The 144,179-nt window shown below is 36.4% G+C and overlaps 1 protein-coding gene across 1 annotated transcript; it reads left to right on the top strand.

Annotated features, from left to right (window-relative positions):
* Positions 1-74,320: 74,320 nt before the first annotated feature.
* MAP1B (microtubule associated protein 1B) lies at positions 74,321-140,513 on the top strand. Its single transcript, XM_039320704.1, has 7 exons — positions 74,321-74,715; positions 82,201-82,302; positions 113,425-113,507; positions 117,103-117,243; positions 121,097-127,274; positions 131,104-131,342; positions 134,232-140,513. Exons 1-7 carry the CDS (start codon positions 74,538-74,540, stop codon positions 134,385-134,387), a joined length of 7,077 nt encoding a protein of 2,358 aa, XP_039176638.1. The 5' UTR covers positions 74,321-74,537; the 3' UTR covers positions 134,388-140,513.
* Positions 140,514-144,179: the final 3,666 nt, after the last annotated feature.

The following is a 144,179-nucleotide window of genomic DNA, read 5'->3' as shown; positions in this document are numbered from 1 at the left end:
CAGTAAATACCTTGCAATGCATTGATACTGAATTTTCTATACTGCAATACCAAAAGTCTTGTAAAAGTTACAAGCTACTCTGCCATAGTTTCTGTATTCATGTCTTATTTAATTTTCAACTCTAATATTTTGTCCTAGTGACCTAGTCCCTTTTCTGCAGTCTTTAAATGTGTATTTTCTACATGTTCTTTAAAATTGCAGTTCTTAGTGAATGGTGCTTGGATATGGCGAGAAAAAGGATGAGTAGATCACTGCAAATCCCCAGTATTTATATAAGACTCCACATCAGTCGAAGCATTTTTAAGCTTCTCTGCCTGAATATTAATATTAATATTAATATTTAAATGAGTGACATTTAAAGATGAATGAAAACCACTCTTCTCATTTTGCTAAGAATCATTTACCACGGCTACAAGTAGCACGCTAAACTCCAATTAAAGCCTTCTGCTATCTGTATCAAAGCAGCAGAATTTTAGCAAAAGGGAGAACAATTTCTTGTAATTTTGAGGAGGGAACAAATGTAAATTGCATACAAAGCCTAACGTAGGGCATATTTTGTTAAAAAGCATTCAAACATGCTGAAAAATCTTCCTGGCTTCCATTTTGGTATGGCCTCAGTCATTTTGCAACATCAAACCTTCACATTTGTGAAGTTTGTCTCCTAAAGGCTCCCTTCTCCTCCAGTGAGGTCCAATGAGGAGGAGATTATGTTATCATCTCGACACACTCAAACAAGTCCACTCAGTGGAAACGTCTTCTGAGTATATATGCATCTGATTGCCATGTTAAGGTATAAGAGTGAGTCTCTAGAACAGGAGTAGTCAACCTTGGCTCTTTTATGACTCATGGACTTCAACTCCCAGTCAGCTAAGCTGGCTCAGGAATTCTGGGAATAGAAGTCCACGAGTCATAAAAGAGCCAAGGTTGACTACTCCTGCTCTAGAACAACGTTTCAGTCTAAGGTGCTTTTATTCAGAGTGACAGCTAGATTGTAGCTGTCCAGGATTGTATTTCTCCTCTCCTCTTCATCCCTGTGTGTTTAGGTTCATCCTTTAAATATCAGTCAGAATTCAGTGGTGATTAAGCATAATTAATTCTTACTGAACTGTCATTCTTTTGTTTCCCATTTTGATTAATTTTCCTTAAAAGCTCTTCGTGTGAATGTTCTTCTTTTAGCCTTTCATGGAGCGGAGAAGACAAGGCTCTTCTCCTGGATGTTGGACCAAAGTATATATCCAGTGGGAACTAAGTATTTCTATGTGTTATATGTTATATTGTTCCATTTTATATTTACTTTTTTATTTTGTTACTTTTTAATTTTTTATTTAGTTCCAATCTGTATGTGGCATGGCCCGGAAAATTTGTAAAATAAAATGACAAATAGCAGTCTCATGAATTTGTTCCTACTTCCCTTTTATATATGGATGACATTGTTTGTGCTATGCAAGGATGAACATTTTGAAAATTTGAATTGACTTTTAGAATTAATTAATTAATAATTATTGATCAAATTAATGAACTGCCCATTTCATTATCTAAGAGACTCTGAGCAGTTTACAACTAAAAAGACAATAAAACCTTTATAGCAAAAATGAAACAAAATTAAAAGGATGGAGAAAGCATCCTCAAGCCACCGACCATCCCCAAGGTTTCATATGACTATTGGTTCCCTGTGATTGTTGATTCAATAAATCTTAATGCTTTTCTAGAAGCCAAAAGAAGAAGGCCCAGTTTCATGTATCACCACCGCTGTCTTCTGATCCTTATCTACTACCACAATGTCTGGTAAATTGGCGAGTACCTGCCTGTCTGTCTGGATCTGGAAATGCTACAGGATTTTAGCCCTGTTATTCTCCATGACTTTCTGAGCAATATCCCTTCTGAAATTGGAGAATCCAACCCATACATTGTGCAAATATTTCTGTACACAGTGCCAGCTACTTGTGCAGTGTATTCTGTTGCTGCTTGCATCTTCCACCATGCCACTATGTGTTGGACTGTCTCTGAGGCGTCTCTATATAGTCTGGAACTTGGGTTCTGTCTAGTGTTATTGTCCCCTGCTTCTATGGATCTGGTATTAGCTTACTGCCAGCTGCTATGATCAGTGCCTCAGTGCTGCCATTTAATACAGCCTTTCCAGCCATTGGTAGATTTTCCAATGTCTGCCACCTCAGTTATCTGTCAGTGGTACATCCCATGCAAGGTCTTGTCTTGTCACAGCACTTATTCTGCTTGATTTTTCTCCTATGTCTGCTGCTGCCTCAGGCATTCTCTCAAGCTCATCTTTGGATGCCATTTTACTGATATACTCCTGGGTACTCTGGGTTTCATTTAGGACAGTGGCTTCAACACTCACCACCTACCTTCTGTCTCTGAGTGTGAGACTTAGGATGAAAACTTATATATATTTTGAAGAGCTTCTGGTCTTAGGGTAGAAAAGCCAGCAGGCCACATAGCGGACATTTTGTCTCTCCATTGATGTGTAAATATTGTTGATTACTTATAACTGGAACATATAATGTCTGAGGCTTTTTTTTTTTTTTTTTTTGGGAAATGCAGCAAAGTGCTCTTATCCAAAAATACCTCCACTTTCCTGGGCTGTGTGCCTGAGAAGCAAAGAGAAAATTGTTGAATCATGGCTCTTAAGCTCATAGCACTGACAACTGAGCCACAAAATACTGGGTTACTAGAGAAAGTGAGCAGTTTCATATGCAGGCAGGGATGACCAGAAATGTCACTATTTTTGTCATTATTGTGCCTTGTTACCATTATACCCTATTTTTAAATGTATGGAAACAATTCGGGAAAACATTGGAGATGCATAATCAGCAGTAATGAAGAAAGCATGTTTAACAAGTTACTATTTTAATATGATATATCATCAGTGTTGTTGGGTTACTTCAATATTATGGACTGCAGTTCTAAATCAAGAATAAAACCTTATCAGAATCAGTGTAACAAAGACATATCTAAGCTAAGTTCATAAGACAACCACACAACTATATGCTCATTTATTTAGAAGAACTCAACTATTTAGTGACCATGCATCTAAATAAAATAGAAAATGTACAGCTTATGATTCCTTGAACAAGTTCACATAGGAAATACTATCCTTCTCCAGATAATGTTTATGCTTCCTAACTTCCATATGATTTTAGCATTTAGGAGCAAAAGAATACTTTGTTCTTTTGTTTTCTTTTGTTTTCTACAGAGACATTTTTATCAGTGAGCAGTACCATTGTATATCATGTCACCTCCCATATTAAAGTGATAATTCTCTTTTCTGATCATAGCTATAATTCAGATTATCTATCACAATTATAATTCAGATAATAATTCATCATAATGTGGAATATATATTCCACATTACAGTGCAATATTTATGTACTGACTCAGAAATAAGTTTCTGGAGTATAATCCCGTAGGAGCTAGTTTAGGATTCCAGCCAAAGAAAAGTAAAAAAAGAAGCTTTTCTGGTAAATGACAGCTCTTGATTTTATTCTTGTGCCAATATAAGTCTGAAATAAATAAGTAGTGATGACTCTATTTTCTTTTACCTCTTTGAAAATTGTCCCGACTGTCATATTGTAAATTCAAGTGCTAATATAATTCTAATATAATTTTTAATGAAAGTACTTCTAATATAATTTTTAATGAAAGTACTCCTGGATCTATTAAAGCCTATAGGCAATCTTGGCTATTTTGGTGTAGTGGTTAAGGCATCAGGCTAGAAACTGGCAGATTGTGAGTTCTAGTCCTGCTTTTGGCATGAAACCCATTAACTCTCCCAACCTACCTCACAGGGTTGTTGTTATGGAAAAAATAGGAGGTAGGAAGAGTATTAGGTATGTTCTTCACCTTGAGTTATTTATAAAAAAAATAAAGGTGAAAAATAAATGAATGAATAAAAATAATGGTGACTATCCCAAAGTATTGAAAGTACATGAATCAGCCCAGGGGGGAAAAAAAAAACACAAGCAAAAGGGGATAATAAAAGGACTTGGCAAAGTGTAATTTTAGTAGCTTATTTTCTGATAAACTGTGCCTTTGTAGCTGGCCACATCTTTTAGAGCAGCCATTTTGTCAGGACATTTAATATCATCCAACAGAAGGTACCTCGATGCCCAACAAAGCTGGCTACTCCTGCTAGGAATAGTGTAGCTACCAATGAAATTGTTAGCAATCACATGCTCTAGACAGAAAAACAACAACCCTGAAGGATAATAGAGCTGATTATTCACAAATGGATATTAAAACTGAACTGATAAATGGCCAGCATTTTCATATAACAGACAACAAAATGCAAAGACAGACTGACCCACCATTTTAATACATTTACAAAGGTCTAGATTCTTTTGTTTAGTTCTAATATAAATTTTTCATAACAAAAATACTCTGAACTTCTTAAAGTTATATTTTTAAAGTTGATATTTTCAGCAGGCTATGTACAGCTTTGAAGGATGCTTCAGTTTTGATGTTTCCTATTATATCCTATGGACAAATCTTTGTCATATAAATCCTGAAAGTTTTGAATTGAATTAGTTTGCATTTTCCACTGCAAAAGTGAGTCAAATCATAACCTCTCCTGATATCAAGTCTCTAATGTGAATCAAGTTAGAGCTGATTTACACAGGGTATTAAATTGTAACTCTTTCACTGTATTTTCCAGGAGTAATGTCCCAGAGAGCTATGCTTTATCATCTAGAGATACTGTAGTCTTGTTCTATTCAAGAAAAAAAACCTTATATTCTGAATTCCATAAATATTTATTTCATGAAATAGTACTGCATAAAGAATAATGGTAAAGTTTTATAGATATGTGAATGTGCTGAATGTAGTGAACATTTATTTACTGAAAATATTTTCTGTAATAGTATTATTGGTGAATTCCTTTTTAAAGTAATGGGCTCTTATAGATAAATTAGGAGAGAAAGAAATATTTCACTGTCCTTTCGGTGACAGTGAAATATTACTCTACAAAATACATCTGGATCTGGTTTGGAAAGACATACCAAAAGTAGGTCATAGGAAGTGCACATGATTATAAAATTGATGGAATGACATGCCATAATAATAGATCTCATACCAGCAGGGAGATACAACACCTTCGAGCTGTGAAAATAACAGGCAAGACTTTTAAATAAGTTAACCCTTTACTTTACCACATTCTGCCTACATTTGCTCAACACATTTAAAACAGTCACAGTTGAAGACTGGTGTCATCCATAGATAACATGCTAAGCTTAGTTAGTTTTAATCTTAGTTTTATTGTGGCTTGTATTATTGGAAAGGAGCCTATTTGGGCAGTTAGTAATAGTAATTCTTAAATATTTTAAAGATTGATATACTGTTGGAATCCCTAAAACTGTGGAAATTTCCTTTTGAGTTTTGGGATTTAGGGAAATCATTAAGTGTGATTTATGCAAATTAACTAATAGCCACGAACCCTCTGCAAATTTCTCTAACTCCTTCTTAATATAGCTAGCGTGAATAACAATCATTTGAGAGTGTCAAAACCATATCATAGATTAAAAGATCCATTTTGCTCCCATTTTTATCCTGCTGATTGATTATTGGCTCTAAGTGCTATTGGCAGCATTTCTATAGCTAGGTTGAACAGTAAAGATGATAAAGAATAACCTTTACTCCCTAAACTATGTTCTGGATTTGCACAGTACATTGCATTATAAACTACCCTGAAAGGTGGGTGAGAAAGTGACTAGTGAATTTATATATATATATATATATATATATATATATATATATATATATATATATATATATATGAATTTTTATATATATATATGTGTGTGTGTGTGTGTGTGTGTGTGTATTCATGTTTACAGTTCATAAGTGCTTAATAAACAATGTGTTGTCTGGGTCTTAGCTTAATAATATATATTAAAATCCTAATCTCTACCTCGTTTTTCGAGCCACTGGTAAAATACATCCCATATTTGAATATTCTTTATCTTCTTTTTCTTTAATCTTCAATGTAAGTCTATCCATTTCTGTACACTCCAGTATTTTCTTAATTATGTCATCTTCAGATGGTGTTTCTTCATTTTTCCAATGCTGTGCAAAAAAAATTCTTGCTGCTGTTAATACATGTACCATGTGACTAGTGAAATTTTGATCTAGAATTAACCTTTTGTTTGCAACCATTAAAAATAAATATAAGTTATCCTCTGATTTGCACCAGACAAAGCAAACTATAGACTTAACAAAATGTATATTTTAGAGTCTCTCTGATGGTCTGGAACAGGAAAATAGAAGTCTTATTCTTGGTCATCAAAATTCTTGATGTGAATTTTAGTTAAGTAATTAGTCAGAGCCCCATTCATATTTCAGTTAAACCATAGATGTCTGATTTTAATCCAATACATTATGGTGTGGATGACTGATCACCCAAATCACTTGCCATTGTTTCTGCTTCCCTTAAGAATGACCGCTTTTAAAATCTAAGAAACTCTGAAAAAAGGGAGGAACATATAGGATGCTTTTCAATATGAACATTAATCAAAAGCCATTTCAGCTTGAATTTATGACAATTCAGCAATCCATAATAGTTACAATAAATTCTCTATGTAGTAGCGTGAATAAAATTAATGTGGCAAATGTTCAGATAATCTGAAACAGATCTTCTTATTTTTCCCTACAAATGGATTTATTGTTAGAAGTTATTTTTATAAAGATAAGGTGATATTCTCCTCCCCATTTCCCACAAAACTGGAGCAAAATACCTCAAGCCACTAAAGATCTTCTGGGAAATTAAAGTAAAGCCTTAACCAGAGAATAGCTAGTTTAATGTTACTGTTGTAGGCAATTCCCTTCTGAAATATCAAATTCTATTTTTCTCTTTCCTATCACATAGTCCATGAATGTGTGATAGAAGGAAGGGATTATATTCATAGGTCATGTTTCAAAATCACCCATATTTATGTTGTTGTTTCAGTAAGACCTGGCTTGTGTTTACAGGTGCACATATTCACAGTATATTTGCCTTATATGCAGGATGAATAGTTACAGGCTACTTAAAATATTTTCACCACCCTCCCATTTCCCACTCTTGTTATATCTGACAAGTATTGCTGCCTATTACAAGGTCTTGTAATCCAACAATTCATCTACTCATCACCCAATAGCAATATCAAACCTGCCAGCATCAGTGATTTATTGCCACAGCAATGGATAGTTGATGCTATAAATCACTGGTCTGAACAACGTCTACATCCCAGACATGGAATGAAACTATACCAAATTTCTTGAAAAAAAGTTGCCAACATACCTCATTTTGGATTCTAACCAAGACATGTTAATTACAAGATTCTAAAATCAAAATATATATCTTGGTAGTTGGGAAAGCTTTTTCATTGGTAGATTAATATACTATATGAAACCATAGCATAATTTGCTTGGTTTTGGCATAGTTTGTTTCTCTGAACATACCCATTGTGGTCTGTAAACAGGATTTATAGCTTAATAGTAATTTTTCAGTTGACATATTATGTAACGACCTAGTCCTCTTGAGAGAGTGCTTGGAAAGATAGAAGATGGTAGGAAAGATAAGTAGAGAAAAACCAGTAGCCAGGTAAATGGACTCAATTACAATGGTGATGAGAGTACAATTGAAAGAACTGAAGGTTGGGAACAGATCCTCCTGGATCTATCTATCTATCTATCTATCTATCTATCTATCTATCTATCTATCTATCTATCTGCTAAAAACTGACTTGATATTATATAATCAATAAACAATCATTAATTTGAAATGTTTCTCATTAACTGTGCTGTTTGATAAACCTTTGTTAGCTCTATGTTAGCAATATAGAAAAATAATAGCTGATTAATGTGGTATAAAACTTATCTAAGAATGGAAAAAAATTAACTCAAGTTTTAAAACCTATATCAATTGAACTACAGTGGCAATATGAAAAAAAGTTGGCTTTCTATATGGGAAAAGTGAGATCATTTGTCCCTTTCACACATTGTGATTGCATTAGGGCCACCGTATCAGGGCTGCAAAAAATCATATTTGTTTATTTATTATAGTGATTTATACAGTTGTCATTGTGACTCTAAGCAGTGAATATAAGAACCAGAAACTTCTTTGCTGTCATCTACTAATTTTCTGGAATTTTATAGTCTTAGATAATAGCTAATACCTTTTATTACCTGTGACTGCTCACTAAATTCCACAAGACCTAGATTGCGGCATCTATTTTGTACTGTAGGCAAATAGCCTGCTAGTTACTTTAATTTAAAAAGGTATTTTTTTTTTAACTTTAACTTGATGACTTATCTTAATTTAAGCCCTTAGAAGATTCAGTAAAAAAATGATTGTCCTTTGGTCTTATTGTTAGAAACACAAAGCTGCAAAATTCAGTACCCTATAGCTTAGCACCCTGAGTAATTGCTTCTATTTTTCCTCAGTGACTACTTGACAAATGACTAGCATTGTACAATAGGTGAGACTGACAGAAACCATTGTTGTCCAAGATGTATTGCCAATCAATGTCATTCTTTGTGACTATCCCAATCAACAATTCTTATATGCAGATTAAAAAGAAAAAAGTCAGTTATACTTTCCTACAGTATTTCTTAAACATGGCCTGCTTCATTTGATTTTGTATCTTTAATAGAGTTATAGGATCTTGTAAATGTTTTCTGTATAAAAAACCTTTAAAAATATTTCTGTTTATCATAGATCATAACAGCATAAAAATCTGAAACCATGTGTAATTTTTCTTTAGAATTTTTCTATATGAGTAATTCCATATTGTATATGTAGGGGTATGGGACTATACATATGTTGTACATAGTATGTTTAGGTGTTATGTCATGTATGTGTTTCACTTTGAGAGCAGGCAACTAAATTTCATTTTTGATGTGTGCCGTTGTGCCCACAGTAAAAAAAATGACAATAAAGGTTATCTTATCTAAAGGTTATCTTGTAATTTGGCCAATATTCATAATGTCTTCTAATATACATGTCCTTGTTTGAATCAGATTTTTCTATTACATTCTGCAAGTAGGCAAAAGAATAAATGTGCTGGATGGAAAGAATATAGGAGTACAGGAAGTCTAAAAATTAATGAAGATAGGAATAAAATGACCTACTCCTTGCAGAGGATTTTATTAAACATATTAAGAAAATTTTTTATTTATTTTAGATTGTAAATACCACAGGTCACAAACCTGTTTTGTTTGTTTATTGCTGTTCAGTTATGATGCTGTCTCATTCATCATCATCTCAGATATGCAGTACCTAGTGCAAAGCTTAATTATGACTCCAGAAAATCACAGTTTTTAAGTATGTTTAAGAAGCCTTCTTCTTTCTTTTTTACAAGGAATTACAGAACACCCTTCTTGGAAATGATGTCCTTTAAAAGTCCATAATTTTCAGCCAATGTGCTCTTTGGTAAGGCGTTCTGTAAGTTTTATGCCCACCAAATATAGAAAGCATTAACTTCAGGAAGATTACCACATGATATGAACAATAAGGTTAATGGAATGATGTCCATATCAGTGATGCATCCTGTATCAGATTTCACTGAATCTCAAGATTCAAACATAGCAGAAGATATTGTATTGAGGCAACACAGCACGATGGAAGTTGGAAGGAGCTATAACAGTGATGGCGAACGTTTTAGAGACCGAGTGCCCAAACTGCAAGCAAAACCCATTTATGCATGGTCGGGTGCCAGGTGGGTGTGGCCCATTGGCTGGGGGTGGCCAATTTGGGGTGTGTGTGGCCCATTGGGTGGGCGTGGCTGCAGTGGTAACCACAGACTGGGTGGGACTAAAAAGTTCAATCAATCAATTCCAACTTTGCAAGATCTTTTTTTCCCACGAGAAGTTGAAATTGACTGATTGATTGAACCTTTTTTTTTTTTTCACATGGCAGCGGAGGCCTAAAGTGAAAAGGTTTTATAAAAAACCCAGCTGAAGGGCTAGGACTGGGACGACGGCGCACGTGCCCACAGAGAGGGCTCCGAGTGCCGCCTCTGGCACCCGTGCCATAGGTTCACCACCACTGAGCTATAACCTGGCTTCTGTATTACAGTATATGATATTGAAAAAGTCAGGCTCAAATTTTGGTGATGGATTTGAAAGTAAGTTTGAGAAAGATAAAAGGAAGTAAGGTATAAACTTGGGAAGAAAGAAAGAGCTACTTGAATATTCAGCATAGATATTTGATTTGAAGGCAATTTGATCAAAGGATGAAATTGATTCTACTGTCTAAATCTGAAATCTCCAATCTGATTCAAATTGTTGATTTTATGGGTGCATCTGCCCCAATAAAAATGGAATGGGTTTGATTTAGACTAATTGAAGTGGATGCACTTAGTTAAACCAGATCAATGTTGCTTTCCAAATAAATGCAACAATTTTTCAATTTAATCAGAGTAGAACTGGAAGTGACCTTGGAGGTTTTCTAGTTCAACCACTGCTCAAGCAGGAGATCCTATACCATTTCAGATAGGTGGCTGTTCAGTCTTTTCTTAAAAACCTCCAGTGATGAAGCATCTACAGCTTCTGAAGGCAAGCTGTTCCACTGGTTAATTGTCCTTAATTTATATCTAATCAAACAGGCAATCCTTGAATAAGTTCATATACTACTAAAAATACATTCTCTTTTTTATTGTACTACTAGTTTAATAATTTGTTTATTGTTTCTTTTGCCTCTGTGTCTTCTTTTAGTACATATTAACATATTTCCTAATTTGTTAGCTATTTTTATTTTTTAATTATGAGATTTAGTTGCCAGCTTTCATTCAGGAGCTCAAGGTATTCTACAAATATTCCTTCCTGATGTTTTTCCCCACAACAATCAAAAGCCTGTAAGATAGGCTGACAGGGAGAGAATGACTAGCCCAAAATCAGCCAATGAGATGTGATTCAAGGTTAATTAGAACCTCAATCTCTCTCTCCTTTCCCAACACTTCATATTTATCCTATTTCAAGAACTTATGCTGTAATTTCTATAAATAATTTCGTATCTGGATCAAATTGTTTAGCAGAAGCAATTTCTTTTAGAGCCCTACCTAAACCACTTTTTTTTTCTATGTCACTCAACAATGAGCCACAAAAAAAAAAAAATCAAAGCAAACTACCCAAATCCAGAAATAACAGTAGATGATCATCAATTCCAACTCAAAATTAGATCCACAAAGTTTACTTGGCTTACAGCGTCAATAAGAGAACCTATCAATGACATGGATGAATGGTGTTTTACTACTGTTTTACTACTGTTGTAGTCCTTATTCTCTAAAAGACTAAAAGGCATTTGCCTATTGAGGGTGCAAATGAATTTTTCTGAATATAGACATGTAGCGTTACCTCCTCAGAGGCCGCCAAAGCCCAGGCCCTCCCAGCCCCACCCCCCTTCATCAAGCTCTGCCGCTGTATTCTCTAGGGGTTGGTAAGGTATCTCTTCTAACTGGAGCTCAGGCAGAGTTAGGAACTAGCAGACTCTAGTCATCAAGAAGGGGCTTCCAAGAACAAAGATGATCAGCCCCCTCAGCCCCAATAGTCAATGCTGTGATGGTATCCAACCGGCCAAGGCTGTTGTAGCAGCAATAGTTAATGATTCCTCAATGACCGTTCAAGATCAAGGGGTGGGGTGGAGCAAACAAAAGAAACAAAAGCAGTCAGCGTGCTATAGTAATAGCTTCCCCTCCCCCCAAAGTCTAAAACTTGTACAAGCAACAGTAGTCACTGGTAGCCTCCAGGCTTCCCAGCAACAGTAGCTACGACCAGTCTCCTCTTCTTCTGTTGATTCTTCTCAGTCAGGTCTCGGCATCAAAAGCCTCCCCCCTTATCTTTATTTAGAAATAATTCTAAATAAATAATTCTACTCAACTTCCACATTAAGCCACTTTCTTTCCACACACTCTCTCTTGCCTCCATTTGAGATATCCTCTTTATGAAGGAGAGCAATAAAATTCCACTCCCCCCTCTCTCTCTTGCCTCCTTTTGAAATATCCTTCTTAGGAAGGAAAGCAATAAAATTCTACTCCCCCCTCTCTCCCCCCCCTCCACACAAAGGGGTTAGCTTAAAACCTCCAATCCCTCTTTACCTTTACCTGACGAACTCCAACAGCTACCCCTTCCCTTTCCTTCCTTCCCTTTTTCTATCCTTTCCCTTCATCCACCCCTGCCGGGCCCAAAACCACCAGCAGCTGTCCCAATCTCTCCCTTCCCAGCCAAACTCCTGCAAACACTCTAAGACAGCCCCGCTACAGACATATTTAAATTCTCATGAATAAACTTTGCTTGAGCCTGAAAAGAATAGAATAGCCATATGCCCTATAATAAAATGCCTCTCTATCCATTTAAAAATAAAGAACTACTAAGAATAGAATTTTCATTGACAGTGTGCTTTTGTACCCCAGACTGAGCAGACATGTAGATCCTTCATTACAGTATCCACCCCTACATTAAAATAGGCTTAATGTGGAAGTTGAGTAGAATTATTTCTAAATTAGTTTTCCTTGTATAGCTTTTTTTCTGAATTATGGATTGCTCTTTTCTGATCACACATTTTCTAAGGGACCCATTCTAAAAAGGAAGATGAAACCATCTTTACTGTGACAAATATATATAGTTTAAGCCACCCTATGTGATCAAAGAAGCTCACCTGCAGTGCAGATGTGGCCTAAGATCAAAACTTCATTCTTTATGTTGGATTATTCCCAATACTCTTTTCACAGCATATACCTAACTTTAATAGAAGAGATGGCTTTATGCCACATTATAGAAAGCCTTAAGGCACACTTGGCTTATGTTTTTATAAATATAGAACAAAACCCAGCAAGCTTCTGGCTTCACCCAATTCACATGTTTTAATTACAGGAACTCATGTATTACTGTATATTTGTACAGGGCAGATGAGTTTAAGTACAAAAAAATGATTTGGTGAGGCAGCTTTCAGATTTTTGTTCAGTTATTTTCACCAGACTGATGTTTAAATAATGATCTTTTATTAACAATTAAACAACAATTGTTATTTGTTAATAACAATTAAAATATATTTTGCAAATGTTCTGACTTTCCCTCATTAATAGATTATTTTCTGGCAAAGATATAAGAAGTAATGGAAAAACTCAGGAGAAATAAATGAAAGACCTTATTGAATGCTTCACTTCCCTCAATTCTACAAATGATGTTTTACAACGATTACACTTTTTTATATTAAGACAGTATAGAGAAAAAATACAAAAACAGAGACATTTTAACTGAATTAGAAGATCAAAAACCTAAATAATCATGATAAAGAATTGTTAGAAAGAATTCATCATCTGTGGCTTCTCACACATATCTCTTAGATGTAAATTAAGTATGACAGTTCCATACAAAGTGGATGTATGGAATATTGTGGGTCATTGTATTGATTAACTCAGCGGTTCTCAACCTGTGGGTTGCGACCCCATTTGGGGTTGAACGACCATTTCACGGGGGTCACCAAACAACGCAGTCCGCCATTTCCCCCCCTTTTCCTTAGCTGTGCTACTCCCTCTTATTCTATTGGCTTTTGAAAGCCAATAGAATAGACTCTATTCAAGAGACTCTATTCTATTGGCATTCAAAAGCCAATAGAATCTATTGGCTTTTGAAAGCCAATAGAATAGATTCTCTTGAATAGAGTCTAATTCTATTGGCTTTCAAAAGCCAATAGGAATTGTCCAGGCTGTCTCTGCCCTGCTGAGCCCGCCAAAAGTCCCAGTCTACAAACGGTGCTGCAAGTTGTCTGCAGCTAAGGCGAGCTTTCTGGACGTTTCTACTCCTCCCTGATGTGCAACTACTAAATGTAAGTAAAAGAGGGCCAGGGGTGGGAGGTGGGAGGCCAGCGGGCGCAGGGAGAGTTGCTGGCACGCTTGGGGCCCGGCGGGTGCCTTACCTCCCTTGGGCTGGGCCAGCTGGTGGCCCAGCTGGTGGTCGCCCTGCGCCCTCACTGCCGTGTGCCATGGCCACCCAGGAGCGCCTGGACCTGCCTGCCACCACACTGAACATGCGGTGGCCAAGGTAAGGCTAGCGGGGCAATGGCGGGCACAGGGAGGTTTGCTGGCACATGTGGGGCCCGGCGGGTGCCTTACCTCCCTTGAGCTGGACCAGCTGGTGGTCCAGCCGGTGGTTAGCCTGCGCCCTCGCTGCCGCTTGCCAGCTACTTCTCTGCCGGTGCAGGGGGCGGCACTCCCGGGCTGAGGCGGTTGCTGGGCAACGGCCTGCGTGCACCCTCTGCTTGCCAGCGTGCGCTCCAGCTGCAGGAGAGGAGGCGGAGCATGCACGCCTCCTCCTGCCCCGCCCGCAGGAAATACAAGTAGTCCTCAACTTATGACCACATGGTTGGGGGTCGTGGCATTAGAAAGGTTGAGAACCACTGCTCTAGGAGCAATGCTAGTTTTGTGCTCCTAGAAGCATGAAGCCGCACAAGCAAGAAGCTGAAGACCCCAGCCTGAAGATGACAAGTGGGACCTCATCAAAACGCCGCCAAGATACTCTCAATCTTACACGGGAAAAGACCCGAATACGCCAAGACCTGCATACCTATACCCGTGAAAATCTACGAATATATATATATATATATATATATATATATATATATATATATATATATATATATATATATGTCTTTGGTTATTCAGGTTTTCTCCTGCGTCAAATTGGAAGTGTCTTGGTGACGTTTCGACGAAGTCCCATTCGTCATCTTCAGGCTGGTGTTTTCAGCTTCTTGTTTCTAGGATTTGCTAGAAGCAAGAAGCCGAAAACACCAGCCTGAAGATGACGAATGGGACTTCGTCAAAACGTCGCCAAGACACTTCCAATTTGACGTGGGAGAAAACCCGAATAACCAAAGACCTACATACAAACACCCACGAAAACTTCAGAAAACAAATATATATATATAATACACACACACACAAACACAGATATAAAATAACTTTTCTCTCATAGATGCTGCTTTTGAGAAATGAAAACTACACGAGTCATGTATATAAAAACGGATCAAATTGTTATATTATGGACTTAATTGTTTTTTTAAATAATTGGACAACATATAAAATAGGAGTTTTTAAAAAATAGGAGCTGTATAGTTGATCTTTGGAATCTCTTAACGGAAGAGAAATAGAAAAAACTATAGAGTTTTTTTCATAGAATAGGTGATAACAAAGGCAAATAGAGGCTTTACAATGTTTTGCATTTTATTACCTGATCAGTGACTTCTAATTTAAACAATATTGGGTTAGCAATGGGATGAAGTGGTTGTAATCTAGTGGCTACAGAGATAGAGTACATGAACAAGATTGCTTTATCTTCAGTTGTATATTGAACATATGTAAAGTGAAGTATATCACAAGCTTACTTATTTATAATTTCCTGCCTAAAGTAGACTTCTTCACAGAAAAACAAAGATTAGGGCTTCCCAAAGTACATTCATACATTATTTAATATGCTTGAATATGACCATCAAGCGAATAGAGCAGATCTTTGGTGATGATTCAAAGAATTCATATTTTGTAAACTAGAAACCCACTAACAAAAGTTACAATTCTATTGTTATTTAGAGTACATTCCAGGGCCATTGATTTGATAAGTTCCTTCTTTTGGAGGAAAAAGAGTGGCAGCCTTAAGTAACTGAGGTGTGATGCCTTTCTTAACTCTAACATAAATATCCTTGAAACTTGACTTATTAAATACAGTGGAAACAGAAATAAGACAGACAAGATGGTGTCCATAGATCAATTAAAGCATCCCAAACATTGCTAACATACATTTGTAAAGGAACCCTTTGGTTCCGGTGAATATGAGAGAAGTAGTCATAGGAACTAATAAGACAAGAAAAGTAAGAATTTCAGTTCCCTAATATTGTGAATTGAAACTCAATATTAAGAAAACCAAAATCATGGCATCCGACCCTCTCAATTCCTGGCAAATAGATGGGGAACAAATGGAGGTAGTTTCAGATTTTATTTTCCTGGGCTCCAAGATCACTGCAGATGGGGACTGCAGCCAAGAAATTAAAAGATGCTTGCTCCTGGGGAGGAAAGCTATGGCAAATCTAGACAGCATACTAAAAAGCAGAGACATCACCCTGCCAACAAAAGTGCGTATAGTCAACGCCATGGTTTTCCCAGTTACAATGTATGGATGTGAAAGTTGGACCATAAGAAAGGCTGAGCGACAAAGAATTGAGGCCTTTGAACTATGATGCTGGAGAAGACTCCTGCGAGTCCCTTGGACTGCAAGGCATTCAAACCAGTCAGTTCTAGAAGAGATCAACCCCAACTGCTCTTTAGAAGGCCAGATCCTGAAGTTAAAACTCAAGTACTTTGGTGACCTAATGAGAAGGAAGGACTCACTGGAGAAGGGCCTAATGCTGAGAAAGATTGAGGGCAATAGAAGAAGGGGACGACAGAGAATGAGGTGGCTGGATGGAGTCACTGAAGCAGTAGGCGTGAGCTTAAATGGACTCCAGAAGATGGTAGAGGACAGGAAGACCTGGAGGAACATTGTCCATGGGGTCGCAATGGGTCAGACACGACTTCGCAATTAACAACAACAACAATAATATTGTGAAGGGGAACTAGATAAGGCTTTTAGATTTTTCTGCTCTATTGATAGTATTGTTCTGTAAAAAATGATTCTCTAATTATTTTCATTTACCTATCAGAGCTCCATACAATTAATATAATAGAAATATATTTAGAATTACATACTATTTTTATTAAGGGATTGCTGTAGATACTGGAAATCTTATGATATAATTTTTATAAATTAATCTTTGCTATGTCTTCAAAGACTTTATAGATTTTCACGGGGAGGCAATAGAGAGGCACTTGTTAGAATTATCATTCAATAGAAGAAATCTGTTTTAGATGGATGGCTGTTCTCTTCATCCCTTCATGTTTATCCCATAATCCTGTTTCCTGCAATCTTTTTTTATTAATGTTTATGTCACCCCATTTAGTGTTCTAAATCATCTTTTAATAAGAAGAAAACAGTTTGCCCAGGTTTGCCTGGTTTTAAAAAATTCTTTGAGCATATCAGTTTCTAACCGTATTAGGTCCTTTTACATCAATGGGTTACAATTTCATAGTTTGATCTAAAACATTGTAGTTGCAATGTTTTCTCCATTGACTGCTGTGATTGTTATGGATAGAAAATGACATTGTCTGAATCTTAGTTTTTAAGATTTTAAAATTTATCTGGGCTGCCTATTCTTGCAACAAAAGAAATTGCCTTGATCAAGAGTCTGAGAGTATTTCCCTCACACCATAATTTCTCTGAAAACCAGTCTTTGAAAAACAACATGACTTGCAATCTTCTTCTGCTGAGTCAGTAATGCTGAGAACAGAGAGTGAAAACCATTGCTTGAACTGCCAAAAAAATCTCTTGGCCCTATTCCATGCAAAAATCAAATAAATTAACAAATAAACCAAGCCACTTTGCATATGGCTTCTACCCCACAGAAGACAAGGGGAACACTAATAGAATTTTACCATTCTCCTTTGTCTGGGTTACTAAGAGGGGACTCTGCAGCCTTCAAGGCAGCGTTCCCTTTAAAAGCTCTGAAAGGACATCTGGAGTTCAGGAGGGAGACTGAGGCCAGAGCCAATCAGAAAATGTCAGCCCTCAAAGTCTGCAGAATGCCAAGATTTTCAACTTACAACTGACTTCAGAGTACTTCCATTTGCACCAGCTGACTATGAAATAAAGTACTTCAGATGACAGTGTCGAACACAGGGTTGCAAAGATGGCCCAGAAGCTACATAAACATATTGTGTGAAAGTGCTTTGGTCACCTCCTATAAAACAGATTTTATTTGTGCATGTTCTCAAGTTTGTTTCTGTTCAGATTTCCCGGGCATTTTTTTTTCATTTATCGTAACAGACTCTTGCTGTCAAGTCTCTGCTTCAAAACCTTGAATTTGAAATATCATGGCCCTGGATTTTCCTTCAAAAAAAAAGAGAATATACCAGCTTCTCAGAATTTGTGATAAGTAGAGCATAGAGAGTAGAGACACGACCATCCTGCTTTCAGTTGACTTACTCCAATCCCCTGTTTTGTGCAGAAGCTGCTAAAATCCTTTGAACTGATGGCTATCCAGCCTCTAAAGCAGTGGTTCTCAACCTTTTTAATGCCGCGACCCCCAACCGATTGTAAGTCGAGGACTCTCAACTGGCCGTAAGTCGAGGACTACTCAACTGGTGCAGCACCGTTTGCAGAATGAGACTTTTGGCGGGCTCAGCAGGGCAGAGACAGCCTGGACAATTCCTATTGGCTTTTGAAAGCCAATAGAATTAGACTCTATTCAAGAGAGTCTATTCTATTGGCTTTCAAAAGCCAATAGAATAAAAGGGAGTAGCACAGCTAAGGAAAAGGGGGAAAAAATGGCGGACTGCGTTGTTTGGCGACCCCCGTGAAATGATCGTTCGACCCCAAATGGGGTCCTGACCCACAGGTTGAGAACCACTGTTCTAAAGTCTTCATTCAGTGCAGAAGAATATATCACTTAATGAAACAAACTATTCCACTAACAGTTTTTATTGTTAGGAAATTCCTTCTAATATCTTATCTGTATCTACCTCCCTGTTCAAGGGAAGTTCAATTCTAATTCTAATCCTGTCCTCCAGGGTAGCGGAAAATAAATGTATTCCCTCCTCTAATGTTAGCATTTTAAAAATACAATCTTCCTTCCTTTTTATCTGCATACTTTCATAGGACTTGGTTTCTAGTATCTTCACATCTTGATAGGTGACACTGTACAAGATTCCATTGTCCAGTTTGCCATTTAACAGGGCTTAGAACAGTGGTTCTCAACCTTTTTAATGCCGTGACCCCCAACCGGTCATAAGTCGAGGACTACTCAACCGGTCGTAAGTCGAGGACTACTCAACTGGTGCAGCACCGTTTGCAGAATGGGACTTTTGGCGGGCTCAGCAGGGCAGAGACAGCCTGGATAATTCCTATTGGTTGAGACCCACTGGCTTAGAACATTACCTCTAGGTCTTTCTTTGGCTCAATTTCCACAACATTCCTAACCTACTTCTTGGAATATCCCATTTCCTGGATTTGCACAGCACATACACACACACAAAAAGAAACAAATTAAGGTTAAAATTAGCCAAACCCATCATGTAGAATCAATGTACCTGGTTAAATCTTTAACTGATCCAGTTATACATGATATTGTGTGAACATAATTATTGAATCATAATACTCAACTACAGTGCAACAAATATTCAAATTATGGAAGTAACAATGTAAAGAGACTTTTACTGACTCTTCCCCTTTAGTTACAATCATTGTGCTTCCCTTCAAAGTTCCCTGGAATAGATATAATGACGTCAGAGGACAGGCAGTGCACCAGAATATAGACAGTGGGCAAATTCAGTGGAATTATATTGCACAAATGGAAATGCTTTCTTCCTGTTCAAAACATCACTGGATCCAAGCCACAGTTATTAGTTGGTGAGTTTTAATAATGTTATGTTATTTTGACAGCTGAATCCATTATATACTGCCATTGAGATGCTCTTTCTATATCCTTTGTACTTTACTCTGCATAAAGTGATACACTGTTGTGCCAGAACTACCATTAGACCAATTAAAGATAGTTACAAAGAGACTGAATTTCATGAAAGGTGGGAGCATTCATTTGTTTACTTGGTTTATTGCATCTTACTATTGAGATTAGAGAAAATGTATTTCCCTACGGATAAGAAAACTGGAAGTCAGCTGGAGAAAAGACCGACTTCAGTAGAAGAAGTTCTGAAGATTTCACTTCTCAGCCCTCATTTTCATTAAATACATTTGATGCAAAGCATACAAACTACATGTCTATTGTAGAAGTATCTTTAACTGAGTATCAATCAGGAATGAGTATTTCTGTCAATTTCATTTTGCCAGGTCTCTTGTCTTAACAACCTCAAGTTCTGTTCTGTTCTTTTATTTGTACATTTCCTTGTCTGGATTTAGCCACATTTCTCCTAAGTCACAAGAAACCATGACTAACATTGTTTCAACACTGCCTCCAGTCATCCAAGGATGTAATCAAATGTTTATATTAATGTACATTTTTCTAATACTAAGTATGTTCTCCTAAGCCATTTACTTTGCATCAATCAGGAGACCAGGCGGTGTTGCTTTCCTTATAGATTTAAGATGGGACAGATTTAGGTAGCAATTGATACATCCTTTCCTACATCAAATCTTTTACTGGCAGGAAAAGCCACCAAAATTCTCTTTCTGTAACGTGCAGTAGCTCTCAAGCTTCTTAGCTTACCCTTCTTTTGTCCCACTGGGTTCTTGTCTAGAATTTTTTTGTTTCGCTATAGGATTACCACCCTCCCAGAAGATCACATTGGGGTGTCAAAAAACCAACAAATTTAAGAAACAAAAAAATGGATACCTTAGTGATGATGGAACTTCTGCACAAGTCAGCAGCTCACTCCTATTTCATATTGTTTCCTTCACATGCTTCACAAAAATGCCAAATCCAGTCTAAACATTTGGCTCACGGTGTGACCATCCTTTCTATTCTATTCTATTCTATTCTATTCTATTCTATTCTATTCTATTCTATTCTATTCTATTCTATTCCATTCCATTCCATTCTATTCTATTCTATTCTATCTCATCGTATCATATTTTGTATTATAATGTACAATATTATAATGAATTATATTATCATTATTAATATCATATTAGTATATCATTATATATATAAAATATAAAATATAAAATATGTTTTCTGAGGTTTTCGCGGGTGTTTGTATGTAGGTCTTTGGTTGTTCGGGTTTTCACCCATTGTGTTTTCTCCAAACACAGCGGGTGTTTGTATATAGGTCTTTGGTTGTTCGTGCTTCGAGGAGCACGAAGCTGAAAACACCAGCCTGAAGATGACGAATGGGACTTCATCGAAACGTCGCCAAGACACTTCCAATTTTACGCGGGAGAAAACCCGAACAACCATAAATACTGATTCTTAAGTACCTAACCCCCCCCCAAAAAAGCCACCCAATGGGGGAAATTAAACACTATGTGATTGATGCTGCTTCTAGCAGGCCAAGCTGTGGATTCTGTGCCATCAACACACACAGGTGGGATCAGAGAAAGAAGGAAGAGGCACAGGGACAAAACACTTCAATCACAGCTGGGCCACTGAGAATGTTGTGTCCTGGGAGCAACCCTTCTCTATTTTCATTTATTTCATTCATTTATTTCCATGTAGAAAACTTTTACCACTGTCAGCTGTCTATGCATTTAACCTTTTTTATAATCTGCTAGCTGTTTGAAAAGTTAACCTTTTTAGGGAATGATGTTTCTTGTGCTACTTGTGCAACATTTTTTTCTTTAAAGAAAAATATGTCTCAAAAATGTGTATTGCACTCTTGTTTATATACACCGTACAATATATGTATTGTATGCAGTAGTCAAAGAGCAAAAATGCTATCTAAGATTGCTCCAAATAATGAAGAAGACTCGTTCACACATATTAGACAAAAGAAAAACTGACAAATAATAGAAAGACAACTGGATTATTTTTGAATAGCAAAATGACAGAGAGAGATGAAAGAATGAAAGATATAGAGACTCATAGGACTTTCGTACAGGTCAGGCAAGTAAGAGCTAAAGAAAGATAAAATCTGTCCACTCAAAGGATTAGAAAACAGAGTGTGGCTTACTTTGATAAGATAGCAAGGCCTGCTGCTGGTAAAAAAATAAATAAATAAAAATCAGGCTCCGAGGCCACAACCACTAGCTGCTTCAGGTTCAGAAGAGGACTTACAAGTGCCAGCAAGGGTGATGCAAGGTACACAGTGGGGGTTTCATCAAGCAGCAACTGAGCTTGAATGGCACTGAAGGTCTTAAATGAAACCAACCAAAAGGTCCCTGCAAGCAGGAATTCATTTTATGGGCCAGAGAAAAGTAGCCAGAGATTGGGGGGGGGGGAGGTGAAGGAAGTGGGGAATATCCAAAAATTGCCAGCTCAGTAGTGAATAGAACAAACCAGGAATTATCATTGGGCATCTGATGTGCTGACCAAGGTGTTGCCCTGAAATTGTTTCTAGTTTCTTTGAAAGAAGGTGGGAGATATGAATTTGTGCCCAAAATGATGAGAAGTGTGTTGGATGTTGCATGAGCCCTTTGTATCTATGTTGATCTCTGGGGCAAATGGCGGGAGATAGATAAGGGGAGAGATCTTACATGCTATTCCTGAGTTTATTTCTCATTTTGTCTACTACTAGATTATGAATCTCTTTATTTAAGACATAACTCTTTCTTGTGCATCCTTCTCTTCAAAATGTAGCTTAGACAGCAATCTGAAAGGGTGCTTTTTCAAAAGGCACTAGACTGACAGTACCTATCTATCCATCGCCTGCCACAACTGATGAAGTTTTTTGAATGAGAAGTGAAACATTTTCTTTTCCTTCCTCAATGAAAAAACCCATCCAGTTGCCTTTTGAAAAAGCACCTTTGAGACAACTATGACCTGCATGACTGAGAATCTCCATAAACACTTAAATAGCAATGAAGCCTTTTAAAAACTTCATACATTTTAAAAATACATATAGCTTTGCTTCAGATACAAAGAACGTTTGTTATATAGATGGACAAAGCCCATATTCTGTATCCAAGACAACTACATTGTGAACATGTTTTTTTAATGAGATGATCTGCAAATTCATTATTTCATTTTTTTTCAACACTTTACTTATATTTAGAAGCATGTCACTTTAATAAGGTCTTCTGCTGAATTCAAATAATCAACACCGGTAGTGCAACTTTAATACACCGATATGACAACTCTTATTTGAACTTTGTATTTTTCAGTCTTTGTGTCAGCATCATGCCAAATGCAGACTTAAACTGAAAAATAATTTTTTTAGCATTGCTAAAAATGTTGATTTTATTGATATATGAAATCTCAGGGTATTTTTATAGGGCCTCTGTTGGAGTTTTCATAAGTAATGATGAAACCATTTCTTAGCTTTTTAAATGATCCCTAGCTGGAATAGAAATTCAATTTAAATATCACTTCAGGTATTCCAGTTAGCATTCTGGATTAATATTTATATTAAATTACATAAAATTTTAAAAGCATGTTTACTTAGTCCATGACTTAAGCATCTCTGCTAGCTAACAATTAGGTTCTATGAACAATTTTGTGGAGCTAATTTGGCTAGAATATTTACTGGAATATAAATGTATTTTATATGGTAAATATATCTTTAAACTGCATTTGCCTTTTAAGAAGGAAGATATGCATCAGTAGAGAACGAGAGAAACATAGCATGTAAGACATTATCTAGAACTGCTATATTAGTCAAAATTTCTTTCCATGTTTTCTTTTATCAAAGAAGGTGCTGGTTAGTTGTTGTGGATCTGTAACCTAAAACTTCAGGAGAGCACCAGATTGAAAGCTCATGAGTAGACTGGGTTAACACAATACACTAAACCATAGCTTATTTTTATTTATTACTTTATTGATTGGCTTATGCATGTTCCACTGCTATTATTTTTACAAATAACTCAAGGTGGCATACATATACAATATTCCTTCCCCCTCCTACTCTCCCTATAACTGTAACCCTGCGAGGTGTGTTGAGCTGACAGAGATTGACTGGCCCAAGGACACCCATTTGGCTTTCACGCCTTAAGTTTAGAACTCATGCCTAAAGATTAGAACACACAGTCTCTTACTTGATTCAACCACAGTAGTAAGCCTTAAACAGTGCTTTAAAAATCCCAACATATTAAGTCAACAGCAATCAAAGTGTGATGTTTATGGGATTTTTTTAAAAATCTAGTTGACAGCTCTTCTACTTGTTGAAGATCTACTAAACTTATGTTGCTTTAGCTTTTCTGATGCCTTTTTTTCCTGTGTAATTAATGCTAGACATTTAATTCAGTTTTACAAAAGGAACTGAAATACTGCTCCTTTGAAATTACTTTAAGTTTTCCTGTCTCAGAACAAACCTAAATGTCATCTTTCCAAATCACTTTCACATTACAGAAATATGTGCTAAGTAAATAAACTGTTCTGACAGATCAATATACTGGAGGTGACTTATTGCTTTACATAAATTAGCTACACTAATAAACTTTCCGCCAGGAAATTAGATGGTTGGTCTTCGGTGAAATGGTTATTTAAAACTATCTGCTAGCTATTTTCTACCCATTAATATCATGTTGCTGAAATCTATGAAGCATAAAACAAAAAGTTGGCAGAACTTGGATTATCCAAATTGCAGCCCATAGCTGTGACCTCAGAACATAGCTGTGTGTTTCACATTTCAGTAAAGAATAAAACAGTCCAGGGAAAGATTGAATTGATTTTCACCATTATCCTTGTAGCATTCAGCATTTTCTTTCGCTTTGGGAAAATTCCATTCATTAGTATGTCCTGACATTCCTTTCTTGCTTACAAAGGCAGCATAAAATCATGGGGAATGCTGCTGAGGGAGGCCAGAACGTGAATGTGAACAACATACACACTGAGACAAAAGAGATGATCAGGAAAATCAAACAGCCCAGGGCAGATCTGTTTTAAAATCATTTTAGAGTTTAAAAAGAAAAGAGATATGTAGTGCAGACTTTATCGACTTTTTCTTCATATTGAATTATTCAATTCTATTGTCACCAATATGGTAAAATAAAATAAATGAATGAAAGCTATGTTATCTATTTAAATAATAATGATCTCCATCATTTGGATTGCATTCCCAAGATTTTTCTCTTTATGTATTATAAATATAATAAATAAAGCCACTTCCTTGGCATGACCATCATCTTTAGCAGAAATAAAAGCCTGTTTGTAGGCTGCTCCTCTAACTTTCAATATTTTCTCTTTTATATATGATGCATACTGTATACAGTAGGATGAAAGAAAGAATCAGGCCTCTGAAATATCCTACCTATTAAGACTGTATGATTAAAGCTCAAGAGGCTTAGGCCAGATCATATATAAATGTTGGATATTTACTTGCAGCTATTAACAGCATGATTATTTGGGTTTCTTTGTCTGCTTGTTTTAAATACATGGGTATATTTTCTTACTCTTTTTGCTATATGAAACTTCTAAGTCTAGATTTCACTATCAAACATTTTGGATATCAGTCAAAAACCCTACATACAATGGCCTGTTTTCAAAATCTTACACAGAAACCATAGTATTATTGTATGGGTCATAGCCCTATAATTCCGAAATTTTGTTGTTTTAACTGTATGTAAATAATGAGATCCATTCGAGCAAGTGATTCCAATAATATGACTTTCAGAGCAGTTAGGAAGACCCCATTCTTTCCTTGTGGGCTGGGTGTTAAGGGCTTGCACAATTTTATTCATCCTTCCCTATTTATGCGGAGTAAAAGGACTCCATAACATTGCTTCTCTTCAGCTCAAATAAATTAACGCGATTAGATACGTATCATTTCACAACTCCAAAGGGAAATTTTAAAAGGCAGCAATGGTATTTTTCTGTCTGGATAGATAAGCTTGGGTTCTGTTTGAACAAGCTTGATAAATAACATATAAAGATGGCTAAAGATGGATTTTTAGCAGGAAAGGCTTGGAGATAGAAAGGGGAAAACTAGCAGGAAGAAAGTCTTATTAGAAAGGTAATTCACATCTAGGAGGCTGACCGAATGCCATGTGATGTGTCAGTTTCTATAGTGACTGCTCTCTTTCATTTGAAAGCTCAGCAAGCACTTACAAAAAAGCTAAAGCAGGGTGGTGGGATTCCCTTGCCCCTTCCCCACCACATTACATAGGCAGATTTGCTGCTCTTGAATTGAAAGCATAAAAGAGCTTTTGTTACATATCAAAAAGGAAGGCTATTTTCAGCAGCAGCACAATGGAGAATAAACATTAGAGACTAGAAAATGTCTGCACTAGGCTCCTTTTCCTTCTTTTCACCTCTGTACCAGAGTCCTCAGTAATGGCACTCAGACATAGTGTGTAAGGAGAATAGGCACCATATTAGTAATGCGTTCTCATTCAAATATTATCTTCCGTTAAAGCTCCATATTGCAGGTAACATGTAAGACTGCTAAAGCAATGTTTTAATGGCTCACATGAAGACTGCATTGACTCTACCAGTATCCCTGGCACCCAAGGATAAACAATAATCCCACTCATAAAATAATAATAATAATAACAATGTGCATTTTTACTGATTTTTATCATTCTGTTGATTCAGGACCAGCTCTGTATCTACTGTAACTTCAAGATCCTTTTCATAGAATACTTGGTATACTATTACCAAGCCAAAAGCCAGTTTGGTGTAGTGATTAAGGCACCAGGCTAGGAAGCAGGAAACTGTAAGTTCTAGGCCTCCTTGAGGCATGAAAGCTGACTGGGTGACCTTAGGCCAGTCATTCTCTCTCAGCCCTAGGAAGGAGGCAATGGCAAACCACTTCTGAAATCTTGCCAAGAAAGCTGCAGAGACTTATCCAGGCAGTTGCCAAGAGTCAATATTGTCTCAAAGGTGTGCACACACCCTCCCTCACCAAGCTATATCTCTCCCATCCTATACTGTTCTCTTTTATTTTCATATAGGATTTTATATTTCTCCCTGTTATATATCATCCCATTTGATCTGGCCCACTGTTCAAGTCTATCTGGAACTTTTTAAAACTTATGCTTCTCCACTGGTTAGTTATTCCTCATAGTTTTGTGTCATCTGCAGATCTGATACTCAAGCCCTTCCATCAGGTCATTAATAAAATCATTAATAAAAATATTGAACAGCATGAAGCCAAGAAGAAAGCACTGAGGCACTTTACTTAATACTGCAGTCCATTCCTATGTAGAGTCATTTATGGATTAATGCATCCAATTATGAATCCACCTGTTCTATCTAGTCCATATTTTACCATTTTATTAATTATGCTAACATGAAATACTTTGTCAAATGCTTTATCAAGATACATTATATCCATAGCATTTCCCCAATCTATAAAATTAGTAATATTATCCAAAAAAAGGAGATATGTTTAGTCTGACATAACTCTTTTGTGACAAGCATGTTCTGGTTCTTGTTAATTACTGTATTCTAAGTGCTCACAAATATTACGTTTAATAATTTTCTCAAGGATTTTGCTCAGTATAGATATCAAGTTGGTAAGTCTGGCATTTCCCAACTTTACATTTTTTCTTTTCTTTTTGAAAACAGGAAGATTTCTTCTCCTCTAGAATTCTGGGATTTTGTCATCCTTTGAGAGTTCTCCATGACTGCAGTTACCAGTTCTGTGATCATCTCCGCTAATCTGTCAGTAATCTAGGATGTAATGTATCTGTGAATTCATTTAAATTAGGAAGGATTTTTTTAGCCCCTCCTTGTCTATCCTGAGCTGCAGTTCCCTTCTTTATATTAGAAGCACAATGATAGCCGGCTAGGGCAGAGAGAAGAGAGACATAAACTCTGAGTCAAAACATTCTGTCTTCTTGCCAGAGTTCATTATGAATTCACTCCTCCTCATTATGTACAACTGTCTTATCTCTGCTTTTGCCTTCCCTTTTAAAGATATCCAAGGTGTCCATCTTTCCAGCTCTATTTACAAATCTTGGTAGATTCTCTTCTGGCCTTTTTGTTGTGTTTTTCTAATCAAACTATAAATTAAATTATTTTGCAGAGTAACATAGGGTTTTTTTTAAATAAGGCTGTCACATTGTAAATTTTTGTATTATAAGAATCTAAACTGGTTTAAAATGAGAAAGTCTGGAAATATCACTCTAAGACACGTCACTTTTTCACCTAATAATTGCATTTTCATTTGCTATAACCTTGTAGAGTCATAAAAAAAACCAGCCGGTTATGTTATATTATTTATTGATTAAATTTATATGCTGCCCATCTTGCTTAGAGGAGACTCTAGGTGGCTGACAATCAATAAAAACAACATGATAAAACATTAAAGCGATACATTTTTACACTAAAATTGATTTAAAAATTGACAAAGATAAGATAAGGTAACTTTTATTGCCATTTTTTCTGTGAGCACACTGGTACACTTAAAAATGAAATTCTGTTGCCGGCTCTCAAAAGAAAGTATATATCTACCCATACCCAGTGCTTTTTTTGTAAAAAAAAAAAAAAAAAAAGTGTCGGAACTCACACACATCATACAACCCACCTTGCCTACCCTATAAGGCAGTGGTTCTCAACCTGTGGGTCGGGACCCCATTTGGGGTCAAATGACCATTTCACGGGGGTCACCAAACAACGCAGTCCGCCATTTTTTTCCCCTTTTCCTTAGCTGTGCTACTCCCTTTTATTCTATTGGCTTTTGAAAGCCAATAGAATAGACTCTCTTGAATAGAGAGCCAATAGGAATTGTCCAGGCTGTCTCTGCCCTGCTGAGCCATTTTTCCCCCCTTTTCCTTAGCTGTGCTACTCCTTTTTATTCTATTGGCTTTTGAAAGCCAATAGAATAGACTCTCTTGAATAGAGTCTAATTCTATTGGCTTTCCAGGCTGTCTCTGCCCTGCTGAGCCCGCCAAAAGTCCCATTCTGCAAACGGTGCTGCACCAGTTGAGTAGTCCTTGACTTACGACCGGTTGAGTAGTCCTCAACTTACGACCGGTTGGGGGTCGTGGCATTAAAAAGGTTGAGAACCACTGCTATAAGGTTTGTCTTTGTAATTGAAAAAAAAATCCTTCAATTTTTAGTATATCTAGAAGACTAGGATTTTTTTTAAGGTAAGTTAATACTATTAATGTTACCATGCACTGTGTGGCTTTAAATTACAAGAAGGCATTTTATTAATCTTTTGGGACATTTACCACTGATATACTCGTTTATTTAATGAGTGGAAATGTCAGCTTTCTGTGTGGAATGAAATTGGCCCAATAAAACAAAATTTGATTGCTTGTAAAAGAAGTTGTCAAACAGGGTGGAAAAATTTACACTCGGAGTTTAATATAGATATTAACTTGAAACAAATTAAAGTTGAAACTTTGTCAGTGAACAGATTACTTTTAATTTACCTTTAAGTTAAACCTAATTTAATAAATAGATCTGATTAAACCTCATAATGTAGGTCTACCTTTGCATCTGACCAATACATAATTAATATATATTATTATTATTAATAATAATACCTCCAAATCACATGACGTTGGCTTTATTCTTATTCTTCCCCTCTGCAGTTTGAATATAAAGTATAAAAGACTAAAAAGAGATTTTCATTCACATCCAGCCTTTGAACTACCCAAGGAACCGAAACAGCAAAGTTTCGCTGTTGGGAAGGCTTCCATGCCAGCCGCCTTTCTTTCCTCTCGCTTTACTCTCTTTTTAACCTCACACCCCACCTTCTGTAAGGAAGGCAAAAGGCTCACTCATCCCCTCATGAAAGATGGCCTTCATGTTTGTGTCTCCCACCACCACCATCGGCTTCCACACCACATGGTCCGACCCAGCCAATCAAGCCACGCTCTGGCTGTGGTGCTCCAGCACCTCATGGCTCCTTTTAGAGGAGGTAGACAGCACTGGAGGGGACCCCCCACTCACACCGTACCACCAGAGGGGCATTTTCAAAAACAAATGAGGATAGGAAAGGAAACAATAGGAAAATAATGAAACTCTGGAAAATCCATCAAAAAAAGGTGCCAGAACTCTGTTCCTGTGCGTTCTATGACAAAAAAAGCCATGCCCATATCTATACATATAAACATGCTATATACACACATATATATACCTACATATACATATACGTGTGTGTGTGTGTGTGTGTGTGTGTGTGTGTGTGTTTCTGAGGTTTTTGCTGATGTTTGTATGTAAGTCTTTGGTTATTCGGGTTTTCTCCCGCGTAAAATTGGAAGTGTCTTGGCGACGTTTCGACGAAGTCCCATTTGTCATCTTCAGGCTGGTGTTTTCAGCACGAAGCTGAAAACACCAGCCTGAAGATGACGAATGGGACTTCGTCGAAACGTCGCCAAGACACTTCCAATTTTACGCGGGAGAAAAACCGAATAACCAAAGACCTACATATATATATATATATATATATATTATATATATATAATATATATATATATATTTGTTTTCTGAGGTTTTCGCGGGTATTTGTATGTAGGTCTTTGGTTGTTCGGGTTTTCTCCCGCGTAAAATTGGAAGTGTCTTGGCGACGTTTCGACGAAGTCCCATTCGTCATCTTCAGGCTGGTGTTTTCAGCTTCGTGCTTCGAGCAGCAATGTGTGGTCTTAGCTGTTTCTTCCTTTTAACTGCCAGTGGGGGTATGAACTGATTGGGTGGGAGCTTGGCTGTGTTCTGATTGGGTGGAGGTGTGTTCTGAATGGTTAGGGGCTTGGCTGTGCTCTGATTGGCTGGGGGAGTGTTCTGTTTGGTTGTGCTCAGGTTAGTCTGAGTTGCAGAGGGGTTTAAGATTTTGGGCTGCCTTGCTATTTTTTTTTTTTTTTGGCTTCGCGTTCATGGTCGTGCCTCCTCTCCATGGAGGGTGTCAGTTTGCTTCATGTATGGATTGGAGGGGTTTAAAACAGCTAAGACCACAAATTGCTGCTCAAAGCACGAAGCTGAAAACACCAGCCTGAAGATGACGAATGGGACTTCGTCGAAACGTCGCCAAGACACTTCCAATTTTACGCAGGAGAAAACCCGAACAACCAAAGACCTACATACAAATACCCGCGAAAACCTCAGAAAACAAATATCGAACCTCTACGGGGAGGAAATCCACCATCTGACCAGGACCTATGAAAAACCTGAAGTCCAAAGAGCTTCCATTTTATGCGACCTCGCATTCCTACGCAACTGCCGAGATCAAAATCTAATCCCCACATTTTTCCAACTGAAATTCCACTCCAACTCTGCAGCCACCAAACGGATCCTGAAAAGAACAGAATTGGCCCTAATCAGAAATGAACTTCACACAAAAAGATTCCTCCTAGACCGAATTAACAAAGATCTCCTCACACTCCACCTCAAACTCAGCAACAAGATCCACCCCGCACTTTGGGACAAATCCAAACAACTCGCCGTCTGGAGAGCCGAAACACAGACCACCCTCAAGACAGATACACACACCAACAAACTCCGAAGACTACAAGAACGCCAGAAACAAACCCCTCCTCCCTCACAGCCACACATGAAACAAACAGTGCATAACATCTCAGATAGGATCCTCACCAAAGCCGAAACCAATGTCCTTTCCAAAGGATTCAACTTTGCAGTCGCTCCCAAACACATCCCCACTGAAACCATTATATGTGGAGTTGAAACCAGCCTGACCAAAATCAACCCCGACGACGCCAACAGAATCAGACTCGAAATCACCAACATCCTCTGCACCAGCAAGCCACCCAAAAGCAACTTACCCAAAGAGGAACAGACAGCACTACGTAACCTTAAAGAAGACACCAGCATAATAATCCTACCAGCAGACAAGGGCAACGCCACGGTGGTTATGAACACATCTGACTACCAAACCAAATTAACCAACCTACTCCAAGACTCCACATACAAACCCCTAAATACAGATCCCACCACCTACCTGGAAAAAACCACCAGATCCAAAATAAAAGCCTCCCCCATTAGCAAAGAGATCCAGCAAAGAATCATTCCCAGAGAGAAATCATCCAGATGCCCCAAACTCTATGGTCTCCCCAAGATACACAAAGAAGGAACCCCACTCAGACCTATAGTCAGCTCCATAGGCTCACCTCTACAAAACCTAGCCAAATTTCTCGCCAAACAACTACAGCCCTATGCAGAATCCATCACCTCACACGTAAAAAACTCATTCCAGTTTATAGAGATCATAAAGAAACAAAACTTACAGCCCAGCGACCTACTAGTGAGCTTCGATGTCATATCCCTCTTCACCCAAGTGCCTATCAAAGAAGCCTTGATAGATCTGACCAACCACTGCCTATCCAACACATACTTCATCTATAATGGACAAAAATACAAACAAACAGAAGGAGCACCCATGGGATCACCCCTCTCACCTGTCATTGCCAACCTCTACATGGAACACTTTGAAACCCAAGCTCTAGAAAAATCGGATCACAAACCCAAACTCTGGCTCAGATACGTAGACGACACCTTCATAATCTGGCCACATGGGAAAGAAAAACTGGACAACTTTCTCACACACCTCAACAGCCTACACCCCAAAATACAGTTCACCATGGAAACAGAAGCTAACAACCAACTTCCCTTCCTGGATGTCTTAGTCTACAAGAAATCCAATGGCTCCCTAGGACACACCATCTACCAGAAGATAACACACACAAACCGCTATCTGCACGCTCTCTCACACCACCACCCAGCACAGATCAACTCTGTAGCCAAGACACTCATCTCCAGAACAAAACGCTTAGCTGACGAACAACACCTAAAACCCGAACTACACACTCTCACCAATGTACTAACATCCAATGGATTCCATAGAAATAAGATTACAAACCTAATCCAAAAAGAAACCCCCACTAAAATCCAAGACAAAGAACAAGAAAACGGCAAAGCCCTCCTCCCATACATAAAAGGCACCACAGACAGAATCAGTAAGATCCTCCATAAACACAACATCAAAACAGCATTCTGCACAAACAGAAAAATATCCACCATCCTTAGAAACCCCAAAGATAAAATTGAATTAGAAAATCAAGGAGTATACGAAATCCCATGCACCACTTGTCCCACCACATACATCGGACAAACCAACAGAAGAATAAGTGCACGCATTGAAGAACATAAGAACTCAGTCAAAAAAGAGGAACCAACATCTTCCCTGGTCCAACACCTTAAAGCCACAGGACATGAAATTGACTTTAAAAATACCAGAACCATTGCCAAAAGTGAACATTTTAATAACAGAATAATCAGAGAAGCCATCGAGATAGAAAAACGCCCACACAGCATGAACAAGCGAGATGATACCTCCCGCCTACCAGCCATTTGGAAACCCGCCCTTATTGACAAACGACTCCCTAACACAAAAAATGATACCAGACCCACACTCACAAAAACCACACAGGATGTCACCACCACACATCCACGCAAAAAACAAACCCAAAGCCACACCGATGACGAGGCACGACCACAAACCAGAAGTCAGACCACAGCTGCATCATTAGCCACTTTAAACCCCTCCAATCCATACATGAAGCAAACTGACACCCTCCATGGAGAGGAGGCACGACCACAAACGCGAAGCCAAAAAAAAAAAAAAATAGCAAGGCAGCCCAAAATCTTAAACCCCTCTGCAACTCAGACTAACCTGAGCACAACCAAACAGAACACTCCCCCAGCCAATCAGAGCACAGCCAAGCCCCTAACCATTCAGAACACACCTCCACCCAATCAGAACACAGCCAAGCTCCCACCCATCAGTTCATACCCCCACTGGCAGTTAAAAGGAAGAAACAGCTAAGACCACACATTGCTGCTCGAAGCACGAAGCTGAAAACACCAGCCTGAAGATGACGAATGGGACTTCGTCGAAACGTCGCCAAGACACTTCCAATTTTACGCGGGAGAAAACCCGAACAACCAAAGACCTACATATATATATATATATATATATATATATATATATATATATATATATATATAATGCTATATGTTAATACAGCTGCCTAACATGCAGACAGCTCAGGTTCGAATCTCAGAATTCGAAATAGCTATTCCAGTTCTCCCTTAATTCTTTGCTAGCAATCCAAATTTTAGAAATATATATATATTCAGTGACAGTTTTGTTCCATATGGTATCAACCTTGTGAATTCTCAGGTTTTCTCTTTCCACTATGTGTGTGTGCGCGCGCGTGTGTGTATATACATACATACATATATATATTAATCATTGTCTATTTTGAATACATAGTGGAAAGAGGAAACTTGAGAATTCACAAGGTTGATACCATATGGAACATATGTGACTGAATCTGGATGTTCTGCTTTGGATACCACAAAGCCTCCTCCCAGAAGGAAACAAGGAAAACAGGTCATGAAGAGGATGTGTAGCATCCCAGACAATCCTGCAGATGGAAAGGAAGTGAGCAAGATGACTTAAAGATGACACTTATTCATAAAGCAATGTTAATAAACTGAATACTGAATTTACAACATTTTTCTCAAACAGCACTCTTGATATGTTTGTAAAATTTGCATTAGAGGCAAAAAAGGGAAAGCCTTGCAATAAATGTTCTTTTAAAGCAGGGTTAGAGAGAATAATTTGTTTTGTAAATGTATTAGGTATGAAAGAAAATAATTGATTATCTTGTTAATATACTGTAGACCAGAGATGTCAAACTTGCAATGTCACGTGACGTGTCAAGATGTATCACAACTTTTTTTTCATTGCCGGCAATGGGGTGGGTGCAGTTTCGGCATGATGCATCCGGCCCGTGGGTCAGCAGTTTGACACCCCTGCTGTAGACCATATGATGACTTTGTAGTGCAGTATGTTTGTAGTCCTTAAGAATAATGATGCTGCCTGAGCATTTTTCCGGCAGCTGTCATGAGTCAAATTTCCTGGCTTGCTCACTGCAATAATTCAGCCAGTGACCTCTTTCTAATAGTTTATAATGGACAACATCCCCATTAAATGTATAGCAGAATATTGCCAGGGATTCATTTTTTATCTCCAAAGACAGAACTCAAAGAATGTTTCTAGCACACAAGCTGTTAAATGTATCTTTTACAAGGCAGAATTTACAAGTTACAATAAATGTGAATAAATGCAGATCACTTATTGAGAGACATAAAAATGAATCTCCTTCATTCGTAACAGCATGCATCTTAAAAACCATAAATTTTTCATCTGCAAACATGGTGCTTTGAATCACTACAGGCTCAGAGGAAATGTGAATGCCATCATAGTGTGTGGGCATGCCTCAGGAATATATAGTATGCACTGTCTGTTCAAGGTGCAAGCTATCATTAAACACAGACCTAATAACTAATATTAGTAAACACATCCCTAATTTTTCATATACATATTAAAAGAGGGGACAATGTGAGAGAAGGGATATTAAAACTCACTGTTTACCATGCTGTCAGCATAAACAGCTCTAGCTAATTAGTGCATCTTTCAGGGACATCCATAGTATGAGTTCAAAAAGGTCAAGATGGCGGTCACAACTGCAGAAAGCTCCTCCCTTTTTGTAATTCTATTTCTTTTGGTTGATAGGATTCTCCATGCTTTGATAGTAACACTTGCTATTTAGAATAAATGATTTTTTACAGAATTCATATTTAATGTTAAACTGGAGAAAGCGAAGATGAAAAATCCTAAATAAGCAAAACAAGCCAGATGCTTTCTCCATACAAATATTCCACGTTACAGTAAAATATTGTAGTATAAAATTGGCTGAGATTGTGGACCAAAGCTGATCAGTTTGGTCAGGAAAAAAGCAGCTATAAACATAAACTTGTATGGACTGTTTGTTGAAAGAAGAAAAGACTGAATTTATGGTTTAGGGGATTGGGGACTAAAAAGTGTTAAAAGGGAAGGTATGGGAATTCCAAAGTAAGAAGAAAAAATGATGGGGCAACTACTTATTAGAAAGAAGGGTGGAAGTCATAATTGTATATTTTTTTTTTCCATTTTTTTCTTTCTTTTCTTTTTCTTGCTTTTATTCTGTTTAAAATGTAACAAATAAATGAATACAGTATTATTTTACAGCAAGCTAAGAATCTAAGATTAGTAAAGTTTATTTTTTTAAAAAAGTTTTTAAATAAGAATTCAGTTAGGCTGTGGCTGCTACATCCCGAGGGAGTGACCATTTTTCAAGCTAATGCACATGCATTATTAGCAGAACTTCCAAGTACACAATGCAAGACCTTAGCAACGCAGTTTAAAAGTGAAAGTAAAAGATTTAACAGGCTCTAAGTTATAAAAATGAAAGTCAAATGAAACAATCTATCAAAATGAATTCAATTATAATCTGAATAGAAAACAGTAAAGGAAATCTGACTTAACTGTTGTTTTTATTCAAAAATTAACTAATTTGCAAAAAAACGTATATTTGAAAATATTGCATAGAAAAATGGTATCTTTAAAAATATTATAATATACTATTTAACACAATTATAATAAAATATTATAAATAAATAAATAAAATATTATAATGTGCATCTCATTCAACAAGGTGCTTCAATATAAAGATTTGCTCTTCTGAGACTTGGCATATTTATAGTCACACATTCTGTCTTCCAATTCTTCTCAATCCATTTTAAAACGCACCTAAATTTATTTTGATTCCTTTCTGATCAAGAATAAGAAATTGCCACACTTTCATGAATAAAGAATGCTGTGATAGAAAGAAAAAAATTAATTGGAGAGGAGTGATGGAGAAAAGCAGATGAAATAATTCTGAATCTCCTGTCAACATAGAGTCTCCAGCAACTTCTCTGAATGCATTCTTGAACTCATTTCCAGCTTCAGCTAGGTGGAAGTTTGGGTTTTAGTCTGTGTGAGGGAGCTATGATTTGTCTTGACAGGCACTTCATGCTGATTCACCTTCTCAAGTTGAAAAGGTTATCCATTAATATTTCCTTCAGTTATTGCAAACTGGTGAGACGGCCATGTCACTTCAATCTTAGAAGAGGTTGCTTTACTTCATGAAGGAATTACAAAGAAGTGCTTCCCCCAGCCTTTGTTTCTTGAATTACTCTTTCACAAATCTGCATTTCCCTGTGGCCCATCTTCCAAAATTCACACAAAATTCCATGAAAATGAAAAAATGTTATCATAAAAATTGCATGACATTCATTTTGTAATGAAAGATTCTGCAATGTTAAGGTATGTAGTAGGAGGAAATACATGGAACCAGCTGTTCTTATCAAAACATTTTGCAACAAGTTTTACAGCATTAAAATGAGATTTTCCAGGAACAGATGTCTACAATTAAAGCCCTATTGCAGATGAGCCCTCAGCAACAACTGTGTTTCCCTGAAAATAGACCCCACCCCTCAAAAAAGACCTACCCTGATTTTTTCGGGGTGGGCCTAATATAAGCCCTACTCCCAAAATAAGCCCTAATTAGGACCCCACCCACTCTGTCCCACCTGGCTGCCGCAATGGGGCAGGAGGCCATGCGGCACATCACGCTGGTGCCATCCCAACGAGGTAAGGCAGGTGGGGGAGAGGAGTGGAGCTGCCCTATGTGCCCCACATCCACTTCCTTCAAGGCCCCCCCAGTCAGGCTATTCCTTTCACTCCCCTCCCACGCCAGACTGCCATGCTACAATACGGAGAATGGACAGTGTAGGCCTGGTCCCCCTCCGCCATTTTGGAGCTGGGGGCAAGTGATGGTGAAAGGCCCTGCTGCTGCTGTGCGCCGCTGGAGGGGTTTTCTTCACACTTCGCCCCACAGATCACCTGCCTGATGGCAGCCTCCTCCTCCTTCTCCTTTGCATTTCTCTCCTGCTGCAGGGAAATGGAGTTTGTGGGACTAAAAAAAAGTTCAGTCAGACCTTCCAACTTCTCGCGAAAAAAAAAAGATCTCACGAGAAGTTGGAAGGTCTGACTGAATTTTTTTTAGTCCCACAAACTCCATTTCCCTGCAGCAGGAAAGAAACTTGCCAGAGCTGGAAAGCAGGTTAGTGTTGAAATTTTTTGTTTTTGATAGGAGAAGCATCAGGAAATGGGGCTGCCATTTCGAGAATGGGGAAGGGAGATACGGGGCGATGCAGAGCGGCAAGCAAGTGCGCTTCTCTGCACAGAGCCGCTCCACTTTCTGTTCTCTGTTCTCTCCATTGGTGGTGACAGAGGGCTGGCAGAGGGAGGCGGCAGGTGAGGCTTATGCCATCTGGTCATGGCACAAGCCACGGGAGAGTTGGCAATGGAGAAGGAGGAGGCAGCTGCCGCTGGACAGGTGATCTGTGGGACAAAGTGTGAAGAAAGCCCCTCCAGTGATGCACAGTGGCAGCAGAGCCTTTCACCATCATTCCCCCCGGCTCCATAATGGCAGAGAGGGACCAGGCCCATTCTCCGTATGGTAGCATGGCAGTCCAGCTTGGGAGGGGAGTGAAAGGGAGCAAGGAATGGCCTGGCTGGGGGGGGGGCTGAAGGAAGCAGGTGCGTGGTGCGTGGGGCAGCTCCACCCCCTCCCCCACCTGCGTCACCTCATTGTGATGGCAGCAGCATGATGTACCACACAGCCTCCTGCCGCGAGCGGCTTCAGCAAAAGTGGGCCAGCAGCTATGCGGGGTCCTGCTGGATGGGGCCACCACCGCAAGGCAAGGCAGATGTCACAAAAAATATAAGACATTACCTGAAAATAAGACCTAATGCCTCTTTTGGAGGCAAAAATAATATAAGACTGGGTCTTACTTTCGGGAAACAGGATATATGGGTCCAAATGGTTGGAGGCTGTTCTTGATGAACTGGAAAGAGAATTCCTTTTATTCCCAAACCGGAAAACTCTGAAATATATCATTAATTTTTAATGTTGGGTTCCAACAGAAGAAAATGGAACAAGTGATGGATGTAGATGTGAATCTCTTCAGTTCTATTAACCTAGTGAAACATTATCTAGGTTTGCACACCCATCATAGTTTGGTCACTTGATTGCAGCACCAAGTGGTAACTGTGCATGTGTTGCTTCCTAATTACAAGTTTTGCTCTAAGCAGTGGTTAAAGGTGGAGTAAATAGAAGCCTAACGGAAGTTGTTTAAGTATAATCCTTAGTATGTCATTAACACCGATTGACTGAACTATTCTGGGTTAGAAGTAAAGTGATTAACCTGAGGTAAATCCTGCAAAAAAAAAAAAAGTAACAGAAACAAAATATAACTCATTGGCAACATAATTCAATCTCTTTGGTTAACTCAGTAACAGGAGGACTGATCCTACTAACAGAGACCTGATAGTGTTGTCAGCATCAAAAGTAATCTGGATAAGCTGATCTGAACACGTAGACAGTGACTTTTCCTCTCCATTGCAAGAACTCTTTTTCTCCTCTGTATTCCCTTTGGTTTTGAATCCAAAAATACTGATTTCCGATGTTCTTGTTGACAGCATCACATGTGCTGCAGAGATGTGACTTTTTATAGTGAATGAATTCCAGTCTGAACCTGAAAACTATATGATGTTTCTTCTGAACTGCTGTAAACTTTCAGATAAATATGTGAGGCAGAGTCCAAAATTAAGAGACAGAATATAGTCTTTCATTTTTGATAAACATAAATCTGTTTTAGCCTCAGATGTCGGCTCAGATTGTAATACGTTCAGCTTTTCACTTAGCTTTGAAAATGAGTTAGCTAAAGTAATTTTATTTATACTGAACACTTAGAAAAGATCTGCACTTTTGAAAAACACTTTCTTTGGTGGTTGCAAAGACAAAACAATGATGTGACGATATCTGTAACAACACAGAATTGAATTTTCAGTTGTTTAGTGGGAGATAGTATGATGGCTTATTTTCAACATTAATGGGATTGTTAATTATGTCCAAAGCTTAGTATATCCAGTTCTTACAGTTTTGCAGTCAAAATTGGTGGGCAATTTTATCTCCAGGAGCTGTAGAAGTTTAAAGAAAAAAAAAGGAAGGATTGTCTGAGGGACATAAGTAATATAAAGTCTTCAATAAATTAAGGACTTCATTGTAATATAATAGAATACAGTGCCTAAAGAACTGTTATTTTGTGCCCATGATACAAAACCTCTAATATATTACAATAATAATAAATAGACTGAATGTTTTTACTTATGTGATTTGGCTTAACATACCTACTTTCCTTCCCTGTCAAAAAGTTGTGTTAGATTTTAATTGCTATAATTTTTTTTGCAATGCATCAGACACTGGGTTAAAAACATCTGGTATGGATTATGCATTCTCAAGCAATTTTGCAAAACTTACAGAAAAGGACAATTAAATCCTGTAAGATTGATTATAAGGGTAACTGATATATTTAAAGGAAACCCACATGACAAGTTTTCTACCCAATTTAAGTGTAGCCCAGTAATAGGATCTCTTCCAGACTTTGGGATTATGACTAGAAGAGAGGAGAGTGAATCAGCAGCATCTTCATGTGTTTCAGACATTCTGTGTCACCTTTCACTAGGTAGCAGAAAACTCCCTCAGAACGGTTGTCTTACTTTCTTTTCCTTTTTCACTCTTGTTTTTATTCTACTTTGCTTTAGTCTGATGTAATTTATGGCTAGTATAGACTCCCTTAATATTTACCACTCTGCAAAAAGGTATAGAAATAATTTCAATCAATTAACAGCTTTAAATTTGGTTTTGACATTGACTCCTACTATAGACCACGTATTGCTTCACTCACTTTAATTTCCAGATAGCAATTAGCTAGCTGACAGTTTTTCCTTCTCATTTTTTGAGCTCATATATTTCCTTAGAGTTTGCTGCCAAGTGTGTGTTAAGCATTGCAGTGCTTGATCTTTGTATTAGAGTTAGCAGTATTTGGAAAAGGATGAAAGCCAAGATGGATGCAGTTACTGCTAGTTAATGAAATGCTACATGCAAAATTCCCTATAGGAAGTTAGAAAAGGACTGAAAGAAGAAATGAAACAAAATAACCTAGCTAGCTATTTTCTCTCTAGCTTGCCTTTGGGTGTTTTGGAGGCAATTCATTGGTTCTTGTAGGTTTCAGGATGTTGGATGAGATCCAAAACGCATTTCTATCACTCAAGGATTGCATCAGGCTTGCATGACATGTAGAATGATTCCATTTTGGGAGATTCCATTTCAGGAATTTTAAGAACTAAATAAGTACATCAAATGTATACGTGTGTGTGTGTGTGTGTGTGTACACACACACACACACACACACAGGTAGGCCTCATTTAGCAACTACAATTGGGATTTGCAATGTGGTTATTAAGCGAAGCTAACTGAAAAATATATATGATCATGAATGTGTTTACCATCTTACTTTAACTTTTCTTGCTTTAAAGACCTGCAAAGATCATAAATGCTGGCACTGGGTGCAAAGTTAGTTTTTCATCACCATTATAACTGCCAATAGTTGTTGCCTGAGGTGGTTGCTGAGAACTACCCGTAAAAGGTACTGCACTTGTTTTTCCACTTTAAATGCTGTAATGCAAGAAGGAGCCAGTTTGGTGCCACTCATCAGGGACCATAAAAAACCTGGACTACATTGTCTGAATATTTTAGTCTATAATACTTTGCTCTACCTACACCTCCTATGAATGAGATTGTAGATGGTATTGTATTACTGAGGCTTAGGTGGGTGAGGAAGAAAAAGCAACAGAGTCCTTCACTGTTGATACTGAGGCTACTGTTCTTGTACTGTTTCCCATTATGCATAGTGCCATCCCTTCCTGAACTGCTTGTTCTCATTTTTGGGTCAGCAATACAGTTTCCCAGACTGATGATTCTGGAGGATTTCAATTTACCAGGAGAATATCAGAGGCAACTTGGGAGTTCAGGGACACTATGGACTTATCTCAGGCACCTTAGGTTTGATTCATGTGGATGGCCATATATTTGTTCTGTTTTTTGTCACTGACACAACATAACCTGAGGCTATATATGTTGTTTATCACAATCAGAACATTATCTGATTGCTATGGAGTTGACTAATTCCACTAACTTTACAGACTTTTGGTCCATGATAGGCATCTAATAGACCCATTTGGTTTCCAGAGGGTACTTAAGGTTTTTCCTGAGACTATGATGGGCAGTTCTGACAAGAATTTGTTCACTTTTTGGAATGTGAAGGTAATAACATCTTTAGTCAGGATTATAATGAGCAACCTCCCTCCTCCAAGGAAGATCCATGATTTATTGAGTAATTCAACAAATTAAGCAATACATGATTATAGGAGTGGTGGAGGGAGACAAGGAGTGATTTTGACCAATCATCAGACAGACTGGTTGAAGCCTGTTCCATGGTAATAAGAGCAGCAATATTTCTCTGAGATTATTTATTTATTTATTTATGAGACTTATATACCGCTTTTAAGTGCAAGCACTCTCTAAGTGGTGTACACCAGTAAGCAATGTATATATATATTTACATTGCCCCCAACAATCTGGGTCCTCATTTTACCTACCCCGGAAGGATGGAAGGCTGAGTCAACTTTGAGCCGGTGAGATTTGAACTGCTGACCTGCTGAACACAGTCAGCTAAAGTGGCCTGCAGTACTGCACTCTAACTGCTGTGCCACCTCGGCTCATTTTTCATATTTCATACATATTTCATATGTAGCATATACTCTTCTCAGGAAACAATTGCTCAACTCAGAAATTCTGGAAAACTGTTACCCAAACTTCCATTCTTGAGGTTGATTATTGATAAAGGTGTGTGTGTGTGTGTGTGTGTGTGTGTGTGTGTGCAGTTATAGAGATTGATGAAAGAAACAAATTATCTGGACCCATTTCGGGCAGGGATCAGATACAAGTACAGAATTTAGACCACATTGATCACTATGTGGGTGATCCTTCTGGTCCTGCTTGATCTCTCAGCAGGTTTCAGTAATATTGATTGTATTGGCAGGACTGGGAGGCACTACTTTATGGTAAGAGGCTGCCTTAGGAGGCTGTTCCAGTCAGTGGCAGTATGGGGAGTAGTTGAACCTCGGGGTCATCATGCCACAAGCACAATGCTATTTTTCTTTTATTTAATAGTTACATGAACCCAGAAGCAGGGCATCAGGTATCAAATTCAGTCCAGACACAACAGATATGGTCAATATTTTTTCCTGGTACATGGAAGCTAGTAGAGACTAGATAGGGACAAACAGGACTAGATTTTATTCCAGCAAGTTGGCATTCAGAAGATTTCTGATATTCTATTTCTATTCCTAAATAGGGGCTGCATTTACCCAGGGAAAGTTGTGTTCAGTGTATCTGGAATTTTCTCTAATTGTTGATGCTGGTAAAGAAATGGAAAACTAGGCCCTGGTGGGGTACAATACAATGTTATGGTTGACTAGTGATAGAACATTGCACAGGTCACTCTATGTTGCAAACTTTTCTTGTAGAAATGTTGCAATAAATGAAAAATCAGAATGGTTCATGCAAAATATTTTCAAGCAGTATGTTTTGGAACAGCAAAAAGGGGGATAAACTAAAATTTAATATCTCTCTCTCTCTCTCTCTCTCTCTCTCTCTCTCTCTCTCTCTCTCTCTCTCTCTCTCTCTCTCATTCTCTCTCTCTCTCTCTCTCTCTTTCTCCCTCACCCCCCCCCTTCGCTGAATATGTATATTCAGACAACTTGATGAGAGTTGCAAATCTCTTAGCAGGAAAAAATGATCCCAATTCCCATTTTACAGTCTAATAAACATAACATAAAAGGGGAAATTAATGAGTAGGGAATAAGAAAGTTACATTGGAGGAACAGTTTGGCCAACAATTGATCTCTCTTTTGTTATGATTTTTCTCTTGGAAGAGGCCAATGACTAAAAGGCCCTAGATTGCTTGCCTGATGTGTGAGGCCAACTCATGTTCTCCTTCAGATCTGAAGACTCAAAACAAGGGCAATACTCTAGGCTGAGGCAATAACTGTGACTTTCTTAGCTTCTGTCATTTGCCTTTTTAAAGAGTTGTGAAATAACAAAAAGCAGGATAGCTAATTTGCACCTTTCCCCAACGTGCAGAATCTAAAGAGAAATTTCTACTATACAATATCAAGGCCACAATGGAACAAGTTCAGTAGGCAACGCTGGAGCTATACACTTTCAGCACATTCTAAACAATCATAAAAGAAGATGACTGCTGTCATAAACAGAATAGGAAACTATTCATGGGCTTTTCAGAGAAAATGTTGAGGTTTTTTCTCGCTTTCCACTGGATGGTAAATAATAAAACAAAAGCTAATAAAACAAAAGCAGAACATAGTAGCATACTGTATAAGAAAGAAGAAACGATGATGTTAACTCTATCTTTAACAGCATGGAGTGCCTGAAAGTCATCTGGTATGCATTTATAACAAAATGTTATTTCTTTCTATTTTTATTCACTGTAAAAGAAAATATACTGAACAACATTTCAACTGGATTCAATAGGATTATTCAGACTATTTTTGAAAATATGTCCAGAGTATGTTTTGAATTATATACACAGAACCACATATATTTTTATGTTCCATACATTCACTTTTAGTTGGGCAATACAGGAATGTTTATTGAAATTTACTTATTATTTATTTTGGCCTGGTGTTTAAAAGATAAATATTTAAGTATTTTCTAAAATATATAATTATTATTTTAAAAATGAATTTAATTCAGAATGAATGTCCAATATGAAAGAAATGCTGAAGAAGTAAGGTCATATAAAGATAATGAATGAGGATCAAATTGCAAAACAAATATGTGAAGTAAAAGTGAACGAGTCAAGAGAAAAAGGAAGAGGAAAATTGAGAAAATTGTGGTTGGATGGAACTGATGGAATCCCCCAAAAGAAAAAGATGTAATTTATGCAAGCAAAAGACAATGGATGGATATGATAAAAACAAAATTGGTTTGTAAGGATCGAAATGTACAAAGTATAGGGAATGGTGATACTCAGGACTAATATTTACTATATTTTTTTCTTATCACAATCTTTAATTTTCTTTGCTTACCTTTCCCCTCCTTTTCTATGCTTTGTATAACATTTCTTTTCCCAAAAGAAAATAGTGTGGTATGTCTTTGTATGAACAGTCACAGATCTCGTGATTATATTTACATGGCACATGGAACTGAAAATTTGTCAATAACAACTTTTGCAATTTCTTTATGGTTCAGTGTATGATATAAATTAAGAATTTACTCGAGTATACATGGTTAATGTAATCATGGATTAACATGCTGTGAGATCACACTTTGATTATTGTTGCAAGAACTCTGGGTACAAAATTTTGGAGGCCATCTATGTCTCTACAGAATAATCTATTTTTCTGTCTAATTTTTTAAGGCTACTGAATAAAATTGAAAAGCCAAAGCACAATTTTAATTCTGAAAATGTTGAATGAAGAAAATGCAGAAAAAGGAATTTGTATTGTAAGACTTATATGAACTGTACTGAAATTACCACATGGACAAAAGAGCTCTTTTAAGAAAGAAATGGTTGGCAAACTTGTTAAAAGCCATGTACAGGACTCAGCTATGAACGTTATACTCGTGTATCTTTCTCCCTGGAAGAAAAAAATTATTGTGAGCAATTTTTAGTGGAATATAATAATTGGGAAAGGGTTAAAAGTCTCCCCTCTTATTTCATCTCTTTCTGTGGAAATATCCCAAGAAAATTTGCAGTCAGTATTATGCTCACATTCTTATTAGTTGTGCTGGAACTGTGACTTAAAAAATCAAGAATACAATGTTGACAGAATCTAGCTTCATCAGCACCTGTCAGGACACAAATCCCTGCAGGAATCCATTACTAATTCTTGGAATCTGTTCTCCTTACAACTTTTCTTTATCTGCCTGCTGTGACCAAAGTTAGCAGATGGAGCATGTTCTGCTCCTCCCTTCAGGGCTGCCATGCAGATTAATTTCAGCGGGGGGGGGGGGCGGGGGGGAATGCAAATAGATGAAAACTGATGATAATGGCAGGATGATTGCATAGGTTTTTATCTGGGATTTAGTTGCAGATTTAAGCACTGAAACTAAGTTTTAAATCACACTTGATGAATTAAAATAGATTTCTTCATATCTTTGGAAAACTGGCCAGACTTATCAGAAATAATGCAGAACAATTGCATTGTGTCCACCTAAGAGATGGTTAATTGCAATCCAGCTTCCAATTATTTTCATTCCAGCACAGCTATATAAGCATGGTAAATGTTTCTGGACAGACCAAGTGAATGAGAGCAGTCCATTTTAATAAAAGCAGTAAAAATATCCACTTCATCCTTTGCTGGAAAAGGAATTAAAAAAGTGGAGAGAAGGAATGATGTACACACAATTTTAGAAGTAAATAAAATCTGATATCAGAGAGCTGGTTGAGCTGTACCTGTGAACCATACATTATTCTACTTCCAATAGATTAAAATTATTAAATTATACAAATTCAAGAACATATCTATTTACTCTGGCAAATTAGCTAAGGAATCCTGGAAATAATCAAGAACAGCACAAAGAGCAATTGGCTAAGTTTAAATATAATGACTTCATTTTTAACAGATGGTTTTTCTAGAAAATTGTTAACAATACATATAGGCAGAAAAACCACCTTCAGCGGGAATAATTATTGTCAGGTGTACTTAGGAAGGTGAGAATGATCACAAAAGAGGCAACCTCTCTGTCAGACAGCTTTACACATTTGCAAATGGATGTTGGATACAATATAGAAGGAGAAAATAGAGCAGTCAGAGAAGATTTTAAACATGGCAAGCTAGACAGAGGTTAGCTGGGGTCTGTCACAGACAGATTTGCATTTTCCTGTATAACATTGTGCCTTTTTTTGTGACTACCTGTCTCAGAGGCCTTTATAAATAGACAGAAGACGGGGAAGTTCAAAAGTGTTAAGAATGTACTGTTGTAATAACTAGGAACATTTGCTGCACAAGCGGTTGAAAACACTGGTGTTCCTGGTAGAATTTGCAGGTTTGAAATACCTAGTAATTGTCTAATATACGTACTGTACACACTATGGCTTTTAGGAAAGATAATTTTACAAATAAAAAAAAGGATTTAAATCAATGGATCACATTTTTATAAACTGCTAGCAAATATTTATTTTATGCAATATTTATTGTCTTATCTGATTATACAATACTGACATAATTTTGAGTGCAATAAAGCAAGCAACATAAAGATCAATTTCTGGCCAAAAAAATCCTTAGTAGCCAATGTACCTGACATAAGCATTTGGCACGCAACTGTTTGTGAAGTTTGAAACTTCTGTTTTTTATTATATCCAACTGACTTTACAAAAGATTTAATTTTTTTTAAAAGACTTTATCACACATTTCTACTGTAGAATTCTCTGATACTATACAAGATTGTATCCTGCTGATAATTTTTCATATATGACATTACTGTATTGTTTTTTAATACGGTTATGGTTGAGACTTCATAGCAAGTATAGTTTTATTAGAAAAATGCATTGAAGCTATTAATGTCATATACAAAATATGTAATCATTAATCCTTCAACTACTTTAGGAGCTTTGCCGATCGTATGTACGTGCAACGTACCTAGAGGCACCAGGTTGGAGAAATCAGGCACATACACTTAGATTAGAATAAGCCTCTTTAAGCTGAGATGGATTTATTTCTAACTGGATTACAAGTCTTGAGGTGCTGTAAATCATTAGTTAACAAATTGCCGTCATACATAGTAATGTATGATAGTGTTTGTGAGTGGATATATCTGTTCAGCTGAATAGTTCCTGACTGTCCTCAGAGGCAGGTTTGCAGTTTGGGGGTGCTTGTAGATCCATTACTGCCATCACAGCCTAGGTGACCTTGGTGGCATGGAGTGCTTTTCATCAGCTTTGGCAGATTTACCAGCTGCAAACTTATCTGGACAGAAACAGCCTTGCAACAGTTATTCATGCTCTGGTAATTTCCTGGTTGGGACATTATAATGTAATGTATGTGGGGCTGCCTTTGAAAGCAGTCCAGAAACTTCAGTTAGCTCAAAATAGAACAGCTAGACTGCTCACTAGGACTGGCTGATATGAACATATCTGCCATCTATATGGTTGTTGGTCTGTTTCCAGACCCATTCAATGTGCTAGTTTTGACCTTTAAAGACCTACATGGCTGCAGGCCAGCTTATCTGGAAGAGCACCTTCTCCCTTATGTACCTACCCAGACTTTAAAATATTCTAATGAGGCCTTCCTTCAGACTCCTCACCAAAGAAGATAAGGGGGGCTGTGCAAGGGGAAGAGTGTTGTCTGTGATGGCACCCAGTTTATGTACTTTTTTTCCCAGAGAGACTCGATTACTTCATATTAGTATAATTTTGGTGCCAGGTGAAGACCTTATTATTTTCCCAGGCTTTTAAGTGGCTTTTAATTTGTACTGTTTTGGAGTTTAACTGACTTCTTGCTGCTACCTATTCTTTGTGTGCTAGCAGACTAATTTTATTTTGCATATTCTTTGATTTGATTGCATGTTTTTATTCAAAGTCTATCTTTAATGTGTTTTATTGTAAACCAGTCAACTCACTTTGGTTATTGAGTTTTTAATAAATGAACAAACTAACAATTATTTTATCTTTCAAAGTAGTGGTACTTTACAACTTTTCATTCCATAGTCACACTGGACCAATTCTAGTAAGATTTAAAATGTTAGTGTGCTCATAAAATAATCTTACGATATGAAACTATAACTGCATTTAAAACAATGTTTATAAAACCAGGCTCTTAAGATATTTTTTGTCAGCTCCCATTGGGAGGAAGAAACTGTGCAAACAACATCTGCTCCAGCATTTTGTGCAACTAAATTCCTAAATAGATCCAGGTAGAAGCCACCATTTAGAGTTATGGTATCATCCAACTGTCTGGGATTTTACCAGATATTTTATTCACAGAGATGGTTTACTAGCTGGTGGGTGCTGCTGACATTTTTTAGATATTTTAGATTGAGCCATTTATGGCTTGTCCTTATGAAGAATATGGAGAGAAATGTGGACATTATTGATGAATCTGCTTCTTTACTGTTTTTCTTCATTTATTGCATGGCAGTATGGGATATGTACAGTATGAGAGATGCAATTGGAGTCCAGCAGCTTTCAGGACCACTGGCCATGATATCCCTTGAATGAGACTGACCTTGGGGGTACTCTTTTGTAGTGATTATGGTTCTTCCTGTAGACTCAAGCTCAAAGCATGGTGTTAGGGGAGCTACAATATGGCACAATTTGGTTGCTGAGGTGATGCTTGCTCTGCATTGAACTGTGCTCCCTGCAGAAGAAGCAGGTTCACAATCTGGGTGTGTTTCTTGTTCCCTGTCACTGAATTTGTAAGTGGTGGCTATGACAAGCAACATACATGCACAATGACAGGAACACCAACTCAGTGTATGGAACCTTCCCAGCCAATTTGTTATAAAGTCTATAGGGGAAACCAGTTACACTTAACGACTTCATGATTCAGCATCTAACTTATTTTTCTTCAGAAACTGAGAGACAAAACCCAAATTTCTTGTGTTTCCTTTAAAAGAATTAGATTAATTTTCCGTAATCTTCAGACTGGCTAGTATCATAGAAATTATTAAACCAATGGCTGAAGGAATATTGTTTGCAGGCAGACAACATTTTTAAGGTGTTTACATAAATAAACATATTTCAGATTAATATGAATAAAATGATTACATTTAATATGAATCAAGTCTCTTTCTGAAGTCATTCACCAATGAATATGCAGCACTTAAAACAACAAAGGAAGAAGGAAAGGAAGAAAGCTTAATGCCAAAATGTCAATATCCACCCACAGCACCAACTTTGCTTTAGAATATTTTTTTAACTTCCTAACCAGCATTAACCAGTAGACAGAGGCCTTCCTGGTGTGTCCGTTAGTACTTATTGTTGTTTTTATCTTTTATGTGTGCTGATGGATTCTTTCACAGCAAAGAAGGTATACATTTCTAATGTAAAGAAAATCAATCAGTGAGAGGAGATTACCAGGAAGTAAAAATATTTGGGGCAAATCCATGACAAATAATTCATTCCAAAGAGAAAAATATTTTTTCCAGGACAATGTTTAATGTTTTAGCATGTATATACTTTTTAAAACTCATACGAGCAATTCTTGTTAAAAGTAAGGAATAAGATTTTTTTTAAAGGTGAAAAAAAAAGGTCTTGAAGAATGTATTTCTTGTATTTGACAGCTGTTCAGAAAGACCATAAGCAAGCATTTTCCCCTCCAGGGCTGAATCCAACAGAGACTTTAGCTATCTCCATTAGGTTTCCTTCTGTGCTGGTACTGTACATGTTGGCAAGCTCTCCTAGAATGGAACTACATATGTAGTAGGTAATGGCATCAGCATTACATTAAATGCCAGGCATCTGAGTCTGAGTCACCTTTTAATTTTTCACGATGCCCAAATGTAGCACCAATTAATGATGCTATGAGAAATTTAAATTAGAACGTCCTTTGGTATTCCTATTCTTAGTATCCTATATATTCCTCCCCAATCTTAAGGCACTAAGATTATATTCCTGCCTCATTTTTTCTTCTTACAACAAATAAATCAAAGCTTTCATAACTGAAATTGGATTTGAATCAGGGTTTTCCCAGTCTTTGTCCATCACTTTAACCACTACACCACATTGGATATCAATACAGTAGTGGACTCTACTAGTATAATAAGTTCTCAACAACAAATTCAGTATCTTTTTTATGCCAAAAATAAAAATAGAGATCTGGTTCTCTTTCCTTTACACGATCTGGAAAATTCTGTCAGGCCTTGAGGAATTCTTTCTGTTCCTTGTCTCTAGGTGTACTGACTTAATCATTTGCAGCTGTGTATCTTCTGTTGATGCAGATATTGAGCAAAAAAGCATCTATAAAAAAGAAGCACAAGACTCGTCTGTATATTGCAGTATACCATATGCAAGAAAGCATAAGTTCAGCCAATACTTAAAGTCACATTGGACATAAATATCTGGTGCATGTATTAGAATTTTTCATCTTTATCTTAAGCTTTTATACTTAATGAGGAAAGTGGGATGGAAAGCTTATTAATCTGAAGGAGACATGTGCAGCTTTCTGAAACTGAAATGAATAAAATGATGTAGATGTCATAGACTTAGACTTAGTCCCTGGAGACAGATATAATGAGAAAGATTAGGGAAAGAATTATACCTGGAGAAAAGTCCAGAAATATTTGCTTTATCAAACATTTCCATATGAGGGATTTGTACAAACTCCATTTCTGGCTTCCTAGACAACTTTTTTAATCTGTTTGTGGTACAAGATGACCACTTCCCTTCAAATATGTAGTCTCAACCATGGTCAGGAGTAGAGAAGTCTGTGCCTGCTAGATACATGTCTCAAGAACAAGGCATGAGTTTTTAATTTGCAATAATTGCCCCTACAAGAAATCTATAGATGATTATGGACGCTTAATATCTGCAAGAGAATTAAAGGTCTAAAATTAAAGATTCAGGCAGCTGCTTAATATGCTGATTGGATTTATCTTTACATGCAGCCAGCCTCTCTTGGCTTCTCTGTGCTGAGCTGACCGGGGTCCTGAATTTAGCTGCTTTCTCTGCTCATCCAGAATGGGATTTCTGTTAATTTTTTAAAAACCTGTTAATCTTTTCCATTAAATCATTCACATGTAATTTAAATAAATGTGTGGTATTTCTAATTCGTGTCCATACAGTTACTGTTGTCTTCTTAATGGCATATTTTTAAAGAGTACAAATAATGACAGCCTCCATCTAAGTGCATTAGAATCAAACTATTAAAATCTTTTAATGCAAATTCAGTTTCATTCTGAACAATTTTTAATTAACTGTTTTTTAAAAAGCTTTTGAAAAAAATTCCATGGATTCACTGAGATGATCATAATACATTTTTCTGCTTGGGCATGAATATTATATGCCCCAAATTATAAACTTAATTGAGGCACAAACAACCAAGTTCTATTAAGCAGAGATTATTATTTTTGTCACTTAAACTTATTTAATATATCTATCTTTTCTGCACAGTCCCTTTCTTGTAAATATATATATTTAAATGTGTGTGTTTGTGTGTGTATTATGTATAATATATACAATATGTATAAATATATAATATGTATAATATATATAATATATGTAATATTTATACTATATATATATATATATATATATATATATATATATATATATATATATATATATATATAATAAAAATAGAAGACCAACTTGCATTCACTGCAGATTGCTTTTCATGTAAGTCTGCCTGTTTATGGTGTTACTTAAACTTTGCTTGTGAGCTTCTGGCTAGATGCAATCCCACAGATAAAAATTGTTGCAATTTACAAAGAAGATAATATTTGACAATAGCTCCTAATAGCATGAAATTCTCTCAGGCATACTTGCTTCGTCACAGTCAATGGGAGCATGTATTCATAGAGTGGCTCTGCAGGATTAGTCTTTCCCAGCTACCTGCAGCATCTGAGTTTTGCATTGGTCCCGGAGTGCTCCTGTTTACTGAAAAAGCCAGAAGCATCATCCACAGACTGTTTTTGCTAGCATAAAGTGAGCATCCCATTTCTTCTGTAATCGTAACTGCAATTTAAAATGAAAGGCAATTATTCATTTTCTGAAAGCAGAGCAATCATGAAATGGCACAATCAGTCTGGAACTACTATTCTATATTTATTTCCAAGGTCTTTTGACTATATGTAAAGTTGGGGATTATTTTTTTTTTGCAGCTAGCATCTTTGAAAAGTTTGTGGATAATAAAACCTCTCCAAACTGACACCATATTCTGATTGTAATATCTCTCTGAGAAGGTAGAGTGACGGTGTTACTGACAATTGTATCACTACAGATATGTTACTCAATTTTTGCCCACCCAGTGGAAGAATTGTCTGAGTCAAAACTGACTGAGTCATTACTGGTATAAAAAAGTAATAAAGGACTGCAAAAAATAAAAACAAGTGCAAAGATGACAAATAAAGAAATAAATAAGCCAGTGTGCATAAGCCATAGATAAATATTGGATGCTATATAAATATTGCCACTAGTGTTTTAAACTGACATGGTTAAAAGTGTTGCCAAATACAGCCAACAATACTATATATGCATAGAATGTATCACAGAGAAAAATGGTTCATGTTTATTTAATTTTGAAAAAAATAAAATGCACAAAGTTGCATATCAGCCCTATTAATTCATTTGAAACATTTATTTTAGGATTGCTTTCATCAGTTCATTTTTTCCTTGACATAAAGCTTGAAAAGAATAATAAATTTAATAATAGGAACAGTAAAGATCCTATCTCCAAGCATGTCATTTAAAAAGCCCAAAGTGTAGAAAAATTAAGAATTTCTTTTTTTAAAGAAACCTCACTTGATTTAAATAGTCAAATATAGCTATTCAAACCTGCGGGTAAACAAACAGTATTCTTTTATACTGCATTCTTGGCTGAATATGATAATACTCCTATGTATTCAGTGTTTCTGTTTCTCATTATATGCAGAATTAATAATTTCAAATATATCTAATAACTGAGCTGTCAGTAGTCATGGAATAATTGTATCTGAGTTAATTATTTCTGCCTCTTGGCAATTTTATTTATCAATAACGAACCGTAATAAATCATTGTTAACTCTAGAGTTGATTTTCTCTTTTGGGAAAGAATTTTGAAAAGACATTTAACCTTTCAGATGCTGTTAGTGTCTTTATATAATTAGTGAAATATTTAGATCCTAATGGGCACTTTGGGTTTAGTCATCCATCACCAATAAAGATTTTTATGGAATATTTTGTAGTTTATCAAAGCAGAAGCCACCAAAGGTTGGTATTTCACAGATGAAAAGCACACTTCAATGCTGATTCAATGGATATTACTCGTATTACTCTTTTTTTATTGAAACATGCTTTATCAATTTAGTTGTTAATTTGTATATCAAACTTAATTTAGGATTTGCAGGACAGATGCCAAAGAATGAAAACACCAAGGAACATGTCTGGACATAATAAACTTCAAAGAAAGTTTATTAAATATTTGCCTCTGATTTGTCACAGCACCAAGCATTTCCTCCTTTATCTGCCAGGTGAGCCCAGGTGAGGTCTCCAGAATTCAATTCACAAAAGTGTTGCTTTCATTAGGCAAATTTTAAAGTTCTGTATTCTCTTTCACTTCCTCCTCCCCAGAGTTGCTTAGTTTAAACATGAACAAAGGAGAGTCAGATATTAATTAGGATTAAGCATTGGGTGCCTGCTGTGATAAAAAAGACAAATAAGTATCTAATTAGAGTCAGAGCAAAAAGTTAGCTATCTCACAACTTGCAAAAGTATACACATACACACAAAATCCAGTAAAGGCTATGTTTCAGCTAAAAGTAGTTGTAGTTTGTGATTCACAATCTCTTTCTGCCAGTTCATCTTATCTAACTCTCTCTTTGGTTCTCTGTTGTTTTAAAGAGTAGTTAACGTTACGGGAATTACTATAAGGAGGAGAATCTGACAAATTCAAATGTTCGGTTTGTGTAAGTGTAAATGGTTTATGTATTTCTGTGTATTTTTCTAAAAATATGAAATATGAGTACAACAAATTTTGTATAATACATGTCTGTCATGAAAAAGATCTTGGCTCAGTGACAAAACACATAATTTAAATGCAAGAGGAAACCCAGCAGGAAAAACTTGTTTGAAAATCATATCAGTAAAGAGATGTGCCAATAAAATAGGCAATATTATGGTATCACAGCCTTCTCAAATAGGTCTTCATTCTGAGAAGCCAGACCTTAGCAGCCTCACAGCTCCTGACTCTGAACTTAAGGTTCTAGTACCGTTTATACAGACTTGACTGCCCAGTCTGTCCATGTGGAGATCTAAAGGGCATAAGAGGTCAATGAGTGCGGTTTGAAAAAGACTTGTGGTCTAGTTGGGGAAAATCTATTGTCCCTGGGGGACCCGTTTTTGCATTTGAGGTGATCTATGGCAGTTATGCCTACACTGCAAGTGGATAGGATAGGAGTTTCCAGAATGAACAGAATTATCTGAAAAAAGCAAAGTGCTGAACAATTCATAACTGCACGACCTTGCATTTTCTGGGTTAATTCCAAACCATGGCTTACTGTCTAGAATCTATGAACTTTGCTTTGGCTCAATACTATCTTATTACCATAGAATTTTATGTATCTTAAACCGTTCAGACTGGACTATGACTCAGCTCTACTTAACTTGGCAAGATCAAGAAAGCAAGAATGACAAAGACTTCAGCAAGATACTTTTAATGATGATCTTGGAAAAGAACTTTCCCAGCTTCATTTATGGTGAGTTCATTTATGTGGAGTCTCTTTGGATGATCTGAAAATGCTTCTCCCAAGATTTCCTGCCATCTGATCTGAGTTTTCATTTATAAAATCCCAATGATTTTTACTTCTGTGTCTTAACTCTTAATGTCTAATTACCCTTAGATTTGTATTGCTACATCCCCAAAATCTCTCACAATATTTTTGCCTAGCAAATCTATCATAACTGACATTGGACTGTTCAACCCAGCATAGATAATTATCTAAATGACTTAGTAAAAGCTGTTTCTTATAATCTTGTATCAATGATCTATGAAGGGCTGCATTTCCTTGCTCACAGTTTAGTTGAATATGATATCTGAAATTTCCTTTAAAATAGCAGAAAAATTTCATATAACTTGAGATAGTTATTGAAAATGATACTGTATATTGTGATATCCTGAACCTTTCCTCCTTGAGAATTTATTCATAATTTTTCTCATAACTATTATATATACAGATATTAATATGTACAGCTGCATTGGTGAATATAATACAATAATACAATCCAGCATGTAGCTTTTACAAAACAAGCTGAATAAATTTCTCTCTTAAATAAATTGTTGCATTTTACACTTTGCTTAATGTAACAATCATCTTATTCAATGTTTCCTTAACCTTCCACATTATATCTGAAGGTTATTGATTTCTTCTATCTGAATAAGACTGACACTTAAATTATTTTGCCTTGAGGTTATATTTGTTGTTATTGCACTAATGGTATAAAAATGCTGATAATGTCACAGGTTTATTATTGAACCTAAGAAGATGAAATGGATTTGATAGAAAAGTCTGACCAATTTTCCAAAGCTGCCACTTTCTTCACATTGCCTATTGTTTGGAATCATTGATTGCACATTTCACCAACTTTCTTGATGAAAGTCAAACTGATACTAATGTTTTGAGTGGGGAAGATAGAAAAACAAACACATCTCACTGTTAAGCAAGGCTTTTAAATTCTACCTTAACACTGAAATATATAGTTCAATACTTCTTTACTTTAATGGCAGCAGCAGGAATTGCATTTACTTTGTACATATTACAAAGCCACTGATCAGCTCTGTAGCAGAAATTGGAGCTACCAGATCTGGGTTGCAAAAAATCTGGACAACTACTAAATGATAAAGCTTTCCATATTCAAATATTATTATATTGGTTCTAGAAAGCCTGTAGATAAGTCTAGAAACTATCAAAAGGAAGTCTTTTCTTTAGCAACTTCTATTCATATACTGCCCTTTTGAACAGAATAATTAATAGTTGAATCCCATGGCTTTAGATTACTGCATTTCTTCTGATGCCTTTGCACATTAAAATGGAAATAAAATGCTGATAATGCTAAGGATGTGCATTAAGATTCTGCTGCATCCTGAGTCCCAAAAATGAACTGAGTTAATTTTGAAAGCTTTTGTGGCTAAGCAATAATAGTGTTGGGGGGGGGTTGATTGCCCAGTTCTGAATCTATACTTCATCAAAGTATTATGAGTGCTCTGGTGTATAGAAATACTGATAAGGAAAAATAAACACCTAAATGGAGAGTGAGATCTGCATGTGGCCCATCACAGAGAGACTGTCTGCATTGGAATGGGGTCTCAACAGGAGGCAAAAAGCTGTATTTCCTAGGTACCTGATGGAAAACAGGAAGAGACAATGTTATAAACCATTATGGTGACCAGCTGATAAACGTATATTAATGGACAGAAAAATCATAAATTTTAAGTACCTCTTTATAAAGTCACTAAGCCTAGGGTAAGTACTGAATCCCTGAAATTTCTTATTAACTGGAAATTGTATAACAATAACAAAACAATATTTCTTTTTGCAATCACATACATACATTAAATGGAGACTGAGTCTGACACATCTAAAATGAGCTACAGCTCATTTTAACAAAAACAATATAACAGCAATATGGATACCACATGTATAAGTGCATATCAGGTTATATGCTGGTTTTGATCCAGCATATAAGGAACTGAGAGTTGCTCTGTGTAGAGGTTCTATCATAAATGCCATTATTTTAAAGCAGTCAGCTTAGTAGCAGCTATTCTAATCCTTTAGCTCTCTGTAGACAGTTCACATTCTGTTGATCTCCGAAATCTCATGCATCAGCAATATTTAATGGGCTGGAATGAAAGTTGATCAATGCAAGATATAAGTGCTGAAGGAAACTAAAGCTAAACCAAATGCTCTATATGGATACATATTAAAAAGTTAACTGTGGCCTCCCTTTTACCCATTATTACTTGTAAATTTGTCTGCTAAAAATAACTGAATTTATCAAAAAATATTTGCTGATATATAGGAATTGGGGCCTGCTTTGCAAAAATCTTAAATTCTTTTGGTATTGTGGAAGATTAGGATATTTGATTGAAGTAAGAAATATGAAGGTGCTGATGGTTATGATGATGATATTATATATTCAAAGTGAGTTGTGTGCCATCAAGCCAACTTCATGTTACCCAGCTAGCCTGTCTTTAGTATTCACATTATTATTCCAACAACATTCCAGTAATTTTCATTTCCTATTTTTACTTTCATAATGAGCAGTTCTGAGCCTTCTTTAATTTCAGCTTAAAAAATTAAGTTGTCTGAATATCACAAATTGTTACTATTTTGACCACAGATTTTTATTCCAGTTGTCAGAAGTTGCTTTCTGCCCATTGGTCCCTATGTAGCAACAACATAACATTTGTGCAGAGGTTAGAGCTATTAGCAGATAGAAGTTTGGTAATGTTTGCTAAAACTTACACAAACACACATACACATATTTAGGATTCCCAAGATTGTAGTCTTATGGCAGGGGTCTTCAAACTTGGCCCTTTTATGACTTGTAGAAGTCCACAAGTCATAAAAGGGCCAAGTTTGAAGAACCCTGTCTTATGGCCTTTGTAGGAAGATCAGGAAGATGACATGAATGGAATAAGGAAGACCCAACTCCTCCTGGTCCTAGGAACAAAAAATTAAACTAGTCCCTTCCATTACTTACAACAGGGAATAAATTTTATTTGAAAAGGCTACATGTAATGCACTATCTACATGTAATGCGGTGAACAAATTTGTCTCTGAATCTGCCCTGCCTAAATGAAACCAGCATATAACTGTTATGGGTATTAGTATAGGCATAGAAAGAACAGAGGTTGCTAATTTATTTAAAAATGGAGGAAGGAATGGGAACAAAATTTACGTTTTGTAAAGCATCTTAGCCAGAAACTCCTGAGTTTTAACCATAATGTTAGCAGAAAAATAATTATATTTTTATATTTAGAATTAACAGTGACTGAAATAACAAAAAAAGGTTGTGTGAACTGCCTAGGATCACTATGTGAGATAAATGGTCATTTACATTTTTAAAATAAACTGTGCATATAAAAGCAATGCACAAATACACAAGAAAGCATTACTAATTATAGATGTACAGAGTGAAATAGAGCTTTGAAAACAGATCAAAGTCAGATTTTTTTAACCTTGATGAATTGCTTTAATAATGCTGTGAATGAAATCCACTTTGGTCAAAATATGCTACATACTTTCTCTGCTGTCATGTTCTGCTCCTCTCCCCCTTTATAAACTATTCAGTTGTAGCTTGTGTGTAGTCTTCAAATCCCTCCCCCTTATAAAAGCAATATGTAAATCGTAATAGGATATAGTAATACTTGCGGATTTCTGGGCAAATGAGATTAGTTGCCTCTGACTCTGCTTATGGCCATCAGCTTGTCTCATTCCATCACTAATCTATAACCTTACTTTTGATCATTGCTTTCTAAATCAGTACCCTTTCTATAATTAAGTAGATGAATACCAAAGTGGCTAGAAAATGGCAAAATACTTAGGAAAATTAGGTTGATCACCACTAATATAATGAGATAATTCCCCTAGTTTTTTTTTGCAAAAATTAATTTCAGAAAAACAACATGCACTGGCATTTTAACTTACACTTTTTAAAAAGTCATCTATTAGGTGAATTATTAGCAACTTGCATAACAAGGGAAATTTATTTTATTTATTTGTACTTATTTAAGAAAATTTATATGGCTGTCCAACTCACCCTCAGTGAATCCGGGTGGTTTACACGGATAAAATCCCAATACAAAAAGCAAATTTAGTATCTGGTTTAACTATATATTAGAGGAGTATGTATCATTTGGAAAAACATAATAGTTTTATTTCAAGTATGGAATAAGGCAAATACTTTCTTATACATTAAATGGGATGCTGGAAAATTCAGCTAAGCTGATGCACAACAGAAAATGATTGCACTATACAAACTGAACTTAAATTGTGCAGTTATAATTAGGTATTTCAATTGATCTGACCATTTAGCATTGACAAATTATTGAAATTTTGATAAAATATTAGGAACCATATTTCTCATGAAGGTGATACGTTCCATTTAAGAGAAATAAACATTAATGGTTCTTAAAGCTATAGCATATATAATAGCAACATAGAGAATATAAGAAACTGTATATGACATTTTATTAAAAAGTGTGATTTTTAAAAAATATCAAAAATATCAAAATGAAAGCTATGGATGGAACTACATTAGATATTTCAGTTATTAGGTAACACCAGACCATTACAGAAATAAACAACACAGAATAGAATAGAACAGAACAGAATAGAATAGAATAGAACAGAACAGAATAGAATAGAGCTGGAAGGGACTTTGGAGGTCTTCTATTCCAGCCCCCTGCTTGAGCAGGAGAACCTATACCATTTCAGACAAGTGACTATCTAGCCTCTTCTTAAAAATTTCCAGTTATGGAGCACCCACGATTTCTGAAGGCAAGCTGTTCCACTGGTTAATTGTCCTCACTGTCAGGAAATTTCCCCTTAATTCCAGATTGCTTCTCTTTTTGGTCAGTTTCCAACAATTGTTTCTTGTCCTGCCCTCTGGTGCTTTAGAGAATAGTTTGACACCCTCTTCTTTGTGGTAGCCCCTCAAATACTGGAATACTGCTGTCATGTTACCCCTTTTTCTACTTTTCTTTAGACTAGCCAAACCCAAGTCCTGCAGCTGTTCTTCATATGTTTTAGTCTCCAGGCCTTTGATCATTTTAGTTGCTGTTCTCTGAACTTTTTCCAAGGTCTCAACAACTTTTTTGTAGCACAGTGACCAAAATTAGTTGCAGTATTCCAGGTGTGGTCTTACTAGAGTTTTATAAAGCAGTACTATTACTTCGCATGATCTTGATTTTATGCCTCTGTTTATACAACCCAGGATTGTATTAGCTTTTTCGGCTGCTGCTGCACACTGCTGGCTCATAATCAAGTGATCACCCACTAGGACTCCAAAGTCCCTTTCACATTTGCTCACCTGATCTGTACTTAAACCTTTGGTTTTTCCTGCCTAAATGTAAAACTTCGCTTTTCTCCACATTAAAACGCATTTTTTTGGAAAGGTCCTATTGTTCCAGTTTGTTAAGATCTTTTTGGATTCTGAGCTTGTCTTCTAGGATGTTGGCTATTCTGGCCAGTTTACTGTCATCTGCAAATTTGATGAGTTCCCCTTCTATTCCCTCATCTACGTCATTAATGAAGATATTGAAAACTACTGGACCTAAGACGGCGTCTTGTTGGTACCCCACTGCTTACTTCTCTCCATTGGATGTAGTACCATTGAGGATTACTCACTGAGTGCGGTTTGTTAGCCAATTGCAGATCCATCTGATGATGTTATTGTCTATCCCACCTTTTTCTAGCTTACTAAGCAGTAGGTTGTGGTCTACTTTGTCAAATGCCTTACTGAAGTCTAAGTATACTGTGTCCACAGCGTTTCGCTGGTCTACTAATTTAGTCACTTTATCAAAGAATGAAATAAGATTGGTTTGACATGATCTGTTTTTGACAAACCCGTGCTGGCCACTGGTTATAACTTTGTTTGCTTCGCAGATCTGTTTTTTGATTATCTTTTTCAGGATGTTCCCATGTATTCATGTTAGACTGATTGGTCTGTAGTTTCCTGGGTCTGTTTTTTTCCCCTTTCTTGAAGATGGGAACTTTTCCAATCCTCAGGTACTTCCCTGGTGCTCCAGGATTTTTGAAAGATATGGTACAATGGTTCTGAGATAACATCTGCCAGCTCCTTCAGAAATCTGGGATGTAATCTGGTGATTTATATTCATCAAGGTCGGATAGGTGTTCTCTTATCATTTTCTTGCTTATTTTAATTTTTCTGTCTAGTTTGTCTTTTGCAGTAGTTTTTTTTTTTTTTGTATGTTGGGCTATAATTTCTTTTTGTGTGAAGACTGATGCAAAGAATGAGTTAAGCAGCTCTGCTTTCTCTATCTATCATTTTCAGTCCTAGTATGTCAGATTGTGGCACACATGTGAGTGTATAGAATAGATTCTCCATTTCCCCAAATTTCAGAAAAACAAAAATAAATTGTGCTTCCATAGCAATTTCTGTCTATAATGACTTAAGTATAACATATTTTGTAAAGTAAGAAGAAGCTATTTTGTTTTGATGTTGGCTCTTTGCCCTTCTGGTCTACCGCTTTCTGAGGAGTCATTGGCCCATCTTGGAGTGTGGTCTTGAAACTCAATCCTATCTGTCATTTCTCAGAACAGATCTTAACATCTGAAGCATTTGGAGCAGCTTCAAGTTTCCCAGTGCTAGCATGGGATTTTAAGTCCAATGCAAACACAAATACTGTAGAGTTTTTGTCAATTACAGGCTATGCATTAATTGGACACACTCAGTTTCTTTGCCATGAAGATGAGAAGTTTTGGATTTAATAACATTCTCTCATATGTTAGCAAGAAACCTGACAAAATAGAAGTGCTGTGTACCTGAACCAAGCTATTACAAGTATTTGTGTAGTAATCTAACCTCTGTCCTACAGAACTTAATTTAGTTAGCACCAGTGGTGGGATTCAGCCAGTTCGCACCACTTCAGCAGAACCGATAGCTGATTTTTTGTTGCTCAGGCCTAGAAAGGACTTCCGGAAGTGGCATCCATACAGAGAACCAGTTGTTTACATATTTGAATCCCACCACTGGTTAGCCCTTTTAATTGTAGTTTTTGATAAATGTGTTAGAGATGCCACTGAGGGTATGGATAATGAGTTGAAGATGCAGTGATGGCTTGCAAAACCTGTTATTCATGTTATCAGACAGACAAATAATCACACCCAATATTTATGCTTGCTTTTTACAATTCATCATTTCTAAGTATTTCAGTCCTCAAAAGGCTGGAGTTCAGTTTTGATCCTAGCATACCTGAACCTGAAAACCTTCCTAGATAGCTCTGTTCCACTGATTTTCAGAGACAGACTCAGAGTGACATATTTGGCCACTTGGATCAGATGTTCTGGAGAATCTGGAGCAGTATATTTACATATCTTTGTGGTACAATTCAGCTGTTCTCACATAAAGAATTCCATTGACTACTGTAATTAGGGACTGGCTGGTAAATCTTTACTGCAGGAATGGTTACCGTAATTTCTGGGAAGAAAAACACTGGCTGTTTAAACCAAAAGCTAAAGTTTATTATGACAGCAAAACCTAAGGGAATAACCCTGGTTATGTATGGAAAAAAGAAGCAGTGAGGAAGTAAAAGTTGTGCTTGAAACTTGGAATCAAATTTCATTCCACCTTTACAAATACATTGCTCTGTTCCTAAAAAACAGCATGCCTTTTTTGTATGTATGTGTGTGTATACATATGTATGTACTATATGTATGTATATATGTAGCAACAGTGGAAGACAGCATGATAGTATCTTGATATTCTCTGAGCTTGGTTTTTTGTTTTTGTTTTTTTTGCAAAAAATGTCATTACCAAACTAAGTAACATTGTCATTGCTGGCTTTCTGTGTAGAGCAGCTTATCCTATCTGTCTTGATTAGGGTTGTTGTAGCTTGTGAACCTGCTTCTGATTGATCAAGCTGGCTTAACTAGCTGTAATGTTTCATCATAGATTATTGGTTGCCTATTGTGTTGGTGCTCTCTTATCTATCTAGGGATTGCTGGATGTGTGATGTGGATGTTCCCAGGCTGTTTGCTTCTTCCTTGGGCCTTTGTTTCTTTTGGAATGTTTGCAGATACATTCTATACATCTGTTAGTGGCTGATCCATCAGAATGACAGACTTCTAGGAATTTTCTTACATGCTTGGAATAAGCTTGATCAAAAATGGTTACAATTTCCTCGTTGTGTTCATGATTAAATTTATCTATGTGTTGTGAAATTAAGAAATGTTCATCATGTCTTCAGATTGCTGCCAACTAGTGTCCAGGTATGTGTGCTGCTGAATCAAGACAGGTAGGGGAAAAGCTGCCACTCATAAAAAGCCAGCAACTCCCAGTCCCTTTTGTCAAAGCACTGATGATGGTACCTAGATTGGTAACAAAACATTTGCAAGAAGAAAACAAAACACAGCAAAAGGGTACAACTTATTTAGGTCATATTAGCTAAAGGATTATAAAATAAGGATTATAAAATAAGAAAATCAATATTTTTGGAAGGCTCTATATTGATAAAGTCTGGTTATGTATTTGCAATAGGAAATATTTATTTTCAACCAATTTATACAAATCCCAAGAATTCAAGTTTAAATACTAAATGAGGCATGTAGACATGAATAGAATTTGCTTATTGGTTAGTAAAAAAAAAACATGATTTCAATATGCAGATGTGCAGTTAGTTTCCAGACAAAGAAGTGGAAAACACTTTGTATAGATTTGGCAGATGGAAAACCAAACACAGTCTGCTAGTAGTATTTCTATAGGACCATATTAAGTCTCAAAAGGAAACTCCTAAAGGAAACCCTAGGGCATAATGAACAATTATTTATACCATGTAGGATGAACAAGTCTGAAAATCAAGATACAAAAGATTTCAGACCCTAAATCTCAAAGATTATTCCAATTTACAATACTGTTATCCTCATCATTGTTGTCTCAGCCTTTTGAGATAGTCCAGATGCACAGCCAGATGAACAAATTCTACTTTATTTTAAGGTTACATTAACAGAATCTTGCAAGACTGAAAATACTTTTCTCGTCTGTTGCCTTTACAGCTCAAGAGACTAGGGAGAGTACCTGCCGAGACATTTACCATGCCCACATTCCTAGTGTGGGCTAAGCTGCCTTTTATCCAACTGTTCCCCAGCTGTGGTTCTTCCCCCTATTTCCCAAGGCCATTCTCTCATACCACTACATTCCTACATGCCATTATACCATTTTTCACATTCCATGTTTTAAATTTGGGCACAGAAATACACATATGAAAATGGAAGACCCACCTGTAGTAAAGAGAGAAAGAATCTAGGAATGTCATTAATTTAAAAAAATATTTATCTGAAATTTCAGCAAAATAGATTTAGGTAAGGTTGATTTCCTTGTATTGCAACTATATTTTTATAGAATCATGGCAGTGCTGAATCCTTGCCATCTCCTTTCCCAGGTTGATTTGAAAACATAAACAGGCAGCTGGTGATTCTAAAGCAGTATATAGCTCCATAAAAATGGAAGCATAATCCCTAAAAAAAAGAAGAAAAAGCATAATGTAGATTCATCAAAAAGAAAAAAACACAAAGAGGAAAAAAAGAATCCTGTAAATTTACAATGACACTGCTCTACCCATTCAACACCATCATTCTATCCATTCACTGGCAAAAAGTTGCCTACCTTTATTTAAAAAGTGGGACTTCTGAAAGAGCTTTAGTTTCCTGACAGCTCAGAGGGCCTTATGGTTAGCCCATTTTTAATGCTATCATTCCAAATATACCCTTTAAAATCCTGGCATGATGCTCTATTGTGGAAGAGAGGGAGGGAGGTTTTTGGGAGAGATGAATGAAGATCATCCAAATATATAATCTTAGCAAGGCATCCAGCTAAAGCAAGCAGACATCTATATTGGCAGCAGCTGGAGGCAGATAATAACTTTAGTGGTAAATGCATTTCATGTTGCATGGAGAAGGCAGTGACAAACCACTTCTGCATCTTGCAAAAAAAAAAAAAAAAAAAAACCCAACCCCAAACAAAACAACCTGGATGAGCCCTCCAGTTCATATGGCCCTAAATATGCTACTGGGAAAAGCATGAGGCTCTTTCAGGTTACTAATGGTGTTTATAATGCAACTAGATTAAAGCCTCTGGGACATCTAGTCATTCATGTTGCTATGTAGGAAAAGAAAATCTGAAGCTGTCAAGATAGATCACAGTAGAAACTTGGATTGTAAGAAGCACTAAAATGGTAAAGCTCTAATCAGTGAAAATTGTTAACATATAGTCAATTTATGCCATCTTAGGCATCCATGAATTGAGATGGATTGAAATTGGACACTTTCAGACAGAAGTTCATACTATTTGTTATTCATGACTTTAAATACTGTATAAAGAAGGATGGCCTGCCTTTCATGGCCAGGAAGGATATAACAAAAACACTACTTGGATATAATGTCATCAATGACCAAATGGCACCAATTAGACTTCACAGATAACTCTTTGATAGAATGATTACTCATGTTTTTGTTCCAAATAAATAAATAAATAAATGTCTGATGAGTTTGATGGTCAAGTTCAATCTCAATTGATAGAACATACAAATGAGATGTGCTGTTTGTAAGACACTGGAATGCCAAAGTTGGAAATAGTAAGAGGGAAAATACAATTGGATTACATGGTTATTATGGTGTGTGGAAATGACCTTGGAAGATAAGAGAAAGAGATGTTGTCAAGGGAACGGTAATGGAAGAGAGGGCATAGACTGCAGCTACCTTGTAGGTAAAAAAAGAATGGAAGCTACCTAACTTATCAAGCTGAAAAGATGTGGTGTGAGATTTGTATTATCAGACTTGCAAGATTGACATCAGCCTTCCCAGGTAGGAAACATAACCAGATGAGTTAATTCTATTTATTGTAAGGCTCACTAACAAAATCTTTCAAATTAAATAAACATTTTACACAATGACTGTTGAATACCATATATTTTGCACTTGCTTTTAGACTGTATGTGTTTGCTTTCAACATGCAAATGTTAACTGCTCCTTCTTCATAATGCAATTCCAACAAAATATACATATTCAAATATACATATACAAATATACAAGTACACATACCACAGGTGTCAAACTTGCCGCGTCACGTGACATGTCACAACGTATTGTGACTTTTTCGCATTGCCGGAGCTGGGGTGGGTGTGGCCTCTGCATAATGCAACTGGCCCACGGGCTGGCAGTTTGACACCCCTGAAACAAATACAAATACAAAGGTTGTGTGCCCAAGTAAATATTCTACCATATAATCTTGGGGATCATCACTTATAAAATCTGATTTTTATTAGTATTCTTACATATTAATAAAAATTGGATCTCCTTATATTGCCCTTGATTAAAGGATTGTAAACCAGTATGTTCAATTTGTTTTTACAATCTCTCTCCTTTTTTTCAATTCTTTGCATATACTATACATCATTTGCAGAGGTATGTTTTCCCTACATTATTCTCAAATTTCAATATAAAAATTGTCATGTTACCAAGATATATAGATACTTTAAATTTTAACTTTCCCAGTACATACTTTGCAGGGCAAAACAACAGGATCCCACATAGCTACTTTCAGAATGCATTTTTACAAGTGACATTAAAAATGTGTGCTAGCTTCTTTCATGGTATCTGTGTTCAGTTCTCATTCTCATGGTACAAACTCATTTAAAACTGATGGAGGGCTAGTTTCAAAGGGGACTTTTGCTTGACGTGATTGATTACTAATGATGACAAGCGGCTTCCTTATTTGATTATTTGGGATATGTCTGCCAACTACAACACATTGTTATAAAGGAATGTATATTTATGCACTAGTAATATAATTTATCTCTCTATCCTAATATTTGTAAATAATTAGAGTGGGTTTTGCAACAAAATTGATAATTCTTACGAAAATATGTAACAACAATAATAATAGAAATCATCAAACAGAAGAGAGAATTGGTAAATTTGTAGGTATTTCTGGATTATTAAAATATATTTTCTTGTAATATTGCATTCCACTAACATTTGTTCAGCAATATTGAGAGCATTAGTCATTCAAATTTCCTAGTAGTCTATTTTCAAGTTTGAAAGTTCTGATCTCAAAATAGTCTTTGGTGATAACAATTTCTTCTATTATTACCCGGCTGCTTGGATAATAATATCATTGGAGCTAAATATATGATTGTATCTTATTTCAAAGCTTTGAGATGTTACTGAAATTTTGTCAAATAAAAACACAAAAATGCCTCCCCCCCTTTTTTTTTTTGCCATGCCACCTATTGCTAACTTAAAGGGATTTATTTAAGATGCTAAATTCCTGTGTTTGGCTAGATAAACATGACTTTTACCCAGATTTATGTTTCTTTCAGTTATGCATCTATCTCAGTATTTCATTATACTTGGAATAAAATAATTGTCATTTGGAGATACATTTTGCTTAAATGTGTTAAAAATTGGAAATTAAATTCAATAACACAATAAAGATAATACATTAATACTAGAACAATCTAATCTTGACAGTTTATGAAATTAATAGTTTTATGAGTAATGAGTAATGTATGGTGTTTCAGATGTTTCAGACTACCACTGTCTAAAGATTGACGGACATTATAGTTCAGCAATATTTGTTTTTCTGATTTAAAGCATACCAAAAGTTCAAATAAATGTATGTAACAGTAACTCATTTAATAATGCAAAAACCCAATAAATGCTAACATTATATTAATATTATGTAATTCATTCAGATACTATTAAGAGGCAGAAGGATTAAAATAGTTGGCTCAAAACATACCAGTAACAAAGAAGAAAATGTATAAATAATTTCCCCTAGAGTCTGGTATGCCCTTTCATAATTCTAAATTATAAAGAAGATGTTAATTAAGAAATAATTGTAGTTAAAAAGAGTGAAATGTATTAATTTTCAATAAATATAAATTCATTTAGGTTGACAGTGAAATAATTGTTAGGCACAAAAGATCATATTCACACGTGAAGGTCCAATTAAACTGATTTTTTTTTGCTAAACAGCATATTCACAGGAATCTTCTGAACCAAGAGTTAGAACCTCCTTGGAATTAGATAAAGGGGATTGGACTTGGTCAACTTGTGGCTATATAGGGATTCTAGGCTGATTTCTCTTTTAACTCTGCCCCCATGTTTTTCCACTCCTCCTATAATATCTTTGGTTAATAAGAAAACAAGTCTTCTTAACCTTGAGCTTGATTTTTGGTCATTTTAAGAGCATGTAAGTGTAGTTATTTACCAAGAAGTCAGAAATACCCTGGGTATTTACTGACAGTTTCAATCAAATCCTAATAAAGCATAATTTAGCTTTGTGAGATCAGCCTAATCTTTTCCTTTATTTTTCTAATGAGTTGATAAAACATATAATTTACTGTTGTTAGTAGCATATATTTTCATTTTATTTATTTCATTTGGTAACTTGTAGAACCTTTTAAAAACATTTTAGCAGCAGATTTACAATTCTAAGCCCAAATAATGAGTTTATTTGCCTTTGATGCCATTACAGTAGTGCTATAAAATTATGACTTGTAATGTGGTACAACAGTGTGTGTTCCTCATCATGTTGATGTCTGAATGACAAGACATACATCATGACATCGCAACAGAAGCACTGTTCTTTTGTACTGTATTGCAGTGGTAGAATATGCACTGCAAAGTCATGGGTGCACATTTCATCACCTGCTCTCCACCTATGATATGGTGTTGCTGATCACATACTTGAGACCATTCCAGCAAATGATACAGGTATTTAAACTTTTTTTTTAACTGTTTCCTTTCAGTGCTTTCATTTTGTTGTTGTTGCATTTCAATTTTCTGGGTTTAGGGAAAAATATACTATCCTGTAAATGTTTAAATTTAAAATCTACAAAAGTATGCCAATATTTTTCCCTGGAAACCAAGGATCTATATATCACTCTATTAAGGCAATACTATCTACCTAGAATCTAACTTTAAAACCCTTTGAATGTAGCAGCAGAATATTTAAAATATATCCATGTATGTTCAGGGTATGCTACTTATGATTGGCGCAGATAGCTTTTTATGGAGAATGATTAACTTCCAAGCTCAAATCAAGAGGGTGATACTGACTTCTAAAATCCTGGGGCCAGGATAATTTAAATTACTGATGCTTTATTTGGTGTAAATACAGGTTTGAGTACCTACTAGGCAGAGGTATAATTTAAATATCTTTGAAAATAGCATCTCTAATCTAAGCTGCTGGTGGCTGCAAATTTTCTACTACAGCAGATGATTTTTTAAAATTGCACCTTTATTTTTTATAAATAAGGCAGCTAACATATCTAATACTTCTTCCTTCTGTTTTCCCCACAACAACCCACCCTGTGATGTGACTTTGGCTGAGAAAGAATGACTGATTTTCATGCCTAAAATGGGACTAGAATTCATAGTCTCCTGGTTTCTAACCTGGACTCTTAACCACTAGACCAAATTGGCTGTCATTGATAAGCTTGGGGGGGGGGTATTGTGTTTGTGTGTGTGTGTGTGTGTAGGTATACTCTCATCATGTTAGCAGGATTTCCTCTTTCTTTCTGCTTTTTTGGAAGCATGTTTACATTGTGTTCAGGAATCCCCAAAGCAATTATTACAACACAAGATATTGATACTATATCACAGTGATGGCGAACTTTTAGAGACCGAGTGTCCAAAAACTGGCCCCTCCCCCACCTTGAACCCCCATGCCACCCCCCACCCTGCTCCGCCCCCTGTTCTGCTCACCCGCAGGGCCACCCACTGCCTCCACAGCCGGATCACCCAGGTGGCCCAGCAGCGCAATGGCAGCTACACCCTCCACCCACACCCTGCAGCATCAACTGCATGCGATGGGGTGCGAGGGCGGAGTCTTGTCTCCACTGCCTGGCTGCCATGTCCTTGGCTGTGCTGCTCCGGGTGGGCCACACTTGGGGATGGCTCTCCTCTGGGGGGCTGCTGATGAGGGGTGTGTGGGGGAGGCGGGGCTGAGGCGATGGCGCACGTGCCCACAGAGAGGGCTCTGAGTGCCACCTCTGGCACACATGCCATAGGTTTGCCACCACTGCTATATCAGTATCACTGGTGCAGCAAGAACTCTGTGGCTCCACATCTTGGAAAGGAAGACCAAATGATCAGAGAAAAACAGCACGACTGAAAGAGCAGCATATCTTTCTTCAAAATATTAAACAGTTGTCTAACTGGGCATTTATATGATTATAGATGCTCAATTTATTTACTTTTTTCTTTGAAAATATATCAACTTCCTGTATTAAAATACTGCTTGCTCCATAGTTTGCTGAGTACAGATTTTGAATATTTGACCAATGAGGACATTTTGAATTTTGAAAGCATACTGTTGGAATTCTTAAGAAATAATTATAATCAATTCATTGCCTTTGTCATTCCTGGGCACATTAGTAAAATAGTGCACGTATCAAGGTGACAACACATAAAGAAACAATATGTCAAGTATTGGGAAACAAGAAAACCTCTGGTAGAAAACATGCATTTCGAAACACAAAAATTAACAAAAGTATTTCTGGTAGAATAAAAACATCTTTTATTCATCTTATCATGCAATCATCACTTGCATTTTTTTCAGTAATGTCATATGCTATTTCTTTTCTAGAAGGTTGAGTTTTCTAGGCCAGGGGTCCCCAACCTCGGCAACTTTGCTGGCTGGGGAATTCTGGGAGTTGAAGTCCACAGATCTTAAAGTTGCCGAGGTTGGGGACCCCTGTACTAACTAGATCATGTTGCATTCATTACAATAGCTTACTAAAATAAAAAAAAAGTGTTATGGAATGTCACAGAAAATGCTGGTAACTATTCGTAGGCCATATACAGATGTATATTATTAAAAATAATCATAGATTATTTGAAACATCACATTTCCACGACTTCTCAATGGCATAAATGATAGAATCAAAAGCCTTACCTGATCCAAAATCTACAAAACAAAACAAAACAATCCATCCTACCAAAAGTGAAAGAGAATATGCTACTGAAATGGACCCGTCCATAGCAGCAATTATGTTTTCTCAAAGAGCTTACTTTGAGAAACTTTTTCTTTAAATATGCATCAGGAAAACTGCTTGTCAAAATAATAATAATAATTGATTTGGGTTTTTTTGTTTTGTTTTTGATAAACACATCTTTGTGGTTGAGCAGCAGGTAGGCCTGGTTATTAATATGGAGGGAAGTCCACCTTTAAGGATCATGGGATTGAGAAGTATGGTGTATAACCAGGAAAACCTAATAGATTTATTCCTAAAAGTAATCAGAAGTTGAGCTAGATTTGAAAGATACTTCCCTGAGCGCCGAGCTTGATTGTTTACTTGCAGACATAGGTTTTTTTTATTCATGTCATTGATACAAAATCTATTACCCGAATTATGGGATTTGCTATTACTTCCCAATAATATTTCAGGTTAAATGAACTGTTAAAAAATTCTTGGCATAACTATCTAGGAAGAAAATTATCTTGGTCATACTTTCTTTCCTATCTTAAGCAGTTGTCAGATAGATAGAAATGGAAAAGACATGACTCTTGTTATTTTGGAGAAAACAATATGAATTTTGCAGTTTACTTTACTCATAACAGTATTTATACTGCCTTTCCATTGTATAAGTTCTCTGAAAAACATCAGTCCTGAAAATTATCATATTCATATCCTTTATATAAAGGCAGCCCCTCAATAAATATGGACTAAAACTTAAAAAGCAGTGCAAACAATATGTGTGGTAAAAGAAGAACATAGCACTTAAAAACAACCAAGCAGAAACCACACACCTTAAGAAGAGGCTTTTCATATCTTCATCTGATGTGAAAAATATAACATCAGATGAAAGATGGTTTGACAAAAGCATCTTTAGGAAAGCTGTGGCACCATCAACATGGCCTTCTTCATATTGATCAATATCCTCACTTACTAGAAAGCCTTTATGGCCAATCAAATACAAATTAATCCTCTCTAACTGTTATTTCTGAAGAAATGTTATTTAGTGGCATCTGGTACTACCTGGAGAGTAACACAGCACATATCACAGAGCAGTGTTTCTTAAAATATAGTTCTAGGATCCTCTCAGGGGTCCTCAAAATCAAAATTATTTACCAGCCTATGTTGAAAAATAATACAATATTAAAATCCCATCGAACAATTGTAAGAAGTGGTAGTTGCAACAAATGCATCATTTCAAATATTGATAAATATAATCCATACAAACAAAAGCTCTTTGGGATTCCTCCATAATTTTTTAAAATTGAGAATTTGTCCTGAGAAAAAAGTTTAAGAAACACTGGCATACAGTCATCCATGTTGATTATCCATGAGATATGTTTTATGCTTTTTTTTAACTTGTTGTTTTTCCTGAAGGAAATCCCAGAGTAAGATATGCAAGACTCTAAAACAAATTTCCTGCAATAGTAACAAAAAAGGCATAGAAAGACAATAAGCAATCTATTAACAAGACACTTCAAAGTTAATATTTTAAAATGTTTGGGATAGAGCCTTTGACTTGATACTGAAAGGAAAGGAAAGTTGGGAACAATCTTATGCTTGGGAATGTACCATAATAAAGAAGATGTTTAAGTTATAAATATGTAATATGTTAAAGGATCTTATCTGAACAATACTATAAACTCCTGCTATGTGCTCTTATTATCAGTTATCATTCATGTATTTGTTGAAACAAAAATCTTCATCAGGGTCCAGTCCAAGCTAGGAATAAACAAAATGGAGACTGCTTTAGAAAGAAGGTTGGAGTTTATTGAAGAGCAGAGCCAGACAGAAGATGGCTCTGGGAAAGCTAACCACGTGTAGTAGGGTTAGTGGGTTTTTATACCTTCTTGAGCTTTTGTTTGGAGTTGTTCCTGTGGCATGAACTTTGACCTGAGTCTGAGTGTGCCTTTCTGGTATTCTGATGGTGGTGGGTTAATCCTATTATGTCCCAAATGTCATATCCTGCTTCCCTAGGGCTGCGGCTGATGACTGGATTTTTGGTGTGAGGGATTGTTGATTCTAGGGATCTTTGACTTTCTAATCCAAGCTTCCTGGCTCCAATCTTTCTGACAAGACTATCACATCTGCATTTCTGCAGATCTGGTTTCTGTTTGGGACAGAGAGATTTTGGGGGGGGGGTTTCTGCCTTTAAGATCTTTTAGGGAAATATATTCTGTCTTTTTAATATTTCCCAAAATATTTCTTTCTCTGGATTCTTCCCACATATTCTTAGAGTTCATGGGATATAACGTAGTATTGTTGTTCTTGTGAGATTTGTTTTCTTTGACATGCATATTGTAAAATGTGAAAGTCACATTTGTTGCAAGTTAAGAATTACTATGCTATTGAACTTTCAGGTTACTAAAATGTAAAAACCATGTTGCTTTGCTTGCTTATTGAACTTTACAACCAGATTGCAAAAAGTATTCACTGGTATAAGCATGTACATTAAAAATATACATGAATCCAATAGCAGAGAGGGATGCTTTGTATTAGTGTTATTTGTGAGCTATTTGATTTATTGGCTTCACTTTTCTTTTTTGCTCTAGTCAGTTTTATGACTGACTGTGCAGCTACTGGCTATAGTATAAATCTGTTTGTTGCTTCTGTTGTCTGCTGTGGAAAGTTTTCTACTCATCTTGTTTTCATCCTACAGCTACAGCTGTCCATAAAAAGTGGCTTTATCAACTAGCTTGGGGGTACTGCCCTAAATGGAGTCTGTAGGATAGTTGTATGAAAGTTAATACACTTTGTTTTTCTATCATTTTTTATTTGTTTTTATTTTAATTTAAATGGTTTAAATGGTTTCTGCACATTCTTGAATATTATTATGTAGACTGCCCAAAGTCACTAAGCAGGATAGGCAGCTATACAAATGTGATTAAATAAATAAACTTATCTAATGTCATATATAGTAATTTTGAAAACCAAGGGCCAATCCATTGGCTGATCTTCTGTGGCTTGTAAAGGGAAAAACAATATCTTTGCCTTGTCTTTGGGGATTGTCACGGTCAAATATTGCTTGGATTTTTCTTGGCTATTTGTGCCCTGTGTGTATTTCAATGTCCTCCGTGTGGTTGTGCCTCTTCCGCGGGACACACCATTCCTTATTTCTGGATTAAGATGGTGAAGATGACCCGAAAGAATCAACAGGAAAAAAAAAGTTCGGATGGGCTCGGGCAGTCCAAGCAGGCCCATCCTCATTTCTTGCGGTGCTTTTCTGGGCATCGCTGGCTCACCTCATCCTTCCTCCTTCCGGAGGCAGCGATGGGAATGATTTGCTGCAAATGACATCAGCTGCCTGTTGGCAAAGCGGCGGCGGCGGCGGCAGCAGCAGCAGCAGCAGCGCGTGGCTGTGCCGGGTCTACCCCCCCTCCGCCTGTTCCTCCTCAGCCGCCGCCGCCGCCTCCTCCCTCCGCCCTCTCGCCAGGTCCCAGCCCCGCACTGTCTCGGTATAAAAACCCGCCGCCTCCTCGCCCTCCCTCACTCTCGCAGCTGCCTGGAGCGCGGTGGTGCCTCTCGACGCACTTTTTTTCCTCCTCCTTCTTCTTCCCTGCAGAGGGAGGCGCCTTTGGAATTAAACCCTTTCGTCGCCTCCCTTCTTTCTCCGCCGTCGCCTGAGAGGAGAGCTTGGAAGGCGCTGCGAAGGAGGGAGGGAGGGTGGGAGGAGGCGGCGGCGACGGGCTTGCCAGGATGGCGACGGTGGTGCTGGAACCAGAGTCGGAGCCGTCTTGTAGCCTTCCCAGCGTGGTCCCCCCTTCGCCGAGCCTGTCGCACCGCTTTCTAGACAGCAAATTTTATCTGCTGGTCGTGGTGGGCGAGCTGGTCACAGAGGAGCATCTGAGAAGAGCCATAAGCAATATAGAGCGAGGTAAGGCGGCGGCGGCGGTGTGCCGCGTTCCTCCCGCCCGCTTTCCCCTCTCCCTTCTCTCCTGCAGGGTTTTCGGGCAGAGGAATCCCATTTTTCCTTCCCTTTCCGAGCGCTGGCTGGAAAGGGAAGAAGTCGGGAGGCGCCCTACAGGTTGCACAAAAGTCCTGGCTGCCGCCGTCTCTTGCGGAGAGCGGGCGAGCGTTTCCCTGCGACGGTTCTGCCTGCGACCTTGGTACCCGCCGCCCCCTCCGTCTCCATCGGAACTTCTGTGCCTTGCCTGTTTATGGCGCAATTCTCGGGGAACCGTTGGGCTGATCTCCTAGTTCAGCCCAGTGGAGATCCGAAAAAGGAAAATCTGATGCAACCACTCCCTTCTCTCTCTCTCCCCCCCCCTTCCCCCTTTTCTCTATGTGGATGCTTGTGTTAGGAGGGGTGAGGATTCTCTCTAGAACTGCAGTGCTACTGTTGCCAGCGGTGTCTTATTTAACCCCCCCCCCCGTCCCCTTTTCTCAGAGATACAGTCACACTTCTAGGCGTGCCTTCTGCACAGAGAAAGAAAGAAAAAAAAGCTGCAGGGAGGCACTGAAGGGTGTGGAGGCATCAGTTCTCGCCTGATGAGAGGGAAGAAATGGGACCCTCGTAATTGATGGCTTTGTTTTTGTTTTTTTGTACCATAGCTGACTTCAAACAACAACAAGGTTAAGAGTTGATCGCCTCCTCATTCTGAGGAAAACCTTGTTCTCTGGGACTATTCCAATTCATCCATATTTCCAGAGAGGTAGGACAGGAAGCAGAAGCAAATGAGATCTGGGAGGGGGAATATGTCCAGGGAAATACCCTATGATTTTTACTACATACACACATTTCCTGGAGATGTATAAGGATGCCTCTGCTTCTGAAACAGCAAATATGTGTGTCAGGAGTATTTTTTGGCTTTCCACAGAAAGATCTGCAGTTGACTTTGGCATTTTGCTGCACCAGGAGGCACAAGGAAGGTGCAGTTGATCTTGAGTTTGGTCTACTTTTTCCTTCTGTGAGTCATTCCTCCCCTCCCTATTGTCATCATTCACACACATCCCACCCCCCACTCCAGCTCAGAGCAGAGGTCGTTCCAGTCTTTGCTTGCCAGCAACAGTGTCTCTCCTTTTTCTTTTTTCTTTTCCTCCCACCTCGCTATGCTGCTGCTAGAGAGTCTGCCCAGAGATACTGGCGGCGTGGTGGGCGTGGTGCAGTCCGCACTGCGGTCCCTATGGCAGCCCATAGCTGACAAAGGGCGTTTATACAGTCAAGGAGAAAAAGAGAATTATATTTAGGATCCATTTGCACACTGTCTGCCTTTGCTCCCTGAAAATTGAGAAGAAAGGGCTTCAGAGAGCTCTGGGGCTGCGAAATATGCCATTTCTGAACAGAAATACAGCAGTTTCTTTTGTTTCTAACTTTCAGCCATAAGTGATATGGAATTTTTTTCCCCCATACTTCCATGGTGGTGATTTTGGAGAGATTTTTTTCAAGAAAAATAACATGCAGAAATTATAATTACAGAATAAGGAGCAATTTATTTCTTATATCTTACTATTGCTTGGCTATAGATTATTACAGCTTCTTTCAAAAGCTGTAGTACTGTAAATTGAGGAAAGCAATTTTGCAATACAAGTCCAATAAAATGGTGTGTATTTTGAGTATCAAAGCTGGCTATATTCATAAATTTTAGGTAAATTCTCTCTCTGACTCTTATTCTTTCCTTAGGAAAAAAAAGCAAAGGATTTCAGCCATTGTCAGAAACCCTTGGCTATATGTAGGTGTGGTTCATAATTACTTTGGGATTTTATTTTTTATTTTTTTTTTTTTTGCATTCTAGTGAATTTGCACTATACATTTATAGCTCTTTTCTGTAATCATACCAAAAGTTGCTGGAAATAATCTTTGGTCATGTTCTTTCTAGCTACACCTAAAAGTTTTAGATTAAGTCTGAATTTGCTGCATTTTAATTAATAATTTAATAATATTAAGGCATTTGATGCCAGTTTTTGCTTCAAGAAAAAGAAATAAAATTCCTCATTTTGATTTTTGCTTGTTTTGTTTTTTCTTATTGCATAGTTCAATTGTAACATTCTTGATACTGCATTCTGAACACAAAATGATGACACTTATAAACATCCAGGGGATTTGCCCATGTCAGTGGTTTAAACCTTGATTAGAAAAGTATAGAGATTTCTTTGTTAAAATATACAGCAGCTTGATTAAAGGTCTAGTTGAACAAGGCTTTTGAATCAAGGCCTCTGTGGTTTCATGATTCTGCACTCGCAGTTTTGGCCCTTGGACACCACCCTGGAAGAGGCTCAATTAATATGAATCACTGCAGAGAAATCTGAGAAGCTCATCATCTATGGATGACGTAGTAAAAGATTATCTTGAATGAACTGAAAAAATGTTTTTTTAAAATATTTTTTAAATGAGATTTAGAGGTGATAGCTATTTAATATTTTTAGGAAATCAACTACAGTATTTATTTCCATATATCGATTATTTTTTCCATTATTTTAAAACCTATGGAAAATCTTAACCATTCCCAGTCTTGCCAGATTGCTGATAAAGACCTGAGTTGACAGAAATGATTGACAGAAGTAATTTTTTTTTCAGAAGGAAATAAAAACAATTCTTTTCAATAAATGTTGATTAATCACAATACTTTTTAGTGTAAAATTCTGTGTGATGATTGTGTCTGAAATGCTGACTCACAGAGCTCTGTTGTGTAGACTGATTTAACAGTGGACATTTAATAGGCTTCCATTTTTAATTTTATACAATGCTTGCTTTTTGAGAACTTATGATGTATACTTGTTTTTTTAAAAAAAATTCTTGCAAAAGCTAGTATTCTAAAAATAACTGAATTTAATTACCAAATGCTCAATAACATCTTCCTAACTTGGTGCCCCTCAAACACAGTAGCTAAGGATTATAAGATCTGATTCAAAGCAATCTTTCTGAAATGTCCAAGCTAAATCATTCATTTATCATAATGAATGTACATATAATATACAAACTGAAAATATTTGAGTTCTGTCATATTCGTATGAATGATCCTCAATACATTATTCATATGTTTCTCATTCTGAAACATTTTTGTTAACTAGATCCCATAAAATATGAAAACTTACACCCTCTTGGTATACCTGGAGATGATATAAAATGTATTAAGAAATAAAAATAAGATACAAAACAGATAACAAACCTGAATATTTTAAAATAATAACTGTAGTAGGTCAGAAGAATTTTCTTATAGAAAAATTATTAAGCAGATGTTCTCCAAATCATTTTCAAACTCTCTATACAATTTAGATCAGCCTGTTTTTATACTAGAGTATTGGAAGTCAATCTATTCAAAACAGGAGAAAAAGGTTTAAAGATATGGTACATGCATTGATGGTAAAAATTTTTCCAGACAGACTCATATGACCTAGAGATTCATGCTGTAGGTGAGATTGGAATTTAGATAAGAACTATCATCTTGAGTAAAAAAAGCCATTAGTTATCCATTAGTGGATGGGAAGATGCTCCAACAAAAAGCATTGCATGTCACAATAGACCATAAATTTTGACATTATATAGAGCAACATCCTACATTCCTAATCAAGGCAGAAGTTGCTTTCTGTCCAGTCAGACCTTTTGTGGAAATTTGGCAGAGATTTACTAATGATGTCATAGTTGAAATGGAGAAAAGTGAAGTAGGAATCACTCTTCTTTGATTTTTTTTTTTTGCCATTATTGAATTTCAAAGAGTTCCATTAAAAGCAAAATAAAAGCAAACACTGATTGATTTAACACAATAATACGGATTTCCTTTTAGGAATTTTCAAAAAGGCATATAGATCCTGAAAAGTGGTGGTTGTTTTGTCACCTCATTAAAACTCCTCTTGCTGGGGTCTTCTGAGGGAGGCTCCCCAAATCCTTTCCAAAATTAACATCAAAATGTATTTTAAATGCAACATAAGGGAAAAAGTTGGAGAGCAATCATATACATTGTAATTTAATTTATTTAGACAATTTCAATCCAATGAGGTGAAATGCAATTTTTATCCTATCTTATCCACATTGGGAAGGCAGTCCCCAGATCCCACCACAGTCCACTCAAAGGCCAAATACAGTCCCACCAGAAAAATATTGTACAGCCCTATGCTTCTGGTATTACTGCACTGTTGTGGTTAATTGTGGCTGCTTCCCGTTTAATTAGCTGACACCTGGCGTTCTGGTGGAGAGGTATAAATGTTACATGCATACAGGTTTATAGAAGAATTCACATTGTCTTATTGACCGAACCAATCAAACAGATGGAGAGGGAAGAAGTAGTTGACCTTTAAAACTGATGCAATAATTTTATAATTATTAAGACTTGCTTCCAAACATTTAAAATGCATTTATTCTGTTTGTAAGCTTCTTTTTTTAAAAAAACAAACATAATTTTAAAGATTAGCTATGATGATTGTATGCATTTAATACTTTGAATCTGTGTCATGTAAATAAATAATAGTCTTTTAATTTATAATACCTTGCTATAAGTGTTTCAGTGTAACACATTGAATTAAGTTTACTGCTATTTAAGTAAACTCAATTTTTTTAAGACTTTAAAAGGAAGCATCAATATATCATCTTGGCTGGATTCCCATATTTAGTTTCTCTTATGTCAGGGCTTGCTAGATGTATTAGTATATAGAAAATCTGCTCAGTAATATTGTGTGCTGGATGCAGCTGAAGTTGACACAGGCTAAAGGGAGAGTAGAATAACTGTACCTTTGGGCTGAATGAAACAGGTAACAAAGTTTATGGTGTCATGTAAATGGCTATTTAATTTATTATATTATGGTTAAAGGCAGATATGGGGAAAGAGCCTATGGCCTTTTCTGCCTTATGCACCTAAATAACATGGCTGGCCTTGGGTATTATGCATCTTAACCATACGCAGAAAGCAAAATAATATCTATATCCCATCACTCTCTTAATCCAGCCTACATCAAAAGGTAGTTGTTGTGGGGGGGGGGGAATTGAGGAGAAAAATCTATGTATGTAGATCTGAGATCCTGGGAGAAGAAAGCGAGTTGGTGGAATGCAAGCATTTATACATTCCCAAATTAGACATCATGGCTAGATAGATCAGAAGTTGATGGTTTGTTAAAGGCTGTCATAAAGTTAACACTCATTGTATAGATGCAATAGAGAAAAATGAGGTAATTCAAGACAAATGTGAGGTTAAATGAGAAAAGAGCACTACAGGTAGTCCTCGATTTACAACAGTTCGTTTAGTGAGCAATCAAAGTTGCAACGGCACTGAAAAAAGTAACTTAGGACCATTCTTCACACTTATGACCATCACAGCATCCCCATGGTTACTTTCGGATGCTTGGTTCCTATATATGACGGTTGCAGTATCCCGCAGTCATGTGATCCCCTTTGGTGACCTTCTGAGAATCAAGGTCAATGGAAAATCCAGATTCACTTAACAACCGTGTTACTAACTTAACAACTGCAATGATTCACTTCAACAAATGTGGCAAGAAAAGTTGTAAAATGGGGCAAAACTCACTTAGCAACATAAATTTTGGGCTCACTTGTGGTCGTAATTCGAGGACCATCTGTATTCCCTAATAGGACAGTTGTTCAGGCCAGACAAAAGGGTTTTATAGAGCTGGCTCTTTCTATTGGTACAAGTAGATGGGATCCTTTAAGAAAGCGGTTCCCAGCCTTTCTGTCTCCGGAGAGCAGCAGTGGCAGCGGCAGGAGGCAGGAGGGAGGGATTTTGCATGCGCAAATGGAGCTCTGCACACTTGCCCGCTGTTTGCGTGGCTCTGGTTCCCAACGGGCCACATACCAGTAGTGGTCTGCAGGGTTTGGGCACCCCTGCTTTATGGAAATGGTGAGAGATGAAAAGGGTTAGTGTCAGACAGGCATCCTTTAAATAGAGATTAATAGTTATTGGTGGAAGGCCCTGAGTGATAGTAGTTTTGAAGTATGGAAGGCTAGCTGTCAGAACCTTGTGTGCTTCTTGTCTTTATGTGTTATAAAACAAGAAACTTGGGCATTTAGTTTGGAACTGTGCCTACTTAGTACAAAAAGGGTGAAGTTAACCAGGTAGGAGCATTTTGTGGAGAAGGTGGCAGGTAGCATTCTGATCGGTGGTGCTCTGCAACAGGCTATGTCTCCCAGGTAGCTGTTGGGTAATTGGGCAGGATCACAACATGTTTTGGAAATTACAAGTAAACACATATGCACAAAAAATGTTGGCATATACTGTATGTATAAGCTGTGTACCTAAATCTGAGCAGCACACTGATGAGGGCCTATTCTGGCATACAGTTCTGGTCACTACTAGCAAAGTGCTTGTCCTGAGCTTTTAATTCTGTTACTTTTGTGATGTGGTTGAGTGCTTCTGTAGGAAGAAGGAATCCTAGTTTACAAATACGTACATGAATTCATAAATATTTAAAGCATAATAATTTGGAGAAAGTGTTTTTACAAGTAGCACAAAATAATTAGTTCAATATTTTTATGGCATGTTGCAAATTGGTTAGCTACATCAGTCTTTTGTAAATATCACATTACCATCCTATAATCTTGCTCCCTAATAAAACAAGTAAAAAACGCTAAATAAAGTCATTAAAGATATATTAGAGACTCTGGGAGATAAAGGACTGACCCTGGTAAGGGGAATAAGAAAACTGATTTTAAAAACATTTAAAGTAGAGAATTGACAGGTATATTTAAAGAAATAAAATCTAAATATATCCGTGTATCTATATGGACTAGGATTGGGGATCTTACATTCAAACTTATATTTAAGCCATTGAATTGGTTTACTGTATTTATTTATTAAAAAGACTCATATAGTTGCCCATTTTATGCACTATAAGGCCTAGGTGGCTTACAAACAACAAAAAGAGTACAAAGCATACAAACCATCACAAAAACTCTAGGTCAGGGTTCCCCAACCCCTGGTTCCTGGGCCATGGCATGCCAGCAACCGATCCACACAAGCAAGCAAAGCCCCATCTGCGAGATGCAGGCAGCATACAAAACTACACACTCTGGTCTGTGGAAAAAACCTCTCTCCACAGAAGCGGTCCATGGTGCCCAAAAGATTGGGGATCTCTGCTTTAGGTGCACCCACCAAAGTACAGAGAGAGGGGGGGTCTATGACAATTTGTCATAGCCAACTTGCCAGAATCAACTCACTGCAGGACAAGAGTTACACTAATATTAAAGAAATAGTGGAATAGAATCATTGAAGAAAGGAAGCAAAAGGAGGCACAGAACGAAATGTGAATGGCAAAAATTAAAACTTTTTTTAAAATTTATTTTAAATAATTAAATAGAATTGTTAAAGAAAGTGCTAAAATTTCTACCTTGAGGTAAAGGCAAAAAGAAAGCTAAGAATGGTAATTAATATTTCTGTACTTATCCTTAACTATGTGTTTATTTTGTTTTAACATCTAGGTATCCGATCATGGGACACAAACCTCATTGAATGCAACTTGGATCAAGAACTTAAACTTTTTGTGTCTCGTCATTCAGCTCGATTCTCTCCTGATGTGAGAGGTGAGGTTTTTTTTTTCTGTTATTGTTGTGTTTGATGGAGATTAACTTAAAACACCTGTTGCACAATAGGTCTTAATCTCTATTAAGACAATAAGGTTGTAATCCTATATTCACATTCTGTAGAGCAAGTCAACTGAGATTTTATTTTGGATTCATATATCTAAGGCCACAGTGTAAAATTGGTTGTCTCTCTTTTAAAGAAAGCTTTATAGAGGACAACAGACAAAGCCAATATGCAAGCTTGATGTGATAGCCAGTGGCTATAATTCCAGACTTACTTACTGGAAAGTAAATGTTGATGAGATCAGTGAAAATCAATTCATAGGGAGTTTACTTAGTTGAGGTATAAGCATAGAAATAATCATGTGGTATATTGTTTTGAGCAAAAAGGATTCTTAGTATAACTCAATTATACATTACTGTTTTCCAATAAAAGAATAATCTGATGTGAGTTGCTGCTATTTGACAAAGGTGCTTTTTCAAACCTGGAAGATTGAGAATGTCCATAGACATTTTGACAATGCAGTTTTCTGTATTAATAAAAGCTGAAGTAACAGGGCTGTTTTGATACAATTTCACTGTAGATTAATGTTTTCTTAGTATTACTACAAATTAATATTTATGTGGGATCGGAATAAGTTCTAATTCCTTTTAAATTACAAAAGCTGTTGAATCTTGGCTTTAAAAGAATCTCATGTATTGATGGGAATGAAGATTATTATGATTATGCTACTTTCCTATCCCCAGTCTTTATTTTAAGTAATGTTTGTATGTCTGCTACATATTTGCCCAGATTAGATGCTCAAGTTCAATAAAATGCTTCCAACTCTTTTCACAAATATAACATGTCCAAAGTTTAATGTGCATATTATCTATTATAAAATTCTATCAAAACATATAGGAATTATACTTTCTTTTAGGAGGGATTAAGATAGGATTTTACCTGAATAAAGTTTTCTTAGTGTAATCCAGCAGAATGAGTAATGGGTCTTCCTCTTTTAGATCTGAGTGAGCAAACTTTAAGTAGTTGGAAGTCTCACTTAAAATTGAGTTTGGTGAAGACGGCAGTCAAGGGAAGGTAATATAAAATGAGTAAGATTAGGATTATCTCCTTTTCATGAGTTTAAGAAAGACTTTGCTAATCCATGGGAATTTATAGGTTTTCACTATAATTTCCATGGTTTTTTATGCCTGTGTGTTCACAAAATCAGGCAGAGCTTTAGGTTTTCATTTTGACCCTGAATCCCGTTTATTGATAAGAATATTTCAGTTTTCATTGTAAATAAAAATAAAAATAAATCTTTGGAATAACCTTCTCTCCCATTTATTAAAATCTTGGGAAAAGAGGGACTTTGCACAAGATATAGATGTTCAGTTATACTGTATATTAAATAATTGTTTACTAAATAACATACTCGCTTTAATTAAAATCTTAAATCTACTGTTCAAATCATTGTAAAAAGGTAAACTAATGCAAGTCTCTACTTCTGTTCAAATGCATAAAGTAAAATTAAGCACACAATAATTTTGAATAATAAAATTTAAAGTAAGAAATATGGAGGGGAGGATATTTAGACAGTAGTTGGATGATCTGATAATCAACTAGATTATTCCAAGATTGGATGTTAAAACTACTTAATCCTGTGCTAGTTAAACAAAAAGTTATAGGAAGCAGTAATTTAAACACGTATTGGCTTCCCTTTGCTATCATTAACCAAAGCCCACCCAGTGGTTAGGTGAGGACCACCCCAATCCAAACCCTTCCCAGCTTGGCCCCTCCCAGCCCCAAGCCTCAGTAAGGTGAGAGACTGCCTCCAGGTCTGCCCTTTTGGGCCATCCTGCACCCTGCCTTGTGGGATATCAAGTAGCCCTAAAACTGAATGGGTCTTGGGCTGTTTACCATGCTGGGGCTGTAAGAAGACATGAGTTGCAGCACAGCCCAAAACCACAGCTACTCCAGCCAGCCTGGCCCAGCAGCACAGCACATAGAAGCTTCTTGGAGCACGAGGTCTTGGGGGTTGCAAGAAATGCCTGGGCCACAAAGCCCAGCCCAGCCCATTTCAGCAATGTGGGGAAGGGAGCTTCTTGGTATTCTACAGCTCAGGCCACAGGAAACCCCTGAGCTGCGTTGCAGCATTAAGCCCAGCCCCAGCTGATCTCAATAGTGCAACGCAAAGGGTTTTCTTCGTGCACTGCAGCTCTGGGGCTGCAAGATGTTTGTAGAATGCAGCACAGCGTGAAACCTATCAAAGCTGAAGCCCAACCCCAGCCTGATCAAGTAGTGTGGTGCAAATGGGCTTCTTGATGCACTGCAGTTCTGAAGCCAGCAGAAGATCTTGAGTTGCAGAATGAAACTCAGCTCCAACCCAGCCCAGCATCATGGCACAAAGCCACAACTGCCCCAGCCCAGTACCAATTGCAATTTGCCTCACCACTCTGTACTCTGAGGCCCCTGCATCCCTGCATTCTACCACCCCAGCTGACTTTTGCTCCCTGGTGTTGACAATGCATGTCCTCCCTGATTCATCACAAGGCAGCTGCTGGCCACATGAGACCATCTTCCCTGGGTCTTGCAAGGAAACTGCCACACACATCCTGGAGAAGAAAGACTTGTGTGATCAGCAGCTACCACATGAAGGTCCAGGTTGGAAGTGAGAGCAAGAAGATGGTGAAGATCAGCAAGGATGGCAGAGATCATGCAGTGCAAGGGAACAAAAGTACACAGATGGGGGGAAATGGGCAGGTGGGGGAAGTTGAAGTGGTCATAAGTGCGGGCAGGCTGCCAAGCACTTGAACCTTGGTCACATGACCACAGGGACTACAGCTTCCTACAGTTGCTGAATGAATGTTCATAAATCAAGAACTACAGGTGGTTATTATGGACTTAACTGTACATCTTTGTTTTTGGGTCAACTAGTCAAATAACTCCTTCCCAAGTGTTTAGTTTAGATGGTTCTTTCCCCTATAAGCTTCGGTTCTACCATCAGTATCCTGAATAGTTGTTCTATGTTTAATTTTCCTTCATGTGCTCAATAAATTTCATTAACCTTCTCTGGTTTATGGCACTAGGTTTGATACACTTAAAAAGCATTTATACTAATGACTTAATTTGTACCTGCCTGAATTTTAAGATTTTCCTTAAACATCTATTCTGAATAGACATTTAATCTTGGGGTTGGAAGATCATTGTTTATTCAAAGCTTTAAAACATTTCATATATTTTGTTTTTAAGTATTTTCTGTGTTCACTATAAACTTTATAGAAGAAGCGTACTACTATAAAGTCTATGGCAACCACAGATTAGAAGTCTGGTAGCACCCTTTCAAACTAGCAAATTATTAATCCTTCTTCTAAGTGTTAATCCTTCTTACAAACTTTATAGGGAATTTCTTTACAGAAAAGTATACAAATGTTACAAAACAATATTTTAAAGTGAAAGTGTTTTTCATGTTACAATATAGGTTGTGTAAACATATAAATACACACTCAGAAAGGAGAGACAGAGAAGTCTCAAATCAAGTGACAAGTTTCACCTCTATCCATTTTGAAAAAGTCCAGTACTCAATTCCATGACAGTTTTATAAACTTTGAAAGTTGCTCAATTTGGAAAAGAAATGCAACTCTGTAATACTTTGGGGAGAATAGATTAAAGTTTACAAGTTTTGGAAGCCTTCTATTAATCCCAGAATCTTACAAGGACGCTGGATGTCTGTCCTGTTAACGTAGCTGAAATTTCAATGTTAATTTTTATACTTCTTATTCTTAGCAAGAAAGAAAATGGAGACAAAGAGGCAGAAGGTTAGTTTAATTTGGCTGACTCATGCAAATGGATCGATGCTAAGTTTCCCCATGGAGGAGTTGCTATTAGCAACTGTGCCACAGCATCACTCCCTTGATGCACAGTAACAATGAGGCTCAGAATGTAGCTATCTTAAAAGCCTGCAGAATTGTGTTTACTTCTATAAGAAGAAAAATCCAGACACAGTTACTCCAACCAGTAGAATTGCTTTTAATGTCAACCATTATCTTCTGAATTGTGTGTGGGGGGTTCTCAGTTCTTAATTCTGAACGTTAAATTTAAATTCTCAAATAGAAATACTTGCTTACTGAAAATTATGATAAAAAATATTTTTAAACAAATTATGAATGGTGCACTGTTATAAATATGCTTCATTTTCATTATCGAATGCTGTTTTCCCCAGTTATCTCCAAAATTCTGTACTTCAGCTACCAAATATTCCACCAAGTGTGAATCTACTTTTATGTTTAATGATGTAAAAATTCTAATCAATAAATGATTCATGAATGGACATATTTTTAATCTAATTATATTTGAAAGTTTACCATAGTAGTTAATATTAAAAAGCATTCTTTAATCAGGATCGGCATCCTTCATTTTTGGTGCTTTTTATGCAGCCATAGTGAGAGGAAGATAAACATGAAGAGCAGGAAAGGGAAAGGCCATTCTGTTAAACTTCCTTTTGCAATGCTACATCCTTAGTATTATTGTATTGTATAAAGTTGATTAAATACTGAATTACAAGATGTTACTGAAGTATCTTATATGGTATGAACTGTCTTCATTGGCTGTACCTCAACACCTGGAGAAAAAGTTAGTTGGTATCTGCATTAATTTTATTTTGGGGGGAAATCCATTTGTACATTCTGGCATTGGAGACTTCTACAACTTTTCTTTAATATTTTATAACAGAAGAATAAAAAATAATCTCCAGGACAATAATAGAAATCATTCCCCCCTTTTTAATCTTTTTGATTTTGTTTTGGTTTTTTTTGACAGGGTGCCTTTCAAGTCTCTGTTGACTCAAGCAGTTTTCCATTGTCTCCTTCCCAGGGCTGAGAAAAAGTGATTGGCTCAAGGTCAACCAACTTTGTGACAAATCAGGACTAGAATTCACGATCTCTAGAGCAGTGGTTCTCAACCTGTGGGTCGGGACCCCCTTTGGGGTTGAACGACCATTTCATGGGGGTCGCCAAACCACGCTATCTGCCATTTTTTTCCCTTTTCCCTAGCTGTCCTACTCCCTCTTATTTGTGGCCACACCCACTTGGGGGTCACCACAACATGGGGAACTGTATTATGGGGTCACGGCATTAGAAAGTTTGAGAACCACTGCTCTAGAGTTTCTAGCCTTATGCATTAGTCACCACAGCAAACTTTGCTTTGTCTTTTGCTAATTTTCTGATAGGTAGAAGGATTATGTATCTGATACTTTGAACAGGGTAACCACATTTCAAGTTGTGGTAGGAGAATATAGTGCTATAAATGATAATTTTGTTCTATTGAAAAACAAAGGTGAAAGGAGATTCTAGTTCACTTTCAAATGGCCTGTACAGAATAATATAAGGATAGAGGGAGAAAGTTAAGCTTGGACATCTTACTTGCTTGAAACTGGAAGGGAATAATATATGTGTAATATCCAAATACTTTAAAAAGAGAGTGAGAGAAAGCAGTGCAGTAAATACATTATTTTAAATCATCCCAAATGGAAGAATCTTGCCTAATTTGTTACAATGTTCTCTATTGCTTTTGTTTGTAGAGTAAGGAAGTTTCTAATAATTTTCTATATTTTCTTGCGGAATTTAAAAGATAACAAAGTTTTGAAAGTAGACTTGTTTTATTTACATTTTTGAAGTCTTCCTGTTAAATGCATTTTTAAAAAATTACCTGTCTGAAAGATATAGCAAGAGCTTACAATAAAAGCTCTTTAGGTACATTTCCTTCAGACACATTTGCACCAAGGCAAGATTTAGCAATGTGTTAATTTAATATTACTCATCATAATTTATCCACATCTATTGAAATATTAAGATTGTCATTATCAGTTGGAAACTGCAGACATTACATTAAATTTTAAAAGATTTAAATAATCCCTAATCAGTAATGAGGATTCCACAAATAAAGAATATACAAGTTCAAAATATTGTCTTCCCTGCCTATTAAAAATATAGAAGATTGGCAAGGGATTTTTTTTCCTTTGAGAATCAAAGCAGTCATCGATAACAAAACACCAAAATTTAAGCTTGGGTATTCATATATAATGCATAATTATGAATTGTCTCTTTGGGGCTATATCACAGTATAGATTTTGGTTGTTCTATTTGTATTCATAGAAAGACCTGCTGGGAAGGTTACTTTGCCTGTACCAATTCCCCCTCCCATTAAACCTGTAATTACATCAAGAATTATAATTTGCTTTTGCCTTCTGCGGGATAATGTCATTGCATGTCAAGTTGGGGATTATAAAGCAGAAGAACACCCTGCTGATGCTGTCATTTTATGTTAAACAGGAGAACCTGATTTCCTTCACCTCATAATGATTCAGAGGGGTATGCCATTTACTGAAATTAATGGAAATTTCACCAATTATAAGCAATAGAAAAGAGAAAATATTTCTAAAAAATAATTAGAAGTACCAACGTTTTATCTGTTACACTCTACAATTCAAAGCACAGGCAACTCATGCTTCTAAATCAGTCACCAAATTTAGCTCTCTTCTGAATGAGTAGAATCTGAATAAAGCCTGAAATATCATACACTAACCAGGGAAATAAATAAAAATAAAAATTGTTTATTTCCATATATGAGCTCAAATTTAAAATAGTAACAAACTGCTGCTTGTTCTCTCCAAGGACAAGCTTCTATTTTGCAAATGTATTGCTTCTTCCATCTCAGGTAAAAGTCACAAGCTGTTTTCCACTATTACCAACATATTTTTCAATAGGACTAAAAATTCTTTAATCTCAGGAGATCAAATAAAAGCACGTTATTTTCCTCTCTCCAGCATATGTGCACCAGAGGCCTTTCTCTTAATGAATTCATTTTGTTGAATTGTTCAAAAGCTGTTCCGCCTTAAAACAATTAGTCTCAATTTAGCTATTTTTGACAGGAAGCATTCTGCAGGTGCTACTGCTCAGTGCTGGGTGGGACTTAGTGTATTGCTTATTATTCTACTTCATTGGGTAGAATATTCATGGCTTGACTTCCTGAATCTTAAATATTGAGTTCATTGCCTACACCTGACATCTCACACAATTATATCTTTCTTTTCTCTTAAGTTTTATTTCTTAATTGACAGCTAAAATTAGGCAAAGTAAAGAATGAAAATGAATCACATTTCTTTTTCTACCTTGCATTTTAATTGGCAGTAGTAAAGTGAAGTGAGGAAAAAAGTCTTCACTTTGGTTTGTGTACTTATACATACATACCTAGCATTCTATTGCCTTTTGAAATAAGCAAGGCTATGCAGCACATGGAAAAGGAGTAAAAAAAAATAGTAACCCAAAGAAATAGATAAAAGGAGGGAGTGCAAATTTAGCTAAAACTATTTTGCCAGTCACCATTCATTACACCTCTCCATACCTAGGCACACATACAGTACCATATCCTTTTCAAGGATCTCATCAACTTCATTCAACTATAGTTTTCTCATAGTTCTCCTTCAACAATGAACTTTTCTTTCCTATATTTTTTTCTATTTCAATCTATATTCCTTCTTCCTGTATAATCAAGCCACCTCAATGTATTTTTTGTACTGATCAATTACTTTACATCCACATTTGTTAAACACACATTAATTTTTGACCCAATACAGTTTTATGGGAATCTTCAAACAAAATCTAGAGAGTCATCATCCCAAATACATTACAACCTATATCAAACAGCAGATTGGACTGCATGCTGTCTGAAGTCTGTTCCAGTTTCATGATTCTGTGATAACTCCAGCTATTCACTTTATTCATATACTTATGCAGTAACTTTCTCATGTAGTCATGTACTGCCCAGCATAAAGTTTCAAGGCATTTTCCAAATTTTGGGTCATTGTCATCTTTGTTTTCTTTCAATTAGAATTCCATCAAATATGTTTCTAGGCATGCTTAACAAACTAATCAAATAGCCTGTAGTTTTTGTTTCATTCTTGCTGCTTTTGCTTTTACATAACAACAGTTTTATTTTTTCTTTTATTTTTTTCTCTTCCTTTTCTCCATGTCTGTCTTTAACCACGATCCATTCCAGACTATTAAAAAAAATCATGGTTTTCGATATGTATTAATTCCTTTGCCATGTGTAAGCATAATAGACATATGTTTAAATCAGGATATTGGAAACAACCGGACCATTTCCTAAGCAGACGCTCACCAAAGAGTCATCAGTCTGTCATTGCTGGCTCATGCTACTTTGTTATGATCTGTAATCCAGAGACGACTTTGCAAGCAAACCTACTATTGTTCATATCTCATCAATTAGAAAATAGATTTTGACCACATTCTACCAAATAGGAGTGCACTGATATCCTCTTGGGATGCTTGTACATGAAAACAAATTGTTTTTCAGTTTTTAATTTCCTTTCTAATAATATTTTGTCACTCAGAATATGAATATACTACAGCAGTTAAATACATAATTATTGTGAACTGGTTGGGTCTTTCTGCTGCTATGATTTTATTATATGAGAAGAACACTGTTGATTTTGGTTTACTCCTGGCCGTGCTCATTGGGATTCTGTCTGGAAGCCCATAAGCAGGGCTTGAAGTCCTTTTGGTGGCATTTCAGAGGCATATTATTTTTATTTGATTGTATTTCTTTAATTCAATCATCTTATTTAATCATCTTTCTTTAATGTGGTATAGTCCAGATGTATCAGGATTTCTTCTCTTGGCAGTTATGGTTCAATGCATCTGTGGGTTTTTAGATGGAAGAAACTGACTTTATCCCTAATAAAGCTATTCACGTCTGTAGACAAAGCTGCAGTTCTTCTGTTCCAGGATTATTAAAGAATGGATTACCGTGAGTTCTGCTGTTAATGGCAGGAGGAGAATAGCACTTGTTCACTTTTTTCCTCACCATTTGTCCTTGTATTCAATTGCACCTTCGAATACAGAGTAATCAGTTTATGTCTGATTAAAAACTCAAATCAGACCTTTATCAAAGAGAAAGCTTTCACAGGTTGAAAATTTGGCTTCCTTTTCTATATTTTCTGCAGCCTTATATTTTTGATATGGAGCTTTTTAATTGTATATCTTGCTTCAAATCCTGCCCCTCTATAGGATTAATATTATCATTCTGTCCTCATTTCCTTTGACATGTCTGAATTGCTTTTGATTTTTAACCAGTATATGGCATTGGGGAAAACCTTTACAAATATTCACTAATGAAAGAAGAGTTATATAATGCATACACCATGCAGGCATACATGCACCAATCCATCTATCTGTATATATAGGTACATACACATAGCAGTTAACATTCCTATACATCATAAGTTTGAATTAATGGAAATTTAAGAGACCTTGCCCAGGTATTGTATTCTATATGCCAGTGGTGGTGAATCTATGGCACGGGTGCCAGAGGTGACACTCGGAGCCCTCTCTGTGGGCACATGTGCCGTTGTCCCAACTTTGCCTCCCCCCATGACCTCCTCCTCTCCAGCAGCCCCCCTGAAGGAGAGTTGCCTTCAAGCGTGGCCCCCATGGAGCAGCACAGTCAAGGACATGGCAGCCAGGCAGTGTAGACAAGACTTTGCCCTCACACCCCATCATGCAGTTGATGCTGCAGGATGTGGACAAAGGGTGTGGCCGCCCTAGCACTGCTGGGCTACCTGGGCGATCTGCGGTGGGCCCTGGAGGCGGTGAGTGGTCCTGTGGGCAGGTGGGGTGGGGGATGAGGGGCGGAGCGGGGGCGGAGCAGGGAGGTGGAGCAGAGCGGGGCCAGTTTTTGGGCACTCAGTCTCTAAAAGGTTCGCCATCACTGCTATATGCAATGAATTTAATATTGTCTTTATTTTGGTTCTTAAATATAACGTGGACTCATAGCTTTGGTAAAACAAGTTAATGTTAGACTTGGATTCCTGGGAAGGCAGTTATTATCCTTACTTAATAATTAAGGTCACTGTGTGACATAAGAATTTAGTAAAGGGTGATAGTTACAATAATCAAGTCATTCAGATTATGTTAGTTTGAGGTAATTTGGGAAATAATAAAGGGTGTCCTAGATGAACTCATCTTAAAATATATAGGACTTAAAAATATTTACAAACCCCTAAATGACAAGTGAAGTACCAGTCTTGCATGCATCATCTCCCATCAAAGTGAATGTCTTCTGTGTCTGGAAAAAGGTAAATTATTGTAATCCTTAGACTTCTCTGTGGCGGCAGTTTACTTCTGTGGATAAGGAGTTGATGATTGTAAATTGTGGTAAGTTTTGTGATTGGGGATGAAGAGTTTTTATTTGTTTGTTTCAGCTTTAGTGCTGCCCAATTCCAGGTTGATTCTGGGCAGCTAAAATATATAGCAACAAAAGTACACTAGAATAAATAGAAATATAGAAAGGAATATTTTTTAAAAAGGCAAATTGAGACAAGCACATCAGAATATATGTGAACATACATATCTAACAGAAAGATTCCATCCACCCTACCCTGGGAAGACAGCTAGGCCTCGGCAAATGCCTAGAGGGTGAGAGCCATCTGGATCTCATTCCAAAGGGCAGTCATCATAATAGAGAAACTATGTTTCCCCAGGCTCTAAAATACAACATTATTTGATTGAGAGCATCCAGAGTATAGCCATTTTGATGGCTCTTTCCAGCTGGGCAAAAACTATGGGAGACAGGAGATCTTTGAAATAACTGGCCCTAAGCATGTTTTATAAAGTTTTATAAATTATAACTAGCACCTTGAATAACATACAGAAGTGTTCTGGGAACCAGTATAGCTTGCAAAGCAGATGGTCCATGTGGCCATGTCAAGGTGGGTCCACCACTGCTTGCATTGCTATGTTCTGGACAGTTGAAGCTGCTCATTCAGTCTTGGACAGCCTCTAGGCACTGGGAAAGGACTTCAGCAGCCATACTTGGCTAGTCTAGTATAAAACACTGATAATTATCATCATCAACAAAATACTTTTATGTATATAAACATATATATGCTCAGACCCTTATTGGTAAGAGTTGAACCTCTAAGACGGGGGTCTTCAAACTTGGCCCTTTTATGACTTGTGGACTTCAAGCTGGCTGAGGAATTGTGGGAGTTGAAGTCCACAAGTCATAAAAGGGGCAAGTTTGAAGTCCCCTGCTCTAAGTCATGTATGGGATGCAGGTTTTAATCTCACTGCAACAGTTTTTAGATGTGTGACACTCCACACTAGCCTAGAAATGAATGAATGACAGTCATTTAGTTACTGTGAGATTAAATAAAAAAAATTGCATTTACAAATATTGCCAAATTATGTTTACTTTTATCTTGTTTGAAAATCATGCCTGCTTCTGTCTCGATAGTTTTTTTTTTTAAGTTACACTCCAGAAGCTGGTATTTATTTACCTCCCCAGATCTTAAAGTTGTTTATTTTCTAGGTTTCTCTTTCAAGTTCACTGGATTGAAATGGGATCATGGGGTTGGAGGGGAGTAGCTCCAAATTTTGAAAAATTCTTCTTTGGGGATAAAAAATAAGTATAGTGCCTATAACTGGTTTCGTCTCTATTTGTTGACGTTTGAAATGCAGAAGTTTTCTTGCGACTATTTTACTACTACTAATTTCCTAGTATTTTTCTGGTTATAAACTGTACTAAATAAACAAAATCATCATTTAGATATAATAATTATATCTTTAAAAAGTTTGTGATGTGTTAAGAATGTTACAAATACTATAAATTGTTAAAGACATTAAATACTATTAGCAACAACTGCTCACTTGAATTGTGCTCAGAGGCAGCTGGGCTGTCTGTGCTGACATTTCAGAATTGGTGATGTCGGCTCCCATTTGCTGCCTGCTAGTCAGAGGACTTTTCGTTACATTCATAATAGTCTGAGATCAGAGCTGAGCCTCTATTTTGCAGAACTGCAATGTACTAATTCCATATATGGATAATTTTAAACCTTTGTTTCAGTTCTGGATTTCTTTTTATAACTGTTACTATTTGTTTAGCCAAAATGCATGTGTTCTGCAACAATAACAATGTTACAACAAAGCTTCTGTGTCAAAAACAAAAAAGCATGACATTGCACTTACCCTTTTTTCTCCCATCTCCCCTCCCCTGCCCCCCCCCCCCTTTTTGGCTTTCATCCTCTTGGCAGTCAAGCTGAGCAGCTTTGCAATTCATAGCTTCTTTCTAAGCATCTGAAATATTTGTGCAAAGCAAAACTCACAGTGTAGTACAGGCTGCTGTCTGTTCGGATTTCAGTTTGGAAAAGAATTGGATGCTATTGAGCAGGCCCATGCTTCTCTGAAAATATGTGGCTTTTGTTGCTTTTGGAATCTGTTTGTCAGTCCTAAGATGAAAAACAACAAGGTGTCTAAATCATAGCAGTTAATGCTATGCATCAACAAAACAGCAGAGATTCTGACCAAAGTTTATACTCCACTTTAATGCATTCATCTCTTGAAACTCTTGGGATGGACCAGCAACATTTGACTATTGTTGTCTTCCAACTATGTATCTTGGTTGCAGGTTAATTAGAAAAATTCAGTTTTCAAATTTTAGAGGTTGACTTAAATATAAATTATGTTGGATTATCCTGTAGAGGCATACATTTATTTTTAGACAAAATCTCTATGCAGATCTTTCAAATGACATGTAATTTGAAGAATATCAGATTCTGGCTCATCTTTGGTATTATAAAGCGAATGAAGGCCAGGATATTAGCACTATCTGATTAGGCAATGTAGAAGATCATATTTATCAGAGTCAACATAAGACAATCAGTATTTATTGCAATAAATAATAAACTGTATCATCTTTTAGAGATGAATTTTTGTTCCTCAATAAGTCTGCTTATTCTTAGCAATTAAATGTACCTGGTCAAGCTAATATTTACTTTGATGTGTTAGATTATCCATTTTCTTTTAAATTTCCCCTTCCACCACTGTACAGTTGCTTTTTCCTTCAACCAGAACTGAAATTCTAGACTTCTGCATGTATAAGCTGACTCTCTCTCTTTTAGTAAATAGTAATAATTCTTTGAACCCAACACAATGCACAAGGGGGTATAACTCAGGATAAAGTGTTTCATATAAAGTATGGATCTCTAGGTTCTCCAGAATACTTATGTTATAGCACTTATCTTGAAGGAAGATTTAATTTATATGATATGCATATAAATTGGAGTAGAAATATAATTATCTTACTGAGGAAACAGGAATAGCCCAAATTACTTGATCTTCATATTTCTTTTAACTTTGGGGAATGTTCAAAAATGCTTCTCATTACTAAAAACATTTGACATTTATATTGAACATAGTCACATGGTTTTGTTAGTTTGCTTCATGTTGTTTTTCTTTGTCACTTTCAACTTAATTCAGCATCCTAAAGTGTAATATATTTGACTATGTTGCATTTCATGATGCCATGTTATTTTGACAGGATGATGTCTACCTCTATAAAATAATTTGTGTTTGCCACTGTCTATTTGAACATATGCATTCACTTTTTTCTTTGCAAGTCTCACTTTTAATTCTGCCAAAGTGGTGCTGACATGATTTACATTTTTAGTTTTAACAATAAATGAATGGCTCCAGATTTAGTGGGAATGTCTTAATAATGCAGGGATGGAATGCAGGGATAGTTTGGAGAAAAATCAGTAAATTACAATGGAATTCTGACAAGACAGAGAATCTGTAGAGAGTAGCTTCCTGGTTTGGAAACTGGGGAGTTAATCTGATCTAAATGGGGTTGTACTCCCTCATACAGAATGGTAGTTTTGGAGGTTCTCCTATTGTCACAACTGTAACTAGATATCTCATGGCTAGGACTTTGTACTGCCAGCTTCTTTGGGGTAGTATCCAGCTAAGGAATGCTCTCTATAGCAGCTGCTATAGCATGTTGAAAGCTTACTTCTTCCTCCTGGAAAAAACTTCCTGCTAGGAATGTTGGCAAAATATTTTTTCTTTGCTTTCCTTTGCCTCCTCCCTCATTCTTTAAATATATTTTATTGTATATTATATGTTTTAAAGTACTATTTTAGTATGCACTTTATTGTTTTATCATAAATTCTTGACAGAGTTCATCTGTAAAGCAGTATATAAGTAAGTGTTAAAAAAATAAAACAAAAAGCCTTCCCAGGAGCAATTTCAGCCTTCCCTAAATGTACTCTTAAGAATTCTTAAAATTGGAATACTCAATTAGATGATAACAATAACAACAACAACAACAACAATAATGGTGATGGTGATGATGATGATGTTGGAAGGGACCTTGCAGGAAACCCTATACCATTTCAGACAAATGGCTGTCCAGTCTCTTCTTAAAAACGTCCAGTGTTGGAGCATTCACAGCTTCTGGAGGCAGGTTGTTCCACTGGTTAATCTATTAACTAATGGCAACATGACCTGAAATACAGTTTTATATTGTTTTAAAGAACATAAACATGTATCAGCAAAATTAGCATTCTGATATCATTCATCTTCTTTTTATATATAAATTTTATTAATTTTTAAAAATTACAATCTTTAGAACTTAGTAAACAACATGTTGTCTGGGTTTACATATTTAACATTAGCTTCTTCAATATAGATCTATCCAGTACCGTACACTCCAGTATTTTTTTCTCTTGATCTTCCTTTCTTCCCCATATTTTTTCCCTTTTTCCCTCGTTGAACAATTACAATTCTTAGTACTTTTGATGTTTATAAAATTAAATATAGACATCTTCATCATATTTTACTAATATTATAGAGATAATAATAATATCAATTCATAAATCAATATCCTGTTTTTGTAGCCTTATTAATGTTTGATTTCCATCAATATTTACAGTATCTTTATCAGTTGGGATTTTCTCAATATTAATTATGTTTACATAATTAAACAATTTTTATTCATACCAATCCTCCTCTTTTTTTCAAATTTCCCATATAAAAAGAAGGAAAAAAATGCTATTTTAATTCTAAATCATATCTTCCATTATAAAAATCTAGTTATATCTAAGGATCATCTGTTCTTTTAATCATATTCCAACAGGCATATTAAACAGATAGTGCCCCCTCTGATAAATCAAATTTTCTGTTTTTTTAAGTCTAATTCTTTCTTTCTTTGCCAAGTAGCTTTCCAAGCCAAGGAAATTAAATTGCCCAAAATTTTTCTTTCTATTTTTGTGCAAGCTGCTTGGCATAGGAAAGGCAATTTAGGTAGAATATTTTTTGGGGGGAAACTCTGCCCATCCACATTCCCTAGACATTTCTCCTGCTTGCTCTATGTTCCATTTCTTGAATCTTATTCCTTGTCCTCAGGTGTATTTTGGAGAATGAAATAAGGGATTGTTTGTATTTTCATTGTTATAGGTAGCTCGTGAAGTATTTTATTTGTATACAGCAGTCCATATTTCCCTTCTCCTATCTCCTGCATCTGTAGATCCATTTCTTCTGCTTTGTCCTATGATTTTGGTTTATTTGTTCATATTTTGTAGTTGTTGTCTGAGAGCTTTCCAGTTTCCATTTTCCACTCTTAAAACAAAGGGTTGATTTCTTATATTTCTAATATTTCACCTCAATAATTTTTTTCCAAGAGAAAATCTTAACGATTATCTCAATTCTCAGATTTATCAAAACTATAGTTTTGTATTACTGTCACTTCAGTACTATGTATTTTTGTCCCCCATAACAAATTTAAAACACCGCTTCTATTCACATCTAGAGGTTTTAGGCTTCTTGAGAGCCTTTCCCAGGAAATTCAGTTGTAAAATAGTAAAGAAAGGATCAATATTCTCACCCAGTCCAAACATGCTGTTTACAACTTGCTAATTAAAGCTTTTGTTCTTCGGTTGTCAGCAGCTAATGGCCAGCCGTAGAGGTGTGGCCGGTATTTCCCCTGCCAGTTTAGAGGGCTTTCCTTGGATCAAACAAGTCACCCGTCCTTCTTCATCGTCTCTTTGGGGCAACTTTAGGCCTTTTTTAGGGCGTCCAGCAGGGCAAAATCAGGCACGGAAGGCAAAGCCTTGCCTTCCTGTGTCTGTCTCACCACGACATAAAACCGGAAGTCTCCATTTATCTCCTATTTCTGATTGGTGATGATATTAAAAGCTTTCTTTTATTTAAGTCATTGAAAATCTCTCCAGCACTGACACCTTGTCATTCTGATGAGATGAAATTTATGAAACTAATTACACAGTGCATGTATAAATCGGCATATGGAAGGCTATATGTCTAAAATAGCACTTTAGCCATGCTGCAATCTAATCAAACTTGACATTCCCTAGGAAGATGAAAAGCCTGTGTTTTTTTCTGCTGTGCTTTTTGGGCTGAAAGGCTAGAAATGCTTCTGTAATAAATCTATATCCAATCATGGTAATGGAATATTTATACAAATAATTCAGGGTACAATTGTATGCACATTTCTTTTGAAGTAAAAGCCACCAAATTCAGTGTGATAGATGGCGTTCCAAATGACTGTTTTGATCCTCTAAATTAAGTATTGAGCTGTACAGTGACATATAGCTTGACCCAGACTAAACTTTTATCAAGCTGCGATGCTATTGCTTTTATGGCTTAAAAATAAGAAACAAAGACACAAATTACCATCAGTTTTAAACCAAAATGTAAATGTGTTTATCTTCTATTGATTCCCAAAAAATGGTGCATTCCCACAAGTCATATGTGGATAAAAATGACTGGGAATAATTGCATATTTTAGATTTTATGAATTCTGAATAATTGAATTGATAGAAATTTATGGTGAATTCTCCTATCTCCCCTTTCTTGTTCCTCTTGTTGGGAAATAACTGCTCTTTTGGATACTCTGAAACAACGAAGAGCTGGTTTGGGCCAATGGAGAAACATCATTTTGGGCTTTTACCTCTGGAGGTGTTTCCATTTCATTGTGTTTCCTTCTGTTGGCAGAAAGGATGTCTGGATTGGTATAGGCAGAGATATTATCAAACGCAGTCTCAGCTGCAGATGATATAAGGTAAAATGTGTGATCTTTGAAGACAAAGTCTCTTCAGGGACTAATTTTGCAAGCATTAGAATTATATTCCTATTGTACATTTGAATATATTTATTATACCTATCAGGACTCTTCAACCTGTAAATCTTAATAATGCCCAGGCACTAAATTTCAGAGGAACACAATATTCTATTTTTAAGAGATTTTTTTCCATATTAAAATGAATTAATAATTATAATTTGATTCCCCAGCAATTATTTCTATGCGCATCTTAGAACTTCTGAGATATTGGCATTTCAGTATAATCTTTTATTTTTAAAAATAATGTTGCCATTTTATCCATTTTTTTCCTCTTTTTTCAATATATGACTTGTCCTGTTGAGATTCATATAAAAAAGAACATTACTCAAATTGATTGATTGATTTAAAAGATTTGTATGACCAACCATCTTAAACATGTCTGGGCAGCACTTATTAACAATAAAATCCAGTAACTATTAAATGTAACCCAAACCATTAAACTATCAAACAAAAACATTATTCAGATGATGATATAATTTCAGAAGTTGTATATTTGTATCTTCTGTCATTGTCTTAATCTTTCACCAGTGTATATAAAATTTTAAATAATATACTGTAGTAATACATTGTAGTTATAGATCTAGAGAACAATCTATAAATTAGATGGTATTTTAAACCTGCTTTTCTGACCTCATATATTTCAATCTATTGCCATTCTTGGTATCTGCTCATAACTATTTATACCAATCAGTTGGCTTTATTGAGTAAATATGTATTCAAATCCTTATTAAATGCATGCAAGAATGTGTGCGGCTGGGAAATTCTGTAATTAAAAAATTCAGATCCTGAAAACCATGCAAATGAGATGAAGCGACATTGAAAAGGAAATGGGAAAAAACCCTCTGCATTGTTGTATCATGTTGTAGAAACAGAATCATAAGACAAAAGCGGGATCACTGGACCTTTAAATAACAGTACCAAGAGTTCGAAGGGGGTCAGTGTAAAGCCCTTAGATAGAAAAAAAACATAAGAAAAATAAGGGAGATTAAGAACAATGTGCCGTTAACAAAGTTGTGGACCAAGATCAGTAGACAAACAGAAGAAAAAGCAAGTCTCCTCCATAAAATATTGCTGTAGTCCTGGCAAGAAACCATTGGGGCCTGGACTTACAAATATCATCATCTACACCAGCGGTTCTCAACCTTTGTGTGACGGCGACCCCCGTCACACGGACGCGCCGCACCGCCCCCTGAGGGGGAAAAATGGCGGATCGCGTTGTTTGGCGACCCCCGTAAAATGGTCGTTCGACCCCAAATGGGGTCGCGACCCATAGGTTGAGAACCGCTGATCTACACATTCTCTGTCTTTCTAAGTGATGGATGGATAGATAACAATGCTCTTTATTTTTTATAATTGCTCTAATTGGATTTGAAATGGAAGAGAGACAGTAACAGAATCAGGAATGAAGGCATCAGATAATTAGCTGTGACTTGCTGTTTAGTTTTTCTTATCTTCCTCCTCCCTTTTTCCAGTTTAACACAGGCATACTTCAAAACATCAGACAAAGAAAAACTGGTTATGTTTTACAGCATCATTTTTGTTTTCATTTTATCATCAAACTATTTATTTATTTGATATATGTTCATACTTCTTCCCTTGTGACAGCTAACAAAATTTATAAATAAAGTCGGGTTATAAATTTTTTAAAATTAAAATTAACAATAAAATGCTAAAATAATCTTGATGGTAAAATCTTTCGGAACAAGGTGCATCTCATTGTGATTATCAAAATTTTGATAAAGGGAATACTGCTTATGCCAAATAGGCTGAATTTCAGGCTGAATCCACTTTCCTGTTGGGTTTGTTTGTATTTAATTTCACAGAGTCCATTATTAAATATAGGCAGCATTACTTCCTTGGAACTGGATAATAAGGAACATGAGAGCCGAGTGTCATGGACATACTGATAATGCCCATTTCCAAAATCGCATATAACTTCTCTCAGTGGTTTCATGTACATAATGAACAGCATGGGAGGCAAAGTAGGAACCTTGTGGGGCACTGCAGACCAGTATCCAAGGTAACAAATAGTCTTACAGCACATCCTTCTGGAGAGCATGCAACCACTGTAAAAGAATGCACTCCCCCCCCCCCAGGTATTTCACCACGGAAGTCTGCTCTAATTTAGTTAGAATGGAAGGAATTAATTATCAGTTCTATCAGATATAATTTAATATATAATTTAATTAATTCCTCAGCCGGCATGTTCTAGAATTAATTTAAAGTAGCTGAAGATGAAAAACACTGTTCTAGAGAAAGCTTTCTGAATCTAAAATCCTCTGCTTACTTGTTATAGATTATAGAATGCTAATTCATCAAGTTGGAGAATTCTGGGACTTGAGTCCACACATCTTAAAATGGATGTGTTTGAAAAACACTGATCTAGAGCAGTTCTCCATATGTGTTGGGACTAAAATTAGCTTTACTAACTGTAAATAATTGAATTGGAAGACGCTAAGTTGAAAATGTTTGTCTGAAGAATAAATAATTCTTTCTTTAGTATGGTGATGTTGCCTTGGATAACAGTGGCCGTTTATTCTACTGAATTGGTTCTGTTATTGGCTGGTATTGCTTCAAAAATCTTTTAACACAGAGATTCTATTATGACTGAACCTAATGGTATGTACTTTTGATACTATTCCCATTATATTCTTGCTGTTCCAAGCTAAGAAACCACTGCATTTCTCCCAACAGTGTTTCCTATTATTCAGGACAGTGAGTAAGGCTGAGACTTCCTTTGAATTCCTGGTATTTTTTTGTGAGCTGTTTCTGACAATTTCTTGAATCATCTTAAATTTTCAGGGCCAGCCACCATATATCATTAATAAAAGCTGAGCTGTTAGCCCTATTACATAAGGTGACCAACCGTCCTTCTTTAGGGAGGACAATCCTCCTTTTGTAAGTTCTGTCCTCCCTCAAAAAGTGTCCTCCTTCATGTCCTCCTTTTCGATATTTGAAGACTAATCTGCAGGACTTTTTTCTCTCTCATAGAACGCTCAGAACGGCGTTCCGGCACCTTTTTTGATGTTTTTTTTTCAACTTTTGCATGAGCTGTGCTACTCCCACTATTGGCTTTCAAAAGCCAATAGGAATTGCTGCTGAGCGCGCCAAAACACCCGGCTGGCAAACTTTGCACATGCAAGTTGTCTGTATTATTGTTGCAATGAATAAAATGTTTCTTTTATTTACGATATTTTTTTCTTCAATTTATTTGTGTCCTCTTTATCGTAAAAAAGTTGGTCACCTTATATTACATCCTTTTCAAGAACAATCTTTTTCAAACAAGCTTAATATGCAGACTTCACAGTATGCATGGTAGGAGATATTTTAGGATTGTGTCAAGCAGTACACATCCATTAGGCAGGGAAATAAGTTTAAACATATTAACAGTGAAAAATCATTGATGCCAGAAATTGTCTTGATTTGGATGAAGAATTGAAAGAATTAAGATTTTCTAAATGATTTAAATATTATGAAAAATATGTTTAGTTTTTTTAGAATATGCAAAATATGGCATAGAAAAATGCAATTTAACTAGAATGACTTGAAATTAATGTTTGAAATGTTTTTATAGAATCGCAATAGACAAAGAGTCAGGATTAATTTATAACCTTATTTTAATAGGTTAAATTGCTTCTTGAGACAGTTTGATTGAAAACAGATATCACAACATGCAAATGATTACTCCTTAGTGTCCCTTAAACACCTCAGAAAATTACTGTATTAGAGTCTATAAAACTTCCAGAGGAAATCTTCCCAAAGATATTAAAATGCCAGAGAATATTTTGGACTGTATGATATATTATTTATACTGCATAAAGCCAGTATTTTAATATGAGACAGCCAAGAAGGAAACTTACAGAAAAAAACAAGAACAAGAACAAAATTTTGCCTTAGAAAATATAATTTATAATTTTCATTTTTCAGAGAAATACCAGTTTAGCCACTTTTATTTGAATAGTTTGATTAAGTTAAATTACATTCAACCTTTACTCAAAAGCTCTAAGGCACACATAGTACTCCTTCTTCCAGTTTTCTCTATCAATAATCCTGTGTAATAAATTGTAAAAGATCATGACTGCCCCAAAGCCATCCAGTCAGTTTCCATGGCTGAGGATTATTTGGATTTAGTGCAGTCTTAGTCCAAAACTTAACTATTACACCATATTGATTCAATGCATTCATTATCCTTTTCTAATGTGTGTTATTTGCTTCAATATATAAACAGGATTCATATGTATATATATTATGCTAAGCCGACCACAATAGGTCTATTCACTTTTTTTCCTGTTCAATCTGTCTGATTCTCAGAGACTATCATGTGTATATTGTGTATGAGTGTATGCGTGTATATATGTATATCACACAAAGATCACCTGCAAGTTTCCATTATACTCTTATATGACATTCGCAAATTCTCTCCTATGAGTCTTTTTCAGTATGCATCAGGATGGGGACAGTAATAAAACAATAAGACTGAACAGAAAATCCAGGGGTTTTAAATCTGTAATAAACTGCAGAGTTTATGAAATAAATAAATATAATTTGAATTCTAAACAGCATGATACATATTTCTTCATGGTTAAATCTGAGAATTGTTGAAATGATTCCCAATGATTTGAATATATTGATTACATATTTTTATTCAAAGAGTTGAAACAGAAGAAAAAGGAAAGTAGTATTATAGTAAATGGATCCATTTACTTGTGAATAGTAGCTTAATCAACATTAAAAAAAACAGCTTTGTAGATAGACTATGATAGATCATCTGAAAAAGAAAATATTGATTATGCTGTCTTGGTACAGATGTTATGTAGCAGAAGTAAAAGATTTCCATTTAACTTAATATCCACTAAGAGACAAAACTATGTAAGAAGAAATCCACAAAATAGTACTACCGGTAAGGCATCTGATTGTTTCCTCTTTAAGAAGATAGAAGACGAAAACAGAACAGAATGATGGAATGTGTAGAGAAAATGAATACATAATACTGGAATTAAGCAAAATTGAAGATGAATTCAGGTAGTTCTCAACCTATAACCACAGTTGGGACCAGGTCTTCCATCATTAAGTGTTATGGTCATTAAGTGAATCATCATGTGACTGTGCCTGAATTTATGACCTTTTTTGCTAAGGTCATTAAACAAATCTGACTTATCTCATTGACTTTGCTTGTTGGAAATAGCTGAGAAGATTGCAGATGGCAATCACATGACCCCAAGATGCTGCCACCATTGTCAATTCATGCTGGTTGCCAAGTGCCTGAATTGCAATCACGTAACCATGGGGATGCTATGACAATCTGAAGTGTGAGGACTATTTGTAAATCACTTTTATCTGCTCCATTGTAACTTTGGTCATTAAAAGAATTTCATTGATCAGCATTGAACATCCTGGCCCTTTTCCATCAATAAACTCACAACTACAGCAGACTGTCTGAAAGCCCCTTCTTGCTACCACTACCTGAAGTAGCAGCAGATTTATTTCTTTAGCATATAGTGATGGTACGTTCAACAGGAGACTACAGTATTAGTAGAGGGTAGCTGTTTGGCTGCCTAAGATTGCTAGTCTATTCTATTCATGCTCATACACTATCCAGGGTGCACACGGGGGATGATAACAGCAGAGCTGCAGAAGCAGGGCTTTTTTTCTTATAGAATGCCCAGAACGGAGTTCCAGCACCTTTTTTGGATGGAACCTTGTAGGGTAGGCAAGGCGGGTTGTATGATGTGTGTGAGTTTCGGCACCTTTTTTCTTTTTCTTTTTAGAAAAAAAAGCACTGTGCAGAAGTAAGGAATACCAAAGAGGATTAAAAATTCAGCATTTATCCCTGTAGCAACTTTATTCTAAATATTCTCCCAGCTCTTTCTGTGAGGATAGTGGGAAGTCCTGATCCAGTGCTATGGGTCAAACTATTTAATGAACATGCTACTATAGGCATACATCATTGCCACTTAATATCACTACTGGCAATAATCTCTTTCCCTACTAATCTTCCACCTTTCTGTGGTGCACACTGTCATTGAGAATTACGGCATTGTGAGAAAGTGGAAAAGAAAATGATAGCTCATTTAATTTTGCCTTGACATGTACTACAAAAGCATTTTTAATAACATACTTTCATTTAAATACCATTTCTTTTTTGTTGCCCTCTGCTTAGAATTTTATATATATTTATCAGAAGTTAAGGTAGTAATGATCTACCTTAACTGGCTGAGATAGTTTACCGGCCCTTTTTCTCAAGCCACAGCCTCTTTTTTCTACAAAAAAAAGCTAATTTCCCTTGAGGCAGTATTATTGATTCAGGTGTGGTTTTGATACAAGAATAATGTGAATGTTATGAGCATCAATTGCTCATATTTGTGCATCAGTATTAAGGAAGATAAATCCATCCTAGGCATTTGTGAATTATAACTTGGTAAACTAAAAAGCTAGTATTAGCCCATTAAGGAAAACAAAACCTTTATTTTGCTTTTTAAAAACAGCCAAAGTCTACCATTGGATTAGGATTAAGTATTATCAGTATGCTGATAGTATCTCACTTTACATCCCTATTTCCAAGCCAAATTGGTGATGTCAGCAGGCTGTTGGGATCTGGAATTAAAACCAAGGAAAATGAAGCTGCTATTTCCTCTCCAAGGTTCATGGTGGCTGGCTCTGGAGTTACCTCTTAAGGCAGACATGTCAAACTCGCAACGCGAGACATATTGGGACTATTCTGCCATTGCCGGCAATGGGGTGGGCGCAACTCCGTTATGATGAAACTGGCCGTGGGCCGGCAGTTTGTCACCTCTGTCTTAAGGGAAAGACTGCCTTTGAGGGAGCAGGCTAGTGACCTCGGTTTCCCTTATACTTATAGCTACTCCTGTATGGGCAGATGAAAAGTATGGCCAGGGTTCTTTATCCAAGAGTGGGTGGTATGCCAATTATGGTTTTTCCTAGAATTTGAAGATTTTGCAAATGTATATTGCATTCTCATAATCACAAGTGTAGATTATTTCAATATGTTTTATATGGGACTATCTCTGAAGAAGTTATACCCAGAAGTTACAATTGGTGCAAAATGCTGTTTCCTTTTGTCTGGCAGGTGTTAATTACCAGACCAGTTAATCACTGCATTGGTTGTTAATAGGGTTCCAAGTACAATTAGAAGATCATTTTAACTCATAAAGGCTTGGTACCAAGGTACATGCAGGACCAATTCTCCAACCAGAGTTGACCCATCCATTGATTAAATCAAATTAAAATTAAATCAAAACTTTATTATGGACATAGACCAGCATACATTAAGCAAAAATGTAAGGCCTTTAAAGTGTCTATTCAAACTATAGAAGAAAAACAAAGTAGGAGTTTTTGATTTATATATGTACGTAATTGTGACCATTTTATGTAATGGCTCTAGCAGTTACTTTAGAATTTCAGTTTTATTAAAACATAAATAGAAGCAGTGTGACAAGGTATAATATATACAACAGTTTTGAAGAAATATTTATCCCCATGGTAAATAATAGGGGCAAAAGGTCAGCTGTTTGTCTGTGGTTGATTAATGGCAGTAGTTTGACAGCAAATTAAATGTCACATAAAGCTGGCAAATGATGCAACAAATCAATATTTAGTGATAAGAGCAGATACAATTGTTTTGGTACCCAACACCATTAGGTGCACACAACTTGATTTAAGAGAACAGTTTTACTTCAGAGACCTTCATAGAAAATGATTTGAATTTTCAAAAGACTCCACAAAGTATTTGGGTAGATAGGCAGTAATTAGAACAATTCTGAGTAGATTGTATTTTCATGAGACAGCTGATACCTCTTCTTGATAGCTAAGATAAAATACAAACTATACATTATTGAAAATTACCAGCAAGTATCAAACCAATTTTCAATCTTTTAAAACTTCAGATAAATAATTGGTTAATTTAGGTTTACAGATATTTGTCATACACACAGCTGCTCTTTAAGTGCAACAGTTCTTTGTTCCCTACAGATGTTCCAAATAGATACTGTAAAATTTTCACCACTGGCAAATAAGAATCAAAGTCTTGAAAAGTTAAAATTAAAATACCACCCCTTCCACCACCAAAATTAGTGTTTATATTTTGCATGTATTAATCAATTTGATTTTGTTTTCCTTTGCTTTGCGAGTAAAATACTTAGTGTAATACCAGAAGGAAGACTGTTCTTTTAAAATTGTTCCTAAATATTTTCTCAATTCAATTTTTGGATTTTGGAAAAAGGTTATAGCCTGCAATTCTTCTAAATGTATTTATTCAGTTCAGATGTTATTGAACTCAAAGACTTTTATTTCTGAAAACAATCAATATGCTCAGGATTACATCACAAAAGCTTTATTTTGATTAATAAAAGCTGTATAAGAAGCAAATTACAAAATGCAAATAGCTAGAAACACATATTAGAAATTGTTCAGTCTTACTTTTGTCAGAGAACCTTTAAATATATTGTTGGAAAGTATTCATTGTGTAATTTTCTAATCTGAATTGTTTTTAATATCCTACTGCTAATTAGTTTAATAAATGTATATAACTGCCTAACTCAACAACTCTGGGTGGCGAACAGAATTGATAAAAAAGAAAAACAAATACATATACAAAAAATACACCGTAGCTGAAAAACCCAACAATCATCTGTGTAGCCAAGAGACAGGAGGACATTGGATGACTTCACCTAGCAGCTTCATATATAGTTAAATGGGGGGAGGGAGAGAGAAAGAACTGAGCCTGTGGCATCCCACAAAGTTGTGGCTGTGGGCTGGACCTTTGCTTTGCAACTGGAACCAAACCTAGAGGAAGAAGAATCAACACAACAGAGTGCTGCCCACCCCCAACCCTTGGAGCATGTCCAGGAAGATACCATACTTGATGGCACTGAGGGCGGCTGAAAAATGTCAAGGGCAAAGATCAAGGCACTATTCCCTTCCTTCTCTCAGCAGATGCCATCCAAGAGTGTGATCAGTGCCATCTTAATCCTATACACATGCTTCAATCCCAGCTGAAAGAGATCTAGATAATCCATTTCCTCCAGAGTCTTTTGAAGCTGCAGCAGAATCATTTCCTGTATAGTTTTCTCTAAAAAGGGAACATTGGAATGTGGATGAAAATTGTCCAGACTATTTGGGTCAAACAATGGCCCTTCTCAAAAGCCAGCAGAAATACATCATCCCACAAGGAACAAAAATAATAATAAACAAAAATACAAAACAATTTTACTGCAATTTTGTACAGCACTTCTTATCACACATCTAGTTAATTATAATAAAGATAAATATTGAATGAGGAAATGTTAACCTAAGATGTCTCTTCTACTTGTCTTTGTAAAGATCAGAATTCCCTTTTTAAAATATTCTTTACTACTTTTCCTTTTTTCTTCTTCTTTCTGCATTTTTTCTTGCTTTCCTTTCCATTGCTTTCTTTTGATTTTTGTTTTTGTCCTTTACTATTGCTAAAATATTTAATATACAGTATTTTTTAAAGAAAGGTAAATAACCAATTAAAACCAACAAGATATGGAAAGCATGCATAATATGCCTTCTGATATTTTTTCAAGATCCTTAATAAGAGCTCTGCTTTGGCAAACATGCTCGAGTGGAGGAGTTGGCAATTTTCGAAGCACTGCCCAACTCTGTCCTTAGTGGAGATGTACCACAGGAGTCTTCCTTCCTTCCTTCCTCCCTTCCCTCCCTCCCTCCCTCCCTCCCTCCCTCCCTCCCTCCCTCCCTTCTTTCTTTCTTTCTTTCTTTCTTTCTTTCTTTCTTTCTTTCTTTCTTTCTGTAAAAATACATTTTAGTAAATGATGGCTGATAAAAATATCCTGTAAATAGTATCAATAGTATCAATTTTTCATGAATTGATACAGCCCCTTTGAGTAAAAATTTAAAATTCCCAGACATATGGTCCAGAGGCAATGGATAGAATGTTCTCCCTGGGGAGTGGTCAGTTCAGGGATTAAAACACATATATTTTTGGTTCCTGCCTTTGTGAATGACTTCTTTAAATATTAACCACAGCCATACAAATTTACTGAATTTATTTATCAGTCAGTAGGCAGCAGATTTGAGTTATATATTAGTTACACTTTTTTATTTTTTATTTGTTGTATTGAAGTTCACTGCATTTTACATCAGTGGTTCTCAACTTGTGGGTCGGGACCCCATTTGGGGTCGAACGACCATTTCATGGGGGTTGCCAAACAAGGCTGTCCGCCATTTTTTCCCCTTTTCTTTGGCCATGCCCCTGGCACCCAGTGATGTATGTGGTTGGGGGTCACTACAACATGGGGAACTGTATTATGGGGTCGTGGCATTAGTAAGGTTGAGAACCATTGTTTTACATGTTGCTTTCTCTTTGCCATCTACTTTATTGTTTATTAATGTGAATCGTGCCTTGCAATGTGCATTTATATAATCATTTCTTTCATATACAGTAAATCAGGCTTGTATTTTTGTATTATCAGAGCTATACTAATAAATACTCAGATAAGACTATTATTGGAGATCAGCTATTATTTACCGTAAATGCCGGCGTATAAGACGACTTCCGCGAGCGCTGAAATCGGCGCCAAAGACGGGGGTCATCTTATATGCTGAGTCGTCTTATACGCCGGAAATACTGGTAGTTTCCGGCGTATAAGATGACGTTCTAGGAATGCGACCCGGATATAAAGATGGGGGTCGTCTTATATGCCGGGTCGCCTAATATGCCGGCATATACGGTATGTATCTCTTAGCTTGACAGTACTACATTTGCTTTCAATTAGATTAATTCATTTAATTATTGTCATGTATTGCTTCCTAGTACTTTGCTGATCTGTCTTATTTTAAACTATAGTGAGATCTGAGGTTTCCATGAGATATATAAAATGCTTATTCATTGGAGGCTAAGTTATTGGAAAACCTGGCCATTTGAGGAGGAGAGCATTAAGAGAAAAATAGTGCTTCCAGTCACGTAGAAATGATTTCCCAGTTAATTCTTAAGCAGAAGGCTGTGAAGTCGTGCTTTAGATATCTCAGAAAAAGTGCTTTTGTTCACTATCTAAAATGACAGTCTGGTTATACACACATTAGCCTTTCAAAGCTATAGAGATGAACATAACATTTGATAACATTTTAACTGTATGGCAACCTACATTGGATCTGAATCTATTCTAGCTTCAAACTAAGCCTGGAATTTTTGCTTGATGTATAAGGATAGAAGAGATTTGGACTTTCATTAAAATTTAAAGGAGATCAATGACATCTCATCTTTCATTCTGAAAAAGCACAAAATTCCAGACTCATCTGGAATTGCATGTAATTTATAAATCAAACTTTTCCTTACTGTTAACAACATACTCAAAGCAAATTTCCTGTTTGGATGAAAATGTTAAAACAAGGTATTTTAGTTCCTAGTTACCATACCAAACCTTTCTGTAAAAAATTGTTCTATTTTACTATTTTAAAAGCATCTGAGATTCAAATAAATCTTTAAAAGCAAAATTATTCCTTATTTTCAAGTGATGGCTCTTTATAGACTCTATTTTTCACACCTTACAGGAAATTTTCCATTTGACATAAAGAAGTTGGGCTTCATAAGTATCTCTAAGCTAATCTGCAAACAGATATAGAAAATCTACCAGCCTGCTGTTATTTCGTTTTTGTCTTTGTTTTTCAAATGAAGATTTATTAGAAAGAATTGCTGAAGTGACATATGTTAAGTGCTTCATGCTGCAATATCTGCAGTCAATATATTATTCATGCCATAAAAGGGAAACTTAAGTGGAGTCCTATGCATTCAGAACTAATTCCTCCGAATATAGTGGGATTTATTCTCATGTAAGCATGTATTGAACTATATTCACAGGCCAATAGTTATTTTGAAAAGCAAGGCTTTATGAAAATTTTTCTCAAATGTTGAATGTTGAACCTCTCCCATAAATTATCAAATGTAATCCTTTTTTAAAAAAAATAATAATATCACTCCCTTCTTTCATGGAAGCACTAGCAAACATTTCGTAGACTCTTCATGTTCAATATTTGGTTAAAGTAGCGAAGCAAATTGTGATTATGTTCTATAATGGTGACATGTTTTGACTAACCTATTGAACATTCCATGTGATGAAAAACATGGCAATTTAATGTCAGTGTTAATAAAAGTTACTACTTTGGAAATAGTGTCAAAGTTATGGTGTCTTTATTTACCAATACCTGTATTTATTATTTCAGAGATAAACTTTATCTAAAATAAATAGTCTTATATACAAAACAAATGATGTATAGAGACGATAAAATCAATAGCATTGTAAAGGATCACTTGGCCATCTGACTTGCCATAAGAACACTCTGAGCAAAAGAAATGCTTGACAAGGGTGCGATGCATCTGTAGAATATTATACCAGAAGGATTTTTTTTTAACTAGACACCCCAGATCCAGGCTGCAATAATCTGGATGCCAACAAAGAAATACACAAAACTGTTTTGCTTCCATCTTCTGATCCACTGGATTTTTTTGCAGCCCAGATTTTGTAGCCCAAAAGGAGTTTATTTAATCAATGGGGTGACAGATGTCAGAGATAGATGCTCCAAAACAGGGAGGAAAAGAAATCCATGTCCTATCAGTATAGAACTAGATCAACCCTCTTAATATATTGTTGAATAACATTTCACTATCCCAGAACTGGAATAATTAGAGATAGCATAGTCTTCTTCAACCATGCCCTCTAGGTGTATTGAAACCCAAATACTCTCATCAGGCTAATTAGCATATACTTTTACTTTCTAAATAGCACATGGCCTAACAGTAGAGAAAGACATCTATGTTTATTGCTGTCCTATTAGTTTATTATATATACTGTTTACACTAAAATACAGATATACACTTATGTATGTGTGTGTGTGTTTGTATGTATGTATGTATATCACAAGCCAATTTAATTTTCTTAATCTGAAGGCTAGGAATAGAATGTTTCCTTTATTGAAATTGAGAAAAATGGGTGAAACTATAAACTCTCTTTAACAAAGTTGAACTTAATTTTGAATAAGAATCACATATACCTTATGGCTCCCATCCAGTTTGAAATAAAGCCCATAGGTTCAATAGAATTTATTTCTGAATTGCTTGTGCTTGTGAAAGGAAATGCTTTTAAAGAATTAAGTCTATATTCTATAAACATTTATTATGTATTGTAGACTGTTTATTTTAGAGCATTTATAGGCTATCCCAATCTGATTGATTCTGGATGGAGTACAGGAGCAAATACATATGCCATTTGTATCAATCATATTGGACATTCTGCTTTATCTCTTATACTCTTGGGATGTCTCTTTTAATGATGTGTTTGCCATCTGGAGTTTTTAATAAGGATTTCTTTTGAGTAGATTAAAAAAAAGGTCTGCCACCTGATTAATTGTTGGTATCATTGCAAATCAATATTTTAATCAATTGATGTAGCTGATCAATTAAACATTGTGATACTAGTGATTTTGTAAAAACAATATAGAAGGACTTTGAGAAAAGAACTTTATAGGACAAGTTGGCATTTGAATAAACATAGATGACATATTGTTGGTTGTTACTAATACCACAAGCTCAATTGTATAATTTCACTGGTACAAATTAATATTCTGAAATACATTGAACTGAAAAAAATATCATTTTTTAAACTTGTCAGTTAAACAGTTTGCTCTCTATATGCTTTTTTTTTGGTCAAGATTGATTAATTCTTTTTAATAAAATGTACCATGGTACTTTCCTGAGATGTTGGACTAATTGCCAGTTTGGTACTTAAACAGTGGCTTTGTCTTCATAATCCCAGTCTAAATTGCTAATTAATTGCACTCCCTCTCTCAACAAAGAAGCACTCATCAAAATTATGCCAAGAAAAGGAAAGTTAGAAAAAGGTACGGCTGGCAGTTGCATTGAAAAATAAACACATTTCTGGTATTATGAAACTACAGTAAATGAATCAAAAGGTTTAAAAGGTTTTTAGGCTCTGTGTTACCTGATCACCATTCTTTCATAATACTAACATGTAGATTTTATTTTAAATGTTCTGCAAAAAAGCAGTTTGCTAAGAAGAATAAATGTCTATAGGGAAAACATGAATATATAAAATGCAGGATTTAAAATTCATTTTTGTTTTCTTCCATATTCACAGGTCAGAAAATCCTTCACCACAGAAGTGAAGTTTTAGAAACTGTTGTGTTGATTAATCCTTCAGATGAAGCAGTCAGCACTGAGGTAAAATAAACTTTAAAAAATCATACCTATGCTAATATACTTTAATCAAAATTACATGTATGGCATAAAATAACTCAAAGCAACTAGACCAGAGATACTGATATTTATATTTACATATTTTATCTATATCGCTCAAAATGAAATAGAATGCATGTCTACTGTTCAGTAAATTCCACTGAGTTTAGTGTGAATTACATTCAGGTATACTAATAGTATATATTAATATAGTGGTTTAATTATGTTATATTTTTAGTTGCAGGCTTATCTCTCATTTTTCATCCACACCTAGATGAAAATAAAACCTAAATATATGACTCAATGAGTAAATGGTATTTCATATTCTCTTCCATGTTCTTGGTGACATTGTATATATTCTTTTATAATTTATGAAGAAAAAGCAAATGATGTGAATATAATATAAAATAACATGCATGGCAGATTGGTGGGGGTATCCTGTTTCTCTCAGTGGTCAATCAAATGCTTGTGACAAATCTATAAATACTCAGAGAGACAGGTGACTTTTCCTATTGTTCCTATCTTTTCATCTAAACCATCTTGAAGAGTAGTGCTCATCCATTTATTTGGTAAAGCTCTTCTACATGTTTTTCTGCTTAATTTAAACAAATTTCTGATTATTACATTTTTTCTTAGGGTTTTCTACCAGTTTTCCAAATATCCAATATTCTGGTGATATTTTCCAACAAATATCAACTCAGCCAACGTATAATCTTCTGGATCCTTTTGGATCTTTTTTTAATTACTGTTTGATTGGATATTTTCTTCTCATTTTTCATGGAAATTATTTTCTGGAGGATGTTCTATATTTTTGTAAAATATTGCCAATTGTCATATTTAATTTGAGAACTCTTTAATCCTTGTATTTCTTTAACATATCTTTAATTTCCTTATCATCCAAAATCCTGATCTCTTTATTTCCAAGCTCCCATCTGATTTTAAGTCACTCAACAAACTGCTCACAATTCTTTTATATCTCACTGCTTTTTGTTCATTTTTTACCCTATGCTAATATTGTCCAAATGGGTTAAGTCACAATTCCCAGTTTCCTATAAATATTTGTTTGTGTTTTAAAACTTTTCTTTGGGTTTTTTTTGGGGGGGGGGTTAATGGGGCGTTGTTTTTATTTGTTGTTTTATTAAAGTCAACTTTGTTCTTATCTGAGGAAGTTTTTATTTTTTAAAAAACAAGTATTTTTCTTTTTTACAGTAATATAATAGATATTCCTCATTATAAGTTAACAACATTCTCACAATGAATATTTGGCAAGAATTTTATCAATTTCTTACTTTTGCCAATTTCTGCATGCCACTCTCTTAAATATATAAAATGTAGGAGTAAAATGCAGAAGTCGTATATTAGTGTTTTTCCTGGAAAAGCTGTTGACTTTGTAAAGTGTTCTGGCAGCCTTTCTAGAGTTTTATCAGCAGGCACACGAAACAATAGAAGAAAAGAATTCTGTTTTTAATGGATCTAGTGCATTTAAAAGGGATGAAATTTAAGTGACATTCATGAGATAATCAAACGCTAATCTCATTGTTTAATGATAATGATAAATAGGAAAGGGACATAGCCCATTAAAAATAATGGTACATTTTTATATCCTAGCACAATTAGTTTTAAATCAGCATGAAATTTGCTTTTTTCTGCTTCCTTAAGCTTTTAGTGATCATCCCTGAACTCGTTATAAAAGGTAAAAATAATAATAATAATAATAATAATAATAATAATAATAATAATAATAATAATAGAGTTGGAAGGGACCTTGGAAGTCATCGAGTCCAACCCCCTGCTCAGGTAGGAACCCTACACCATTTCGGACAAATGGCTGTCCAGTCTCTTCTTAAAAACTTCCAGTGTTGGAGCATTCATCGCTTCTGGAGGCAGGTTGTTCCATTGGTTAATTGTTCTAACTGTCAGGAAGTTTCTCCTTAGTTCTAAGTTGCTTCTCTCCTTGATCAGTTTCCATCCGTTGCTTCTCGTCCTACCTTCAGGCACTTTGGAGAATAACTTGACTCCCTCTTCTTTGTGGCAGCCCCTGAGATATTGGAACACTGCTATCATGTCCCCCCTCGTCCTTCTCTTCGTTAAACTAGGCATACCCAATTCCAGCAACAGTTCCTTATATGTTTTAGCCTCCAGCCCCCTAATCATCTTTGTTGCTCTTCTCTGTACTCTTTCTAGAGTCATTGAATTCATTGAATCATATGTGTCTGAAATGAGGAACAAACAAGAAAACATGTGCTGTCCCAATGCAAACTCCATGGCGTGTGAGGTGTTTGATGCTCTCTGAGCAGGGTTATTTTCTTGCAGACGTTTCATTAGCAAACTAGATAACATCTACAGTATTGAAGCAGCTCAACCTTGAGCTACATATATTCTCTTTCAGTCCATTTTGCATCATTTCCTGTGTGGAACTGCAGTGCAAGTAATTTTCCCATTGCTAGAATCACCCACTTCGTCCCACCTCCTGTGGTCTTCCTCTTCCTGCTAGGTAATAAAGCACTGTAATCACAATTCCCTACCCTCCACAGATGTTCTGCAGAACATCTTTAACAGGAAACTGCAGTCAGAGAAGAAAATGAATGCTAGCTAATTGCCATCGTTAGTGCTACCACATTCCCCAGATGGAAGGGTGGTTAATTAATTGTGTTAGGAAAGGAAAGATGAGGATTCTGAGATGCATAAGATGCTGCTGATAGTTGTGGAGGCAAAGCCAGTGTTCATATGGAAGGGCCTCTTTTTTCCATGCATGTTTACTTCAGAATATATATCCTATGAAAATAAATACCTTAACAATCTTTTAAAAGCTTTCCTTTAATATTTCAGATTTAAAACACAAAATTCACTTTCAGACCTAATTATTAATACATATCTTGGGTTCATTTGGCTTTGTAGTCATGATAACATATCTGCGGAAGTCTCTTCCCATGAAAGTGCACCTAGAATCTACTGTTATTCCATTTCAGGGCAAGGCAAATTCACACAACATGCTTATCAATTATGTGGTTTTCCTTGGCATTAACAACAAAAAACCTGGATGACTTACCAGATGACAGCAAAGAAGTACAAAAAACTATTTTTGATTTCCTCTAATGGTCATCCAAATATTTACAATCTAGTAGTCCCAATATTGTGCAGACCAGATCCCCTGCTTAGGATTATTATGAATAACAGCATAAATGTTTACTTTTCCAGACTTCCCAAACTTCTTAATTTTCACTGGAGAGGGTATTCTGTTTTTTTAACTTGATTGAATTAACATTATTTTTTTTATTTTAAATAGGAATCCCCTTCCATTTCCTTATATATGTGGGATTTGTTTTTATTTTTACAAAACAATTGTCCTCCCTCTTTGAAACATTCCTCCTTTTTGGATAAATATGGTCCAAATAATTTATTTGAGACTATTAATATTAATTTTTTCCCTAATAAAAGCATGAAGTATAAAAGATGTTTCAAAGTTAAGTCCAAGGGTAATTTATAATTTATTTGAGATTATTAATATTATTTTTTTATCTAATAAAAGCATGAAGTATAAAAGATGTTTCAAAGTCATTATTTGTATCTTATACCACAGGTGCGTTTAATGATAACAGATGCTGCACGACATAAACTTCTGGTACTAACTGGGCAGAACTTTGAAAATACAGGCGAACTCATTCTTCAGTCAGGTTCTTTCTCATTTCAGAATTTCATTGAGATCTTCACAGACCAAGAGGTTTGTTTCTTAATTGTTGCTACTCTATAATTCATTGGAACGAAGATTTTGTTTGTACTTCTGATTGTACAGCAGATTTATTCATTTAGTGTTTTGAAGAGGAGTAAAAAAAAATCAGAAATAGATATCCATCATGCTATTCATTTTAAAAATACTGTGTAGACTGCAGGACAAGGAATAAAAGATAGTCAATTTTTATTTATTTAGATAATCCAGAGTACATGGCTAATTCTCAGTTAACGAGCACACGTTTTGCAATCATTCAAACGTATGACAGTGCTGAACTAGTGGTGGTTACAACTGGTTCTTAAACTGATTCCTCCGGTTGTTCAACATCCCTGTGATTACGTGATCATGATCAGGGCACTTGGCAACCAGCTTGCACATGCATGAAGAGCGTTCGGAGGCTGCAGTTGGTTCAGAACGCAGCCACGAGAGCGATTGTGGGCGCGCCAAGGTACGCCCACGTGTCACCTATCCTCCGCGAGCTGCACTGGCTTCCTGTGGGTCTCCGGACGCAATTCAAGGTGTTGGTTATCACCTTTAAAGCCCTTCATGGCATAGGGCCAGGTTACTTACAGGACCGCATTCTGCTGCACAGCTCCCAGAGACCGGTGAGGTCCCATAGATTGGGCCTCCTTCAGGTCCCGTCGGCCAGACAATGTCGGCTGGCGGGCCCTCGGGGAAGGGCCTTTTCTGTGGTGGCTCCGACCTGGTGGAATCAACTTCCCCCCGAGGTTCGAACTACTCCCACCCTGCCGGCCTTTAAGAAGGCCGTTAAAACCCTCCTGTTCCGGCAGGCCTGGGGCTGATGTCCCCAGGGGGCCGGGATATGATCGGACTCGCGGTATGACTGCTTTATTTTATTGTTTTATCATTGTTTTAACTTTGTACGCCGCCCTGAGTCCTTTGGGATTGGGTGGCATATAAACACTGAAAATAAATAAATAAATAAATAAGTGTGATGGTTACAGCATCCCACAGTCACATGACTGTGATTTGCAAACTTTCCTGCAGCTTCTCACAAGTGAAGTCAATGAGAAAGCCAGCAGGGAAGGTCTCAAGTTGCTCAAGTAAAATACCCCTGCCTGCAGAACCACCTCCAGTCCTCCTTTGCTTGCGCCACTCCTGGCTGGCCACCTGCACAACCTTGCACACCCGCCCCAAGTCTCACTGTGCTTGTGTGGTGCCTCTCCAGTGATTTGCATACCCTCTCCTGGCCACTTGAACATCCTTTCCCAATGTCATTGAGCTTACCTCACTCTTCCCTTACTACTTGCATACCTTCCCTCACCCGACAGCAGCCATTTCAATCTCCACCATGCTTGCATTGTGTCTCCCTGCCACCTGCACACTCACTAAACCCAACTGTGCTCAAACTGCACCTCCTTTGTACACTCTCTCCCACTCTCTCTTTACCTGCCTGCCAGCTTGTGAGCTGCCCAGGACTTGCAACTTCTTTTTTTTTTATTATTGAAAAATTTTTAAAAGTTTTTACAAAAAACAGAAAACAACAATAGAACAACAAAACAAAAAAACCCCACAGAATTAAACCAAAACAACCCTCCCCCCACCCTCCCCAAACCACCCAGACCCTCCCCCCCCCCCGGAGCTTCCCAGAGCAGAATATAGGCTTAATTAAAAAAATTGTATAAAAAGAAAAAAAAGAAAAAAGAAAGATTAACAATAGAATATATATATATATATATATATGTAAAAATAAAAGTTATAAAAAAGCTAAATAATATTTTTTTATATCCAATTTAAATTGTATAAACTTTATCCATTTGTCCCAAATAGCAAAAAAATTCTCTTGCGATTGTTCTTTTAAGAAAGCCGAAATCTTTGCCATTTCCGCCAGGTAAGATACTTTAAAAAACCACTCCTGCAAGGTGGGCAAAGATTCCTTCTTCCAGTATTGTCCTACTAACAACCTTGCGGCTGTGATCAGATTCAACATCAATATAACCTCCTTTGCATCACAATCAGTAACTATACCTAACAAAAATAATTGTGGAGTAAATTTTACCCTCTTTCTAAAGATTCTCTGAATATTCCACCATATCTTAATCCAAAAAGCTTTTATATTTTTACACGACCACCAAATATGATAATAGGTGGCATCCAAACAACCACATCTCCAACATTTAGGCTGTAGGTCAGGATACATGAGAGACATTTTTTGTGGATCAAGGTGCCATCTATAAAACATTTTATAAAAATTCTCCCTTAAATTCTGAGCTTGTATAAATTTAACATTCCTCACCCAGATAATTTCCCAGATATCCAGTGGAACTGGTTCACCAAAATTCTGCGCCCATTTAATCATACAATCTTTAATTAATTCTGATTCTGAATCCAGTTCCACTAGAACCCCATAAATTCTCTTAATATGGGTTTGTCTTTGGTCCTTTACTTGCTTAAAAAGATTTTCATCTTCTCTAAGAAAACCCACCTTACGATCCAACTTCCATCTATCTGCTAATTGTCTATATTGAAACCAAGAATAAGTAATATTTTCATGTACTAACTCTTCCAATAATTTTAACTGCCAATTATGTCCATCCCGTCTGAGTAATTGTGTATAAGACACCGTATCCATTTTAACACCTCTCCTTATACCCTCTATCGCATGCCAAGGTATAGCCCATAGTGGTATTTTAAAATCACTTTTATAATATTTTCTCCAAACCCTAAGTAAAGAAGTTCTTATAATATGAGATTTAAAAACCCAATCCACTTTCTTATTAAATATTAAATAGGCATGCCAACCGAAAAGTAAATCCCATCCCTCCAGATGGAGTATCTCCAAATTTGTTAAATTTACCCAATCACTAATTAATGTTAAAGCCACCGCATCGTGGTATAATTTTAAATTCTTGTTGGCTTCCCCACTGACTTTGGTTGTTGGAATCCAGTTAGAAAGTTGCAAGAAGATGCTTGCTTAATGGCCTGTGATCCCCACTTAACAATGATAACTGGGACTGCAAGAATTGCCATGAAATCACATGACATTGTGCTTTATAACTGTACATAATTGGTAGAGGTCTAATAGGCCCAAGAAAGCGCATTCCCACATTTAATGTCTCAGAAATCTGACAAATGACAAATGCTGTTTCCATCCCAGGGCTGGAACTGAATCCTGCTTAGGAGGATATTCATTTTTTTCCCTAGGATTGTCTCTTGCTGGGATATAGCCATCTTAACCATCTTTCTCAAAAACAGAAAACAGTGTATCAGGTGAAGGTTATTAAAAACGAGGTCACATGAAGGCTTCTGTGCATTATGAATATATATTCAAGTCAGAAGCCAAGTATATTTGTTTCTGAAACAAACCTAGACAAGGAACTAGAAGCAGGTTTTTTTTAGTCCAGATTTTTTACACCTGTATATTCTAGTATATCTGCCTCCTTCACAAATGTAATTCATGTTTACTTTGCCCTTTAAATGTACGTAATAATACTATCCAAGTCTGAAATAATAAAATTAAATTGGCTCAATCTTTCTGGGAAGTCAGCAAATACAGCTAAGATATTTCCATGGCTATACCCATGATGGAATATAAATACTTCTAAAATAAAAGCAATATTTATTCTTAATATGGAAATGCCTTGCTGCTAAGCCAGTATATGATTGCTATTTTTTTCTTGTGGATAATAGTGTATATCAGAGAAAAGAAGACTTTAGACCAGCATAATTACTTTGATTTGTACTAGAATACTGAAATCAATTACAAGGCCAAAGGCAAAGTTCTGACTCAGGAGGTGCATCCACTTTCTACTGAGTCTCAATTTAATTTTGTGACATAAATATGAATTAAGTGTGTATTTCTGCTTGGGTTTTTCAATTTCAGATTGGAGAATTGTTGAGCACTACTCACCCTGCCAACAAAGCCAGCTTAACACTTTTCTGTCCCGAGGAAGGGGACTGGAAGAATTCAAACCTTGACAGACACAACCTTCAAGATTTCATCAACATTAAGCTGAATTCTTCTTCTATTTTGCCTGAAATGGAAGGGCTTTCTGAATTCACAGAATACTTGTCAGAGTCAGTGGAAGTACCATCACCATTTGATATTTTGGAGCCACCAACATCAGGAGGCTTTCTGAAACTTTCTAAGCCTTGTTGTTACATTTTCCCTGGTGGAAGAGGAGATTCAGCACTATTTGCCGTGAATGGATTCAACATGCTTATCAATGGAGGTTCAGAGAGAAAATCTTGTTTCTGGAAACTCATCAGACATTTGGACAGAGTAGATTCAATTTTGCTTACTCACATTGGAGATGATAATTTGCCAGGAATTAACAGCATGTTACAACGGAAGATAGCAGAATTAGAAGAGGAGCAGTCTCAAGGCTCTACTACCAATAGCGACTGGATGAAAAATCTCATTTCACCTGATTTGGGAGTTATATTTCTTAATGTTCCTGAAAGCCTAGGAAATCCTGATCCTAATTTGCAATTAAAAAGAAGTGTAGAAGAGGCTTGCTTTACATTGCAATACTTAAACAAGCTATCCATGAAACCAGAACCTCTCTTTAGAAATATAGGAAACAACACTGAACCCATTATCCTTTTTCAAAAAATGGGTGTAGGGAAACTGGAAATGTATGTGCTTAACCCAGTCAAAAACAGCAAAGAAATGCAATATTTCATGCAGCAGTGGACAGGTACAAACAAAGATAAAACTGAACTAGTGTTACCAAATGGTCAACAAATAGACATCCCAGTTTCCTACTTGACTTCGATCTCATCTTTGATTGTGTGGCATCCTGCAAACCCTGCTGAAAAAATTATCAGAGTTCTTTTCCCAGGGAACAGTACACAATATGGCATATTAGATGGCCTAGAGAAGCTCAAACATTTGGACTTCCTTAAACAACCAATAGTGACACAAAAAGACTTAAGTGGTAACCTGCCAAGTCCAGCAGTAAAGCAGACAAAATTGAAGCAGAGAACAGATAGTAAAGAAAGTCTCAAGCCAGTCACTAAAGCGCTGTCTACAAAGACTGTCAGAAAAGAATCAAGAGAGGAGGCATCTGATGCAGGGAAATCTAGCCCACCAGAAAAGGCTCAAAAAGTAGAAAATAAACCTGTCATAAAAAAGGATAAACCGGCAAAAAGTGAAAGTAGGCTCTCTGTGACCGAAAAAGATCTAATAGCAAAGGAGCAACAAATTGTGAAATCTGAAACTGTTGAAAAGCAAGCCTCTGATGTGAAACCAAAAGTAATAAAGGAGAAGCATGTGAAAAAGGAAGTGAAAGTAAAATCTGAGGAAAAACAAGAGGAGAAAGAAAAGTCAAAGAAAGAGGTGCCCAAGAAGGAGGAAAAATCCCAGACCAAGAAAGAAGAAAAGCCTAAAAAGGATGATTTGAAGAAAGAAATAAAGAAAGAATCTAAAAAAGAGCCAAAGAAAGAAGCTGCTCCAAAAGAATCCAAAAAAGAAGAGAAAAAGGAAGCGAAAAAGGAAGAAAAGAGAGAAATCAAGAAGCTTCCTAAGGAGATGAAGAAAACCTCTGCTGCTTTGCCTGAATCAAAGAAGGTTGCAGCAAAGCCAAAACCACAGAAGAGGGAAGAACCCATCAAAAAAGAAAGTGGACTTGTTGGGAAACCCAAAGAAAAAGTTAAAAGCAAGCCAGTGAAGAAAGATCTCAAAGTGGCTGAAACATCAGCTGCAGCCGCAGCTGTTTTGGGAGCTGGGGCTGCAACAGTAGCAGCTGCAAGCCTAGCAGCCAGTGGGAAAGAACTTGAAGTTGAGAGATCACTTATGTCTTCACCAGAAGACTTAACAAAGGATTTTGAAGAACTAAAAGCGGAAGAAGTTGAAGTAGTGAAGGAAACAAAGCTTCAGGAAGATAAAGTTAATAATGAAAGCCAGCCAACTGACATAGAACAAAAGGAAGATTACACAGTTAAAAAAGAAAAAATTGAAGGTCCAACTTATTCCCCTGATGAAGATATCACTGCTGCAGAACCTGAGGGAGAATGTGAACAAACTCCTGAAGAGCTGGAGTCTGTGGGAAAGGATAAGGTTGATGGCAGTGAAAAATTTGAGGAGGAAGGAGCAGGATTTGAAGAATCTTCTGAGGCAGGTGATTATGAAGAAAAGGCTGAGACTGAAGAGGCAGAAATACAAAGGGACAATGAGGAAGAAAAATTGCCAGCAAGTTTCAAAAAGCAAGAAGGCATAAAAGATATCATTGAAACAGGAGAGATTGAAAAAGAAATGATAGAAGCCCCTGAAAATGAAAAAATGAAAGGGTTAATGTATGATAAAAATGCAGAATTTAGAATGGAATATGAAGACCATTATGAAGAAAATGTAGATGAAACTACAGTTGAAAAGGCAGAAACAGAAGACACTGAGGAAGAAATTGAAGAAGACAAAACCGAGGAGATCAAAGATGAAGAGGAAACTGAAAAAATACAAGCTGGAGAGGATTACGTCATGGCTGTAGTAGACAAAGCAGCTGAAGCTGCTGAAATGGATGATAAATACGGTTTGCCTATAACTACTCCAACTAAATTGTCAGAATCTCCATCTCCAGCAAAGGAACCAGCATCTTCAATCCATGATGAAACTCTACCTGGTGGATCAGAAAGTGAAGCAACTGTTTCAGATGAAGAAAACAGAGAAGACCAGCCTGAGGAATTCACTGCTACTTCAGGTTATACCCAGTCCACTATTGAAATATCCAGTGAGCCAACCCCAATGGATGGAATGTCAACTCCAAGAGATGTAATGAGTGATGAAACAAATAATGAAGAAAGTGAATCTCCTTCCCAAGAATATGTTAACATTACTAAGTATGAGTCAGCACTATATTCTCAAGATTTTGCTAGACCTAAAATTGCTCCTCTTCCTGATGCTTTTAATGGATTATCTGAAGGATCAAAAACAGATGCTACTGAAGGCAAAGACTATAATGTTTCAGCTTCTACCATTTCACCACCTTCTTCATTAGAGGAAGATAAATTTAACAAATCTTCCTTCCAGGATCTGTATCATTTTCGGGAAAATGAATTCAAAACTATTAATAAATTAGAAATTTCAGAAACTTGGGATGAGAAGATAGATGAAAGTCCAGCCCCATTATCACCAGTTGCTAAAACACCTCTTAGTGAACGTAGTGTGAACTTTTCCCTAACTCCCAATGAGATTAAAACATCAACTGAGCCTGTATCTCTCACAATACTGCCAGAAAAACATCACGAAACCCAGGAAGAGCAGTGCCCCAGCCCTGATGATAAAACATTAGAAGTGGTATCTCCTTCACAATCAGCTGCTGGAAGTGCTGGTCACACACCTTATTATCAGTCTCCCACTGATGAAAAGTCAAACCAACTTCCAACTGAGATTCCTGGAAAGACAACTGAAGTACCAATCAGTGTTGAAGTTAGTGATGCCAAAGACAATGTTGCAAAACACAGAATAAGCCCAATGGATGAACCAGTACCTGATTCTGCATCACCTTTTGAGAAAGTGCTTTCACCTTTACGAAGTCCACCGCTTATTGGTACAGAATCTTCTTATGACACATTTTTAAGTGCTGATATAAAATCTCTCAAAGAAACTGAAACCACTTTTGAAAAGAAAAGTGAAACAAGTGATTCTGTCTTGCAGAAGAGCTCAGTTTCTGAATTTGCTTCAACAAACATTTTCCAAGATCAGCAGGATGAAAAAGATTTGGAACTGACACCTCCAAAATCAGACATTTTTCTAGAAAAGAAAAAGGATGATTTAGAAACTTCAGAGATTCAGTCTGCATTAGTTTTGGATGAGAGGAAGCTGGCAGAGGTTTCTCCTACTCAGGTGGATGTTAGTCATTTAGGCTATTTCAAAGAGGACACTAAAATGTCAATATCTGAAAGTACTCTGTCTGATAAATCTGCAACCCCTGTTGATGAAGTTGTAGCAGAAGATACTTATTCACATATTGAAGGAGTTGCATCTGTGTCTACAGCTTCTGTTGCTACTAGTTCATTCCCAGAACCAACCACTGATGATGTATCTCCTTCATTACATGCTGAGGTTGGATCTCCTCACTCTACTGAAGTTGATGATTCTCTTTCTGTGTCGGTTGTACAAACACCAACAACATTTCAAGAAACAGAAATGTCTCCATCGAAAGAAGATTGTCCAAGACCAATGTCTATTTCTCCACCAGACTTTTCTCCTAAAACAGCAAAGTCAAGGACTCCAATACTAGATCACAGATCTCCTGAACAATCAACTACGTCAGTAGAATTTGGACAAGATTCACCTGAACAGTCTTTGGCCATGGATTTTAGCAGACAGTCACCTGAGCAACCCATAGTAGGTGCTGCTGTGCATCATATATCTGAAAATGGTCCCACAGAAGTTGATTTTAGCCCTTCAGAGATGCAAGAATATGGATTTCCAAATAAAATATCGCCAGAGGAACAAGTATGTTTTAGCCACGAGAAAGATATTTCAGAGATTATTTCAGTTTCTCAGATAGAGGCTTCGCCTTCACCTTCCACTTCCTCTGTTCATACACCTTCACAGGCAAGTTCTCCCCTGCAAGAAGAAATTCTATCAGCTGTTACACAGCCTAGTGATATGCCAATACATTCTACATTTCCATCAGAAAAAATGCAAAGCTTAGGAGAGAAACTCTCACCAAAGTCTGATTTATCTTCATTGACACCACGGGAATCTTCTCCTTTATATTCACCTAGCTTTTCAGATTCACCACCCATAATGAAAGAAACAATGGCTGCTTCTCAGTCATCTCTATTATCGCTGCAAGTATCCCCAGACAAATTGCTTGGCTATCATACATCAATAGTTCAAGACCCTGAGACAAAACATGGTCAAGCGCTTCTAGTATCTAAGGATCAGGAAGATACAGAAGAAACATCCATATCACCAGAACCACTTATTTATTCTTATAAGGAAACTGGAAAAAGCACTAGGTCACCTGAGGCTGTTAGCTATTCCTATGAAAAAACAGAGGAAGTCATTGAATCCCCTGAAACCTTTGATTACAGCTATGCTGCAAAAGAAATCACCAGATCAATAGAGGCAGATAATTATTCCTATGAGAAAACAGAAAAAAGCACTAAGTCACCAGAAACCCTTGATTATTCTTATGAAAAATCCACCAAACCATCAGAGTCTGTCCATTATTCTTTTGAGTCCACAGAGAAAGCTACCAAATCACCTGACATTTCAAGTTATCGCTATGAGAATGAAAAATACTTTGTTTCAGAAAAATCTGAAATCCGTCAAGATGTTGATTTATGTCTTGTCTCATCCTGTGAATACAAGCATCCCAAAACAGAACTGTCACCTTCTTTTATAAATCCTAATCCCTTAGAATGGTTTGCAAGTGAAGAACAACCTCAAGACCAAGAAAAGCTGTTAATTCAGTCAGGAGGTGCTCCCCCACCCTCTGGAGGAAAACAGCAAGCTCGCCTGTGTGGTGAAACTCCCCCAACTTCTGTAAGTGAATCTGCTCCGTCACAGACCGACTCAGATGTACCCCCTGAAACAGAAGAGTGTCCTTCTATTACAGCAGATGCTAACATTGATTCAGAAGATGAATCTGAAACGATACCAACAGATAAAACAATTACGTATGAACACATTGATCCTCCCCCAGTCCCTGTTCAAGATCGCAGCCCTTCACCTAGGCACCCAGATGTCTCCATGGTAGATCCAGAGACATTGCCTATTGACCAGAACCTAGGGAAGCCTTTGAAAAAGGATCTGAAAGAAAAAACAAAAACAAAAAAGCAGGGGACTAAGACCAAATCTTCCTCTCCTGCCAAGAAGAGTGATAGCAAACCTAAGCAAGTGGCTTCTCCAAAACCTGCTGGCTTGAAGGAATCATTGGATAAAGTTTCCAGAACAGCTTCTCCAAAGAAGAAAGAGTCTGTGGAGAAAGCTGCCAAAAATATCTCTACTCCAGAGATAAAATCATCTCATAATGAAGAGAAAGATAAGGAAACTAAGAATGCGGCGAATTCTACAACATCAAAGTCAGCAAAAACTACAACCTCAGGTGAGACAAATTGTAAAGTTAATCTCATATATCATCTCCCTTGAGCCTGTTGTCTTTAAAATGTACCAGATTGCAACACTCAAAATTCTCAGCCTTCATTGACAGCTCTGGTGGCTAAGAATTCTGAAAGTTGTAATTCCAACACAACTGGATTACTGTAACTAAATTACTAAAGAGAATGTAGAGATATTTTTCTGTAGCTGTATTTAAATCTGCCTGCTTTAAAAGCCATTATTTTACATGGGGACCATTGAAATAGTGTTAAGTCAGTTTATTTCAGACTTGTTAACCTGAATGATTTTGGTACGATTCAACGATAGAAAAACATTGAATTTTTTAATGAAACATTTATGTTTGTCTACATGTGTTTCTAAACAATATTTCAAAATAGTGTGCTGCTGTGCAAGACAAAACAAAATTCCCACAGTAAACATTTTACCATGTGGACAATATGCTAGCATTTTTAAGAATCAATGGTATACATTCCAATCCAGTTCAATTTAAAATTGGAATGTAAAAAAAATATATTGCTGTGATTTTTCATGAAATCTTTTCTAAACTGAGGGGGGGTGGAAGAGATAAGAAGCAAAAACAAACTTAAACCCTTTTCATGAAAAACATTATAATTTGAAAGAAAAAAAGAGAATGTTTATTAAGAAGGTTCCCTAGTCAAATCAAAATAATTGTAGAGTGCAGAGTTCTTTCATGTTAAAAAAAGGACTAGAAAGTCAGAATGAATTTTAGAACTTAAATATTCAGATCATTTAACATCCCTCACAACTCTTAGGATTTTAAAAAAAGGCATCAAAGTTTGTCATAATAGCTGATATATTATTCCTTCTTGGAAAAATTGTGCTTCAAATTGGGATTAGATGGAACATAAATAAACATAATCTCTTGTTACAAGAAAATTTATGGAACTATCTTTTTGAACTTTGCCTAGGATAGCAAAAGTAAAAAAAAAAACCTATTCAAATTGATGTGCCTATCCTTCTGTAACTGTTCACTTCAAAAAAAAAGTTGGATTTTAAAACCCATAATTCTTAGACAGAAAAATCCAAGTTATGGAATTGGAAGCTAATGTATCAGTTATTCTGCTAGGTACTAGTTTATAGTTATCATCAGTATTTGAGAAAGCAAATGAAAAATTGCTGTATTAAGAAATGATAATATTTTTGTTGGTAGTTGTTAGATAATCTAAAACCTGTGCTTAGAAATCAGAATAATTCAGTGTCAAATCTGATTCAACAACATTGGAAAATAGCCTTAATGGTTAAAATGATGGGGACAATGAAGAGAACTAGTTACTATTTATAGTTGAAGATAATGTTCTTCTTAATAGTAGTAGTAGAATACTGCTTCTAATAAACATAGCAATCTGTGGTCAGATACTTAGTTTAAATATAGCCACTGAGTATTTTGTTACTCTCTGCTAAGTTAAGTGATGATACTAGTGCTTCAATTTATGTTTAAATGTTAAAGAAACACATTTTGATACTGCTGACCTTGGAAAGGCTATTATATAGCCTGTTATTATCATGGGTTTCACTGGAATTTGAAACCATAATATTAGAAAGAAATATAAGCTGCCCAAAATCGTTGAAAGTTAGGTAGCATATAGGTTTAATACATTATTATTGCATACAGAACAATGTGAAATCACAATACATTATTATTACTATCTCTTCACGCTGTTTCTTTTTTAAATACTTGCATCTGATCTTAATTTTATTATCTTAGTCTTCAGTCTGATGTTTCACTTTGGGACTGAATTTGATTTTGCTTTTCTAATTTTGTTACCCAGTTGTTCTATAATCATCACTGCTATACTACAGGCAAACTGATTGGTCTGTTTGATAGAGGTTATTTTAATCTTTGCAAACACCTTATTCACATCCTTCATTATAGGTGCCAAATCATTATAGGTGCTGTCTGCCTGTCTATTAGTAATTCTGCATATGCCATAATCTCTTTTAATTCTTCTTTTGGGGGGATGAATTCATAGGTTGTTTCCATATTAGCCTGCACTGGTTCTATTGTTGATAAATTGATAAGTTATTATTCATGTAGTTTATATCAATTGCCCCTTTATATTTATTATTATTATTACCAGGTTTCTTTGACTATTCTACTATTTTTGGGGGGAATCTCTCATTTTTACAATTTTTCAGAACTGAATTTGTTTCAGTTCTGCTTCCCTGAATATTTTATTTTGGATAATGAATCTTTTTCATTATGCTCTGTCACACAGTCAGCCAAATATTTAGACTGGCTTTTACATTTTTATCTACCTATCAACTTATTCCAAAGGGGTGATAGGCAGATATTGTTGTTTGAAGTTGTATCATCGTAGGTATCATCACAGAATGTAAGTAGTTCCAAGCAAGATTGCCTTTTGCAATTGACTGATGATGATTTTTGTCAATGCTCCAGATGTTTTGGAATGATGTATTATTATTATTATATACACAGCAATGTGAAATTATTCTGTAGCACCATTTCTTTATCTGGTGTTGGCCTTCAGAGACATTGAGTTCTTTCTTTTCATCTTTGATTAGACTGCACTAACATCTTGTGTCTGCCCAATAATGTGACAGTAGTTAGACAACTTTAACTGATCTGAAAAAAAGGTCAGACCTAGTTAATAATTGGGTAAGTTAATATTAGGCTATAGGCTAGAATGGGGGTGTTTTAAGAGTATCTTGGCCATGGGCAGGAACAAATTATTTCCATTTGATTTTTCCAAGGAAACTAGAAAGCAAGCTTCTCTTAATGTTGTGCTCCTGAATCTCTTATATTTCACATTCCTTGAAATATGTGACATTCAGAATCCATGTGGTATAGTACTTAAGGTGTTGGATTATGAGCAGGGACACTATGTTTGGGTGTATGGATGTATATACATATGTACATATTTATCCTTAATAGTATTAAAAGCATGAATCCTGGGTATATACATAATGTGAAGTAAAATAAGGTGATCACCAGGATAAAATCATAAACATAAATATTTAATCTACAAAACCAAGTGCAGAGCCAGCCAGCCACATAAAAACGGACTCCCAGATCCAGCATTTTATACCCTGACAATGTCGATAGTGTGGCCCATGAAAGCTTGGTTAAACATTTATGTTTATGATTTTATCCTGATGATCACCTTATTTTACTTCACATATGTCCATATGTAAGCAGGGCTTTTTTTGTCATAGAACACTCAGAACGGAGTTCCGGAACCTTTTTTGGATGGAACCTTGTAGGGTAGGCAAGGTGGGTTGTATGACATGTGTGAGTTCCGGCACCTTTTTTTTTTTTTTTTTACAAAAAAAGTACTGTATGTATGTATGGATGTATTCTGGTCCATATCTGCCAAGAAAGCCCATTGGATCGCTTCAGCCCAATTTCTTTCACAGTTGTTGTAGGGAGAAAACAGGAGGAAGGAGCAATATGCATGCTGCTTTGTGTTTCTGTACCCAAAAAATGGAATATAAATAAAATCAAATGAATGCATTGATACATATACGGAAATGTGCATGCATACATATGGTTAATAACTTATTATTTTGTATGTGTCTTGTTCTGTTCACTAAGTACATTTTTATGCTACAAATATCTGATTTTATCAACTGCTTAAATTCTATAAGATAATTCAAAATTATTAAAAAAATACATGAACTTCACAGTTGGAGCTTGTTGTGTCAGTCTGTCCAGGTTGAGTTTATCATTAGTAGACAGTGTGTATTACCACAAACTGAGACGGGTCTTTCTTTCTTTCTTTCTTTCTTTCTTTCTTTCTTTCTTTCTTTCTTTCTTTCTTATTTATTTATTTTAGGATCTGGAAATGGGAAACCAACAAAATCTATAGCTGTGCCTCCAGGACCTCCTATGTATTTGGACCTGGTCTATATTCCCAACCACAGCAATAGCAAGAATGTTGATATAGAATTTTTCAAGAGGGTGAGATCATCCTATTATGTTGTGAGTGGGAATGATCCTGCTGCTGAAGAACCAAGCAGGGCTGTCTTGGATTCTCTGTTGGAAGGCAAAGCTCAGTGGGGAAGCAATATGCAGGTATGTTCTCCAGAATCTGTAAAGTAAAGGAAAAACCATTAAAAATAAGATGCTAAGAATAATCTTTTAATTAACTGAATTCAGTAACAAAACCTAAAGGGGAAGAGCTTACTTTTGTTTAAAATCACAAGATAAGAAAAGTGGTACATCTAAATCTTCAACAGTTGTCTTTTCACTAAGGAGAGTTGATTGCATAATTTATAATAGATTAATTGTGTATTCTATGTGCAATACTATGATCATAGAGATAGCACTTCCTGTGGCAAAATGAATATTTCTTTTTCCCCATTCCCTAAAGTGGGATTCCAACCATGAAGAGTGAGAACTGCAAGATGGGTGGCAAATAAATTTGATAAATAATAAGGTGGCCAACTTTTTTACAATGAAAAGGAGGACACAAATAAATTCAAGAAAAAAATATCGTAAATAAAAGAAACATTTTATTCATTGCAACAATAATACAGACAACTTGCATGTGCAAAGTTTGCTGGCTGGGTGTTTTGACACGCTCAGCAGCAATTCCTATTGGCTTTCAAAAGCCAATAGAGGGAGTAGCACAGCTCATGCAAAAGTTGAAAAAAAACCCATCAAAAAAAGGTGCCGGAACGCCGTTCTGAGCATTCTATGAGAAAAAAAAAGCCCTGCAGATTAGTCTTCAAGTATCAAAAAGGAGGACATGTAGGAGGATACTTTTTGAGGGAGGACAGAACTTACAAAAGGAGGACTGTCCTCCCTAAAGGAGGACGGTTGGTCACTTTATAAATAAAGAAAATAAATAATAAATAAATAAAATTTTGGATAGCTCCTCTTCCCTGATTGCTTTTGCGCTCAGTTTTCCACACTCCCAAACCCCCAAACTCTGATATTGAGAAGAATTTGAAAGGGTTGATGCTTAGAGCAGAATGGGATCAATGAAGATCCAAATGATCCTCAGCACTGCTCATTTTTCACTATAAGTCCCAATGTTTGAAAATGGATCTAGGTGGATTCACTCCCATTGGAGGAAATGGAAAGACTTCTTTTCCGTTGAAGAACAGAATCAAGAAAACAAAGTAGTGAACATTATTTTCTATTCCCACTTAGCCAATTTGTTGCTGGCAGGACTTTAGAAAGGAAAGCACCAGTAAGATTTTTTTTAGTTAACTAAATATTTTAAAAAGAAATAAAAATAGATCTGTAAAAAATAAAACTATAGAGAATGGAAGCGATCTCACTGAAATGTAAATCAACATTGAACCACTATAATATGAAGTTTAATCCAGGAATTTCTAGAGGAGTATAAGTAGATTACTGTATTCTATTGTTCACTGCTTGCTCTGACTTGTTTTGATAGCCTAGAAGAATCTTAGCAATTGGGCCTATAGTTGTATGTAAGTGCAGCAGAGTTGTTGTATGTCTTGCCATAAATTCCCTTCTCATTACTGTTTTTGAACAACATCTTTCAGACAAAGAAATAGTCTTATTAAAAATAAATAATTTAAACAGAAAAACCTTCTTTTGAGAATTAAGCAAAAAAAAAGTTGTGCTAATCTTTTCCATCCTGTACATTCTCTAACTGTGTTGAAATATAAACTCGTTTGGAGGTAACAGATGCAGTCCAACACATCTGGAGGGCATCATGGTCTGGAGGAATAATGTTTAGGCCACTTTTCTCACATGAAAGAAATGAACTTATATTTTATCAAATTTGTTTCTATGTGTGCGTAATTAATTTATTTCCACTGCTTAATGATATAAAGCTAACTTCTAAGATCATATGCAAAATGCTTTTCTCTTTAAAAAATACTTCTTGCACTTTTTACATTTATTTATATCTATTTAGCTGGCCACTTATCTTGCCAGTGTGACTCTGGTTGGCTAGCATGAATCAAAATGCAATATAAATACAATACATATGTTAAAAATCTACTTAGCTGCATACTTCCCCAAATATAAGACTTTGTTATAAAAGTGTAGAAAGTACATAAATAATAGATGCAATATATTCTCATTAGTATTTCTCTGGATATAACAAGGTTAATGGTGCCCTAAAATATTGCTCTGCTTTTCAAAATCCATCTATTTACTATTAAAACTCTCTTTCCCATAACCTTTAACTGGGCTAAACAATGCCTCCTAGAGCAAAAATTTCTGAGTCAAGGTACCTCAAATAGGCTAGCTTATGGCTCCAAAAACTGGGAGCCATAACTCCTATGGAATTGAAATTTAGCAGATTTTATAAAACATTTTATCATATAAACATTACCATAAAGCAATTTATGTCATACATTTCCTGTGCCAATGTTTGAGAGTGCTATCTAGTTCAACATCGGCTATTTTCAAGGCAGATACACTTCTGAATGTATCCCAACTTTTCCAGTGAAGGCAGTACATTATAAACTCTGTCCCTATTGAAGGCATTGAAGAATCTGGTAAGGAAATGTCTCTGAAAGGATGGTCCAACAAGTCACGGGTTGTCTAGTATAGTAGCTAATTGTCTTCCTATGTCCAGTTCTGATGATCAAGCTTTCCCGACTGACCACTCTCCAGATGTGTTGAGATGGTCTGAGGATATTATGATTGTAATTCCAACACATCTAAAGGATGCCAAATTTGGTAAGATTTTACACAGGTGTTTAACATACTAGTTGGTTGGTAGTGCAGTCACAAGGCTTTACAAAACTCTCAGTCTGAGAATTTCATGTTTTAGAGAATTTCAGAATGCTCTGTTCATTACTGATATGATGCTGTAGGGGAGGGATTCATTTCCAAAAATCGCTGAACCATCCCCCCAGCAAACAACTTTCCATTCCAAGATTGTGCACATACATAGAGTGTCAGTACTGTAGTGAGATTCCTGATCATTCTTCCTTTTGTAATTTCTTCTGTAATGTGCTTTTTGTATGACAGGTGACATTAATCCCAACGCATGATTCAGAAGTGATGAGGGAATGGTACCAAGAGACCCACGAGAAACAACAGGATCTTAACATCATGGTTTTGGCAAGCAGTAGCACCGTTGTTATGCAAGACGAATCTTTCCCTGCATGCAAGATTGAACTGTAAAAAAAAAAAAAAAAAAAAGCAATGCATTTCAACTTTAAACTTTGTTTCCAGAAATTCTTCAATTTGAAAATACTTTTTCTAAAAATATAATCCATTTAATTCAGCTGCTGAACTATATATACCTGCCAAATGCTATACTGTATCAGAGTGATGCAAGTCACTATTTTTTTTTCAGTCTTTGCTAATTGCTAAGGGAAATAACAGTATTCCCACCATAGGGTTCAAATTACTGCAAAACCTGCAGATTCAGGTTCATCTTCATTGAACACTTAGGAAACCATGCACTAGCAAACACTGCTGACTTCTGCCAGGCTGGGGGCATTTGCTCTTGGAAGAAACAGAGAAGGTGGAGAGAGAGGAACGGAGGGGGAAGATGAGTTGGGTGGCATAGAGGAGAATAAAATAATTAACTCTGCATTAGTTACAAAGCAGTCAGTGAGTTATCTCCCGCAGTCTAGCATCCTAGAGAAAGAAATATTTGTTTTTTTTTTCAGAGTAGGCATATTTAATTTAGTGACAGCTAGAACATTTAAACAAAACAGAATGTGGTTTTGAAGGAACATTGCATTGGAAACAATATTATTGGCAACTTCCCATTCAGTGTTTCATTGTCACATAACACAATTCTCTTAGACAAGATATGCAAGTAGTTTGAATCCCATTCAGTTTACCATGCAGACATATTGGTCTAAGGCATGCTCCCAGCGAAAATTCAGAGTTCTTTCAAATTTAACAAACTTGCATGCTAAAACACCCGGGTCACTGACAAGTTTACTGAAGCAAAATACCAAAGCAGTTGGGAGTACCTATGGTAGACAATTTGCCTTAGAAAGTGACTTGAATGTACAAAGATACTTGATGCACTTATTTTTTAATGCAAGATAGCAAGTTTATAAAACATCTGTGTAGGATTATAGTTACACCAGTACAGAACTATGCGTGTGCATGTGTGATATTGGAAACCTCTCTGATTGGTCAAACAGCTTGGTGCTATGAATTATGTATGTAAGTTGAACACTTTATTGGTGCCCCTGAACAGCAAATCTTGTTTGAAGTTATTTTTTTTCCTCTCTTTTTCCTGCTTCCTGGAAGCATGAAAGAAAAGGTGTCCAGTACCAGAAATTCAAATAACAAAAGTATATGAGATGTTACAAAAAAGGTTGTCTGCACATCTGTACAGTCTTTGAAGCTTTCCTTCATCTTACATTAGTTTGACTGTTAATTTAAAAGTGAATATGGGGACAAATGTACAGAATTTTTTTAGCTGTGCACGAACTTTTAATAGATGAATTTTTAAACATGTTTTGTTTACAGGAAAACGCAGAAAAAAAATTAGGTGAAGGCTAATTTTTTTAGTAGTTTTGTAAGACAACACGTAGTGTTATTTTGGGTTCTGGTGAGAATGAAGTACGATAAGCAGTACTGTATTTATTGAACATAGCTGACTGCCAAGGATTATCTTATGGGGAGCACACTAGCAATATCCTTATGTGTTAGTGGTCAAAGAACTAAGGACTGAAAGGTTAGTTTACTTTCTTTTAAGCAGGCATCTTGGATTTGGAGCTATTCCATGGCTTTATGCAATCTAAGGAGTCATTGGTGGTGGCACTATTTCACAGTACCAATAAACACAGCTTACGACTGGGGGCATTGCATGAAACCATGCTTTGTGACATTACAAATAGCCCTTTGAGACACCTGTCAAACCCTCCAGTGTTAGTTGGGCAGCAGAGATCTTGACCTAATTTTTCCTAGGTATTCCTTTATCCTACACTGTCTTAAGTAAAATTAATTGAAGGATCCCTCCCCAAAGTAAAACCAGAACAGGGTATACTGTATATAATGTGATTCTGTGAAATCATAGAAACGTGCAAAAAGTAATCCTGGTCACAGATTTTAACTGTTGAAAACCTCAGCTTCCACGTTCTTCAAAACTTCTAGTTCCTAGAATTACAGGAAGGAGAGCGGCTGATCAGGATTTCTTACAATCAGATGGGATTTACTATTCCACATCTTTTCAAATTAGCACAGAAAAACAAAGTATGCAAAATTTATTCAGGTATGCATAATTTCTACAGATTACAGGAATCAATTTTATGTGTGACTAAGTTTAGATTGTTTGGTCACACATTACTCCACTTGGCTTTTTAGCAGCAGCAGTTGAGTGGTGATGCTGGCATACCACACAGTATGCAATCACACTACTTTCTCCTTGCTACTACAGCACCTGCTAGGGTTGCAGGGGTCTCTGGTTCTTCCCTCATCTTCTCAAACATGCCACTATTCCATTTATTCAAACAAATTACATGTGCCTAGTCTAGTGCAAACTTACTTGCTTATTTTTTAATGTTCAAGACCACCTCTACCGGGAAGCCTACAATTTCATTTTAAGACAGATGGAAACAAAAAAGAAAAATAAGAAAATGTGTGATAACAGAGGTCTGATAATAATATATCTTGTGCTGGTATAGTATTTTCATGACCAGAGTACATGTTATCACTACCTGTAATAATACCTCCATTATACTTAATGTTTTACTTCACAGTTCTGTACAGACTTTTCACAGTCTCATTCTCTCCATAATAGGAATTTGTATTATTTTATGCCAACCATGTTTTCAGAAAGTCTGATTTCATTAAGTAGTGGACAACTACAGCATTTTGTTTATTATATGTTATATAATTTATTTTAATTGTTACATTGTTTTTATTTTATTTTGCTAATTTTTATATATTTTAATATTACTTTAGATCCTTTTTAATTTGAGCTGGGTAGCTCAATTAATGCTGTGAAATATTGTTTTTGTTTTGTGGATTTAAAAATTCTAATATTTTGTTTTTGTTTGACAATTCTAGTAATGCTACTTTATTTATTATTTTACCTTTATCCAAGAAACACTTATGTTCTTGTAGTGCTTTATTTTTCTTGGAACAACGTAGATAGAAGCTCTGTGGGTTGGATCCCAAGTCTTAAATAAAAACTGGTATGATTGTGGAATGAAAAGCAAGGGAAAAATGTATTTTTGAAAGAAGCCAGATAGCTGAACTCATAATTGTGAGTGCTGCATTTGGGAAATGCAGCAGTGGGGAAAACATTGTCCTGGTACCCATTAAATAGAAATAACTACATGTTATTTGATATATTCCTGAATGTTATTCTCCCATACCTCATCCCCTTTCTTAGGCCAACAGTTGCTATTTCTAATACAATTCTACATAATCCACTAACCAAATGTTCATCCACATTGGATGACCCAGGCCAATAGTACTTACAGAAGGTTAAAATGTAAGAGTTTACTGGACAAAGATGTTACTCTATCACATTGTTAGCATAATGATTGTCCTTTACTTATCCACACTGGCCACCTTGAAAATATCTGGGCTTCTTAGCAGTGGCCATGCTGGCTGGGGAATTCTGGAGAAATTCATCTGGAGAGTTCCTTAATATGGAAAGATTGACTTAGATGACTTATTCTGAGCGGGTGCCAAGGGATTGCAATCAGCTTTGCCAACTTACAATGCAATATTCCATTTATTAATTATTGTTTCAAGATGAATTAATTTTATGACAAACAGATCCCACATTTTGCTGTTTTTAAGCAGAATTTAAAGGATTTTCGCGGCAGGAATATGTTTAATTTTCGTCTTGCCAAAAAGAAAAGGAAATGTGAACAGTAAGACAAAAACTGACTAGATCATAGAAGTTGTCAGTCTGTTTTGAACTGAACTTCTATGAAGATTATTTCTAGTTCATGCTCAATAAATATTAAATATAGATTTAAATGTGCAAAGAGGAAATTACTTTGCTGCCTCCAAACATAGCAGATGTGTACATCAATAGGCCTGTTGAAGCAATTGTCTGAAATCAGCATAACAGATAATTATGTATGCCATATCAGAAATCAGCTCTGTTGTGTGCAATAGGACTTATTCCCAATAAACATATATAGGATTACCACCTTAATGGAGTTCAAATTTGGCCTTGACATTCCTTCACACTTTAAGCACGTTATTGATCCTCTTGTAGAATCAGAAATGTAGTTAGATTGGGATTTTTGTATGTGTAAATTTCCTATTTCTATGTTTCCAAATGGTTGAACTCTAATCTTTAATTTGGCAAATCTTGATTTTTATGGGAATATATATTCTTTTATGACAGCTTTCCCTATTTTACAGTGGATTACAATTTCCAGTGTTGTCAGCCAGCATGCTAATTGCAAAGTTTGAGAATTTATAGTCCAATAACTCTTGGTTTTTTGGGGTGGAAGTATCAATTTGTATAGCTTTGCTCAAAGGTCTCATTTTGTATTACTTCTCAAAGGTCTCATTTGGCATCATTGATTCTAGCATTAGAATGCTTTTTAATAGTCTGTTTTCTGACAACTTCCTCCTGAGAGTTGAGGAAAATTTCAGGAATACTTCTGAAAGTACAGGGACATATAGTGGGCATGACATTGGCATTTGCCCTGCATATGAGTTGATGTGCCTTTAGAGCCAAGCCTATATTTTTAAGTTTCTGACTAAAGCTATGGTAGTAGGCTATACAGTGCTTAAACAATTGTTTTTGAACAAGCAGGCATAGGGTTTTGAATGGCAATCAGGATTGAATTTGAATGGCACTCAATTCTGGATTTCTGTTACTGTTGTTTTAGGAAGCTCCTCTAGACCAAACTAAATGGAACTAATAGTTGTGTTAATCACAGCCCTACTCAGTTAGTTTAGTGACAGTCAATCTGAAGTACCATGAATACCGATATTGTGCTCTGTTACTCAGCACAGATTACTAGAAGCATGGTTCAATATTAATTAAATTAATAATTCAATATTAATTAATCAAACAAAAGTAGAGTGCTATATGCATTCCAGAAAATTTTACCGTTGGTAACATTCCCCTCATTGTGCTGTTAGGATAGTACTTTCCCATTGAATAAAATTCAGTGACAGTTTAGTTGAAGTCACATTCAAACTTAAAATGGATCTTTTGCATGCCTTTACATTTTCCTATGGTGGGTCTAATTTCTGCAACTACTATGTTTTAATTGATCTTTCATTTTTCATGATTTGTGTTTAACTTCACATACAGTAGTGGATGAATCCAAATGTGTATACAAATATATTTAGCTGTCTTCAGTAGATTAAGCAGTTTAGGAACCTTGCAACACAGAACTAAGAAGCTGTTGGTTGAGGAAAACATTCCAAGATCTCCCAGCTTCAAGGAGTTAATTCTGCATTTCCTATATCACAGGTCATTTCTCCACTAGCAAGCATCTTTTAGAATCATCCCAACATTGATGTGCCATGATTAACAATAAAGAGGACAAATTTTACATCACTGCAGTGATAAGTGGATGATGCTATGAAAACATTTTTTAAGACACTCACTAGTGGGGCAATGGCCATAGCCTTTTTCTCCATACATAAGTTCTAGCTCAGAGATAATTTTGTAGTCTAAAAATATTAGTACTGGGGAAATGTTATATTTAAACTTACCAAAAAAATTGTAAGTGCTCCTTGATAGTAGAAGAAACCACAAAAATTGTCTAACTATTTATATACATTTGGAAACTGCATTGCTTGCCTTGTTAAGGATCTTTGCTTCTTTTTTTTAACAAAAATATTTATTGTGATCTTATAAAAATAACAAAATAAGAAAGCAGCATCAAAACCTTGAACATTTGGGGGGGAATTGTTTCTCTACACTAAATTAGTTTAGGAGCTCTAGTTGCCCAGAGCGACTGTTATATTCATACAAGACTGGGCTGTAATTACACCGGAAAAAGCACAGTTCTAAAAGTCTAGGATGCTTTCACATGATGGCCTGCAGCCATTTTGATTCTTCCAAACCATGGAGAGAAAATCTTGTTGTCGTGGCTGAGAAGCACCTCACTCCTCTCTCTTGTTCTGAATGGTCTTGTTTGTGTCAGTCTGCAGCTGTGTATGGTTTTATGTCTTATAATCCTTCATCACCTCTATCCTATCAAGTCATATCTAAAGTAGAAAATTAGTTTCCAGTGAAAGTAATATGTAGTGCTTTTATGATATTTGTGTGCAATATCCCCTCTTCCATTGAGGATATTTGATGTAAAGGAAATAAGCTCAGTTCCACAATAAAAAATTAAAATAGTTCAAGTCTTGTTGGTTTTTTTTTCCTTTTATTTGTAAAGATGCAATTTCCATCTAAAAGAATCACAATCACGCTATTCCCTTTTTAAATATATAAATTTAAAATAAATATTTGTATTTATAGTAGATGTTCTAGTCAATAGAACTATACTAGAATAAGTAAGAACTATATCATTGTATCATTTTCATGAACAGATATGCCCTTTCCTATTCAATGGGGTGCTTATGAAGTGCTAATTTTGCAGTTCTAATATTTTGCACCTATAGCTGTCCAGCTTTTGCCAAACTACAACTTCCCAGCATCTCTCTCTATTGGCCAGGTTGAATAAAAACTCAGTGCTTCCCTTGCTTTGAAGGTGGAGTTAAACTACTATGATTTAAGGTTCCTACTGAAGCAGTATTATCAATTCTCACCAACCTGACCTATTGAAAAATGGAACGCTTTAGCAATAAGAAATCCTAATTTGAGTCAAAGATTTCACCAATATATTGTTAGCAATTTGTTCACTTTGGCGGAATCTACAGGAGCTATGGGGAAATTATACTAAAATTAATGAACAATTAGTTAATTAAACTGCTTGCTTGCCAATACAACCTTTCAATATATTGTAGGAAAATGGGATATTTGGCCCTAAATCTGCTTTGTAAAGTAGTAAACACCAAAGATTCTCACTTTGGTGTTATTGTTTGACAGCAAAGAAACATAATTTCAATTATAGCAAGTTTGCATTTTAACTAGGGCTGAAAATTATGTAGTTCAATCATTAAGCAATAGCAGATTACTCATATGGGAAGAACTACAAATTCTTGATCCGTTTTTGGCTTATATAAGGCAAATTTCTTTAGAACACATTTTTTACAAAGTAGCAAAAATTATTTATTTTAAGGATTTTTCCTGTAAGTTCCAACAACAGTACCTGACATTATATGTTGAATCTCAATTCAAAGACTTGTTTTTTAAAGAAGGTCTTCTGAAAGGCCACACGCCTCTTCTGGCAAAACAGCCATTTCTGCTTAAGCCTCCTTGTAAATACAATATCCTATCACATAGGAAAGGTTTTTTTGATTGACTAAACTTAAAGTTTAATATAAATGAATAGATTACATTTATATTCCGCCTTGTCTTTGAAAGACTAAGGTAATCAGCAGAGATCTTATTTTCATTTTGATCCATGACAACCCTATGAAACTTCTGAGAGGATGACTCTTAACTCTAAAAGTTCATGACTGAGAATGCCTTGAATGTTGGTCTCAATCCTAATCCAATATTTTAACAATTAACCCCACTGGTGCCACATCCCTGACTCACGTTTCTTGAAATTAGGAGCTGAAGCAAGGGATGCTCAAAGATGAAAAGTCATTGTGTAGTCTAGGGCAGCAACTCAAGAGGACAAGGACTACTAATTTTTCAGATTTAAGAGGACAAATCCATTATACACTAAATTCATCTTTTCTACTTAGCTATGACCCATAGACTGGATCTTGTTGTATTGTTCTCTATGAATAAGTTTACTAATGTTTATTTATTTACCAGTTGTAATGATATTATCCTGTGTCTGGGACAGCCAAGCACTAACAGTGATCTGAGACAAAAGGAAATCCTCTTCCAGTCAGTGTTGATTCTTGGTGACTGCCTAAATTAGAGCCCACAGTTTTCTTGGCAAGATTTTCAGACATGGTTTCTTGCCGATGCCTCCTTCTTAGGGCTGAGAGAGAGTGACTTACCCAGGAATACTTAGCTGCCTTTGTGCTGAAGATGGAACTAGAACTTAGTCTCCTGGTTTCTAGCCTGGTACCTTAACTATTAGTCTAAATTGGTTCTCTTTCATTGGCTTAAAGGCTACTTTTTAGCATGCTTGCATAATCATTTGACTAAGACAGGAAACAGGAAAAAAAAGAAAAACCAAAGAATTCGATAGAAATTTCTATAACACCAGTTTGGAGAAACAAGCAGCTAATTGGTGACATTCTCTGAATAAAAGACAGCAAAGGCAAATTGGATGGTTCTATAGAAAATAGGACTCTGTAAAACAGAAAAGATAGAAAGAAATAAAAACAGCAGTAAATGATAAAGTTGGAATTCCAACAAAACTAGAATGACAGAGGGTAATTCCCATTAGGAGTTACTATGGTTCAGTCCATAAATCAGAATAAGTTAGACCTCAGTATCTGATTCAACAACTCCTCCCAAATGTTCCTGTCCTAACTGCTTTTTAACATCAAATGCAATATCATTCTTAGAAAGTAACAAGAAACGGGTTCCTCCCTAGTGGTCTTCTCACTCTAGAACAGTGGTTCTCAACCTTTTTAATGCTGCGGTCGTAAGTCGAGGACTACCCAACCAGTCGTAAGTCGAGGACTACCCAACCGGTCGTAAGTCAAGGACTACCCAACCGGTCGTAAGTTGAGGACTTTCCCTGCCCGGGAGCGCTGCGCATGCGTGGTGCCGCCCCCTGCGCTGGCCAAGGCGTAGCTGGCAAGCGGCAGAGACAGTGCAAGCCGACCACCGGCTGGGCCAGCAGCTGGCCCAGCCCAAGGGAGGTAAGGCACCCCGCCGGGCCCCATGCGTGCCAGCAACCCTCCCTGTGCCCGCCAGCCTCCCACCTCCCACCCCTGGCCCTCTTTTACTTACATTTTTAGTAGTTGCTCAGCAGGGAGGGGTGAAAACTTCCAGATAGCTCGCCTTCGCTGCAGAGAACTTGCAGCACCGTTTGCAGAATGGGACTTTTGGCGGGCTCAGCAGGGCAGAGACAGCCTGGACAATTCCTATTCGCTCTCTATTCAAGAGAGTCTATTCTATTGGCTTTCAAAAGCCAATAGAATAAAAGGGAGTAGCACAGCCAAGGAAAAGGGGAAAAAAATTGGCAGACTGCCTTGTTTGGCGACCCCCATGAAATGGTCGTTTGACCCCAAATGGGGTCCCGACCCACAGGTTGAGAACCACTGCTCTAGAAAGTTTCTCAAAGATTGCTTGGCACATAATGTAACGTAATATAGTATATAAGTAGTTTTAGGTTAACAATGGCAATTGGAACCGAACTTGCCATTGCTAAATACCAAGGTCATAAAGTGCATCAGTGAGTTAGTGCTTAGTGATGGCAATTCCTTTTCTGTTGTGGCCCCCACCCTCTGGAATATTCTGTTGGAGGTGAAGCCTCCCCCCCACCCACACAACATATGCCTGACCTTCCAGAAGATCCTGAAGATTTGGCTCTGCCGCTTGGCTTATTATGTTTGGGGATATCTTGACTTGATAGAGGTGGTTTCCACTTCTAGCACCCCCCCCCCCAGTCTTGGTTTTTAACTTTTATTTCATCTTCTAATTTTAATTGTCCTGTAGTACTCTTTTACTTTTATCATATCATAAGCTACTCAAAGTCACTGTATATGTGAAATGGGGGCTATAAAAATTTAATAAATAAATAAGTTCTGATGGTTTTATTACTGTTATCAAGAAACGACCATGAGGGATGATAAGCAAAGACCTCACATGATCACAACCTCTGACTTACTGCTGGCTTCTTCCCTTTCACTTATGGGAAGCTGAGAGGAAAGATCACAAATCATGATCACGTGTTCACAAGGATGCCATGACAACTGGAACTTCAAGCACTGTTGAAAATACCACTCATTCAGGGCTGTCACAAGTTCAAATGATCACTGAATGAA

This window comes from Crotalus tigris, unplaced genomic scaffold (genome assembly GCF_016545835.1).
Source record: "Crotalus tigris isolate CLP2741 ecotype Arizona unplaced genomic scaffold, ASM1654583v1 scf7180000023687.2574627, whole genome shotgun sequence".
NCBI lineage: Eukaryota > Metazoa > Chordata > Lepidosauria > Squamata > Viperidae > Crotalus > Crotalus tigris.
The sequence above is the reverse complement of the archived record's forward strand: the minus strand, read 5'-3'. Positions and strand labels throughout refer to the sequence as shown.

Bases quoted from the DNA above. Each gene is read 5' to 3' on its own strand.
- MAP1B (XM_039320704.1), top strand. From the start codon at position 74,538: ATGGCGACGGTGGTGCTGGAACCAGAGTCGGAGCCGTCTTGTAGCCTT. The intron at 82,303-113,424 runs GTGAGGTTTTTT...CCATATTCACAG, and splicing joins ATTCTCTCCTGATGTGAGAG to GTCAGAAAATCCTTCACCAC. The intron at 113,508-117,102 runs GTAAAATAAACT...CTTATACCACAG, and splicing joins ATGAAGCAGTCAGCACTGAG to GTGCGTTTAATGATAACAGA.